This window comes from Pungitius pungitius, chromosome 12 (assembly GCF_949316345.1).
Source record: "Pungitius pungitius chromosome 12, fPunPun2.1, whole genome shotgun sequence".
NCBI lineage: Eukaryota > Metazoa > Chordata > Actinopteri > Perciformes > Gasterosteidae > Pungitius > Pungitius pungitius.
Window position 1 is genome coordinate 3,392,005 of NC_084911.1, and position 104,310 is coordinate 3,496,314.

Genomic DNA, 104,310 nt, shown 5'->3' on the forward strand with positions numbered 1-104,310 from the left:
ATACTCCTTGACAGCTATTTGATGACTTTTGTGACATCGTAATGTGTGCTATCTCGGCCCTGTAACCCTGCCTCCGACAGGAGGTGGGGCTCCGCGCCCGGCAGCAGTGGCTCCTCCACTTGAGCTCCGCCCCGCTGCCGGCAGCCGACACCCGGTGGCACCCTGTTGGATGCCGAGGCAGCACGGCAGTCGTTGTGGGGTAGTTCAACTGATGGGATAGGAGGAGACCTCGTTGATGGGACTTTGCTTCATAAGAATGCTAGCACAAAATGCTTACGCTAATGAGACAATGAGCACATGTGCCCATTGTCTGTGTGTGTGTGTGTGTGTGTGTCAGCTAACCTCTGGCAGGTTGGCCGGAGGAGTTTGGCATTCTCGGCGCTTCAAAGTATATTTAACGCTGCTGCGGCTCCCACTGCCGGATGGCCCCCGCCATATAGGGGAATGACTGGGTGCACACGGGCCAGGGAGGCTGCGGCGGCGACAGGAAGACGGATCAGTGCCGTGGAGAAGCCGAGGGAGAGAGAGAGAGAGAGAGAGAGAGGCGTGGAAGCCGTGGAGGACGAGCGAGAGTTCACTCGCTCTCTGCGGCAGCTGTGGCAGAGGCCTGTTTGGCCTCGCCGGCGGTTTTATAGCGGAAAAGTCGCTCCAGCTGCGGGTCCAATGGCATCAGATGTGTGCCCCTGCCCCCTGCCCCCCAACGTCCGCCCCCCCCCAACCCCCCCTTCATCGTCTGTGAGGACGGAACCTGATGCCAGTTTGGATGAAGACTGAATCAGAAAAACAAGCAGCCATGTGAGAGGAAATATAAATGTGACCTTGCGGACACAAGCGTCAACATTTCTGAACATGTCACAGTGCATTCAAGTGTGAGTGTGCGACAGACAGATGGAGTGAATGGCACGCATCGGACAGGTGTGTGTGTCTGCGTGTGCATGTGTGTCTTAGTGTGTTTTTGTGTGTGACAGGTGTTTAGCCGGAATGGTGCTAAGCTTTAAGTGCGGTTTCAAACCAAGCCCTATTCCTGGGATACACACAGAAACACACACACACACTCTCACACAACGGTAATCATCAATAGGGGCATGCATGCATGCAACTGTTCCTGTAGAGAATTGAAGTAAATGTTAATATGAGTGGTACAGTTTTTTTTGGTAACACACTCTACTTGATACGCTTTGTTCAGCAAGGTGATCTTGACAAACAACACTTTCAGTCAGAAATCATCTTCTACTTGGACCTCGAAGAGAGACAATGTCCAAAGTCCAATGTGGCTAACGGCGTCTCCAAGCAGCGGACGCAGATGTCGTTAGGTGTAGCTGGGGGGGGGGGGGGGATACAGGGCGTGAACCCCCCCCCCCCAAGAGGAGCTCCGTTACCCCGAGAGAGATGGAACTGAGAGAGCCCAGAAAGAGGGGCCATGTAAAGGATATACCAGTGAGTCCATCACTCTCAAAGATGGGCCCTCAGAGCAGAAAAGGACGGTCCGGTCAGGAGAATAAAACGTCAGCAGATTGGAGGACTTCACGCTCGAATAAGACGTCATTTTTGTCTGTGAATGAAAGAAAAGAAAAACGTATTTTGTTGTTGGTCTTTTTTGTCATTTAAACGAAGATGTAAGATTTAATTGAAAATAGATATTTTCTCTGTGTCGTATGAATGAAACCAGTTGTAATGGTCTGGAAAGTGGATTTAATTGAGGGGTCACGGCTACAAAGAGCCGCATAAATAGTTAGCGGGACAGAAGGTCTTATTTCTCCAAAGCCAGTTGACAACACTTCCTATTTATAGAGGATTGTCCTTGGGTATTTTTATAAAAGGAGATGGTGTGTGAGTGCGTAAGTGTGTGCATTAGCAAAGTAAGGCAGGAGGGGATGAAGTTTTCTCGGAGAAGACGGACAGAAAGGAGCTCGTGTTACAGCGGACTTACGCGCCGCTCGGGCTAATGCGTCATTACTCCACCCGCTGGCTTGTAGCACCTTCCACGAGCCTCCATCCTTCCCCTACACTCAATGTCACTTATTCCATGTAGTTGTGTTTTTGTCTGTCAGTTTCTCCACAGTGCTTTCTAGACACACACACACACACACACACGCTCCCTCTGGCTATTTTTAGCACGCTGTGGGGTTTGAAGGTAGAGTTGTGTCGACCCCTCTTCTCACCCGGGCTCCAGGCCTTACAAGGACCCCCCGGCGGACACCGTTGCCCGGCAACCCGGTTGTGTTTGCACCTAAGCTGTGAAGGTCCGGCGCACGACCCGCACCTGCCCCTTCATCGTCTTAATTATCCACGTCATCCTCCTTCATATCACCGGCCTTCTGGTCGTGGTTCGATGTGCTTTGGGCAGCTTCAACGTCTGTTGTGTTTCGGTTGTTGTGAGGCGTCATCGTTTATATCTGGGTGCGTAATGAAAAACATTCACAATTTACCGTCACGTTTTTTTCCTTTTAGCCTATTCAGCCAGGAAATGCTTAGGAACAACGCCTTGCCGAACAGCGCATCATTACCATTTAGCATGACGCTATATGCACTGCTAGCGGGCTGTTAGCTTAGCTTAGCTTGAATGAGAAAGCCAGGGCCTTACGACTTAACACGTTATGTCTTGTTTCTTAAATATGTAGTGGCACCGCTAGCTGATTCCCTCGTTTCCAGTCTTTATGCTAAGCTAGGCTAAGCAAACTGGCTGTTTTTCGTACATTCTTTGCCTGCCCTTCCCACGATGAAGAGTCGAGGAGGCTTTCATGGCGTCCGATGGTGCGGACGCGGGTCGCAAAACAAACGGAACGACAATGAGTACCAATATCAAACAAGTTAATACATTTTTTGTTTCTTTAATTGGTCGGTTCCGGGCTGCTGTGGAGACGATGCAACCCTCTCTGCAGTGTGTAGCTGAGAAGCATTCTAAGCTAATTTTTAGTTTTAGGCCATTACATACTAATGGGCTGAGTGGTACATTTTATAATTGAATTTCTGCCACCACGCCCTCAAAGTTGCAACACACTGGCCCTTTAATCCAATGCTGTTATCACGGCTGTCCGTACGGTCAGCTTTGAAGTTATTATTAACCTCACATCCTTACCATTACAATCATAATCACAAGAGTCTTTCCTTGGTTTCTCCTAATAGCCCAATTATAACCGCCCACCATCATTATCTTTCCACACCGAGTCACCATTTTATACCATTTAACCCCCACGTCGGCCAAAGTCGTGCGGCCCAATCATGCAAACGACCCCGGCGAGACGCAGAGTGTGGCAGCGAGCCGTGGCAGCGGTGGCAGAACCAGAAGGAGAGCGGAGGAGCAGAAAGGTCGAGGCCATTAGCAGGAGACAGCTGCTGGAGACAGACTGACGTGGCGGAGGACCGTTAGAACCACACTCCAAGAAATGTGACAGGAACACACACACACACCACGCGTCCGTGGGTGAAGGCGCCCCGCAGGGGGGGGGGGGGGGGGGGGGCTGATGCTTTCAACCCAGTCTGCTCAAAGGAGACTGAAAGGAGGGTTTTGTTGTTATGTGTTAAGTGATTTCTGAGTCCGTGGGAAGGAAGCATTCAGCATTAAATGCAAATGATTGTTTTTTCTATTGGCCCGGGCAGCTTTTGGGGATATTTGAAGTGAAAATAGTCAGAAAACTGCTGCTTACTGCATCTCTGATCACGCATCAGTTTTATTTTACTTTGACGGATGGTCCAAAGCTCTACGTTGGCACTTTAAACTTGCAGTAATTCAAATGTTTGGCCACCAGGGAGCAGCAGAAACGGCAGAACTCTCTGTGGTTTCTTCATTACAAGAAATCAAATACTTGATGTACAAGTATTCATATGATTTAACACACATACTACTCACACCTACTATATACTACAAATACGACTTTTGTTCATGTAAAAGTTAAATGTTTGGATTATTTAAAAACTAAACGGTGTATTCTTGCTCCACTTAATGCGCAGACAAATATCCCAATGCAATGCTCTCCTTGGACTGGAGTGCAGTTGAAAATATTATACAACATATAAGTAATGCTCCGTGCGGTCATTATATGTTGATAAAATAAGTTATGATGATGTATAATAAATAGTAAGATGAACAACAGCTTAAAAACAACTCTGTTGTGATGACGGATTTATTACAATATAGAAATCGCAAACTCTTTATACAATGAAATCAATTTTTAAATCATCACCATTCTCATTACTAATGACGGAAACGAATGCATTCAAATCTTCTTCTACAAATACATCATCTCAAAGTTACATAATTATTGTTTTTAAAATTGATAGAAATGTGTAAAAATGTAATTTCTCATGAAAGCAATACAAATATTACAGAAGCTGTAAATGTTCACAGCAGATATAGAGATGAAATCAGATATTACTCATTATTATGGTCTGTCGTTCACATTTAATAACAAAGATTATCACGTTTGTGTGGAAAAATTGTGAAAGTTTGAGTGGAATTCATGTCAAAATTTAAAAATGTGCATTACAAATGATATATACTATTCATATTTATATTATTACATACAAAAGAAGAAAGTCGTTTTCCAGTTAAAAGCCATCAGTTCTTGTTTGGAAGAAATTATGTTTACCTTATTTATTTTTAATACCACAACAAACAAGCTTCAACGTGTGAACCTAATTCTACTCAAATAAAACATTTAGTGTTCAGACAGATGTTTCAACCAACAAAGTGAATGAAGTGATTGTCGCGCTGATTAAACTAAGGTGATATTTGAAATGTTAAGAAACCTTTAACAGACCGATACGCGTACGGAGGAGGAGGAGGAGGAGGAAGGTCAGCAAAATAAACACAACCATCACCTCCTCCTCGTTTCCACAGACACCGGCCAGCAGGGACTGTCAGGGTCCACACACACACACACACACACACACACACACACACACACACATTTTCAACATGGTCCAGTTCTCTTTCATTGGCTTATTGCTAGTATCACATTATACATATATATATATATATATATATATATATATATATATATATATATTTAATATCTGGATTATATAAACGCATGGAGAGTAATAATGGAGAAGACTACGCCTTTGATTTGTCTGATGCCAACAGTTAACGTGCTCTTTGGCCGCGTCTCTCTCCTATAGGTTGCTGAACAGCTCGTTCTTCTTGGTCCAGTCCATCGGCGGCGCCCTCTTGTTGGAGCGCTTCTGGTGCGCCAGCTCCTTCACCTGCTGCAGGGACAGGTTGAGCGCGGGGATGGCGTCCGGCGTGAAACCCTGGATGAAAAAATATGCACAACGTGGACAACATTAGCTCCACTTTCCGTGACGAAAATCCACAGACGTTGTCGCTCTGCGGGACGTTTCTTGAGGTTACCTCCGGCGGGGTGTCGGTGGGCGGGGCTACGAGCGACGTGTTGGACGAGGTGTTGGATGGAGAAGGACTGACTGACAGCGTTGAGTCCCTCGCTGCCTCTTTGGCCCCTCTGCCGTTCACCTGGGAACACAAACGCTCAGCATCAGCATCCCCTCACTGCCACGCGACGTCGCTGCAGTACCGGTCCAAACCACAAGGGGGCAACGTCGGTTCTTTTTCTAATTTTATTTGTAGAAAAAGTTATCAAGAGGCAGAAGTTTTTAAGCCTGTCCGCAAATTAAGTGACCTGGGAATCACGAATAAGGGTTAATCAGCCCGTCCGGTGTTATTAAATTAAAACGTTGTTTTGTGAGAGCGGTGAGATTCTAGAAACTCTTCCTGCTTCTCTTCCTGATTGAATCCCTGCACATTTCCTGCCCTCTGTGTTTGTTTTTTTTTAGCAGTTAGAAAGAGCTCACAGGATGAGGCATTTACGTTTCTGCAGCCTCCGCATAATTAGGGTTTAATCAACTTGGCCTTGACCCGTCAAAACCACCCGTCCCTCTCGGCGCTACAACCCCCTTTAAACGAGGGTCTGTTGCGCAACAACACGAGGAACCGTCCACTTCACTGCAGCACTTCCCGTCCGGGGCCCCGCTCTGCCAATCCCACCAAAACAGCCTTTTTTGGTTCTGGTGTCTTCATACACGTCTGGATTTTCTTTATCTAAGTGTGGCACCAGAACCTGAGCAGCGCTGTGGGGTTAGACAAGGACACACACTCATATGGAGCTTGTGGATTTTTTGGAATCTAGACACTGAAGGTTGTTCAAGCAAAACGTTGTTTTATTAGGGTTACGGTTATGTTTTATTATTTTATTTATTTTAAAGATTAAACTTGAAACCACACATATAAACTATATGTTAAATAAGATGAAGCTACTTAGCTTAGCTAGAAGACTGGAAACAGGTTAAAATACATCCTCCATCATATCAGTGAATGTGAGAATAACAATTAGATTTTTTTTTAGGGCATCTCGACTGCATGTAAATATTTAATTAAGAAAATACGTCACGTCTCTCCTTCTACAAATATTGCAATTGACCGCCTCATCGGGATTACGCCCAAATACTTGAGCGGGACAAACGGGAAGCTGCTGCATTCTTCAAAAGAGAAGCTTCCCCTTCTCATGCGCCTCTCATACAATACTCCACAAACCGAAGGCTCGAGGAAAACTTTTTGTTTGGAGCACTTCCTTGGTCAGAGGCTTTGAAATCATTCAAAGGTACTGGAGTAGCGGCTGGGTGGGGCTTTTCCACTCAGACGTTGTAGACAATCACAGGAAGGTCCGCGTCTCTGTGATTAACAACTGGCTTCAGTTCTCTGATACCGAACACCACAAACTACCTCCAGTTCAAATCCCGCTTTTGGCTTCGCTCTAAAGTGTCATCCTGTCTCTGTGTCTCTGGGCGCTGCATTCACAGCTGGCTTCCTCTTACCTTCTCCTCCATTCCTCCATTAAGGACCGGCTCAGGCAGAGGACCTGCAGGCACGAGAACACAACAAGGATCAGTCACCCGACTCCCAAAACGACGACTGGGTCAGGCGCCGTGTGGAACTGGGTGAGGCCGCCGCGGTCTAGCTCCACTCTGCTGGAGCTCACCTTTCATCCCAAAGACACTTACTCTGTTACACGGGAGGGGGGGGAGCAGGTATGAGCGGAACATCTATTATTCACATTATACATGGTTCATCTTCCGCGAGACGGCGCTCACCCTGGTCCTCCTCCTCCTCCTCCTCCTCCTCGTTCTCGTTCTCGTTCTACTCCACACAGCCTCTCCATGTCAGAGAGTTTCACGCTTCTGACAGACATCATCACAGCGACCCTTACCTTCCATCCTCCACCCAAAACGTGTTATCTAGCTAACGCTGGCTGCTCCTGGAGATGGCGAGAAAGTCCCCCCCACCGCTAATCTGAGATGGCAAGTCCTTCGCTGTGCGACTCGAGTCCCAGCGGCGGGCCTGGCACCGGGCTGAGGGGCCACTCGGAGCGAGCGCCTTGGCAACCAAACAAAGCCGCCGGCTCGTAGAGGCTGCGTGAGCCCGTTGACTGGCGGCAGGTGCCCTCTCCGAGTGGGCAGCGTGTGAAGGACGGGCAGTTACCTGGGAAACACCTCGCTGGCATCGGCCCGTTTTTTTTTTTTAATCTCTAATCCTGGACCGAAACACTGAAGGCTTTTAAGAACCCAGGGAACAAAGAAACATCTTGCGCTAGAGTACACAACGCCGGTCACGCCGCCCACATTCTTTCACGTAGATTCATTTATTAATAATCAACCGGGTGCACTGGGAACGTTTCCTAAAACATGAACTAATAACCTCAATGGGAGAAATCCATTCCCTTAGCTTCTCGGCCCCCTCATTCACAGTCGGTTTCCATGCCAACAGTCGGCAGCAGCATGTTTAAGTGAAGGGACTCAAGATGTAGAGTGGCACTCAGACATTTGTCCTAGTACATCATGCACACACACACACACACACACACACACACACACACACACACACACACACACACACACACACACACACACACACACACACACACACCTGCTTGAGGATCTGTAGAGGGACAGCCCTCGAGCACAGAAACCATATCACAGACTGAGCTGGAGCTCTCCCTGGGGGCCGTGGCAGGTACGGCAGGACCCGTGTCAAGGCAAAGCGCCTCTGAGCAAGGCAGTGGATCTCAGACCTTTCCATCGAGGGAAGGCCACAAAGAGAAAATCCTATAAATCAACTGAGTAGTCGTTCACTGTGCAGGAAAATGGTTGTTGCATCTGGCTATCTGGCTTTCAAATCTCATTGCCTTCACTATCACTGAAATGAAATCTCCGACTCTGGTCTCTATGACAACAGAGCGACCGCCGATGTGTAATGTCCAAGGGCCACGAGAGGCAGCTGAGTGTTGCAGAGTGGCATAAGACGTTTGTGAGCTGCATTTAAGCCTTTTAACCCTTTTTTTTAAACTACACTGTGTGCAATCCCACTCTGGTCTGATCCGTCTGATCTGATCTATTTATGTCGGAAAGATTAACTTTCTCCACAGGGCGTCTCCATGAGGTGGAGGAGGGAGGGGGAGGGGCACTTTTAACTTTATCTCTGAGTCTTCACGTGGGCCTCACCGGAGAGGTGGTGCGCGCCGGGGGCCACTCTGCACCTCTTGAAGAAGGCGTCCGCGTCGGGGTCCACCACCAGCAGACGGACCTCCGGCCCGCCGGCTTTGATGGCGGCCACGACATCCGAATGCGTCTTCCCTTCTACCACCAGGCCATTCACCTGAGGATGAGAAACTGTGTTTTAGATTTTTGTCCTTTCTCCAACCCGGAAACTAAGATTTCTTCTTGTCTTCGCTCCCAATGAACAGTTGAACGCCGTTTTATCAACGCATTTCTTTCTCAATGTTATCACTTTGTCTGCCTGGAGGCTCCAGGGCAGGAAATCCTGTGTGTCTACACACACACACACACACACACACATTCCTTCCACCTAACAAACAACCGTCACAGTGTGTCTCAACAGCACACATTTGGATCAGCGGTGGTACCTCACCGTGTGACACTTTAAGCTGTACAGTAACATGTCAGGTGGCTCACTCCCACGTTCAGGGATTAAAATCGCCATGGGAAAGCATGTGGGAAATGTCTGTGATGGTGTGTGTGTGTTTAGGTCACAGGGCGGACCTGCACGTCTGAGCCAGTCCCACTGACAGGAAGCTGGACAATAGCTGCTCGGCCTGTAACAGCAGAAACAATGGCCGTCCTCCGCGCTCCTCTGTGGGTGGTGAGTCCGTCTGGGGCCCTCTGGGGGGACTTTAAATCCCTCCGTCCTCTCTCTGCCCTCCATCCCATCGGATTCCTCCTGGTCCTCTCACTCCAGTTTCTATACTTTCTCTACGGTCGTTTGTGCAGGAGGGGAACAGGTTTCGTGTCATGTTGCAGCCACGAGGATTCGTAGGTGTGATGTCTTTTCAGAGCAAAGGTTTCCAAACTTTTCCATTCCAATGCTCCCCAGACAGGGTGGCTTTGAGGTCCGAGCAATTTAATTAAGTGTTGAGAGTTTGCAGTCTTTGTGGGGGGAAAAAAAGGCGTCGGCGAAAGACCAATTCTGTATAAAACTTCAAAGCCCCCCTGAGAGAGTCCCCTCTTTTCCTTTAAAACTCACAATACGACAGCGTGTGATTGGAAATGACTGTCGGAGGGCACTCAAATGTGGCCTGGAAGGTAAAAGCAAGCAAGTAAAAGCAGACCGACTCTCATACATTAACTGCTCTTTTTTTAAGCGTTTATATAATATTCTATTGTAATGGCTGAGCATTTTAATCTCTCTGATTCAAGACACCACACAGCGGCGGCTGTCAGTCCACAACGCCGTGAACTCTGGGTAATGAGCTGAACATTGAAGGACCTGCTTCACCTCAATGCTGCGCCAGAGTACCTCCAAACGCCAACCTTTCGTATGCGCCTCACACCAGTCCCCCAAAGTATGCAATATGTTAATCTATAGTTTTGAAGAAATCCTCTCGCCACACACACACACACACACACACACACACACGTCGTTGCGCCTCGTTGGAGTACCTGCACTATCCTGTCCTGGGACAGCAGACCCGCCCTCTCTGCCGGGGAGGCCTCGTCCACCGCTCGGATGTACTGGCCCGGCCGGGCCCGCTGGCTGTGCAGGTTGAAGCCGAACCCGTTGGGCCCCCGCTGGATCACACAGAGCCGCGGCCTCAGCTCCGGGCTCGGCGCCTCCGGGCTCGGCGCCTCCTGGAAGACAAGAGGCGGGCGTGTTAATTGCTGCCGGTGTGCCACACGCGCAGCAGTGCCGGAATGAAGACAAAGTACCTCCAACATGGGCTCGGGAAGAACGAGAGGCACGAAGATGACGGAGAGCTCCAGTGAGTCGTTAACCATGAATATGAAGCCCAGGTTGAACATGTGCGGAGGAAAGCGTGTTTTTGTGCAAACTGAGGCCGCCGGGGGCCTCGGGGCCGCCTCGCCAGGAAGGAGGAGGGTCCCGCAGGCTCCTGATTGGAGGGTCTGCTGGAAAGGTTCGTTGGAGGGGTTTTTTTGGAGGGGAGGCGCTGGCTCCGGGCCTCGAGGAAGGGGCCGGTTCCGGCGTGCGGTCCGCTCCCCGCCAGGGGCCCCCCGGGCTCGGAGGGGAGGACAATGGGGGCCCCCGGGCGCCGACCTCTGACCGCCTCCCGTCCCCTCCCCTCGGCCCCGTCCCATCCCACCCGGGGACAGCAGGAAGAGTTCGGGCTGCACTGCCATCCAGGAAAAAAAAAAAAAAAACGGCAGCCCGGCTCCAGAACTTCCTTCCGCCGAGCGGAAGAACTGGGTTCTTTATTTAGAAAAGGCGACTTCAATAGCTTCGCCATGGAGGAGGAAATACTGGAGACACTGGTCGGGATGATCTCTGTCAGTGTGACCGAATCCGAGCTGCCCCCCCCCCCCGCCATCACCGTGTGCTGCCGCCTCCTGTCAGCTGCACACTTTCTAAGACAATGGACCCTTCTCTATAAATAAGCCTGACTCGACTTTCCACAGAAACTACTGGCTGATCGATTAAAAAAAGCGACTTCAGCAACACCGTAAATGAACTGCAGACGCTGTCACAGGCGACTGGACACGGGGGGCGACGGGTGACCGCCACCGCGCTGCGTTGCGTAACGCGATTGTGTTCCGAGCCGACGCCCAGGAGGAAACAGCATTAGTTAGGCGCCTTGGAAAGAGAGAAAACAGGCTTCGTCAAACTTTGTACCCGTGAGATTCAACAGCAGCAAGGCGCACACGTCCGCTGGTTGTCTCCTCAGTGAGGGGGGGCGGGCGGCTCTTTCACTCACAGGGCCTTGCACATTAAATTAAAAATCACCCCGTGATCGGGCGACGCTCCACTGCCTCGACTTTGACCCGTCAGCATCAGCCAAGCAGCTTCGTGCTCCCATTAAAAAAAAAGACAGACCGTCAGTGTAAAAGCGGCGTGATGAGTCCGTGTGCTGAGGGGTCACTCTGCTCATCAGGCACGTGATTAAAGCCCTGCAGCCTCATCACAATGGTAACTCATTACTTTTCCAGTGGTACACGTGTACGCTTGTTCTTGTTGACCAACCTCCGCCCTCCCGAAAGCCTAAAAACAAACGCTCTCTGCGTGACGGCGGGTCGAAGCTCCCCAAGCAAAAGATCCCGTTGCGGCAAAACACAACAGAGGACGAAGGATCTCCGTGAAATCTGCTGAACACACACAAGCCAGGACCACTTGTGTGTGTGTGTGTGTGTGTGTGTTAACGACAACGTGACTTGTCTGTGGCAGAAATCTGATGAATTCGGCTGCTGCTAAATTGGGAACGTGGCGGATCCTGTGAATTACACACAACGAACGGCACACAAATCAAAAAAATGGCCTTCCGAGCATCGGGCAAATCACTTTTTGAGCCCACTGTGAACATTTCTGACTGCTTGCATGGGTTCACTTTCTCTCTCGGTGACACCAACTTTCCTCCGTGGAGGGAAGTGTCCCAACAGGAACTGTAGACACTTCTTCCCTCAATATGCTTCCCCCCCCCCGCCCCCCCGTGAGCTGCCACCACTTCCTGCCGTGGAGGAGAAATTACAGTAGCAGACACAATGTTACTGACTGTCAGAGAACAAAGCGGTAAATCTGACACGGATCAGCGGTTTCCTCTCGCAGTCGGCACACCTTGTCCATGAGGAGTGGACGTAGTCATGTTACACATTGATTTCTCAGATTTGGAGCCCCGACTGTGACATTTTCCCCCGTCACTATCCTGTGACGCTGGAGCTGAGGACAAAGGAACGCTGAGTCAGACGTTTGTAGGAGGCCATAATGTTCACGGTTCACTTTTCATGAGCTGACAACGCGCCGCGAAAAAGGGTTTACAATTGTACAACGAGAACGATGTTGTGATGGAAGCCCCGTGAAGCCGAACGTTGTGCCGCGCTGAAGGACATTTGAAAGACGAAGACCGTAAAGAATGCAAGTCGTCTTAGTCCCCACGCTAAGCTAAGCTAAGCTAAGCTAAACCCTACAACAACTAAAAGGGCATTTCCCCAAACCCTGAACTTCACTTTTTGAATCTCATCTCTAACCCAGTGGACACAGATGAGCCGCTCTGCTCTCTGACACATCCCCCCCCCCCCAAAAAACAACATGTTGTGGTTGTTTACATTTCAGATACCGGCACACATGTGCGTGCTGCGCTTTATCTCAACATCGTCCCCGGTTGGCCTGTGACTGTGATGCATTGTGTCGCCGTTCATGTACACTTTTTTGTATCGTGACACAGTTTTCTCACGCGATGTAAACTATTTGTTTTCAGCCAATGGTCAGCTGAGTTTTTTTACAACCGAGCTAATGCTGCGTTGCTTAGCGTCCGGTGTAAACAGGCGTAAACAAACAGAGAGGCGCGCTGTTGACGCCGACCTGGGAACTGGGAACTCAGCAGCGCACGCCGGCCCAGAAAGATAAAAGTGAATCGCATTCCCCGTCAGGTAGAAACAGCCTCCAACACCGAAACAAAAACCAGGACCTCGCAGCACCTGCTGCTCCGGGCACAAAGTTCACAGGCGGATGGGAACCGGTTTTTGGACTTGGTTTCTGGCTTTCCTCAGGAAGCCGATATAATGAACAGATAAGATGCTGAGCACAGTTCAACCTGCAGGCGCCCCGCCGTGTTTGGGGAGCTCTCTCTTTCGTCTAAAAAGGATCAACAACCGGGAATGTTTAAAATAAATCCATCGATTCAAGGATGAAAGACAAAGCCAACGGGTCCAACAGCAGGGGAGGAGATCACTTTGTAAATATCTTCACATCGACGCGAAAGACAGCGAATGTCAGTATTTACACGCGTGTGGAGCTCGGAGCCGTTGTTTCTGCTCGGAGGAACCTTCAGGTGAGACGACTGATGGATTGAACGTCTCCTAAAACCCCCTCAGGGAGTTTCAACAGGCTCCTTAATACCCATCCGTCATGTTTATCACCCTCCTCTCAGCCTCCGCCTTCGGCCCTCCTGCTGATTCCCAGCCAGCCAGCAGCCAGCGTGTGTGTGTGTGTGTGTGTGTGTGTGTGCGTCGCTAGAGGCTGCAGCCCTGCCACTCAGCGTGCCAGATGCTTCATATCCCCCCCCCCCCCCCACGCTCAGCCGCTGCTGTGCCAGTCCTCCACAAAAGGAAGAACGCACGTAGGACGTCGACGGCTCAGAAGGCGCCCAACAGCTACTCTCTTTGTGGAGGGTGAAGAGGGGGGGTGGGGGGGTGGGGGGGTGGAACACTAACTTTTGGACAACTGGACCGTCTTCAGCATCAGTGCAGTTTGAGGGAGCAGCGTCGAGGATGCGAGGAACCTGGTTCCCGTTAAACCACCAGGGGTTTGTTCTAAGCTCTCGGGCCGGGGCGGGGGGTGTTGGATTTCAAGCTGGGGCCGTTGAACCAGCTGCGAGGCAGGCGGAGAGTGGGGTGGGGGACAAAGCACCCTACTGTCCCCCCCCCCCCCCTCCGGCCATTCGTTTGGAGACAAGCTGACTCTACAAAAGACCCCAGAGCGAGGTTCTGCCTAAAGGTTCCCGTTACAATGGACCCGTGAGGGGGAAGCTCTGATAATAGAAAAGTAATGTCAGTCGTCAAAGCGCGGGGAGGGGTGGGGGGGCACTGATAGGACCCAATAGGGGGTCTCTCTCTCTGGGAATAGAGCAACCCCCTATTGCTCCAGATCAGCCCGGCGCTGACTGGCCGTCCGTCACAGTCAACAAGTTTTATCTCCTCGGGCCAGTCTTCCTGTCCCCGACCCCCCCCCCCCCCTCGCCGACCCGAAGGCGGCCTCGGACACAACTCTCTTTCACCTCTTGTCGGTAAAAACCCACTGGATTTATCCGTCCAAAATGAAGGTGAAGGCCACGCCCCCCTTTTAATCAGAGCGTGGCGGGTTTTTTTGCGGGAATAGAAAGAGGAACAAAAAGCGATGAAACCGCGGAGCAGCGTGAGATGACCCCCCCCCCCCACACCCAACTCAGAGCGGACACACCCTCGACTATGCCTCCGTTCAAGCAGCACGGCTGTCACGGACGGAGATTTTGAAGATACCCAACGTTGCACGTTTCCTCATTATTGGCACCATTTAGTTTCAGTAAATGCGCACGCACACTACGTACATTCATCGGCATCGTATGGTGGGAAGGTAGGTGGTGCACGGCGCCGAGGGGAGGGGGGAGGCGTGGGGGGGGTGAGTCTATTTCAGGGCGAGAAGCCAGTGACTTCCCCCCCCCCTCCACCCTGCAGGGCGCGGCCCTCCGGCTCATTGTCCGCCCGGGGTGGTGAACCTTCAGCAGAATGGAGTAGGAACAGGAATGTGCCGTCCAAAATCCCACGAGAGCCAATCACACACACACACACACACACACACACACACACACACACACACACACACAAAGGGTTCAGGTTCCACCCCTGAACTGGGCCACTAGGCCACAGTGGTGCTGTTGTCTGGACTGACGTCACCGAGACGTTTCACATAAACACACGGCGATCGCTTGTTGCTCCCTGATCAATCCCCCCAACAGTCAAGCATAAGGGTGGTGGTGGTGGTGGGGGTGGGGGAGGGGGGGGCCGCGCTTCTGCCTCCTGGCGGCTTGTGGCATTTCGACGATTGCACCTTTGAACTCGGCGGGGTTTAAGGAGCCGAGCTGGTTTCCTGTCTGACCGTAGGGCCGAGAGAGAGAGAGAGAGAGAGAGAGAGAGAGAGAGAGAGAGAGAGAGAGAGAGAGAGAGAGAGAGAGAGAGAGAGACTTTTTGTTTCATGAGTTACTGCCCATAACACACACAAAGTGCTTCTTCAAACAGGAGGGTGTGGTTTTGGTTATTTTCCTATTTGTATCACTCAATGACACACGTTTATTAAGTGGATCTATCTATGTTTAGCTGCTATTTATAGAGTCTGATTTTTACATTGTGATATCATGTAAATCCCCCCCAAAAATAGCCTTTGGGTTAATGCTGTAGTTCTGATGATTGATTTGCTGCCCTGCCAATAATGTGATGAACAACTATTGTCTCCATTGGTGGGTTATCACCCGATTCCCTTTGAGTTGAAACATCAGCGAGGTGACTCTGGAACTTTCTCAGACACGCGCACATCAACGAAAACACACGCACACCAAACGCGAGCCAACACGGAGCGGCTGCGTGCGGCAGGTGACTCTGAGCAGACAAACACAATGTCAGGCTGACGCACACCTGGCCGTGACACAATGGCTTCAATCATCGGCGCAGCGACAAACGCAGCTCGCCATTCAAGCGATGTGAATCTGATTTATTGTGTATCCTTCATTGCAAACATTTAGCTGCTACTTCTGCCCTCTGAACAGTAATCACTCCAATCACAAGGTGAATAAAAATGACACATGTGGTGGAACAAAGACTAGCAGATGATTTCAAAAGGTTAGCCGTGAGAGGGCCGAGACAACAGGGGAGGGATAGGGGTGGGGGGGGGGGGGGTGGTCATCTTCCCCCAACAACAATGAGAGGAAACCAGCTCCAGCGTCCTGAGGTCTGTGCACGGGACGGCCCCTCCCTGCGGCCCGAGGGGGGGGCGTAGAGTGACCATCGTGTGTTCCATCGACGCCGGGCCGGCTCCTCGCACCCACGCGCCGCGAGGAGCCGGCCCGGCGTGACTCGAGTTTTTGGTGAAAACGAACACGTGGCCACGCAGCTAAAGGCCCCAAAAGCCGCGGGAGGCTTTCATGTGGATGCGCAGATTACAGGAGGCAAAAAGGGACGTGACGCCTCCTCGCCTCCTCGTCTCCTCTCAGGGCTCCCGGCAGCGCCGTGGACACACACACACACACACGCACACACACACACGCACGCACACACACGGAGCCGCAGTCCATTTCATCTCCTGTCATTAGCGTTTAAAGACCGGAGCTATGTAAGCAGCCGGCAGCCATTGAGGAAGAAACACCTCTCGCCCCCACGCGCTCCGCCCTGGAATCTGAATGAATGACTGGAGGAGCAGCAAAGAGCGGCCGGCTGGAAGGAAACAAAGTCAACATCACGTCTCGTTGCGTTAATGTCATAAATTTAAATAACATAATTGACGGATGTAGTTGGATCATTTGTAACTGCTGAAACAGTTGGTCGATCATTTGAGAGGAACTTTAATCAATCGCCCCGTGAAGAATGTGGATGTTCAGTGTCTGGAGTGGACAGCTTCGGGTTTTGGACCGTTGCCGGGACACAATAAGGCCATTTAAGATGTCTCCTCTTCTACACAATTCCCTGACATTTCAACAACGGATGGTGCCAGTTATTGACGGATTAAGTGTCGCCATTTCGGGTTGTTTCTGGTCCGGTTCAGGTGCACGTGGATAAAGTCGCACCGATTTAACCGCCCTTAAGAAGACGATTTATCATCAATTTATTACCTCACTGGATGCAACTCGTTGTCATCAATAAAGACACGAAGGCAAACAAGAGTCTTCTGGATCAGCTGGTGGATCCAGATCTTTGGAGCACGAGTGCCTCACTGCCCTCAACAATAGCAGAGTAAAGATTTTACTGCCCGGTAAACAAAACACTGACCTTTGGACCGCTGATGTGTATTTTTGTGTCTGCGCACGTATGTGTGTGTGTGTTGTGTGCGTCCGTGTGTGTGTCTATTTTCTTCCCGGGCCTCGCTGCTTGCTATTTTTCGCACCTCCCCTGCGCTGTCTCACTTTCGCCCTCCTCCACGCTCACGCACACACACACGCACACACACACACACACACAACATCAGTGTATCCATGACGACCATGAGCGGGGAGCCCTTCGAACCCTCTTTTGTGCGGCTATAAAAACCGAGGCCATGCGGACGGAGTGCGGACTCCAACGCTGTGTGTGTGTGTTTGTGTCTGTGTGTGGGTTTGTGTGCGTCTTCTTCCCACAGAGCTGCACGTGTGCGTGTGTGTGTGTGTGTGTGTGTGTGTGTGCGCGCGCGCGCCATTGGCCGGGCCACGGGGCTCAGGCACAGGAATGCTGGACAGGATGTTGGGACAAAAACTCCAGAAAGAGTGGAGTCCCTGCAGAGACCCCCACCCTCGGGTCGGGTGGATGCGACTGTAACGTAGAGACACGGAACGTTCCGACCGCGATCCCTCGAGTCCAATTTACACTCTCACACATTGACAAACAGCTGTGCTGGCTAAAGGTAGAAAACATCTGAAGCGCAGTCATTTATTAACATATTATGTCAATCATACTCATCATGTGACTCATTCAACGCAAACACAAGCAGAAGATTTTCTTATCTCACTCCCCCATCGTCCCTTTTCCACAGATGACATGTGCACGGGACAATCTACATAAAACCATACATATATACCAATGAATATATGTGACCAGAATGACAACAGAGGCTGTCCGCTGTGACGGGCACAACACACAACTTCCTTCTGCTTCAGGGGGGCCTCAAACCCTACAGCGAACACCCCGTGGGTTACGGTGACACCGCGTTGTAGTTATTCAATAATAACCGTACAGGTTATGTGCTATGTGCACTCGCTCCACCCTACGGGACAGCACCGCATGGAGCAGGAGAGCTGGACACGTACACCAAAAGGCCTCGGGTGGAGACTTCCAGGATGTTCCACAGGAAATAAACAACAAGTGCCCCCACCCTGTGGAGTGAGAATGAGCCCATAACGTAACGTTTTACAGATCAAAGATCAAAAGGGGGAGACTTTTTTTTTTTACTGGGATTCAGATTGAAAGAGTGAAGACATAACTTGTTGTTGTTTGTGGAGGCTTCAGCGGGGCCACAGAAGCGGTGTTTGTGTGTGTTACGATGCGTGATGGCGAAGCGATGCGTTCAGGGTCTCTAACGTCGCACCACAGAATAGCGTTACGCCGTGGAGCGTGCAGCACAGCCGCAGGACGGGAAGGTGGAGGCCACAGGTGGAGGCCACAGGTGGCGGCGCACACAACTCGTCGCTTTTAACTTTCACTCACCTTCTCAGACCCGATGCTCAGCTTCTTCTCGACGCGCGCGTAGATTTCTCCGTTCCTCTCCGGCACGGGCGTGGAGTCCCTCGGTGTCCCCACGCGCTCCTTCTCCCCTTCCTCCTCTCCCTCCTCCTCCTCCTCCTCCTCCTCCTCCTCCTCCTCCTCCATCGCCTTCTCCTCCATCACCTCATCCCCGTTAACCGTCCCGTCGCCCCTCTCCTCCTCCTCCTCCTCGTTCTCCTCGTCCTCCTCCTCCTCGAAGGGCAGCGGGACGCCGTCGGCCACATACTCCCACAGACACTTCATGTTGTGTCTCTTCAGCAGCTGCTCGGTGTCCGGGTCCACCACCACCAGCTCCAGGCGGCCCACGGTGGCTCGTATCCGGGACACGACCTGCTGGTGGCTCTCGTTCTCCACGTCCTCCCGGTTCACGAACACCAGCCGGTCTCCGGCGTGGAGCCCGGACGTCTCCGCCGGGCTGTCGGGCTCCACCAGCCGGACGAACTGGCCCGTCTTGCCCTTCTCCCCGTGGAGGTGGAAGCCGTAGCCGTTGTCCCCCTTCTCCAGCGTGCACAGCCGCGGGCGCAGACACTGGCTTTTGCTCGGCATGGTTGTTCGGGCTGGGGTCCTGACCTGAGGACTGAGCCCGCTGCGCTCAGACTCACTGCTCCCTCTCGGTGGGGGGGGGGGGGGGGGGGGCAGGAAGAGGGAGGTGCGTTCACGGACCGGCCCAGCTGGCGGCCTCATGCAAAGTGACACTGGCTAAGATGATTATCAAAGGACTAGATAATGGTTTGAAGAAAAAAAGAAAGTTGGCTTCCAACTCTCAGTTCTATTTTTATAGGTTCAATACTTGAAAAGATTTCCTTTTCTTTAATCAAACGTTTTCTTCCCCACCTTTATGCTTCATTTTAACTATTTCTTCCTTTACTTAGAACCACTTTTTTCACAATTACATTCTGCATTCCTGTGTTTTCATAACTGCATTTGTTTTATTTAACTCATCGTATTAAAAGCAGTAAATAATTCAAACTATAGAGGATTCTACCTATTAATGCCTGTTTTGGGAATTTAATCTGTCTGTGATATTCTACAGGGATGATGTTGCGACCCTCACTAACATTTATTTTATGTAATTTCCCCCTATGGTGCATAAAACAGATTTAATCACGGTAGTATTGTTTTAAATAAGGTACACAGCTGTAATTATGAATAATGTGTAAGGACCTCAAATGTATGCCTTCTTAACAAACACCATTTGTAAAGTTCACAGTGTGTTAAAGCCACTCAACCAAAAGCCGCTCTGGGTCTTCAGAGATATGACTGACACAATAGTAAATATAGCAGCCGGCTGGAAGCTCCTGGATTTTAAACCTCGGGGAGGATTTGACTTTTCTGCTGAGAATGCTCTCAGACCTGATAAGTGAACAGAGTCAGGATCTCTCGGTCTCCTACCTGGGGATTTAAACAGATAACTGCAGCACGTTTTAAGGTCAGCTCTTAGTTGAGTTAATGGGAAGCAATTTGAGTTTAAATTCATATATTCATATTTTTATATGGACATTAAACTCTCTGTAATACAGGATCCACAAGCACTGAGCCTTAATAAAACATGTGTTTTTACAGTGCAACATGCGAGATAATAAACAGTGTAGCTGCTGCCACACAGTGGCTCATTAAGCTCAGCACATCCCGTAACTTACACTCATTCCCTCCTAACCCACAAACACAGCCGCACACTCACACACAGACGAGACTGACTGCAGACGAGGGACAAATGGAACATGGAGCCAGTTTGACTTTTTACGTTTACAAAAACACGAGCGTGGGAACGAATAAAGCTTTGCAACAGTCTAGACAACAACATCCATCGTCAAAGCGCACACGGCCCCGTTCAATAGACAAGGTTCAGCGGCCCTGAATCGACTGTACAGACAAACACAGAGTGGGAGGTCACCCTCAAAAAGATGGCTTTATTCTATCTAACAGCAGTACAGATGTGAACAGACGGGATCATTTGGCTACAATCGGACTGAAGTCCACTTCTTGAATATTGAATATAATGATGACCGTACGGCCCAAAGGGGTTGAGTTCACAGTCTGGTAAAATGGGGATGGAGGCAAACGAAGAGCTGCGGGGCACAAAGGCTGTTTCCACACCAACGGTCCTGCTGATTGTGTGTATGAAACCGAGGACTGCAGGACGGAAAAAAAGGTGACAGTTCTGAGATCAGTTTGAACCCGGGGTCAAAGAGCCGAGCTCACTTTGGACAAGATCAAGTTTCTGGAGCTCGGTTTAACAGCAACCAAAAAACTGTTTCGTTACAAGCACGGAGTCGAGCTGAACTACATACTACCATATTTTATATGTGCAGCACACATATTCACAAACACTCGGTTGGCACAAGATATGACAGCCCCGTCTCCTAAAACCTACGCCCACCCACAACCAAACAGCGTCGTGAAATCTGCTTCCACGGAAGCAGATTTTTTTGGTTGGCGGATTACGTTTGCTTGAATGCATTTTGGTTAAATCTAATAGTTATTTTAAGCCATTTGTGATGTAATTTAAGCCAATCATGATGTATTTTTAAAACCTAGCTGAGCGGTTTTGGGTTACGTTGTGATCATCAACGCGTTTGAAGCCTTGTTAATTCTTGAATTCATTTTTTTTTTTTTAAGAGACCGGGTCCTTCACGAGACGCGACGAAATAGGCTCCGAAGGCCAAAGAGACGTTAACTTGGCACAACGTGCAGCTAGAAGGCTAACAAAGGTAGCTAGCTGATCCTCACCAGGATGACTTATGACCTCATCTGCGTGGCGTCTACCTGGAGCGCAGTTCGCAACTCAAAGGCTGATGGAATGGGAGAAGTTTGCGGTTAGCGAGGTATTGTTAGCTATGTGTTAGCAACTTACTGGAATTAGCTAAGGCACTAGCAAACATAACACTGGATGGCTTTCTGAGGCGCAGACTCCTATAAAACACAAGTTTAATACTGTCAAAGTATCTCTGCATAAATTATACAAATATAGCTAGCCTAAAACAAGTGTTAGCCCCTGCTAGAAGTGTTAGCATTAACAAACGCAAAGAAACGCTGACACAAAAGATGGGTCATCTATTAGGTTTAGATATTTTCTAGAAGAATTTGACGGTGTGGTTAACCTTTTGTGCAATGCGTCTGACCGGGGAGACACCTCATACACGCCCCCCCCCCCCCAAATAATGGACTATTCGGATCTACTCCATTTACATGGCTCCAAATATTTCACCCAAAAACCAATAAATTCTTGTTTGCTTGCGATGTAGAATAAATTGATGAGCAATGTTTTCTGTTTTCTCCCTGCAAATGGACATTGCATTTCAGATGTGCAACTCCTGACTTAGTAGTTTGATGCAACTGTCACCACAAAGACCACACACATTTTCTACACATGACATTTAAAAATTTCACATTTCGGATAAGGGACGGCGGGCCAATCCAGATTCGCTCTGCATCCGAGCGGGCGGATCGGCTACATGTGGCCACAGCAGCCCGACTTGTGCTTCTGAGCCTCGATGTAGTCGTGTATCTGGAACTTGGGCTCATTCTGCTGCTGCGTCGCTCTGTGCTTCAGCTCCCTGACGGAGAGAGAGAGACACACAGACACAGGAAGTTGGAAACAGAAGGGGTGGATGCGTGGGATGGAGCACGTATACAGGGTATACACAGGGTGAGCAAATCGAGAAGAAAAAAAAAAATGAGAAAGGAAGAGGGAAAAAAAGAGAGGAAGCCGGCGAGACAAAAATCGATGTGTTCTGATTTTTAATCAAAAGGCCTCTGGCATGAATCATTTCATCTAACTCGCACTTAAAGTTCAATGGAAGATAGCAAATGCCCAACACGACTCTCTTCCGCAGAGTCATCTGGAAAACACGCTGCATCGGCAGGGAGCAATCCAATTATTACCAGTCAAGAGAAACAAACCAGACGGCAGCTAGAAGATGACTTACAGGAGTCAGAGGGAGGCTCGTGAGCATTATTACAGTCAGCTGATGCTTCTCTGCTGCACCTTTTTTTTTTGACATTTCACGTTGTGATTTCCTCCCCGGATGGTGTAAAATAACGACCAAGACTCACTTCGCTATAGCGAGGAAGGCCAGCTCCACATTGACCCCGGTCTTCGCACTGGTCTCCATGAAAGGAACGCCGTATTCCTGCAATGGAAAAAAAAACAGTCAGCCGAGCGCCCGCCGCCCGAGAACACGGCCCGCGTGACGCCGGCGTACATCACCTTCGCCAGCTTCTCGCCGTCCTCCGTCTTCACCACCCTCTCCGCCGCCATGTCCGCCTGTGAGAAATGAGTCATCAAAAGCGGTGAAGGGTCACACATCGCCCATGCCGTTAGCTCCAGCGTCCGTGTTCTTATCTGCAGAGCCGGAGCTCTCTCAGGACTGATGAAGATGTCAGAATCTCCACCTCGAGCGGAGGAGGAGGAGGAGGAGCAGCAGCAGCGCTCCCACAGACGGATGGAGGAGACTCTTGCAGCAATCTGATCGAAGCTGCTGCTGCTGCTGCGTGACATCGACTACGACCCGGGGAGAACGGCGAGTCCTCCCTGAGCCTCCAGAGGGAGCTCAGAAAAAAAAATATATATAAGAAGAGATCAGCAGCGACTGCACAGTGGTCGACCGGCAGGGGAGCCTCCAAGCAAGTGATCTCCGTCCTCGGGCCGTCACCGCCACGAATGGCGCCCGGTCGATGGGGAGGAGTCGAGCGCGTCGATGCGGAAGGGTTCCAACTTTCATCTTCCCTCGGAACGTAAATCATCGAAGACCCACAAGCCCCTTTGTGGGCGGGTTGGCGTTTGCTGCTTAGTAGAGACAATCCCCCCACCCCCCCCCCGCGCTTTCGAGCGTTCTCGGGTCTGTCTGAGTGCCTTCGAGGGGGTGTTTCGCATTGTTATCCCCCTTTGATCTGTTACACGTGACGCCCAAAACAGGAAGCTTTGCTCACCTTGTTGCCGAGCAACATGATGACCACATCCTTCTGGGCATACTCGTGTATTTCGGTCAGCCAAGCCTTTGAAAGTGTAGAAGACAGACAGATACAGGAGGGAAAAAAAAAAAAAAAGAGAACGGTTGGTCAATAAACAAAACTAATACCACCACTAGAAGTTTGCATTTTCACTCTCCTCCTGGTCTGTGCAACGTTACCAGCCTCCACTCAACCCTGCGGGGACTGACTCACTCTCATCACTGGAACACTTTTATTGCTTTTCATTACTGAAACTGGGACCTGTGTAGCGAAGCGAAACGGTAACATTTCACTTCCAGCGAGGGTCTGTGAGAAAAGGCTTGGAGGTCCTCGCTGTATTTTGCATGGAAACGGACAGAAGGAAGCGTTCAGCTCGCGAAGGTTGAGCTGGTGAAAAGGAAGAGTGAGACGAAGGGGAGAGAGAGGGGGGGGGGGGGGGGAGTCATTTGATAATGCTTACCCTGATGTTGTCAAACGACAGCTTGCTGGTGGTATCATAGAGCAGGAGTAACGCTGTAAAAGGATATAAAACACCTTCATTCTAGCGCACACACGCACACACACACGTGCAATATAGAAAGCAGAGGTTACCCTGGGCGTCTCTGTAGTAGGCGTGTGTTACACTGCGGAATCTCTCCTGGCCAGCAGTATCCCATATCTGCGTGAAACAAACCACACAATTACACAACAGCCAACGAATCCTCCTCAGGCCGAACGACACAAAAGGTCCATATACGGTGACTGCGTGTTTAGTCCACAGTGGTTTGGTGGAGACCAAAATCGGAGTTGATTTTTACGGACAAAAATGTCAAATTAGACTTTGAACGTCGAAGCAATATTAGCAAGCTCGTCTGCAAATTCAGCCACAGGCGGCCCCCTAAAGCTACAGGTGTGCGCCCCCTAAATGTTACCTGTACATTAATGACCTAAATAAAATCGTAGCTTAGGAAAACAGAAAATATTGTGCGGTTTTGTCCGGGATCACAAACAAACCCCCTGCGTTTTAACGTTTTTACTTAAAATGTATCTTGACAATCAATTGTTATACACTGATCCAATGTGTCTGCTAGTAAACAAATGACTAAAACATGTGCATTGTCTTTCTGCTGCTCGTTGTGTTGTGTGGGGGGGTGCACTAAGCGCTGGAGGGATTAGCCCCCTGTTCTGATAAAACCGTCCACGTTCGTGCATGAGCACGTGGACGTACTTGTGCGTGAACGTAGGATGTGATTAAGGAACCCGCTTTGGAGCTTTTCCTTTGACTCTAATGGGAGTTCACGATTTCATGTGGTTATGCTTGGAAAACCATATTTCAATGTATTGAATTGAATTAATAAATGATGTCAGGGAAATTGAAAGCTGAACGATTACATTTAATTTGCTATTACTAGGTTTTCCCTCAAATCCCCTAGTTACGCCCAAGGCGCAGTGCTAGTTGTAGGTCCTATAATTGGTTTAGAATATAGATATTAGATCAATCAATCTTCCACCTTTTCTGTCCCTTGAGCTCCATTTCATTTTTTATGGATCAGTACCATGGTTGTAGTCCATTTTGAAATGAATAGCAGGATTTTGTCTTGCTCCAGGACCACGCAATAAAAGAAAATGAAATGATTTACTCGAGCAGGCGGAAGAATCTAATTCTGGCGCACCCCACTCAGTGTTACGTTGTCAGGTTATGATGATAGACGGGTCCACGCCGTGGAGTAACAGCCTGCCGCTGTTCCACATCGCCTACTAAATTATCCATCAGCCATATTCAGGTCAATTATTGTTTGTAAGCTACGGCACGGATTATCTTTGATGCTGCATAATCTACCAGGAGGAGTCTGGTCTGTGAGCCCAGAGGTCCGGAGAGGAAAAAAGAAAGAAAAGAAGAGAGCACGCTCTCACCTGGAGCTTGACTTTCAGGCTGTCGACATCCACCACTTTGTTCTGCAAACATGAGAGAAGCCGTGAGGTACTGCGAGGCCACCGCGCGACCTCAAAGGCCGCGGTGCTGTGCAAGCGGGCAACGGACCGGCCTCTCGGCGCGGTGGAGGCAGATGAGGAACCGAGACGACTACAAGTGGCCCTGAAGGCTGGCAGAGAAAGTCATTTGCAACACCCACACAGCGACAAGGTCCCGGGATTAGACTTAATTACACAACAGCGAGGAAGACGACTGGCAGCGTAACAACTGACTCCCCCCCGTTAATTTCCTGCCGGGGGGGGGGGGGGCCTTCCGACTTCCTGAGAAGAAAAAGATTGGCTTAAAATAGGTTGCTTAGAAAAGCTAAATGTTGCCACTGATGAATGGGGGGAAATAATGGTTACGATAACATGCTGTCGGTTTTCATCCTTTTCACCAGGCTTTGTCTCGTTGGGGGTCTTGAGGGGGGGGGGGGGGTGTTTCTATTACCATGACCCCCCCCCGCCTACATCACGGTCACAACCCCATTTCAGCCCCCGCACTGCGAAAACCACAGAAGAGCCAAGGAGGAAGTGCAAGTACAAAATATTCTGCAGCACTTCCTTCGTCACTTGATCAGCGCGTGCCACTGAGAGGTCATCACACACACACACACACACGCACACACGCACGCACACACACAAAAAAAAGCCTCACACCTTCTGAAAAAGTACCTCAAAATATGTGCTGACATAAAGCAAAACCTCTGCTGCGTGTGCACAGCGAAAGCTGCCACCTGCCGAATCCTCCGCCTTGGAGGAAGTGGACATGGTTCAGCCCCTGCATTAGTTGCCATGGGTTTCCATTTTTATAATTATGACGTGAGAGGAGTCTGCATGCTGAGTAACTGCTACAAGGAAGCATGCCCGAAAATAGACCGGCCATGTTGCAGCCTGCCCTGGCTGCTCCGTGCACAGAGGACACGCTCGGCACGTTGACTCAGCGGCCTCCGAGCAGCTTTTCCACCTTAAGAGGCGACCTTCTGAACGGCTGCTGTGCCCCTGAATACCGGTCACAGTGTATGAAGTGCTGGACTAAACTTGTTGCTTTTTTTTTTTAGCGGCGAGATGCAACGTTGATGCTTCTCATCGACGTCCTTAAAGCTCCAGCTTGAGATCCGTAACGCCCCGTTAGGTCTGAGAGGACGAAACCCGGCTCTGAATAATGAAACACGATTTCCTCCTCAAAGCGCCCCTCCTTGACTTGCCATTAGCGTGAGTGTTTTGCCTGCAATTGGAGGAGGAGGGGGGGGGGGGGGTCAAACAGCCTATTTGCATGTTCATCCCCGCGCGCGGCGAGATGTGCGGCAGACATCTGCCACGAAGCGGCGCCGCTTGTGCGTGTGCGCGCGTGAGTGGGGAGCAGCTCGTCCTGTGAGCGCTGCGGCTCCTCCAGGAGCGGCTCGAGCCGCAGCCGGATCTTCTTTTTTTTTTTTTTTTTTTTTTTTCTTCCAGGAGAGACGGAGACGTGGGCTGGCATCTGCCAAGACATTTATGGAGCCGTCCGCGGGGCCTGGCAGCCACAGTGGCCCGTGATCCCGACAGATTGGCCTGGAGGATTTGTACGTGCCGTCGCAGCGAAGTGACAAAGTGTTCCAGGAGGGCGCGGAGGGGGGGGGGGGGGATAATTGGGTCACACCGACTGAAACAAGTGGATCCCTTGGGAAAAAATCACCGTGTTGTTTCAGATGTTAAAAATGATACAAGCAAGGAAATAACAAACAAGAAAGACACGATGGTCGTTATTAATCAGCATCGCTCACCCTAAAGTCGATTCCAACGGTGGCTATAAAGTTGCCCCCCAGAAAGGCCCCGTCTTTAAAGCGCACCAAGATGCACGTCTTCCCCACGGACGAGTCTCCAAGCAGCATCACCTACAGAGCAAACCGGGGACACACACACACACACAATCAAACGTGAGCTCACACATGATGGCATGATAAACAATTACAACAACGAAGAGGAAATGGAAGCGGGCGATTTTTCATCTTTCAACGGAGCGAAGATTAAATGTGTCGCAATCGGGAGCGCGTGGTTTGCGTCACGATGAGGATGTTGTGCAATGTCTTGTTTTTGACAACAGGGAAGAACACAACAAAATGTGTGAACGTTACGCGGAATATTGAACTATATAGTGTTGTGATTCACCGTGTGTCCGAGCTGACGCTCTGGGAGACGCGACAGGTTCCAGCAGCCAACTCGGATTTTCTCCAACTCTCAATTTTAGTTTCAAGCGTGCATCCAAAACTAAAAATCAACATAATCACGAGAAACAGGATGTGTACCGAGACACACACATCCGGCACGGTTGCGCACGTCGAGCACCCAGTGTTCGTAGCAGCACAATTCAACTTGGGTTGAACTTTTCCTTTTCGCCAGAGGGGTCTTCGTTAATCAAACAGCCGCTGCCGCGTCTCCGCTTTCATGCATATTTTATTGCAGGGGAGCAACAGGTGCAAATGTTTGCTGCACGGTGAGGGCGGACGGAGCCACCTCGGCAGGCTGAGACGCTCGGGGGGGGGAGGACACTTGTTAGCGAGTCCAAACGTCGGGTCGATGACCGCGGCGAACGGGGAACGAGGCCCTTTTAACGGGGAGAACCCACGAAGACGGACCCGCTGAGAGTCAAAAAGGTGTCACTCGGCGTGAAACGTGCACATCCGGCGGTTTCCGTGCAAAACCTATTATTACAGCACATACACACCGGTTTGCAACAAATCACAACAAACAACAACGACGAGACCAGACGGAAAACACCCACCTTGAACGCGATGTCATAATACTCGTTAACTGAGGCGCATCTCTCCAACACGTATTTGGACGTTCCGTTTTTAGCCTGCTGGTCCGTCAACGATGTCTTTCTCGTGGACATCGCAATGGCAAGAGGAGAGCGCAATGCTGACAGAAGCCCGACCTACCCCCCCCCCCCCCCCGCTCCCTTCCTCCTCCACCCCCACCCGCACCCTCTCTCTCTCTCTCTCAGTTTGTCTCCGAAATGTGTCCAAGAAAAGACGCGCTCCTGTCGCGAGCATTACTCCGCCGGGCGCATCCAGAGGATAAGGGAGGAAGAGGAAGAGGAGGAGGATGAGGAGAAGAAGAAGAAAGTCACACCTTTTAAATCGCGCCGTGAAAAGCCGGAAGCGACGCTGTCGGGAACTTGTCAGACAATCCGCGGTGGGGCAGATGGTGGAAGGAGGATTCTTAGGCGCCTGTGTTTCGGACATCATTGTCCCCCAACAAGCAATGCGCACGGGTGGCTGACTCATCCGTCACAGGTGGAGCTGGACCAGTGAGCGGGTCAGGTGGGGAGAAGCGGGAGACGAGCACACAGGCTGACCTGGGATCTGTTGGTGTGAATGTGCCAGATGTGTCATTTCCTACAAATACAGAGCGACTGTTCCCGGTGCGTAAAATGGCGCACAAACCTTGTCCAGAAGCCTCGGGGCGATGTTTCTCAGCTGTTAAAGTAGCGCCTGTCTATTATAATTACACGAAGCCTTTCTCCTCAACCCACTGCCCCCCCCCCCCAACAGCAGCAAAGAGAAATTCACGGCTCCTCTTGCCAATAACACTATAAATCTCATTCTATTAGCTGGCCACACGAGCAATAAAATAAAATGTTCCGGTGATCGTGACAACGAATCGGATCCTGCAGTGTTTGTCTCCCCCCAGTGTTCAAGCGAAGTCCCTCTCCTCTCCGCGGTGACAGGACTGGTGACAAGGGGTCAGACGTGATGTATGTTACATCACTGACAAGTGAAAACCATATCATGTGACCATCTATGAGAGCTCCTCTCCGCGTCAGGCCACAGATCACCCCCTCAGACACGAGGGAGACATTATTGATTTAAGGATGGTTGATTTAAATGCGGTGTTTATGAGAAGTTTAAGGCACTTGAATTCAGCGATGCACCAAAAAAAAACCACAATCCGCATCTGTAATCCAGAGGTGCAGCTGCAGCTCAGTGACTTGTTGGGTTTCTCTTGGTTTACCCTCAGGCTCCTTTTTTGCCGTTTGAATCACACGGCGCCACAATCTTATGCAAATGCTAAAAAGCAAAGCCAATTATACACCTTCTCACCTCATTTCTGCCCCCCGCCACATTGACATTAAACAGCTTCGTCAAAACGACAGCAAACAACCTGCCGTCATGACATCCATCAGCGGATCAGCATCTGCGTCTTCTTCCCACTGGCTCGATCATAGCAGTGGAATCACAAACAACAACAACAACACACACGGTGTCCTGATGAATGCAGTGAGAAGATGCCACGTCCCACACCGGAGGACACCACTGATTCATGCAGCACGTCAATGGCAGCGGGGAGGGGGGGGCTGGAGACGATTAGCTTCACTGTCACTTCTATGACTACCACACACACACACACACACACACACCTCCCATCGCAGCGACAAGTCCTTCTCATCACTCGGGTGAAGTCAACAACACACGGGATGGGGGGTGGGGGAGCAACGTGACGGCTCGGCGCCTTCTGGAGGGAAGGGCAACGTGCAGCGATTAGCTGGAGTGTGTGTGTGTGTGTGTGTGTTTGGGCATGAACTGTCACCGTGTCAGGCATCTGTTTGTGTATTTCTCTTGTTCCTCACCAGTCACTAACGGGGCTAAACACAGAGAAAGCAGAGTGCAAATGGATGCATGTTGATGTTGTTTTTCACTCGAGCAAAAGACCCGAGGACGTCTTTGACCGCCACACAAATCAAACTTCACACACACATCAAAGCGGGCGGGTTCGTGGCCGGCGGTCTGCCGTCCATCCGCCGGTCCGTCGGTCGGTCGGCCTTGTCGCCGTGGTTATCGTCTCATTTGGGGCTTGGGGGAGGGTTTCCAGCCTGGCGGTCCTTAGTTGCAGATGCTTGCTTTTGTGGACATTGATCGGGGGGGGGGGGGGGCTTGCCTCTTCCTCCCCCACCCTCCTCCTCCTCCTCCCCCTCCTCCTCCTCCAGCAGGCCGGCCTGCCTGCTTGCTGCCTCTTATCTGCACTTTCAAAGAGCCCACATGTCGCTCGCGATGCGTCCGCTTTAAATCGCCGACATCCACAATTTCTGCACATCCGTCTTGGCTTAGACCGTTTGAGCAGAAATACGACATGAAAATCAGCGACTATCGGGACGCTGTCAGCGCTCCCATTGAAGACACGTGGCCGTTTAAAATCCCTGAATGACAGTTTCCATGCAGAAAGTTCACATAAAAGCTGCAGAAATTCAGCAGAACGGCAAACGAGCTTTTTAACCACGGCGCAGAGGATTTGGAATCAAATAAGAGCACATTTGTTCTCTTTTGGACAACAGAGCATCGAGAGGACACGCTGCTTCTCTCCGTGAGGGGTCACGAGCACAAACGCCGGCGACCAGAGGCGAGCTGCGCGTGCACGAGTCGCACCGCTCGGCTGCCCGTGAAATCACCGCGCCGCCGTTTCACGTCACCTTTTGACGCTGTCAGCGAACGGAGTTGGTCTCCATGGCAACGCCCGATCGGTCCGAGTTGTTTGGGTCCATCGACAGCGCGCCCCCGAGATGTTCCATATTGATCTTGAACATAATTGAAGAAGAAGCCAGGCTACCACAGTGTGAGCAGTCTGTCTTTATGTCTTTAAACGCTGAGAACTTCCCATTAGGAACGAAAAAAAGAGAAAACCTCCTCCCTTTATATGGGCAGAGTCCGTTACTGACAAACAATGAGCAGTTCTGCTGGGGTTCTACCTTTCATGCATATTGCAGTGCAAACTTTAACAAAAGGCCTCATAAGTTTTTGGGGGTGTTGGCCCGCTGCAGCCTGCAGAGAGTGGAGCCATCTGTCGCTAGTATTTTCTGGCGGGCCGCGACTCGGCGAAACATCAAATGTAACCAGCAATGGGACGAGCCAGCGAGCAGCAGTTTGTTCTCAGCATCCCGCACGTGTTCAACAGTCGACTTATCGGCCACCAGGAAGCTTGTGACGAAATCTAGTTATGAAAAATATCTCCAGCTTCAAAGCAACAATGTTTCTCAGACTGTAGACATATTGCGTTACTGCGGTATAGTTACTAAACCCGGTTATTATGGGAGAAAACATAGAAAACATGAAATCAGGATTGACCACTTTACAGCTTCAGTGTTAGATCTCTGTGTGTGTGTGTGTGTGTGTGCGTCATGCAGATGATTAACTCGATTTTACACATGAATACCAATTATTTACTCTTTTCAGCTAAAAGATCACACCGGTGAGGCTCTCACATTTTAACAAACTGATGCACAAAGAAATTACAATAAGAAATAGAACATTTAAAAAAAGGCACTTTTTAAAATATATATATATTTTAGAAACGGAATAATTGGTCATAATATTATGAACATTCAGAGTAAATGATTTAATATTCATACTGTACTGGAGTGAATAACTCATAACCATTCTGGCAGTGGATATTTATTCAGAGGGAGTGCACCTGATTAAACAACTGGGCCAACCATAAATTAAGACCATCGTCAGAATATTGGAAGAAAAGAGAGACCGGAAGCAGACCGGAGCTTCTGAAAACAAACTGAGCTCTCAAAGCTTCTCCCCAATGGCCTGCCCATTGGTCTTCACCTCCGCCCCCCCCCCCTCTGCAGGGCTAAATCCAGAACAATGTGAGAGGTGTAGTTTACAGTATTTATAAAGTGAAATGACATGACAAGGAAGCATTCAGCACCCTGGAGAGTTCCACGCCCCACTTCCCCCGTTGCTTTTCAGGGGAGAAACCCTTCGAAATAGAGCGGAAACGTGAGAAATCAAAGAATGACCGTTCCACCACATTCAGACGGTTAGAGGATTGTGAAATATCACAAGAAAACAGATTTAGAAAAGTGTTTGTTTTTATTGAGTCATCATCGGTCAGAATGCCGATGAGCTTTCCCAGAGGCCTTGAGTCGCCTTCTCAGAACAACCCCCCTCCCATCCCCCCCCCCGCCCCCAAAAACACACCTGGTCTGCTTCAAACGAGGGTGAGCAGGCAGCAGCGTTGAGTACCTCCTTCAGTAGACAGCAATCGTTAATCGTTAACAGTGGAGATGAACGGACAACAAACACACACAGCGTAGAAAAATAACATCATATCCGCCCATCGCTCTCATCAATAAAACGGGGGCTTCACTGTAATGCGCAAGTTAAACAAGGTCACTTGAAAACCCATATGGTGGCCATCTATTGTTTAAGAAAGTTTAAAATAAGGTTAAAAAAAAAGAACTAAGACAGATGTGGGATTGAGGGTTTGGGGGGGGGGGGGGGGGTCACTGTCTAACTCTGAAAAGGCATTCATTGCAGCTATAATCCTTTAGTAAACATTTCTTCTCACTAAGTGAAGGCAGCTTAGATTCCCTCAATCACGCCATCATTAAAACACAGACATACAGTGAAGTGTTTTACATCTGGGTTGAGTAGAAATGCATCGTGGGAGGTGAAATGAAGACCACAAGCATGAAGTGGTGCACGGGAACATTTACCTTTTGTCCGAGCAATTTAAAAGACATGAATCTAAAAAAAAATTTAAAAAAAAGTTCAACATTTTGGGAAATACACGCATTCAGACCGATAGCTTAGCACGATGAAGCTAGCCCGCTTCCGACCAAAGGAAACCGTAAAAATAGGTTTTCAAACTAAAGACTGAGCTTTGGATAGTTACTGGGAGGCTGATTGGGTTCCCCATGGAAACCAGGACAGCATTTTCTAGCCTTTGTGCTAAGCTAAGTTAGCCAGCTTCTGCCTCGTAGTTACAACACTAAAGATGCGTATCCATCTTCTCACTTAACTCTGGACAAGAACGCAAACTAAACTATTCACTTAAAATTTAAAAGAAGTCTGGAAACCAAAACGCCCACCGATCAAATTCACAGGAAACTGAACTTGGAAAATGACTCCTTACGATAGGAATCTTAAAAAAAAACAAAAAACGATTGTGTGGTTTTTGCAGCGATGGACCTCAAAGACAACTTAACACTTCAGTTCAGAGAACTAACAGACTAAACAAATACATACAACAAACATGTTCAATGATGTCACAGTAAACAGAACTACACATTAAATACTCTCCATACACTCTCTCATCTTATATGTGTGTGTGTGTGTGTGTGTGTGCGGTTTGAAAGTGAAGTGACCTCATCCGTGACCCCTCCCCCCCTGTTTAACATTACAGCCCGACAGTAAAGTGCACTTCATCCGTCTGCTCCTCATGCTCACACATAACAATAAGGCTTCAAAACAAGCACACCGACATCACCCAGAGGTTCCGCTCTGCCTTGAAATGAAGAAGAGCCTCCAGTGGAGTTTTGACAAACGCTTCCTGATTCTTTCAAAGTGGAGAAAAATATGAAAACTGTGCACAGAGGCCCCCAGACTGGGGAAAAAATAAAACTATACATAGTTGTGTCCATTTCAGCGAACAATCCCACCGTCTATGTGCAAATTACCAGCAGCCACATCCTGCCCTTTTAGGTCTGGATTACCACTTCACTGAGGACGTCCCGACCCCCCCGGTGCAGGACCACCGGCCCGTTTATGTGCCCTCACAGGTCCAGCTCCCCTCTCAGTCCACCGTCTCTCCTCTGTCGGGGGCTACCTGATCCGCCCGTCGCTTTTGACCGGGCCCATTTCCGACTTGGGGTCCGGGGACAGGGAGCTCCAGGAGGTCTCGCGGCAGGGTCCCACGGCTGGGCAGGACGAGGACTCTGCGGCGCACAGGCCGCCTGCGACCCAGAAGGTCCCCACGCTGCTGTCCGCCCAGGCTTCAAGGGGCCGACCCACCAGCCGGGCCTTCCGCTGGGCCTCCTGCATGGCCGTCCCCTGCGGAGGCAGCTTCAGGACGGCGCTCAGCTGCTGGAAGCTCTGCTCCAGGTACAAGTTCCCCGAAGGACCCGCATGGAGCCAGCTGTCCTCTTCTGGATGGGACATGAGGAGTCACAAAGAGAAAACTTTCAAAACTAAACTTCTGACCCCCCATTTAGTTAAATGATATTCTGCATCGACATTTCAATGAAAAGACCAAAGCCTGTTGATTTCTCTGTTGTTGTCCAGAAGCTGCTAAAATAACACCAGTGGATCAGTGATGTTCTGGTGTTGGTGTTCATTACCATTAACAAACGTGGTGGAGCTTAATTTGAATTCAATTCGTTCTTCTGGCGGAAATGCTTGGAGCCATATATCCGTGTACCTTTTTTCAAGGGGATTTCCTACAGTGGGATTAAATGTGCTCACGGATATACCGAGTAGTAGCCACCACAGCTCGGTGTCCACGGCTCACCTCTGCGCAGCGGCTCCTTGTCTTTGAAGGTTAAGGGCAGGACGAGGAAGCGAACCTCCGCCACGCGCTCCCACTGCTTCAGCACCCGGACCGTCCAGGTGCCGGGCCGCAGCGGGTGCTGCAGCGCGGGCTTGTACTGGGTGTACTCTGCGTCCACGTCCACCGTGATGTCGTAGGAGGCGGCCACCACGAGAGCCGGGTCGATCCACACCACGGTGGCCGTGAGGTTGGGACCACGTGCCCACTTCTGGACCGCCAGGGGTTCGCTCAAAGGGCCGATGATGCCCCCAAAGTTCCGGAAGATCCTCTCTTTAGGATCCCACTCCGTGCCGATCTGCCAGGAAGGAAGAAAAAAAGGAATCTGTCGAGTGGCGTTGGATCATGTGACACAATAGAGCAACACAAGGCCTCCTTGACGTCTCTGACTTTCATACTTTATCTGAAGACCAGCACAGAGAAGATGTAAGCACTTCCTGCCACAGCTTTCCTCCCTACATTAGCGTATTAATAAAGGATAACTAATTAACTTCAAAGTTGAGTTTTGGTTAGATCGCTAAAAACCAAAGCCAAAGTTTCCATATCAGGGACAAAATCCTCCCGTGAAGCAGTTTTCTTAAGGCCCTTTGATATTTAAGGTGTGCACGACGATAATGAAGAAGCCTCTTCTTCCTCAGACGAGGAGGCTGCTTACTTCCAGGTTCTTGAGCCTTTCAAACTCCTTCAGGTTCGTCTCGAGGACAAGCGTGGCTTGGGGCACTGCCCACATCTCCAGCGTCTCCTTGACCTTTGAACCCACAGCCTGGACTTCCTGACGCACCAGATATCCTTGGAACCGGTCGTCATAAAAGTAAACGTGCACTGATAGAGGGTGGCCTACTGGTTCTAACCTGCAGGGAGGGGAGAAGAGAACAAGGAACACACACACACACACACACAAGCAAAATAAGAAAAAATACATTTTATCCTTCACTCAAAGAAATAAGAAACCAGCGTCCACGGACCTGCAGGCCTCCACGTCGCTCTGCGTGCTTTCCAGATTCCTCACGCCCAGACGAGAGAAGGCGGTGTAGGCGGTGAGCGCCGCGTCGCCGAGCGAGCCGACGCCATCCGACTGCTCGAACAGACTCTCCCAGTACGCCTTGATGGCGGCGGTGCCCGGCGCGTACTGGCCGTACAGGTGAGTGTCCAGGATGTCTATGGCCTCCTGGTTCACCGAAGACTCAAACTTGCGTGCAAAGAATGTCGGACGGGTCAATTGCTGTTGGAAGAACAGAGAATGACCAAAAGATTATTATTTTTTTAAAGAGAAAAAAAAAGGAAAAAAAACAGTGAATCCAGCTGGCGAAAGTGGGAAGCAGCTGTTGCTCACCTGGATCCGGATGAGGTCTTGTGGTTTGAAGTCGTTGGGGGAGCAGCCGCACCAGTCCACGATGTGCTTGTACTGGCATTTACAGCCCAGCTTACGGTTCCAGTTGGTGACTCGCAGGTTGTTGTCCACCAGGGTGTCACACATGTGGCTGTTCCCGAGCACCGTGTGGAAGAAGGACTGCGGAGCAGGAGACGCCGTTAGCGACTGAGGTCAAAGAGGAGGAGAGGCGCTTTGTGTCCACCGCCTGCACAGACGCGAACCGCACCCCCTCCCGGGGCTTTAAACCACACTGCCAGATAAACTGGGATGAACCCTCCTTCTCGCCCCGGTGCCTCCGCGGCGCTGAGCCAGAGAGAGCTTAAAAGTATCACATTATCTCCTCTGGCTCGGCAGGGGACGGACGGGCGCGCGACACACTCGTGCATCACAAACCGACACGTTGTCTCACCTCGGCGGGGAGCAGCGCGTAGGAATAGAACTGCTTCAGCCCCGAAACCAGGGCGTCCTGGGAGCCGATGACGTACTCCACGAAGCGGCGGGTGAGCGCGAACCAATCGGAGCCGCCGGAGACGTCGAGGCCTTCGGGGATGCCTCGCTCGCCGAGGCGCCACATGTGGTTGTCGCACTCGTGGAAGAGACGGTCGAGGCCTTGCTTCTTAATGAACCTTGAACAGGCAGAGAATCGTGTTGTTATGGTCGCATTGGCATCTTACAGCTGGCACACAATGTTTAAAAAAACAACATAACATTTTGTTAAGTGTCAAAATATGTCAAGTCGAAAAACACTCACCGGGCGTTTTCTCTCCCGTGGGACTTCAGGAAGTTCTTGTCTCTTTGCTGCGACAGGAACGACACGAGTTCATCATTGGTCCTGCGGGAAGGTGAGAGAGGAAAGAAAGGAACGTTCTTTGGTGAAAGGAGCTCAGATTGTCAGTGTTTTGAACAGTCATTTTATTCTGCTGACCTCGTGGGGAAGTCTGTGGCGCTGAGATTGATGAAAAAGTCCCACTTCCAGTCCAGCATGGAGAGCAGGTCCTGCATGCTGCGTAGGTAGGCCTTCAGGAGGCTGGCCCCTCCCCAGATGGTGACCATCCGCCAGGGCGTGGCTCGTATGTTCGGGTACTGCTGGGCGATCTGCAGGACCTCCCGGTGCAGGTAGCCGGACCGCTACAGCATTTCAAAGCAGAAGGCGGAACTGTTAAACGAGTGAAACCGGAGTTGGGGCCTCACAAAAAGGTAGCAGAGTTCCCACGGATCTGCAGTTGCCGCCGTGCCAACACCACCACACAAGTCTGGCTGGAGTTGAAAGACCATCTGATCCGAGCAGAACAAACAGCCCCATGGTGCTTTGCATTGTGGGTCATCGTGAAATTGGAGAATTGGCTTTTTTTTTTTTTTTCCTTCTCCGGCTGGCAATATGTGAAAAGCTGAACAGCGGCAAACTGAGCTTAAAGGAACTCACTCTGTAAAACTTCAGGCAGGGATTATATTCGGGGGAATAAAATACGAGATGGAGGAAGTCAAAGAGCCAAGCTGCTTTAGACATTAGAAGATTAAACCGCCAGTCTGAAGATAGCAGGAAGCACAAAATCTGTTGGTTCAAAGGACCTATTCTTCAATTTGCCTTTAATTAGATTAATTACCAACTTATTATCAAAATGTCATATCATTTATTATTTTTCAAATTACAGAGTTCAACAGAGAAAGACACTTTCTACGGACTCTGTCCCGTGGTAAATTAAGGGTGGACATCTGTGGATGTCTTCTCCAGACATTTAAAATAATCGGTGGTGCTCATAAAAAGGAGTGCAGGAACAACCCGACCTCTTTCACACACTCGTCCATCAGAACGAGCTTCTGCCTCAGTGACAAATAAAGAGTGGCAGACGGCGTCTGTCCCACCGACTCCTCCCCGCCGGCCCTCAGTGGCAGCGGGACAGAGCGGCTCCCCGGGGGCCGAGCACATCTGAGGTCTCCGCCTCGGGACCACCAGTCCGCCAAAGTCATTTGTCTTCCTGAGCCGCACACGATAGTGGACTTTTCTTCCACTAAATCCTGCCTCTAAGAATAACCCACACTTTACTCTATCCGGGTTAATCCCCTTTACCACCCTAAGAAACCCACGGGATGTATTTAACCTTCATGATGCGTGAAGACCGAACCGGTAACAGCATTTGGGAGCTCACTGAAGAACCAAGAGCCAAGCAGGGAGCCAGATGGCTTCTGGAACATTCAGCGTATCCATACATAAATAATTAGCTCCGGCAGAACCAAAACCGCGTCCAAAGTAAAGAAAGAACAGCGTTGCTCGTGACGGGATCTCCTTTTCGGGGCTCACCTGGTCCACGTGGATGTAGTAGTAGTGGTCACGGTGATATATGGCTTTGATGAGCCGCTTGAGCTGCCGCACAGCTCGGCCGTGGACCATCAGGACGAAGGCCACTCGGACCGGGTTCTTCACTTTGGGCAGGCTGTTGTCCAGCTCGCCGTAGTCCTGCACCTGATTCGATACAGCTGGACGGACACATGAAGGGCCGAGTCAAAGAACGAAACTCGTAGGCCAGGTGTTGAGATCAGACGGTATGAAAGATGAACGGAGCAGGTTACGTAATGGGTCCATGTGTGACATGTACGGGATTTGCTTTCTCACCGAGCTGTGGGCAGAACTGAGGGAGCGCGCCCGGCATGAGCTTCCCGGCCTGGTGCTGACACACGATGTTGGCGATCTCCTGCCGGCACCGCTGCGACCCGGCGCGATGGATGGCCGACAGCGCGTCCTTGCCTCCGATGTTGCACTTGGGCACGAAGCCGCTGCTGGGGGCCTGGTGCGCCCCGTCCACGCTGCCCGTCTCCCCCGGCATGCCGCCAGTCAGGGGCTTGGCCGCTCCGTCGGCCCCCCCTCGCGTGTCGCTAAAGTTCCGGCTGCTGGACGGGTCGTGGGGGCCCGCGGCGTCCTGCCCCAGCTGCAGGGCAGGCTTCGGCCTGACGCCGGGCTTTTCGACCTTGCGGCTGGAGCCCCTCCTCAGCGCGCTGGCCGCCGTGCCCCCCGTCCTCTCCGACCGGCCGCTCCATCTCCCGCGGTTCCTCCCCGACAACGAGTTTTGTTTCTCCCAAACTGAGGGGTCTCTTTTGGGGTCCTGGCTGTCCGGCAGCTTAGACCAGCGGGTTTTTCTCTGAGGAGAGAAGAAGAGTTATTGCTAAGAACATCTTGCACAAACAGTGGAATAGCAGAAGGTAAACTAAGACCACCGCTAAGACAACAGCTGCAGGAACCCCGTGAGGGGGGGTGGGGTGTTTACTTGTGTAGTCTTTGTCTCATGCCTCTGATCTGGTCTATTTTTAGCAGAGCCTCGGCCTTTTTGTGAGGCTAATCTGCAATAAGCACAGTTCTGAATTGCCACACACACACACACGCACACACAAAGATCCAGTGATTCACTGTAGAGGCCTCAACCGACCTGTGTCAGCTCCCTCTGGCAGAACAACGCAGGAAGAATGCACATAAACGCACATCTCGTGTTGCAGACACGAACACGGAAACAGAGCATAAAAGCTCAGACTTTAAGGAGGTGATACAGATAATCCTTATTACACAGTAACTGTGTGTGTGTGTGTTGGGGGAGTGCATTTGTTCTTACGTGGAGAAAGAAATACACTTATATCAGAGTGGTAAATAAAGCAGTCTGCCAGATGGATACATGCAGCTTGAAATGTAATGTAATAATAGATAGAGGCTGTTTCCTTGAGACTCGCACAAGATTTGACCCAGTTTGGCATCATTATTTTTTTATACTTAATAGATCTTCCTTCCATCACGACTGCATGATTGTTGTATGAGACTTGCGTCCCGGGGGGGGGGGGGGGGCCCTCAGACCTCACAGTGGGAGGCGTGGCAGTGTGAAGCAGAGGTGCATTCCAGTCATGGCAGTACGAGCCCCTTTCAGCCAGTTTACGTGCACCTGAGGCCCCGGGTTATCGTCAGCCCAGAAGCTGCATCCCAAACCTTTCCATAACTAAAAATCTGATTTCCTGAAGACACACAGCTAGGTGTATGCAAAGAAAAGACAAAAACTTTTGATCTTGGAAAAAATGTGAAACAACTTTTGAGTCTGATGCCATCAGTGGTGGTACATTTTGTTTCTCTAGTGGCTCATCGCTGATGCATTAATAAAAACACCACCGCGAACATCTTCCTCCAGCTGCAGGAGTAAATGTTCTCATACAAGCGCACAGCGGGGGCCAACGTTTCCATTTTCCTTATCGCTCGTTTTCACAGCTTTTAATTAACACAGTCTTTAAAAAAAAAAAAGGCATTGATTCAAAAGAGAGCCATGCAGCCGCTTTACTTTCCAATTAAAAGAGGAGTGAAACCGTATCAGTGTCGCCATCTGCTGAAGCGGGAAGCAGCAGCGAGCGCTCGGCTCTGCAGCAGAGCTCAGGCAAGCAGGAGGGCGACACACGGATGGCAGTCGTCTTCTTCTTCTCCTCCTTCTTCGGTCCTCGCACTCCCCACCCCCCTTGAGGGCTTTAAATATAAACCCACGTGGCTGTGCTCACACATGCACAGCGAGCCACAGCGCTCGGAGCAATCCGCCTCCCGGACTGAACACGCAATGTTCAGCTGCAAAGATTAATATGCTTTCTTAAGACCGCATCTTTTTTTCAGTCATTTGACATGTGCATGGATGACTGCCAACATAGTTTCATGTCAGGCTGACATGTGCACTGAGCAGCAGTGTCACATTACTAAGCCTAAAGTTCACAAAGAATGAGGAAGTGCCATTTTCCACTGGAAATCTAAAAGAAGCTCAGGTAGAATACTTGAAGCACTGGACAGGTAGACTCCTCTCCTCCTTTATGGTTCTAGAGGAGTAACAGTTAACCACAGACCCCTATTTCTCTGAACCTCTGCAGAAGCATGTTTAAGCCTGAATGCAACTCATGGAGTAGCACAAAGCCCACAGGCTCATAATGCAAACCGGTGGTGGAATTCAAAAGGGTCTGCAATAGGAGGGCAACCTTCACTATTTAGTTCACTGTTAGGTGAACACGTTCAAACGTCTGTCCTCTATTGAAGCGCCGCATCTGCTGCCAGCATCACGTGGAACAGGAACGGGATACACGGTGCGTCGTATTACGATAGGGGTTCAGCACCGGTCCCCAACTCGGGTGAGGTTTCAGCGTGCATTCCTGTGACCCTCTGTGTTGGCGTGCCCTGGAGAAAAATAACTCCCGTAGGTGCATGCAGGGGGGGGGGAAAGAGAGAGAGAGAGTGGGAGGGCACTCTGGGTGCGTGGGAGACTCTGAGATAAACTTCCCATGCTGCAACTTAAAAGGAATTGTTTCAAGATCACTCCCTTCCTCACTCCTTATCCCTGGGCCATGCTCCCTCAGAGGGTGTTTTGGCAAGATTCAAATCGTATTGAAGGTCACAGCCAGCCCCCCCCCACGAGAAAACGGCCTCTGGCGGATGTAAACACAAACAGTAGAGCAGATGTTTGACCATCTCGCAGCTGCTCACTGGTCTCGGCTCATAGCGGTGAACGGTTCGTGATCGATGAATCATAACGGATTCCTTTCACATGTTGCTATAAAGTTGCATCACTGCTCAGACGCCCTGTGACTCTTACGCGCGCGCGCGTGTGTGTGTGTGTGTGTGTGTGTGTGTGTGTGTGTGTGTGTGTGTGTGTGTGTGTGTGTGTGTGTGTGTGTGTGTGTGTGTGTGTGTGTGTGTGTGTGTGTGTGTGTGTGTGTGTACACCCGGTTCTGGTCCGTCCCTTTCCCATCACCAAGTTTTCTCCACACAGCAGCGGCTCCGAGCGAACATGTGACGTTAACGTTCGTTACTCTCCCCAAAAGTGACGTCCACTGCTCCGCCTCGACGGCGAGTTCACTAGAAACTACACCAACCCGCTCATTTCATACTTGTAACCGCGCGGCATGGTGTGCCGTACCAGGCCGGCGCAGACGGGCAGACGGCGAGTCCTGGTCCGGATTGTAACCTTACCGAAATGTTCCGGAGCGGCGCTGTTCACCAGCCGCTAACTGGGCTAGCATCGGCTAGCCGTTACAGCATCATAACACACGGTAAGCTAGGCTAAGCGCTAGGTTACCCGTTAGCTCCAGGATTAAACCCCCCGTAAGGAACACCGTCGTGTCACCAATGGTCCGAGGGAACATCGCTCACCTCTGCCTCGCCTTCTTCCAGACTTCTCAGGCTCCATACCACGAGCCCTTGGACCAGGAGGATAGTTAGTGCGGCGGCAATGGCTAGTTTATATCGTCGGAGCAGCTTCTGTACTCGGTCGCTGGCCACCATTTTTCCAACTCCGGGTCGACGACGAGCGCGTGCACGCTGCATTCTGGATAGCGCGCGCACGACATGGCGCGCGAGATCCTCAGGTTGCCGTTAAGTTTGTACCCTGTTTATGGTTTAGCTTTTATTTATTGTTGCATGTCTGCAGCAGAACTTTTTCTATTACCTTAAATACCACTCAGTACATGTTCTTCAGGTAAATTCAGACATACACAAAGGGAAACCTTTAGGTTTATAAAATATGTCAGCTGACCCTAACGTTGGCCTACATCCTCTTATAAGGCTCCAGTTACATCGGACTTCCTTCTCCCTGCTGCCTTTGGTCCATAGTATAACGTGGCCTATTGATCCAATTCAGAAGGGCTCAAAGTCCGCACTGTCAAAGTATTCTCTCTGCATTTAAAGCACATTCCCCATGCAGTTCTATAGCCCGGATTATTTAAGGTAAATCTGCCCGATCACCATTAATAGACACATTTTGGTATATAATGTTGTTTTGCTTCTATTATTATTAATATGTTCATTAACCTAATCGTTTAAGTCATTACCTCTTGACAGGCATTTGTCATAATTACTTTAAAAACACACAATTCCGTTGTTAAAGACGCTTCCCAATCCATGAATACTAACACGACATTAGTTCTCTTTGTCTGCATAGAAATCATCTCGGAACGGGACCCCCACAGACCCCCGCGGTCTCCCGGGTAACGGGACTCCAGCTCAGGCATCCGGTGTGTGTGTGTGTTAATCCACTGTGGTCTGGACGGCATTACGGAGGAAGAGGCAGCGTGAGGGCGACATCTTTTTTTTTTTTTTTTTTGCACTGTGTGTAATCGGCTTGTTACATCGTTGCTCGGGGGGAACTTTTGTAACAAATCCACCGGCTGCACGCTCGCCCCCGGTGCTCGTCCACACACCCGAACCGGAGAGCCGGAGTGACGTCACGGGGTTTGGAAGAGGGGCGTCGATGCGCCTCTTTTTTTTTTAACGAGCGGCTCCACACACACAAACACACACACACACACACACACACACTCACACATGCGCGCGCACGCCTTGTGTCGTGTCTGCCGAGTGGAGAGTGGGATCCCACTTGCAGAGGCAGCGCATGGAGGGTGTCACACGCAGCGCCCGGGACCGAGCGGGCGATGACGGGGATGCGATGAGAGCCTTTGTGAGTTCGGGAGGATTTCTCAACAATGGGACGCTGACAGTTTACACGGAAGAAATGTCCACAGCTGCAAGTCCAACCGTCCCCTCCTCACAGCTGACCTCGGATCAGCTCACAGTGGTCGCTGCGTCCTGTAAGTTAAGTCTCATCACGGTTATAAAGAAAGTATATTTTGTTTCTGGAGAGTGACTTTCATTTTTCTGCTTCTTGGATTTTTGCAGCATTGTGATAAGGGTTGTACCCAATCGTTTCCCTTTAGCACATTGGATTGTCACATATTTACTCAAAGCTTTTAACTACAGGGTCTGTTATTTTTCAGTGACAGCCAAGGAGAGAAGACAAACCTTTTTTTAAGTTTTCAAATTTCAAACTGAAAGTGATTCCTCTTGCTAAATGTTTGGAACGGCTAAAACGGACCAAAATGTTATTTTACAAGTTCTTTTCATTCCAGCCTGAAAAAAAAGGGAAAAAGTCAGTTTGTTGAGCTCTCTTTAACATTTTCCTTTTCTTCCTGCTTGTCCAACAGTTTCTTCCCTGGTGTTCTTTGTGGTTATTGTGGTGCTGCTGTCCATTCTTTACCGCAACGATGTTCAGTGCTGCAAACTCTGCTCCCATCGGGGGCCACGTGCAGATATGGTGAGAAAAACAACACACAAGGGGGGAGAAAGTGCCTTTTGTGCTTTTTTTTTTTTTTTAAGTGGCTCCTATACGTTCAGTTGTGATCATGATCCAGCAGAGTTGTCGACGTCCCACTGAAGAGAGAGAGAGAGAGAGAGAGAGAGAGAGAGGACTCAGAGACACCATGTGCACTCAGCGTCGCGCCATCACAGAGTGTCAGATTCAATTTGCACGGCAGTGGCAAAAAAGGACTACAATAAACCTGATAAGATCATTGTCAGGCGGTGGACTTTCCTCAGTGGAATTAGCCGCCCTCCAGAAATATCTGCCACGGCAGCTCTAATGGAATCGGACAGAATTAGCACTCACGCCGCATATTGATGCCACTCCAGCGCCACGGTAATTCAATCAGTGCAGGAATCTGATTTTGACGCTGACATCGGCGTAGCAGGTGAAGCAAAACCAATCTTTAAGGTTTTTTTAAGAGAGCGTCGGGCCTTTTATTTCATTGTGAGTCTATTTTCACACCTGAAAACATCTCACGTCTCTCGACCCAAGAAAAGGAGGGGGGTTCAGAAGAAATGTAAACCCAGGAGGTGACTTCTCATTGGGGGCCCCGTCTCCCTACTTCCTCTTCCTGCCCCGTTTCTCACCTCCCATGAGTCCCAGGGAGGGGGGGGGGGGTGGTTGAGTGTTATCTTTATGCTGCAGAGACGTAACTCAGGCCTCCGCCCTTCAACAGACAGGAAGCTCCGTTCAACGGTGCCTTTTTTTTTGTGTAACGGAGGAGTTGTGCGGGCCCCCGTTTTGGGAACTTAACAGAGCGTTTTGAGCGGGACGCAGTGGCCCTTAGTTACAGCTGTGTACTTACACACAGACATTGAGTTACGGTTCAGTTCAGTACAGTCAAACACATCGCCACAGACTGTAAACAGAGGGGATGGGACGAGGGCTAATTAATACACTCCAGGGTCCAACTTTTCCTCAACCCGAAAAGGCTCTGTGATGTTTTTATGATGAGGAGGCAGAAAGGGACACACACACACACACACACAAACCCTTTCATTGTGCTCCAGTGGGACGTTTTCATGTCTCTAACTTCATCGTCACATACCTTTCCCTGCTTCATTTTGCACCATGAATGGTGGGCCGACCCCGCGGTGGGTGTCGGGGACACAAGGGGGACAATGGACCCCCTTTAGGATCGCGGCGGTGAAAAAGGCACGCTGCCGCTGGGGTCCTCCCCCGACTTCAACACTGATTTTACACGGTTGTGCTTTTTCACACTGGCTGAATAAGTGGCAGGAGACAAAAGGCAGAGTCTCCTTCTTTTCTTTTTTTTTTCTCTCTCCTCCTTGAGGACTTTTTTGCTTCTTAAAAGTACAAACCAGTGAGGGTGAAGTGACCTCTGACATCACTTCTTTTGGGGTGTTGTCAGTCTCTCTGTGACGATGCGGGGAATGAGGCAAAGGTCGTTAGTTTTGCGTCACTCTGAGTGTGAGTGAGGTCATTGTTTGTATTCACTGGCCTGGGAAAATGATAAATCTGATGTTCTTGTACCGCCATATAGACTTGAGTTGCTTCTTACTCAGAGGAGATCCCCTCAATACAAAAATTTGCCCCGACATTTCAAACCCTCACACTGGGTTTAAACCCGCGTCGGGCGACAAATTGACTTTGTTGTGAGGCCGACCCAAAGGACACGCGAGGCCATAAAGTGCACCCGAGTGTGCTCGTTAGGAGGTACCTGCTGCAGTTACAAGGGGGGGGGGGGGAGAGACAGACACTGAAAAGACCACACGGTGGGGTCTGTTGCCGAGGGACCCCGACGCCACAGTAGGACGTCGCATTGTTCCCCCCCACAAAGGAGACTCGTTTGGACTGCAGGCAATTACTGCCTTTTCCTGCGTTTTCCTGCCGTTTTATTTTCCCTTCGTACAGTGAGACGTCTTAGAAGGGGAGGGACTGGGAGGAGGCATGAAGATTAGAGGGTGGTCTCCTTATTGATTAAATAATTTATGGCTCTGCTAAACCAGCCAGTGTCCACAGTGGTTAAACAAGGCATGAACATGAGGTAAAATGGGGCTGAAAGGGAGTGGGTCTCTTGACTAATTGCGGCAGCAGAACTCAACCAACGCTCGGCTTTATGGGACGAACTGGTTCCAGTGACGACCGCTTGCTTTGCAGGACGCTCCTCCTCAGTATTACAGCAGCAGACAGACGCTGGTGGGATCTCCTTGTCTCGAGCCGACTCAGAGCGTGGACGACAGCACTCAGGTGAGCCAGCCGGACACATATATCTATATATAGATATATTTCCAGGACCATCAGACAGTACCCACCCCCCCTGTGGGGACATTTTCAAAGACCCGCTCTAACGCGGCGCATAAAAGCGCCTTTTTCCTGTCCCTCATGAGTGTCCCCCCCCCCCCCCCCCCCCCCCCCCTGTCTCTCAGCAGGCGGGTCAGCTGTTCTACGTCGGCCTGCCCTCCAGCTACGGCCTGCCCGCACTGGAAGCCCCCCTGCCGAGGCTCCCCTCCTACGAGAGCGTCCGAAAGAAGGACCGCCAGAGGCAGATCCACATGATGATCGCGGACCGCTTCGGCCTCAATGCACCCATTGTGACCGAGGTCAGCCAAATCAGGGATTAGGAATGTGTCGCGGCACATGATACAGTGCTCGAATGCTGTGTTCAGGTGCCGTTGTTCAGCCTGGGAACGGTAGAGGAGTTTGTGCTCCTGTTACAGTTTGAGGAAAGCTTAATGTCCTATAAACTCCCCTGATTATGAGGGGGGGGGCTTGTGTATAGCTTCACAATGAATGGAGATGATAAGGAGCAGGCTCTTTGTATTACGACCGCGCTGTCATACAATATTGTCACAAGAGCTTGTTTTTCAAAGATTAGACTGCGTGCAGAAAACAGGATTCACTATCGGCTGATCTGGGGCTCGCTGCCGGGGGGGGGGGGGGGGGGGGGTTGTGCGTTTCAAGGTTTCACCGTGTTGATCTTTCGCTGAGCTTTCGAGTGGCGCAACGCTCGAGCAAACACGCTAATGAGTAAGAGGCGCATCGAACGCGAGTCGAAGCCTGCGTCCCGAGTGCAAACAGAGCAGGGGAAGGCCGCTTTGTGCTCCCGTCTACCAATGCGTTTGACCTTCCCTTTTTTTTTTAAACTTAATTAAACAACCCTAAGCATGGCTTAGATACACAAATCACACACGCACACACGCACGCACACGAGCGTTACTTTCCGGGTCAACCCGTCACCGAAAGGTCAACTGATGGCCCCTTAATATCTGCAGGGCCGAGGCAGGCTGGCAGTAAACTTAACGACCTGGTTTTCGTGTGCTTGTGCGCGCGTGTGCTTTGTGTGATTTGTGTATCCACACAGAGGGCAGGTTTTTTGGGGTTCCTCCTGTCGCCCGAGGGTCCCCAAGCAATTAAAAGATAACCCAGTGGGGGGGGGGGGGGGGGGGGGGGGGGCTGGGGGGGAGAGAGAAAATCCGCCAGATGTGATCAGAGAGATAATGGAATGGAGATTTTGACTGACGTGGAGATTAATTGGCAGAGCAAATACAATCGTGATCCACTTATTTATTTTCGGCGAGGGAGATCAGTCCTCGGGCCGCGCTCCATTTTTTTCCCCGTCTCCCACGAATGGCTTTGCGGCGATCGCCTTGAGTGGCGATACCGTTTCTGAAGCGAGACACAAAAACAAAAAAGAGAAATGTAAACAGGAGCAATAAAAAAACACAAATAAAAAAATGTAATTTCCTTTAACTTGAGTCCTGCGCTCGGCCGGTCAGGTGATGCTAACAAAGCGTCTCTCTCTCTCTCTCTCTCTCTCCTCTCCTGCAGCCTCCGCCCACATACGAAGAGAGCCTCCGCCACTCTGTGGAGCTGCCCTGCACCGTCCTGTCATCCATCCGGGAGGTCTCTCTTCCTCCCAGTGTCACCTCCAGCAGCAGCAGCAGCAGCAGCCGTGTTCTACCTGTGTAACAAAGCTGCGCCGCGAGACGGCTTTGTGTAGTGAGGAAGTCACCAAAAACAAAAAAGAAACACACACACACACACACACACGGCTTGTTGAAGACCGGATCTCGACTGGAGGCCTCGTACGAGCTCATCCGTTTAGCTCGAGACTCTTAAGTTCAAGAGGAGATGCTGCGAGACGTGGGACGGAGAACCAACGAGGAGCATCGGAGAAGGAGAGCTTCTCGCTCCGCTCCTCGGAATGTTTAAAAACCCTCAACGACGCGTACTGGACTCTGAATTTCAAACAAGGGAATCACCGGGTACTCGTTTTTTTTCCCGAGGTGGCTGGTACACCTCGGAGGAGGAACGCCGTGTACTTCTTGAAACCAAAAAAAGGGAACCACTGCTTACTGTGTTGGTTAAAGTGTGAGTGAAGACCTTTCTACTCTTTCATTGTGCTGTTCCTGAGGCAGGAGCCTCATTGTCAGGTTGTTATCAGACACCCATTTGTTTGTGTGCCCTGCTGAAGAAAAGGTGCTGATGAGAGTGCCTTTGTGAAGCTATTATAAGACAGATGTTGTTGTTGTTGTTGTTTTTTACCACTTTTACCATCTTTTTTTTTTTGCATTGATTTGTTCTGTTCTCTAAGGAGCAGCGTGAAGGGGAGTGATTGTGAAATAAATACAATAACAAGCCCCTCAGGAGGATGAACCGATCCCACTCTTTCAACCACGATTCCAACGCTGGGGTTTTTGGTTGTCATTGGATACCGAGCACTGATCCGAGGTCAGTGTTTCAAACGCTGCTTGTCTCACTGTGTGGGAGCGACTGGGATCGTCCTTTTCAGGTGGAAGAGAACATCAAGCTTGAGTTAAACGTTGCTTTCTTGACAAAACAAAATATAACAAATACATAAATATGAATATATGATAATAAGAATACCGGATGTTACCTCTCTCACAGAAAACAAGCCATCTGATGTCAGTGTCACTGCATCTCTTGTTCTTTGTCGAGACCTGACTTGATTTTTCTTCATCACAGGTTATTCTTGTGCGACCCACCGTGCACAAACACCACATGTTGGTCCTGCACATGGTCTTGAACTGTATTTATTAAGGAGATCATGGCGACTGCACAATAATATTTTTGAAAACATGTGTAATAAATCATTTGATGTGTTGTAACTATAGAGCAACAGAAATGTATATGTAATAGCAATATAAAGATCCAAACACAGGGAGGCTGTGGTTCGCGGTGCGATTATACTTCAAAGACTATACAGGACATCCAAACCCTTTGCTTTTATTCTTCTTAAAGTTATTTACAGATAATTGCCTGCCCCTTGTTTTGAGCCTGGTGGAAATTGAAGGCCTGTGAATGTTCTTTCCAATTTTCTCCAATTTTTTTTTTCCAGCTCATGAACTGCTTTTAAGATTTAAAACTGCAAAAATGATATATATGTATGAGAAATGTTTGAGATTATTGAATAATGTTGACTTTTAAGAATGTGTATTGGGTTTCTCATTTGATCGAGAAAAGCCGCTTTTAGGCTGTATGTTTTTATGTATGTATATTTTTATAAACATTGGGACCACACTGTGTTTAATGTCTAAACCGGCAGGTCAGTAAAAAGCCCAAAAGAGGTCATGACCAAGAGCCTGCAGGCAGAACAGGGTCACCAGTCGACCCCTTTGACTGAAAAAAGACAAAGATATCTCTGTGTGTGAAACTCTAACGTCACACTAATTAACCAGGAGTCTCAAATGTTCTCTCTGGTCAAATGTGTCTTCGTGTTGAATTAAAATTGTAATACTTTTAATTGTTTCGTCACATTCAGTCACATGAGCAGGCCAACATTTTTATCAGAAAAAAGCAACATACCAAAGACACTTCCCGTGTTATTGCTATTTCTATGACCATTGAGTCCGAGTGGGAAGCCATCTATGTTCATCACTATATATATAGCAAGTAATTAAAGTAGAGATACAAAACTGAAGAATTCCACAATTTAAACTAAAACCCCACATTTAAATGATTACTATTACGAATTATTACCACTAGCAATTACTATAATTTTACTAAAATTTCTCAGTGTGTTTGCTGCAAAATGTTATATTAATATATTAAAGGTTTAGTATTAGTGATGTAAGACATGGTTTCATGTTTAAGCTCGTATGAACACATATTACATTTCATAAAGTGAACATTCGTTTTGCATATGGATATTCACTGAAACGCAGAGTCAAGCACCTGCAGAAACGTTAGACTGCCGTTTTGTCCAAAACGTGACTCTGCGTCACCACCTGCGTCACAAAGCGTCACCTTAGAGACACGGCCGCGTTCGTCACTGGCGGAGAAAACCGAAGCCGCCCGAGGAGCCGAGCGCCAGTCTGCCATGTAAACAAGGTCAGACACTGCAGCACACAGCCCGAACTCTTCCTCCGGACCCGGCACGGCCGCTAGCTGTTAAAGAAAGACCACAAGAACTTATTAACAAAACCCTCCCGAGGAGAAAGGTAGGCTCGTGCCTCGCACGCGCGTTTTAAAAATGTATTATTATTTTTTTTTTTAACCCGAGTGCTGTTCGTGTTGTTGTGCACGTCCGCACTGCAGTTGTATGACATTACCTGCATACATGTATAAACGTGTCCAGTGTCCTGTTGCATGTGTTGGGATCGATTCCGCTTTTGTGACCGCGGTTATGACGGAAATCTGCCGCAAAGTCACGCAGTCATCGGCCGGCCTCGCTCCCGCAGAAAAACTGCATGGTCATGTTTTCCCACGACATCCGCGAGCCTTTCTGAAGCAGTGTTTGCTTTCCAACCGCATCCACTTCACTCCCTGGAATTAAAATATATATTTTTCAACTGTTTATGTGAACGTGTTATTTTTTAATATTTTCGTCTCCAGCTTAATATGAATTATAATGACTGCATATGTTGTATGAGAATACGTTTACAGGTGCTGTATGTAGAGATGCTTCAGTGCTGGAGCTTTGATGTGCCGCAAACATTAAATGTTTTATTAATTAACCTGCAAAACTTAATTATTAAACAAACCAGCATTGCTATAAATAAAATTGGGGATACGCATTAGTTCCTTATAATAAAATGGATGAGGTGGAATGCAAGTGCAACTTTGTTTTTGCCAGTGCGTTCACCCACATTGCCCTCGGTCTGGGCACGAAAACCAGTTTAAATTGGTCGTCCCAGCGGCTTCGGGGCCAGCCGGACACAGACGCTGCAGACGATGGAGAGAAAGTGAGTGAGCAGGATAGGAAAGAGAGAGACTGACCGAGGACAGACCGGCTGGGGAAGAGTCACGTTTCAGGCCGCCTGCAGCCAGTGCTCCATTCTGCTCCAGTAAAGCCTTCATTGATGGGTCCTGGCCTCCGATACCGAGGACTTCCTGTTGGACATAGTATCTGACTTATTCATTTTACATGTCAAAGTTAAAGCTGCTACAGCAAGGGAACGACTTTCCGTTCTAAATGGCCAAGATCAAAAATACAAAAATTAGGTTTGGGCTTCAAAGTCAAGATTTGACCCTGAAATAGTTGGTCAATTATTTAAATGGCAGTAACCTGATTTTGCAGAAAACTGGTGGAAGAAGTAGTCTGATCCTTTCCTGAAGTAAAGAGGAGAAAAAAACACAGTTTCACCATGAAACAAAAAAAAAATGTTACTTAGATACAGACACATTATAGGCAAAATATAATTTAAATATCAAAAGTACTCATGAGGCAGAATTGCTACATTCAAAGTGCTAATTATTATAGAACAGATTATTTTGTTTTTATCACCAAATAATTAATATAAGAGCATCTTAATACTGGATAGAGTAGTAAACAGTATGCAGTACTATATCGTATATTATGAAACACATACACATTTTTTTAAAGTAACACGTAACTATACAATTCAAGTATAGATGTAGTGGAATAATATTAGTTATGAAAACACTGAAAAAGAGTGCATTCCAGTTCTGTTATTCTCATGGGTGAGAATGAGAGTTTTGGGGGGTAAATAACAGGTATTTGTGTTTATTCCCCGTAGGACTCCTTTCACAGAGCAGCCAACATGATGCAGTGTTTTCACTTCATGGTGGAGCCGGCCAAAAACTTTACGGCCAAGATAAAGGTAAGGCCCGCTTATGGTGCACCTCGATGCGATATGCAGACGGTTGACATGACAACTGTCGGTTTAATTCAACAAGAGCTGTGAGGGTCTGGATGGGAGGGCTGTCTCTTCGGGAACAGAGGCCCCCCCTGTGCATGTTGATCAGGCCGAGAGGCCTCCTCCTTTCTACTCCTGACTCTCCGAGGCTCTTGTAAAAGCAGCACTAATGTCCTCCAAATGTCCTTGTGTTTGTGCGGAGAACTCCTCCCCCTTTCGAACCCATTTTCCCTCCAGAGAATCCCTGCATTTTTGATCTTCTGCAGGAATCGCACAAGAGAGCGAAGAACGAGAAGAGGGAGCCTCTGGATGAGGATCAGCTGTTCGTTGTGGACCTAGCTAGAGATCTAAGCCGAGTGTGCCAGGTAAACGATGTGTTCCGTGAGGGTTCGTCTCCACGTCTCTAATCCATCACCCACTTTTTGCTCTATGTCCACCCTACTTCAATGTGGCTTAAAAAAACAACAGCTGCAAGGCTGCCAAAGCCGCAAAAAAACAACATCAATACAATAATGATATATTTGGCATATAAAGAAAGGCATGCTTTAAGTCCTTCTACTAGGACAAGGAGTATTTCTTTCAATTTTGAGAGGTCATTAAAGAGCATTAATGACCTGGTAAACATTTAGGATAAACAGTTCTTTGAAATCCTTCATTGCAGAGTGGGAATTTCCTAAATAAATGTTCCTGTGACCACATATTGAATATTCTTCTCTCTCCGTTTTACCTGCGCAGAGGTCCTCAGTCCTGGAGCTCATCTGGAACCTTGATGACACCTGGCCCACCTCTCTCTGCAAGGTCTTCATCCTGCAGTGGGCCTCCATGTTGGAGAGCAAGGTGAGTGCAGGGAAGGAGCGCGCGCCCGTACTCACCTGCAGGTTCTACGACTAAAGGCTTGTGCGTTTGTGTGTGCAGAAGAGGCCGATGCAGACGGACGGCTGGCCAGAGGTGGAACAGGTGCAGCCTGATATGATTAATGAGCAGGACCTGCTTCAGGCCAAAGCTGGGATCCTCAACTGGATCAAGGACCTGAGAGCTCAGCCCGAGGTGAGATGTTCCATTGAGCACTTTATGTTATGAAAGGAGCTGTATAAATAAAGCTTGGTGTAATGGTCGACTTGCAGCAGAGCGTGTGGCCCGGGGAACCTGTGGCGAAGGCCCTGGAGGACCTGCAGTCCGCGTGGCGCTGGGGCCGCGCACCCAACCTGCTGGCTGCCATGGAGCTGGTTTTCTGGACTCTAATGGTGCAACGGCCTGATAAGGTAGAACATCCCTGCAGGGGTTCACAGAGTCCACCTCACCCGTTGTGTTGGATGTGCAGGTGTAACGCAGAGCTCTTGTGGTGCGTTCTTGCAGGACACCATCCCGCAGCAGTGGCTCATGTGGAAGCAGAAGACTCAGACCATTGGTTTGTGAATTCAAAACTAAATCAAATTGAATTTTGGTATGTATGTGGAGACGTTCAGTTCCTGATGAGCCTCTTGCCCCTCTCCATCCAGGTGCCATATCCTACATTCCTCAATCAGGTGATTGGTGCACTTTATATTGTCATGCAAAAAAAGCAATACATACAATGTCTGCACTGCTTTCAAGTCACATTCTCACTGACTGCTTTTGTTGCGTCGTTTTGCACCAAAAAAAGGAGAAAGACATAGAGATTAGAAATGTCAGGACAGACAACCTATCCTTCCTTTCAACATAATCATCATCACAATACCCACTGTTTTTCAATACCAGTTTGATTAATTATCTTAGTAACATTTACACTGTTTGACAAACATCTGCTACGACTAAAACCCCCTTTTTTTTTTTTTTTTTTACAGTGTGGGACTGGATCTCAGATGCAGCCGGTAGAGCATCAATCAATCAATCATTTCATCAAGATAATACAGAACCCGTGTGTTGAACCCGTCTGGTATTCAAACCCACCTCACTTTCCTTTCTAGTGGAGGTGACTCTGGATCTGGACACGGCCAACCCTGACCTGCTCATCACAGACGAGAGGCGGATGCGCTGCGGCTTCGAGAGGAAGGACATTCCCAACTACCACCAACGCTTCGACGGCTGGTGGTGCGCCGTCGGGCTGGAGGGCTTCAGCTCCGGCCGCCACTACTGGGAGGTGGAGGTGGGCGAGCGCGACTGGAGGCTGGGCGTGGCCAAGGAGTCGGCCCTGAGGAAAGGCTTCAAGTCCCTGAACACGGACACGGGCTACCTGAGCCTGCGGCTGGAGCGCGGCACCGAGCTGAAGGCCCTGACGGTGCCGTTCACCGCCCTGCCGGCCGGCCTCATCCCCCGCAAGGTGGGCGTCTACGTCGACTACGACCGCGGCCAGCTGTCCTTCTACGACGCCGACAAGCACCTGCACATTTACACCTACAACGAGAGCTTCGACGAGAGGCTGTTCCCCTTGTTCGGCACGGTGGAGATCATCAAGGATCTGGTGATCAAGTCTCCGGCGGCCAGGAGCCAATGTATCTGCCCGGCTCCCTGCCTCTGGGGTTGAGTCTGCCCCCCCGCTGTCACCTCTTCCTTCAAACTCCATTAGTAATAAAGTACAACGAATGGATGTGTAATAATCACTGGGAGGAATCAGAGATCCGGGAGGTGAAAGGCTGTCGTTGTGCTGTTGAATAGCTCCACTATGTGACCCCCTCTCTATGCTGCTGCTGCTGCTGCTTTAATGTGATTGTCGCAACCACTTCCTCACTATAGAGTTACAGCGCTCGTCTTTGCTCACATGTATTTTCTGTATTTTCAAAAAACAAAAACAAAAACAATCGTATTAATATAACTTGTTGTGCAAAATTAACCCAGCAGTGAGAATGCATTGCTGTCTGTGAATGATCAATAAACCAAATCTAAGTCTTAGTCTTTGGTCTGATTTTTTGAATATTACATATTATTATTATTTTTTACAAAAAAAGGAACAATGTACAGTGTAGAAATAATCTGAACATTTGACCTGGAGAGCGGATTCCAGTTGGTTCACAGTGAAACTGAGTTCTTGGAAGTATCTTTGGTAAATAGATATATCAGCCTCTTCTCTTGTTTCTCCCTCTTCATAATTTCTCTCGGTCTCCGTTTGGGTTATTACCTAAAGAGGTACAATGAAATAGACCACCAAATAGACATGCTCCAGAGGAGCAGAGTAGAATAGAAACAGCACCTAAACCAAGGTGACCTAGTAACTAATATTTTGGGCATTCCAGAGACTCATCCAACAGTGTTTAAAAAGAGTTTTGTTTTCAAATATGCAAAGCTGATGTTGAGGGAAAGGTGTATTAACTGATTGACAATATATCCAAAAATGTTTCACTCTGAGAATTATTGAGCTGCAATTAAGAGTTGAAACATACAAACAGAAAAAATATGAAGGGAACAGGTTTTACACAAGGATACATGGATACAGGTACCGGCTCGACCAATCAGAGAGCTCTAACACAGCAAAGGATGAAGAACAGTTCGCAAACAAAACAATACAATAATAATACAATAATACAATAAAATAAACGATTACATCAATACATACCATGGAATCATTAAATACAGAATATTTAAGCAAATGTATTTTCTGTCGAAGATTTTTCGCGACTGCGATGACGTCATTGGTGTGCGACGACACCAGAGCAGGTTTATTACATGAGTTCTGTAAAGAGCGAGAAACGATGGCAACAACTTTAAAACAAGCTTTAAAAACCCACTTTGGGTTTGACAGTTTTCGATCTAAAGTACAGGAGGATGTTGTTAAAGTAGTAGTTAAAGGTACGTCGGCCACCCCCCTGCTTTTATCTGCTGTGTTACATTGTCTCTGTGCTACTTAGCCGACGTTAGCCGGCTAAGTAGCACAGCAACCTGACTGACTCCTTTGTTCGGCCCGGTTTGAATTCCATCAGTTGGCTTGTCAGGGAGAAATGAACGTGTGAAATGACCGTGACCGGTGTTGTCTCCCCGCAGGTGACAAGGATGTGTTTGTGTGCATGCCCACCGGAGCAGGAAAGTCCCTCTGTTATCAGCTGCCTGCTGTCATGGCTGAGGGTATCACTCTGGTCATATCCCCCCTCATCGCGCTCATTCAGGTCGGTCTCTGTTCGGGGATAGGCTGCTCCAATGCACCGTGCTGTCTCATTGGGTCTCTCTGTGTGTGTGTGTTAATCCCTCCCACCGTGCCTCCTCAGGACCAGGTGGACCACCTGAAGGACCTGAACATCCCCGCCTGCTCCATCAACTCCAAGCTGCCGGCAGCCGAGCGGCGCCTGATCCTGGCTGACCTGTGGAGCAGCAGCCCCAAGCTGAAGCTGCTCTACATCACTCCGGAGATGGTGGCCTCTCCCTCGTTCCAGCCGTGCCTGAGCGGCCTGTGCTCCCGCGGCCTGCTGTCTTACCTGGCCGTGGACGAGGCTCACTGCGTCTCCCAGTGGGGGCACGATTTCAGGCCGGACTACCTCAAGCTGGGCGAGCTGCGCGGGCGCCTGCGGGGGGTTCCCTGCCTGGCCCTCACGGCGACGGCGCCCAAGAACGTGCAGGAGGACATCGTGCGGTCCCTGGGGCTGCGCTCGCCGCAGACCTTTGTGACGCCCGTGTTCCGCAGCAACCTGCACTACGACGTGATCTTCCGGGAGCTGCTGCCCAACCCTTACGCCCACCTGTTCGCCTTCATTCAGAAGGCGCTGGCACTGGACGGCGGCTCTAACCAACAGGTCGGGAGTGTTTGTGCCGAGCTGTCTGTTTTCTCTGAATGAAAGATCACAAGCCCCGTTTCGTTACTTTAAATAGATGCTTTACTTTATTCACACAGCCATTTTACGTTTGGAATCCTCTGCGACATAAACTTCTTTGGGTAGATAAGAAGAAAAGATAACCAAGACACGTAGAAAGAAGAGCTCACGGGAGAGAACATGAACTGAATAGACTTACTTACCATACTTTTCTTTTAGGGTTCTGATATCTAAGGAAAGTTCAAAAGCAAAATAAAGGTTAAAAATGCGGTAATTTACTAAAAATCAATGTACTGGCTGATAAAATAATTGTCACATATGACATGACTACATTTGTATGGTGATCCCTTTATCTGCAGAAACTCCTGTTTTTCTCTTATTCTTACTCATTAAATAGCATTTAAAGCCCACATGGGGAACTCCAGCCAAAGAGCAGGCCGTGCAGCTCGTCCTCATTCCAATGTCAAACTGCTGATTTTTCACGGTCGACAGAATTTAAAAAAAAAAAGAATGTTTGTGTTAACATTTCATTCTGGTTCTACCTGTCGTGTAATGCCGTGAGGACGCCATTATTAGCTGACCGTTTCCACTTGAGCATGAGGACAACAGCCCCGGTGTCTTTAACTCAGTGCATGTAATGTGTGTCCACAGGGCTGTGGGATCGTGTACTGTCGGACCAGGGAGGGCTGTGAGACAGTGGCTCACCAGCTGACCAAGCTCGGAGTCTTGGCCAAACCGTACCACGCAGGTTAGACTGTTTATTTATTTATTTATTTTTCCTCTACGAGGTTGAAGAATTCGAAATAGTTGGTCTCAACTCCTGCTCTCACCCCGCAGGTCTGAGAGCAGGAGACCGCACGGAGGTCCAGAACGAGTGGATGCAAGGCAAGGTGCTGGTCATTGTAGCCACCATCAGCTTCGGCATGGGAGTGGACAAGGCTAATGTCAGGTGAGGCCGTGCGGCTCTTAGTGTGGACCCCTTTTGTGTTGGATTTAAAGTGTGCACGCGCTCACGTTTCCAATCGACCCGACAGGTTCGTAGCTCACTGGAATTTCGCCAAGTCCCTGGCGAGTTACTACCAAGAGTCTGGGCGCGCCGGGAGGGACGGGCTTCCCTCGTCCTGCCGCACGTACTACTCGCCGAGGGATAAGGAGCAACTCAACTTCCTCATCCGGAAAGAGGTGGCCCGCAGACAGGTCGGCGCGACAGAGCTCAAAAACGTCTCCAGCTCCAGGGTGACGCCCTCTTTTTGAGTTTGTGAACGTTGCGTGAACTCGTCCACAGGAGAAACGGGGGTCTGCAAAGGAGACGGACAAATCGGTCATCACGGACTTTGATGCCATGGTGTCCTTCTGTGCCCAAGAAGCGTAAGTGAAGCATTCAGAAGCATGAGATGAGATCCTCCTTTTATTCGTCGCGCACCCGAGACATTTACAGCATTTAGATGCACAAAGTATTACATGATGACATAATGACATGGAAACAGAAAATAAAACCAGTCCATTTCAGTTTGTGCACAGCAGAGGGCAGACTTGCTCTGTGGTTCAGGTTTAAGTAGGTCAAGGAGCACCTGTAGCTCGGCTATGTTGTTATTATTATATTTCAGTTCTGGTCCAGACTTTTTACAATTAAATTAAGAGGAGTGTGAGGAAACTGAGTTTTTACCCAATGGTTTGCACAAACAGGTTATATAAACGTATATATACATTACTAGTGTCTCAAGCGTCTCAGAACAGTCCCGTCTTCCCTCTCGCGATTGATGATTGGCTCAAACGTTGGACACTTTGAGCTTTGTCTCGCGGCGGCGGCGGCAGCAGCAGCTCACACAGGTCAGCACCGTCATGAGCAGGACCACCGCTGCAGCAGGAGGAGCAAATTAAAACCAGTAAATAGGAATTAAAACAAGGGAAGCGCAAGAAGGAGAGCTGATCGACTCACAGACGAAGGTCAAGACGATAAAGAAAGCCGCCAGCTCCACGTGGTTGGCGTTGGGAAGAGCCCGCAGCTTCGCCCAGATGTTGCTCAGGACGTTCAGCGTCTCCTCTCCGGCGTCCATCTTCGGACTGACCGGGTCAGCCGGGGCAGAAGACTCTTCTTGCGTTGTGTCACCTGCGTCCCGTGTGTGCAGTCGCATTAACGCGCGGCGCGTCCAGGTGATGCGCGATTTACTCGGCTGTGTCGTTGTGGTCTGAAGTAAATTAAAAGGAGACGTTCGGTGGGCTCGGGCTGTGTGCCGGTTCTGATGAATACGAGTGCTTTACACAACACAACAGCAACAACGAGGAATAATATACACACGTAAACCACTGTGAAGGGTGGATGGCAGCTCTCAGTTTGCTGATTAAACAAACGGCATATTTGTATTCCTGATCTTGCTGGTAGGCACATCCTGTTGCCTCTTGTGCTATTAGCACTGCTAAGCTAAATGAAAATGTCACTAGAATGTCTCCATTCTCACGACACCTGTCTGTGAAGTGCGAGTGAAAAACTTCACGGTACCACAAAGGGAATGTTACCACCTCCACGACTGCATTCCCAAATACTTCTCCCCTTCGTGCTCATTTCAGAGCAGCACAATTTGGATGAAAGAAAGGTTTTGAAGTTTAGTTTCAAAACTGGAGGCGCACGTACCTGTGGAGGTTCGCGTCGTCCCTTTCCGGAGGAGCAGGGACTCGTCTCCTCTGAGGGGCCGATGACGCTGAGGGAAGGAGTTGCTCCTCCCGATGGTTCCCTTCTGCCGTCCTGGGGGGTTTGTCGCTCTCCTCTTCCTGCTCTCGGCCTTTGGTTGCGGAGATGTTGTCTCCTTACTCTCATGTTCCTCTGTCTGAGGCGGTGTACTCTCACTCCTCCCTTTGTTTGCCCCCCTCCTCTCTGGTGTGTGTGTGTGTGTGTGTGTGTTGGAAACATTGAGCGTTACGTAACACCTGTGTGTCATTTTTCACCCCCAAAACATTTACTGCAACAAATAATAATATTTTGGTTTCCCAAACCGCCTGAAATGTGTATTTGGAATATAAAACCGATCATTTTCTGCGGTCAGTACACAGATAAGTTCTGATGTGAAGAACAGAAACATCGATCCTGGTGATCACGGTTACATAAACGCGACTGGATCAATTTTTTTGCACCAGCTGCTCTGCGAGTGACGGCGAGCTCAGAAAGTGTCACCAGGCTCGACCTTAAAGCTGCTCCAATGTAACCATGGCCTCCGGGTCTCAGCCTGAAGGGACCGATTCAAACTAATGAAGAACCTCCCCCCTCCCCTCCCCCTCCCTTCATGTTTCTAACGGCGTCTCCCTCCTCTCCGCCAGCTGTCGCCACGCCACCATCTCCAAGTTCTTCGGGGACAAGGCGCCGGACTGCGCCGGCTCCTGCGACTTCTGCCGCGACCCCAAGGCGGTGCGCGCCCAGCTGGAGATGGCGGCCGGGCTCAGCACCAAGACCGAAGCGCAGGGCGCGGGGGCCCCGGGGCCGTTCGGCTTCCAGCGGGGCCTCTACGAAGGAGGGAGGAAGGGCTACGGCTTCGAAAGGCAGGACACCTTCGGGGGGGGAGGGGGGGCGGGGGCGACTCGCTGAGGTAGCAGTGAAGCGCTTGAGGCTGACGCTGACGTTGCAGGTTCGACGAGGAGGACGCCGGTAGCGGCGAGGAGGACGGCTCGGCGAGGAAGAGGGAGTTCTCGGACCTCTTCAAGAAGCAGATGAACATGCGGAAGGCGGTGAGTCGCTAAGAAGTAAAAAAAAAACAAACAAAAAAACACAACTTTTCCCGCCGTGTGGCGCGTGAAAATAAAGCGAAACAAACAACAAGCGAGTCGTGGTGAAAACACGAGAATCAATTTGCGTCCCCGTCGGTGTGTCTCCAGGTGACGGACCGTCGGAGGGAAGACTTCGTCCCCCCGGGTAACTATGAGTAAAATACCAGCTGGTGTGTAAGTCCCGCCTCCCCGTGTCTGCTGTGGTGTAACCGCTGTGTGTGTGTGTGTGTGTGTGTGTTGCTGTGCAGACGCCGACTGCCCGCTCAGAGAGGCCGGCAGCCAGAGGATCCCCAAACTCACCGTGAAGGTACCTGACCAACGCATTCCTCACAGCGCCGGGGGAAAATGGCGCTTGAAATCAGCGGAATGAGGCGGCGGCAAACGTGTTGCTGAGAGTTTCCATCCTGCAAACCTTTCCATACAATGTGTCCCTCGATGAGATTTAAAAGATAGATAAGGATATTTTCTAGCTCATCTTTTACAATTTTAAAGTTTTAATTTGCCGAACCTGTCGTTGTGATTCAGGCCCGAGAGCACTGCCTGTGCCTCCTGAAGGAAGCTTTGTACGGCCACCAGAGGTCAGAAGACGCCTTCAGGTAATTATTCAGACACCTGCCTCCAACCGGTCAGAAGCATCTTGAACTCTTGGCTCCTGCGTCTCTTTCAGCGACAGCCTGTCGTCGGCGGTCGACGTCGAACACGAGATCTTCAGGAGCTCCAAGTCCTCCAACTTGTACAAAGCTGCGGTCCTGAAGAAGGTAACTTCGCCTCCGGGCCGCTGCGCCTGCCTTGGTTGGCTCCGAGTGACGCGCCCGAAAAGCCAACGCGCGTCTTCTCTCCAAAGGTGTCGCAGATTAAAAAGTCGTCACCTGGGGACCAGGGAGAAGGCTCCAGGTCCGACGGCGGCAGCGGAACCGAGTCCAAACTCCCAGAGGAGGCTCCTTCGTCTTCCTCCTCTTCCTCCATCTCCATCGAGGAGCTGCAGGGGTTCACCTCTGCATCCAAGATCTACTCGGTGAGCTTCCCTTCCCGGCGCTCCGGTGTCCGATGCCGACTGCCATTGATCCTTCGGCGTTGCTCCTCCAGATGAAGCGGAAGCGAGTCGGAGCCGGCCTGAGAGGATCCTCCGACCCCTTCCTGACCGCCCGGGAGCTGCTGAAGCCCCACGACGGCTCAGGAGGCTCCGGAGAGTCCGTGACGTCGTCCGTGACGTCGTCCGTGACGTCGTCCGTGACGTCGTCCGTCAGGGCCAGAGCGAACGGCGCCGCCGCCCTGAACAGCCCGCCGAAGGCCGGCCGAGCCGCCAGCAGGAAGCAGCAGAAACTGGCGGAGGCGGCCAAGAGCTCCCGCGACATCTCTCTGTATTTTGCAAAGAAGGAGAGAAGCCGCGAGGAGCTGGAGGCGCCGGGCGTAACGCCGGGCGCAACGCCGGGCGCAACGCCGGGCGCAACGCCGGGCGCAACGCCGGGCGCAACGCCGGGCGCAGCGGCGGGCGCAACGCCGGGCGCTCCGGATGAAGAAGACGCAGAGACGAGTCCCATGGTGGACGGGATCCAAGAAGGAAGTAAGAGGGAAGTCATAGTTGTACGTGATGTTGATGATGATGATGACGATGAAGACGGAACGCCCGAAACGGAGACCACGTCGTCGCGGCTTCAAGCGGCGGCTCCCGAAGAGGACGCCCAGTCCGCCGTGGAGTAAGCGGCGCCCTCCTCGATGCACCCTTTAAAACGCCGATGGTGGAAAGGTGTCTAAAAGTGTTTCTCACCGCTCACAACAGGCCCAAAGCAGCAGCAGAAGAAGAAGAAGAAGAAGAAGAAGGAGCCACGGCGTCTCGAACAGAAGAAGTAATGCTTCCCATCCAAGCCTCGGATGCACCGCCCTCCTTCAGTGACTGATGGTACTGTGCGTGTGTGTGTGTGTGTCTCCAGTGGGCCGAGGGTGTGAACGCCGACCGCCGCTCGCCCCCCCCGGCGAAGCGCCGCCGCCCCGCCGACAGGAGGGTGACCTTCAACCCCGACGTGCAGGAGAGGCCCCTGCGGCGCGCCGCCGCGCCCGCCACGCTGAAGGAGGCGGCCGACATCGTGGTCCGCTGCCTGGACCCCTTCTACAAGACGGGGAAGTTCGCCACCAAGGTGAGAGAGACGCCGGCGCCGCCTCGCGCCCGCAGCAGAGCGAGAGCGCTCAGCAGTTGTTTTTTTTCTTTCTTTTTTTCTTGCGCCGCAGGAGTTGTTCAAGTCCTTCGCCCGCTACTTGTCTCACCTGCTCGCGGAGGGGCGGAGTCAGGGGAAAGGCCAAGGTAAGCGAGGGTGAACGAGCAGACGATGTGCCGCGTGCGATGGACTCCGCTCTAGTGCTTCTGTCTCTGTGGTCCAGTTGAAGCAGAAGCCAAAGATCTCATCAGGACGTTCTTCAGCGGAGTGGAGCGCTGCGCGAGCGAGGCCGACTGGAAGCACCTCAGGAGGCCGCAAAAGCTGCAGAACCTCACAGAGCCACAAGGAATGATGGGAGTTTGAGACGTCCTGGTTCGTCTCCCCCGGGGTCCGACCCCTCGTCCCGTAGCCCGTGGCCGAGTTCTGCTTTTCTCAGGCTCTTTGCTGCTGCTGCAGCAGGTTGTGTCAATAATGAAGTAATAACGCGTGAGCTTCTCCGCTGCAGGGAGCAAAGGTAAATCTGTGGGATCAGGGTTGTGCTTCATGTTTCAGCTCATCACTGGATGTTGTGCACATTTTTTTTATTCAGTTCATACTTTTGTTGTGGTGCACTCACCTTTCCTCAAGGCATCGTGCACTTTACTCTTTAGTGAAACATGTTCTCTGCAGGTAGTTTTTTTTAATTTTTATACAGAGCGGAAACAAATGTAAGCAAAGGCCCTTTGAAATAAACCAGTCTGAAGCCGAGCCAGCAGCTCAGTGGCTGCTGGCTAATTAGCGCCGATCACGCGGCACAGCTGGGTTCGTCCTCTGGGGACCATCCAGGACGAGCAAATGGCCCGACTGATGTTTTCATCCACAGAGTTGGCGGCATGCGACAAACACACGGCGGAGGTGGCCAGCGCTGATGTGAGGAACAATGAGACAATGAGATACTGTGTGATGTCCGGTTTGTGGGTTGTTGTTGTTTTTTTTTCTTCCACTTTTTTTTTTATTTTCACGTGTCTTGACAGAAAGGGAGAATGTGGCACTAAGGGAGCCGCGGTCCCTTAGTCACACAGTGCCCGGCCGACCTGTGAGGCCTGAACAGCCGTAGTCTGTAATGTTTACAGTGAATAAACTACGCTGAATAGGAGCGACCGGCCGAAGTCATCAACACAAATGTCTTCAATTGGAGCTCTGGGGGACAAAGGGGTGGGGAGAGACATCCCTGCTGGGGACGCTGTCAAATAGGTGGTGACGTCACCTCCAGTGGTGCTGCCTTCAGCGCTCCTTGTAATGTAGGACTCTTAAGTTCCCTCCATAGAATATGAAAAGAGGGTTATAAATAGGAAGAGATGCTTAAGCTCAAAGAAAATACCGAGTTTTACCCCCAATAAATCAGTAAATAAATCAATAAATAATGCCTGCAATGATGTTCATCTGTCCAAAAAAGGTAATAAAAGGTATTCATGGAATATAGCAGAATAGAATGCTGAAGCGCTGACATATCAAAGCTTCATACTTTCTTTCTTTCAATTGGATTTCACAGATTAATTAGAAACTAACAAATAGACTCAAAACCGATTTAAATGAAATGGATTTGCTTTATTATTTAATATTGGAAACATTGTGTCTCGTCATCTTCTAACTTCTCTACTGAGTTAACCCTCAGTGGAAAATAAGCATCTAGTTTTGGGGCTTAGAAACAATTGGATGTTAGAGTGATATCAATTGAAATATATATATAATATATATATATATAACTTGTCACATTTAAAATGTCTATTAACCGGACTCATCTTTAAAGATGGAGTCAACCTAGTATGCAAACGCACCAACATGACCTGTTTGAAAATGCAGCGCAGCAGCAGCAGCAGGGTACAGAGCGAAAGCGCTCCCACTGAATTCAGCTTTTCCGACGGTGCGTGAACGCAGCAGCCTTCATCCACCGAGCCTCGCGCGGCCGGGCTGATGCGAACTCACGGAACCCGGAGCCGCCGTGCCGACCGGTCCTGTGCAGGTGTGCACGGCCCCGTCACGAGGTTCGCTTCCCATCTGCAGATGCCTCGGGGTTCAGGTGCCCTGCCAGAATAGTTTTTTTTTCGCGTGCGCGTGCGTGTGTGTTGTCTCAAAGGGTTACACGCCCGCGGAGGCTGCGCCTCGTTGTCACTTCCGCTCGAGCCGCGCGTGAATTAGCGGACCGCACCGACAAGTTGGTCAGTCCCGATGCTGCGCGCGGGCGGGATGGAGGAGTTCATCACGGAGGAAGAGGAGCCGTGGTACGACCAGCGGGACCTGGAGCAAGGTGAGACACCCCCCCCCCCCCACACACACACACACAATCACTGCTATTTAAGATGAACGACGACGGGGGGGGGGGGGGGTTGCATTCGCTGTATAACACGGGATGCATGTGTGTATCTGTGTGTTTGTGTGTGTGTCCCTGCTGCTCGAGTCCACAGCTGCGTCTCTGCTTTCTTCCTCTGCCAATTATGTCGATCTTGTCAGTGATGTCTCCCAGAATAGTCCTGCTGTCTGTCTGTCTGTCTCTGGGTGGATGCTATTTGTCTCGATTCCCTTCTGGAGGCCCAGAAGGCTTCTCTGATCCATCACACACACTGTCTGAACTGTTGTGGAGAGAGGGACAGCAGAGATCCTCGTGGCCTGATTCACGGTGTGTGTGTGGGTGTGTGTGTGTGTGTGGGGGGGGTGTTTATGCCCAAAGCAAAGGCAGAAAATCAATCCAAAGGGGCTTTTACTGATTAGTAAAGTGATGCCGTATGTAAGTGGATGCACTTTCATCCACAGTGCATTTCAGGAGCGGTGTGTGTGTGTGTGTGTGTCTCTCTGCACCCCCCCCCCCCCCCTCTCTCCGTCCCCCAATTACCTGCTGACCCACTGTGCTGACGCGGCTCCGGCCTGTATCTCATCTCTGCGTTTATGCATAAGCCCCCGGCTGATCTGATCTGATCTGATGAGGGAGCCCCGGGATCAGAGATTTTCTTTTTGCCCCAGAAATGCTGCTGTTACGCAACGTCTCTGCTGCCGAGAATCTGTGTTCATGATGATGATGATGATCTGGCAAACACACGAGGTGTGTCTGGCCAGATGGTGGTGTGGTGATGTCATGTTTGTGTCACCCGTGGGGGGAGGTGAGGTGAGGGGGGGGGGGGGGGTGCATGTCAGTGCCTCTGTGCCCGTGATGCGGCGGCTCTTTTTGTGTCAGGTGAGAAGGCCCGCTTCCCTCATCCGTGTCGCACAACACTGACATTACATAACCAAGACTCCTCACTCTGTGTGTGTGTGTGTGTGTGTGTGTATGGGGAGGGGGGGGGGGGGTGTGAGATGCGAGGTCTCCTGATCAGTCCTCCTTCTTCTTCTCCTCAGACCTGCACCTGGCCGCGGAGCTCGGGAAGACGCTCCTGGAACGCAACAAGGAGCTGGAGGACTCGCTGCAACAGATGTACATCGACAACGAGGAGCAAGTGCAGGAGATTGAGGTGCGCATGAACCCGCCGGGGTCTTACATCATTATCGTGAAGCACTTTGGAAGAAGGAGAAAATATCGAGGAGGGGGTTTGTATAGGAAGTGTTTCATTTTGTCGACATCAAAGGCTGTGCAGAATTCCCGAATCGCTCGATGACTTCTCATAAGCCTCTTTTTGTTTTATTATTGTTTCATAAAATGGGAAATTGACATAGTAAGTCAAACTGAATACATTACTCTTTAACAAGCCTCTGTCCGGTTGGGAATGACAACTATCGGTTGCATAGCAACTAGTGACAGTTTAATGTGGAAATGAGAAAGATGATTTATGTGTGAACTTCTCCTTCTTCCTCCTTTCACATCGTCATTAAATATTTGATTAGTAAGATATATTATAGTATGCCTTTTGAAATGAAATGTAACATCCCTAAAATAACTCTGGTTACTTCAGCCTTTCCACGGGGGGGGGGGGGTTAGGGTACCAGTCAGATACCAGTCTGTTTGAACCCTGCGTGCGTCGTCTCCCTGCAGTACCTGTCCAAGCAGCTGGAGCTCCTGCGGGAGATGAACGAGCAGCACGCCAAGGTGTACGAGCAGCTGGACGTGACGGCCCGAGAGCTGGAGATCACCAACGAGAAGCTGGTTCTGGAGAGCAAGGCCTCGCAGCAGAAGATAGACCGGTGAGCGAGATGGGTCCGCAACGAGAGCGGCGCCCGCCACGCAGTAATCACAGTCACAGGGTCAAAGTTCTTTGCTAATCACATTAGCGTCTTACTGCTAAAGGCTTCAATGCTCCTTCACATCGTTTATGTGTCGCAACGGAGGCTCACTGTAGCTTTAGGGCAGCAGTAAGCTCAGTGACGTAACTGTGTGTGTGTGTGTGTGCAGGTTGACGGGCACCATGGACACCTTGCATGGTCAGGTGGACAGCCTGACGGTGCGGGTGGAGGAGCTCCGGACTCTGGAGGAGCTGAGGGTCCGCCGAGAGAAGACGGAGCGCCGGAAGACGGTGCACTCCTTCCCCTGCATCAAAGAGCTGTGCACGGCCCCGAGGTGTGTGTGTGTGTGTGTGTGTGTGTGTGTGTGTGTGTGTGTGTGTACACACCTCTGGGTTACGCAATTTCTAAACCCAACGCGGTGAACGCTCGCCATCAGGTACGAGGACGGCTTCCTGTTGGCCAACCCGGGGAGCGTGGACCTGGCCGAGGAGCGGCCGGCGGACGAGGAGAACGAGCGCCTCCGGGGCATGGTGTCCTCGCTGCGCGCCGCCATGGCCGCCGAGCGCTCCCGGCGGGAGGGCGCCGAGCGCGAGTGCTCCGCCGTGCTGCAGGAGTTCGAGCGGCTGGAGCAGCGGCTCCTGGGGGCCGAGGGCTGCCAGCTGCGGGTCCAGGAGCTGGAGGCCGAGCTGCAGGAGATGCAGCAGCTGCGGAAGTCCCGCGCGTGCCTGATGGGCGGCATGGAGCACGGCCTGGAGACGCTGCTCGCCAACGGCCCCGAGACGGACACCCCGGAGGAGGGCCTGGGCCCGGGGGGGGAGGAGGGGGAGGAGGAGGGCGGCGACGCGGAGCAGGGGCCCACCGGGCAGCAGGTGAGGAAGAGCTGCAGCGACACGGCCCTGAACGCCATCTCGGCGCGCGACGCCTCGGGCCGGCGCCAGGGCAGCTACGCCATCCACGCCAACGGCGTGCGCAAGCGGGGGATGTCCATCCTGCGCGAGGTGGACGAGCAGTACCACGCGCTGCTGGAGAAGTACGAGGGGCTGCTGGGGAAGTGCCGGCGCCACGAGGAGAGCTTGTGCCACGCCGGGGTGCAGACGTCCCGGCCCGTCTCCAGGGACCCGTCTATGAGGGACTACAGCGCCGTCTGCGCCGGGCCCTCAGCAGCGGCGGCGGCAGCAGCACCACCCCCCCTGCCGCCGCCGGCACCCTCCACCCCGGAGGCCCTGGAGGGGATCAGCAGGCAGGTGGAGCAGGTGGACAAGCGGCTGAGCCAGAACACGCCGGAGTACAAGGCCCTCTTCAAGGAGATCTTCTCCCGCCTGCAGAAGACCAAGAGCGACGTGAACTCCAGCAAGAGCAAGAAGGGCCACAAGTGAGGGAGGGGGGGGCTCATCTCTGGGGGGGGGGGGGGGGGTTTATGTCGTTAAATGGTTAAAAGTTCTCTACGTGGATGGAAGGTTTGATGAAATTAGCTAAAGTTAATTATGGCGGTGTAGCGTGTGACGTAGGACTTAATCTAAACTAACTGATGTGGAAGTGATTTTATTTATTGAAAAACAATTAAGCCAAATAATACAATTTCAATAAAGATAAAGCAGCATTTTGTTTCTTGAACTTTAAGCATTTTTTCTGACTGAGTGCCAAAAGAAGAAATCCTTCAGGACAGCTGCCAATGTGTACCGTCTGTTTATCATCAGAGAGGGGAGGGGGGGGGGGGGGGATGATTCAGGGATTCGTTCCATCATTCCAGACATGTTCCATGTTTTCTGCCGATTAAAACTGACAAACGTATGGAGCAGGTTTCCCTTTTTTGGTTCAAATTGAGTGAAGCAACAAATCAAAGCCAACATTTAACTCCTCAGACCCTGATCAGGTGGTCAGGCTGTAAGAGGAGGTGAAGAGGAGGTGAAGAGGAGGCACAATAAGGCAGCGGGACACGTGCACACCCAGTCTGAACACTTTAATGTGAACACAGGAGATACAAGTGGAAACATTCAGTCGAGAACACGGGCCCGTGATGCCGGACGCAGACGCCCCGGCCCGCCAACTGGAGTGTATAAGAAAGGTCTGCTTGGGCCCTGATGTCCACGTACTTTACAAGAAGTCAATTACAGACGACATTTCACTTCACCGAGGAGCCGCGAGTGGCTGTAAGAGACCGGAGGCACAGTCAGCGATGCTAATGCTTAGCTTTAGTAATACCAGGTGAGCGGGTTTAAGAGGGCGGCAGAAGGCCAGCAGCACAACCTGCACTTTTACAGTCGTCTTAAAAGATGTTCATTTAAATCCATAATTAGAAATCAAGTACTAGATGTTCAAATCACCAAAACTGTTGATGACGGGTCTTGGTCCTGATTGCAAGTATATATATAAACACGCTCACATGATGTCTGGAAGGCAGATGGCTCAATCAGGTTATTTCTCCCTGTGGGGTTTTGTTAAGGCCTCGTGGCTGCTAAGAAAAAAAACATAAAAGAAACCTGCCAGCATACCCTGATCAGGAGAGGAACAGCCACACCTACAGCTAGGGGTCAGAGGTCATTTAGTCTACCTTTCGGCAGGTGCTAAATTGAAATAGAGGTGGTCTCTGCTCCAAAGAGCCTGGTACAAATAATCTGCTCAAAGGCTTTAGGAAGGCGGATCACAGTAATTGTACAAAAGGAATGAAAGCGGGTTAAAGGGCAGCATGGATCCCACAGTGGGCCACTTCCTAAAGCAGCTAACAGACTATCTATTTTTTACTTGTTTTTTCTTTTATAAGAAAACCGTCTGGATTGTGCACATTATCACTCTCTCCATTTTTTAAAGACTCGATACTGAACAAGAAGGTCGGGTGCAAACAAACGAAAGCGCTACAAAGGGGAGGAACGATGAAGTGATTAGAAATCAGGAAGAGGGGGGGAAGAAAATCAGGTTGTCGATGGACGGCGAGAGCAGAAGCTTAAAAAAAAAAAGGGAGAGAATCCAGACAGGAACAACAGAATGACAGCAGGAAGGAGCCCAGGAGGAGGGATCAGTTTGTCCAGTCCTTCTTGATGGTCAGGCTCCATTCCCAGGAGAGGTGGTCGTGCTCGTCGTCGTCGGTGAACTTGGACTTGATGTTGTAGGTGCCGCGGGCCAGCAGGCCTTTCGGGGACTCCTCCACGGTGGTGAGGAACTCGTACTCCTCGTCCGCTTTGGGCCCGTAGCTGCCGACCATGTAGTCCGACTTGTCAACTGCACAGAAGGGACGAGGTAAAGCCCGTTTATTAAGCTTCACGGACAGACAGTCGGTCATCTTATTCAACGTTATTCCTCTGCACGAGGGGCTACTCGAATGAAATGACGGAGGAAGCCTTACGTTTGATTCCTTTTCTGAACGTTTGCTGGGTGTACTTCAGGCCCGACACGATGTCCTTGTTGACCTGCGAACGGAGACATGCGTCACATCCCGCTCAACAGTTTCCCACGGCAACGATAGCTCAGCAAACATGCATCATGACCCCGACAAACAGGAGGCCACACTCTTCCCCCCACCTTGAAGGTGATCTTTATTCTGTACTCGATTCCCTCCTTCATCACAAACGGGTTCTTCCTTAATTTGTCCAAGTCTGGAAGGGAAATCAACATGAAAGCATTTTAATCTTGAACTTAAAAACGTAGAAAAACAAGCGCTTCACTCAAAGGCCGGTTTGTGTTGTGCAGCCTGTAGTGTTCACAGTGACCACCAGGGGGTAGAGTGCTGCTGTAGCTCTCTGACCACTGAGGCAGGGGAAGCCATTAGGAAACAGCACATTACCCCACTAACAAGGGGATCTTGTCATTACCAATCAGCGGCCTAATGAGCCAGCAGGCCCTCCAGTCCAACGCTACGAGCTAATGACTCCACCGCGTCCGCCCTCCCCGCCAAAGAACCGCGTGAGCTCTACTCACCCTGCAGGTTCAGCACCAAGGGCTGCGGAGCCGTGTCACACACCAGAGTCATTCGCATCACCTGGACGTTCGGGACGCTGGGATCTAAAAAAAAAACGGGGGAGAACAGTCGCAGTACCCAAAATTAATGGGGGCAAAAGACCAAGCGGCAGTTGACAGAAGTCCCGTTGGGTTGCCGAGAGGATCCGAGGATGGCGAGCGGCGCCCACTGACCTGCGACCGTGGCCACCTTGCCCAGCAGGGCCTCCTTGTACTTGCGCAGGCTTTCGTCCTCCTCGTCCAGCTGCTGGATCTCCTGCAGGCTCTTCTGGGCCGGAGGTTTGTAGTTCACCGCGTTCTCGCCCTCCTTGTTGGCGGCGGCGAGCTCCTCCAGCTGCTCCGGTGTGGGTTCCTGTTCTGCCATGGTGAGCTAAGCGCAGGGACGGCAGAGAGGTTAGAGAACGAGGAAACAGGGCGCAGGGCGGAGGGCGGAGGAGGAGGAGGAGGAGGAGGGACTCTCGACTCTGTGTCGAAAGCACATTGTCACACATCCGGCTGCCGGATGATTTAAACTGATTACTTACCCAGAGGAAGAACCTCCGGAGTCAAGCAATGCAAAGAATCAAACACCATAGATAGTATTGTCCCTCGTCTGTATATCACCGCGTGTTATTTTTCTGTTTAACGCGTCGTTTCCTGCCAACAGCTATTTACCGTGGCGCAGGACCCAAAAGGAATTTGCTTGGCAGCGGTCAAAGTATGAAAACATTGGAGACACTTGAGTGGGAAACGTTTTCCACGGAGGGAGACGGTTAAAAAAGGGACAACCGAGTTCCCGCTCTGGGACACACAGAGCAGAAATTCCTCAGAAAGACAAAGTGATCACAACAAGACGCCTTGTGTGGATCACTTTGTTTTGTTTTTTTACACGCTAGCACGGACACGCCTCGTCCTCTCGGGCTTCCTGGCGAGAAGCGGACGACGATCAGAGGACTAATGTGGACGTCACTGCGGATTAGGAGAGCGGAGGCTGATCCTGAGCAGGGACCCAATGACATCATCTTCATTTGTGTGTGTGTGTGTGTGAGAACGTACAAGTGATGCAAATATCGAATGCTGCACATAAAAATAAAGGGACATATATTTTCCCCCCCTAATAGCGTCTCGCCTGTTTAACGGCCAGCGAGCTAAGAGCTAAATATGTGCTATAAGTCAGGGTTTTTATTTCCTCGTGTCGGCAGAATGTCTTTCGACATTCGCCTTTTGAAAGAACCCAACTTCCTGTATTTGAGTGATTCAAGCGAGCAGGAAACAGAGCCGACAAACCGTAGAAGAGCATCTGAAAAGGAGAGCCCTCCTTGAAATGGTGCAAGACACGAGAGCGGTTGCATTGCTCGTCAACGAGGAGCAAGAAGGGGGGGCCTCTGCTCTCGGCTCAGGAAGACATGAATGTAAATATATATTTTAAAGTAACAAGTATTAGTTTGCTTCTATATATTAAATCCACTAAACGGCATTGTTCCTTTAAGTTGTGTTTAAGGGTATAAAGCAATTAAAACACCGGTGAAGATCGATGCTTCAATGTCGGCGATGGACTGCTCCTGCTGTCAAGCCGGATTAAATCAGACTTCTTCATAGCAGAAGTAACCCCTTCAGATTTGTTGACTCCATTTTGTTTGCGGTTGCAAATCAATGTTGACGCGCAAGTCGAAGGCCGTCACGAATCAACGTGGACAAGCAAACAAATCAGGAAAAAAAAAAAATGTAAATACAGTCTTTATTTACTGATCAGTGGTACTAGGTTGAAGTAATCCTTGAAAAAAACAAAACCCAACGTTTACCATCCGAGGCACAATAAGCGGCTCTGCTGTTGGGAAGGAGCCAAGCAGGAAGTGAGAACGCAGCGGCGCCGAACAAACAGGGCCTCAAATAAAACAAACTAAACTAAATCACAAATTCCTTTCCGTGTGACTGTTTCTGGTCAGAAGAAATAAGAGAGAGAGCGAGAGAGAGAGACACTGGAGCAGAGATGGCGTCTCTTTCAGCAGTGAAGAGTTCTTTTAGACACGTGAGGGGTCAGACATCTTTCAGTCTTAAACATATCAGGGAGACCGAGTTTAACCTGAAAGGGAACCACTGATATCGACCCCTTGTTGTTTCGGGGGGGGTTTGATTGGATCGTTTAATTGACTTCACTAAAGTAAATTGATTTGCAACCATTTGCCGACTGGTTGAACTAAATATTCTAGTTTAAATCTGACGTTGACTCAAGAGTCAACGTGGATAATAATGAATGATAAAAAGAAGTTCTGAAATAATTTTGGTCGGACACAACAACGTAACGTCTTCTCACAGACGCCATCTTGAGCGAACTATGAAAAAGAGCGCGGCACTGTGCAAAGGGGACGAGTTTAGACAACGCTGCCATAACCCTCCTCACAACATTCTTTCTGGCCGACTGGCTACGTGCAAAAAAATGTTTAGTCAGCTGGGAAACACGGCTCCAGAGTTCATGCAAACAGACGTCTCATCCTCGGTGTCCTCTCCGTCCCTCTCTCCCGCAGGACCACGAGCACTTTTGCTTAAAATGAGGATAAGCGTCACGCCTTCAAAACACACAAGGCTTCACGTGGAACTGTTCCTTAGCAACACCCGTGAGCTGGGAGATTAGAGAAAGTGGGATTACGGCTAATGAGGCATTCAGGGACGGGAGGTGGTTGGTGAGGTGTCCCCGGGGACACGTCAAGGGGATTCATTTTGACAGGAGTCATTAGGTTCATCAAACGTTACTGAAGATCAACGAGCTCAATGAGGACCGGGGAATCCCTGAGGGATGTAACCGGCCTATGAAGAGGAGGCGTGTGTGTGTGTGTGTGTGTTGGGATTAACCTGACACGAGAGCGCACAAACACACCGCATACATCAGCACGGGTGCATTTATCGATGTCTACAAATTTTAGGGTTAGTTGCCCCGAAACCTGAACTCCGCAAAGACCCCAACACTACAAATATAGTCCATTTTCCTCAAAATAGCCCCCCCATTGGCCAGGTGTATAAAGTACACAAATGGGGAAAACTTTCCACTGACGATAGTCTGGAAATGTAAATCTGTTGATGCAGGACATCTGTTTTGATGCATGACTGTGGCCTGATGCCGGGGATCAGACAGTGGATGCTTCTGTTCAGGCTCTTCACAGAGAGGAATGCATGGAGCGGACCAAAAGGAGATGACGCGGCAGGCCGCCACACATCAGAAAGCTCGGAGGCAGAGCCACCGCTACCGAGCACCTGGGGAAGTCAAAGTGTTGCAGAAGACCGTTAATGCTCTACGACTAAACATCTGCATCAGAGACTACAAAAGGGACATTGCACCAATAAAACGTAGGAGTTGGCGACCGCTGTGAAGTGACATTCAGTTTTTGACCCGTCATCCCTCACAGATCTACGGCGGCTTTCATCTCGTCTCTCTCATGCACCAGAGACCTTTGGTTCCCCACACTTCAATGCATATTTCATCATGCTGATCAATCACAGGTGAAAAAACGTATCAAATCCTCATTTTTGGAGCGGATATGGAAGTATCCGGATAACGCTACGCTGTCGTACTTCACGAGGCCAGCGGCCTGCTAGCAGCAGGAGGAGCTCTTTGAATCATGAAAGTGTGCACGTGGAGAAGAGACGTTACGGTTTATTTTTTTTCGGTGGAGATAACTGCTTCACATCCTTTAGTGTGCAACAGTTAAAAACAAATTAAGCACAATGCTTCTGGAGCGCTGCTCCTCTGACCGAGTGACTAGCTGGGACCAATGCAATTAAAGAATGATCATGATATTCATTGGAAAGGAGCACTGTGTAAATGTTTTGTCTGGGAGGTTTAACTAAAGTGGGCTCGCAGCAAGTCAAGGGTTGAGTGCAACACATACAGCAGCTTTGAGGAAGTGTTGCACCGAGAGAGGAAATCAACCTCAACAGACATCGACGAGGGTGTGGGAGGAGGAGGAGGGGGGTAAAAGCAATGCAGACAAGATGCAGAAAATTACATAAAGCTGTTCATGAGCTTGCGATCATCGAAAAAAGGTGAAAAGCTATCAGCAAAAGACTCATTTAACATTTTTCACGGGACGTCGAAATAAAAATCATCAGGAAAGACGAGCGATCACAATGAAAAAGGAGCCACGCAGAGAAGGGGGCTGCGAGAGAGAAAGAAACAAAAGCATTACACTGTCCCAGGAAGAACCAGAACAAATAGGAAGCTTTATAAATAGCCGATGAGAAATCCCTGTGTGCAGCAGCAGGAAGCGCCAGTGGATGGGACCAGCCAAGGTGCCAGCTGAAAGGTCAGGCCTTATTTTCCAGATCGGGGTCTGCTTCGGGCTAAAGAGGACATTCGTCCCCCCGGTGTTCAGAATAAAACAAAACAAATAAACAGTGATGTTTTTGAGGCGGCGAGTAAACACCTTTGATTAATCATTGGGGTTAATCAAAATGTATAGTCGAGGTGTTTGGTTTAACCCTCACACTTTGGAGTTTTTATAATGGGAATAAAGCTACAATTTATAAAACTACGCTGTCGATTACACCTGCTCAACCGGGTCAAAACCAGAAGAACAGTGGTGCCACATGGAGCATCAGGCCCACTAGTGCACATTCCCAGGTAGACAGGGGGAAGGCTAGGACACAAAATGTATATATATATATACACTCACCGGCCACTTTATTAGGTACACCTGTCCAACTGCTCGTTAACACTTTTCTAAGCAGCCAATCACATGGCGGCAACTCAGTGCATTTAGGCATGTATACATTGTGAAGACAATCTCCTGCAGTTCAAACCGAGCATCAGTATGGGGAAGAAAGGTGATTTGAGTGACTTTGAACGTGGCATGATTGTTGGTGCCAGAAGGGCTGGTCTGAGTATTTCAGAAACTGCTAATCTACTGGGATTTTCACGCACAACCATCTCTAGGGTTTACAGAGAATGGTCCGAAAAAGAAAAAACATCCAGTGAGCGGCAGTTCTGTGGGCGGAAATGCCTTGTTGATGCCAGAGGTCAGAGGAGAATGGCCAGACTGGTTCGAGCTGATAGAAGGGCAACAGTGACTCAAATAACCACCCGTTACAACCAAGGTGGGCATAAGAGCATCTCTGAACGCACAGTACGTCGAACTTTGAGGCAGATGGGCTACAGCAGCAGAAGACCACACCGGGTGCCACTCCTTTCAGCTAAGAACAGGAAACTGAGGCTACAATTTGCACAAGCTCATCGAAATTGGACAATAGAAGATTGGAAAAACGTTGCCTGGTCTGATGAGTCTCGATTTCTGCTGCGACATTCGGATGGTAGGGTCAGAATTTGGCGTCTACAACATGAAAGCATGGATCCATCCTGCCTTGTATCAACGGTTCAGGCTGGTGGTGGTGGTGTCATGGTGTGGGGAATATTTTCTTGGCACTCTTTGGGCCCCTTGGTACCAATTGAGCATCGTTGCAACGCCACAGCCTACCTGAGTATTGTTGCTGACCATGTCCATCCCTTTATGACCACAATGTACCCAACTTCTGATGGCTACTTTCAGCAGGATAATGCGCCATGTCATAAAGCTGAAATCATCTCAGACTGGTTTCTTGAACATGACAATGAGTTCGCTGTACTCAAATGGCCTCCACAATCACCAGATCTCAATCCAATAGAGCATCTTTGGGATGTGGTGGAACGGGAGATTCGCATCATGGATGTGCAGCCGACAAATCTGCGGCAACTGTGTGATGCCATCATGTCAATATGGACCAAACTCCCTGAGGAATGCTTCCAGCACCTTGTTGAATCTATGCCACGAAGAATTGAGGCAGTTCTGAAGGCAAAAGGGGGTCCAACCCGTTACTAGCATGGGGTACCTAATAAAGTGGCCGGTGAGTGTATATACACACACATCTTCCTGACCATTTATCACACACATGAACGACTCGTCGGGAGACCGTAACTTGAGATGTAATCTACGTGCATTTAGCTACGGAAACCTTTAAAAAAAGGTTGCTTTAAGATGTGTGAGCCCTGCAAGACAATTCAAATGACCCGAGTGAGCACCAGTTCCAGGAAGTGGCGGAGAATGTTCCTGACGCGCGCGCACGCAGGCACACACACACACACACACACACAGACAAAAAGTAGACGTAAAATACACGTCGGCGTGGATGTTTGGTCCACTGGGCCATGCATCCACTCGCCGCGTCGAGTATTAACATTAAAAAAACGTATTAACATAACATTTAAATTCATCGTGGGTCGTTGTCCGACGGACCAAAAGCTGGCGGCTCGACACCCGGAAACGAGCGACTGCTGCCGCCGAATAACTTCTAATGGCTCGGCAATTTAGTTACAGGATTACGAGTTTGTTGCGTCAATGCAACCATAATAATACGAAAAAAAAAAAATAGATTAACAGGGCACGGGCTTAATAACACGAAGTTACATAAAATACCTGGAAACGTTAAATAAATTCAGAGTAACGTGACTTTGCTACTAACAGTACTTCCTCGTCACGGGGGGGGGGGGGGGGGGGGCGAGGAACTTGCTAATTGCGCGAAAGCAGCGCGGACTTTTTATTCTTATCGCCTAAAGACGTGTCCACTCGGCTAAAACAAGACATTTGACGAGTTTGGCGAGTGTTTGGCCAACTCTTACCGTTATATCGCAGGTACTAGCGCAGAGCCTCCTGTCGACGGTGGCGAGAGGGAGTGAAGTGAAGCGGCGGAAGAAACTTTCTTCCGACGTCCCGCTCTCAGCGGACAGCATCCGGTGCGTGGTCTTCAAAATAAAAGCTTGTTCCTTCTCTGTATTCGGCGTGCAGACCATGAACGTAGTTTTTTTTTTTTTTTTGTAATGTATTTCTGAGTATCATTATACTTTACAATTATAAAAAGGGCGAAGGTCAGGTGTTCCGGTGTTTGTATCCACTCAACCGTAGATGACGTCACCGACGTCGTGAAAAAACGTTTACATAAGTGCAATCAACCGCTGCAAAAAGAAAAATTAAATCACGAATACTATACCGGAAAGAGTATTCATTGATTTGAACCTGGGACGCTAAAGAAGCCCCTCCGGATTGAGACACGCGTGGGCATGCAGAGGTATGCTGAACATACGCCAACAAGACGTACACTTCCACCCTCACTCTCCGACTCATCCCTTCAGCAGACCTTCTCTGGAGCGGTCATTGTGCAACTGAATCAAATATGCAAAAGGCTTTTGTTGTCGTAGGCGCGGTACGCATTAGTGCATTAAAAGAAATAGGCTCAGGAAGACGTCACGTTTGACAGAGGATGACGACATCCAGCGGCCGGGATGTAGTAGAGCAGTTAACGCATCCATAGAGTTAAAACAGGTAGCGATTATGTGAAACTAATGAATATCCCAGTCATGCAAAGCAATAGACTTTGAAACAAGCAGTTGTTATTCATTTAATATTTCAATCGGTAACTTTGGGTTAAAAATACATGTAAAGTACTAGTCATAAAATCATGGCCCATTGGGAATTAGATGTCAAAATTTCTATTACACGATTTGAAAAAAAACATGTATCCAGTAACATTGAGGCATTGCTTAATAGCAAATATATTCCTTTATATCCCATGTAAAACAGAGTTTATGCACATGTTTACCAATACACATGGAATAGTTAGACTGAATTCTGTGTAAGACAAATCTTTTTTTTAAAACCCAAATTGAACAGTATTTCAAAAACAATGGACACAAAACAGTTTTTGGTTAATATGCACTGTAGGTTTTATTACAAGAGTCATTAACTACATGGTAGAAGAAAGAATTGGCATAACCAATTCACATGAACCTACAGAGCCAAAACCATTTTAGCCAGGAAAAAAAAAAAAAAAACTGGTAAAAAATACTGGGCATTTAAAAGAAGAGGTTGGGAACAACAATTTCAAAATCACATCAGAAGACAACCATGTGTAAAATATTCTGCACATTTGTAACAACGGCCCTTCTGTGCAGACATGAAGGGATAACAAAACCATAAGAGCGTCATTTCTTAGCTGGTGTCCATCTGGGGAAAAAAGGAAATACGTTTTGAACAACAGGCTTTATTGAATGGATACATTTTATTAAATTGACGTGTTTTAATGACTGCTGAACCTACCCTGGCGTTGTAGGCGTCTAACTGAGCATCAAGTTCCTCTGCTGACAGCTGCTGTTTGCTGGCACCGCCACGACCACCCCGACCTCTGCCGCCGGCGCCGGGTGCGCCCCGTCCTCCGCGGCCTCTCTGCATGCCTCTGAACCCGCCGCCACGGCCTCTGTTCATAACTCCTCCGCCACCTCTGTTCAGGCTGAAAACAGCACGGCTCGTCACACAGGCTGCCCACAGTGTTTCATGTTCAAGTTGGTGGAATAACAGACTACAGCACTCACCCCTGCATAGGTCGCCTCTGTGTGTCAATCTGTGACGTAACTAGCTGTATGTTCATCGGCCTTCCTAAAGTGACAAAGACAACATGGACCTCAGAATGTAGTCAGGACAGTAATATGCCCCCTAAAAAAGGTAGGTTTACAGTAGTGAAAATATTTGTACAGTCAACATTAAGCAACGACATACTGCATACAATTTAAAACTGAGGCATACCATCAAGTGGGATGCCATTGTACTGTTTCATGGCTTTGTGGGCATCTGTCCTCCTTTCAAAGTGGACATCTGCGGTTCCCAGGCTTCTTCCTGATCTGTCGTAATGAACTGCTGCCTTTTTCAGGGTTCCAAACTCTGCAAAAAGTTCCTGGAAAAAACAAAGGGATGATGTTCTTAACACAGATTCCTTGGTCCCATCCGTTTAGATCACACACACTCACGTGTCAAAACATGCTCCAACAACAAAACAAAAAAGCCAAAGTACCTGAATGTCGGCATCGGACACCCCAAAATCCAGATTGGAGACTAGGAGCTTCCCTCCAGTTTCAACGCCGGCTCCTCCACCGCCTCCAGCAGGTCCACTGAATCCACTGAAGCCGTTGTCAAACATGTCATGCTGCCACTTATCTGGAAGCTGTTTGGGCTGCAACAGATGAAAGAGAACGCACCTGCTGACTTCAGGATCCCCTTGCCTCTGTCAATCACAGAGTCCACGAGGCTGGGTGTTGGGGCAAGCAGGGGCTCCACTTCCGACAGGGCCAGGGTGCTCAGTTCCCTCCCCTCCCAAAGAGGATTCCCAAATATTCCCTGCCCACCCCATCACTACAAGCAAGTGAATCAGTTCAGACAGAGGACGTATACAGAAGAAACTTTTTTTTTTACATCGTTTATAATGTACACATTTTAAATTTAAATTAAGTCCTATGGCATTTGCTGAGAATGTATTAAATTACTCCATGACCCACCCCCAAAAAAATCCTATGCTAACCCCTGCCCTCCCCGGCTAGCTACCAGTGTTGCCCATTGTTCTCTTGCCATCTGCGCCTCCACCAAAGGCCCTCCAGATGTGATCCTCGGGTACACAGGGCGTCGCCATCTGAAGCAGCATTGCCTCCAGCGTTGCACCGCGATTCCTGGCACGACCAAAAGTTCTTTACCAAGCCACGAAACGGGCTTTCCCGTTGAAGGGGGGGGGGGAGTGGTCCATAAGATGAAGGGATGGTTTGGAAAAGCAACCAGATAAGGGCCAGCTATCCCCTCTACGAGAGCGTGGATTATCTGTGCGTCCATTTTGAGACCACGCCATTTTGACTGGGGCTTTGTTGGGCTCGTCTAAACTCATTCACACTTAAGGAGTGAAGGTTGTGCCTCGGGTGAACACTATCAGGGGGGGTAGAAGTCCACCGATCCATCCACAAGCAACGGCCACGCTGGTTGGAAAGCCAACGAAGAGGCCTTGTCGTGAAACCCAGCCACCTCCGAACAAAAGCCGCCCGGACGCTGCGTAGGTACAAGGACAAAAAAAAACTACGCTCCAAAAGTGGTGTGGGAAAAAAAAACATTTTGGAGGGCGAATTATGTCGATGAAGTGGCTTCCTTTCATCGTCATTCCGACAGCTGGGGTGGAAAGCCGTTACAGACCCAGGACGACTAGCTCTAATTTAAAAAAAAAAGGTGTCGGACTCGAAATGGCGCCGTCGAGGCCTTCACGATCCAGCCTGAGCTAGTTAGCCAATGTGGCTAACATGCTCGCTCCTCCAAAAGGCCTCCTCTTGAAAAAAAAATGATGTAACACAAATGGGTGGTGGGAGAAGGGACACACTACGCATACAACTTCCATTATTTTTTTTAACCGCAAATCATAGAGCCTCCGCGAGGGAAACTCTGCGGTTACAGCGAACCTTTTATTCGCTTGATTGGCAGGCTAGCTAGATGGTTAGCTAGCAAGCCCACTGGAGAATAGAAGGACGTTAACCAGGCATTTTCAGGTCTGCCGACGGTTTGCTCCTTTTCTGCCCATTCCTCTTATTTTCTCATACCCTATTGTAAGGCGTTGGTCTGCCTCTAGCGCGGCTCAGGTTTGATCGGCTCCTCATGGGGCCGGTTCCGCCGCCTCGGCCTCCAAATCCGCCGCCGCTGACTCCAAGACGCCCAGGGCCTCCTCGTCCGCCACCGGAGCCTCCGCGGCCTCGGCCTCTTCCACCTCGGCCTCCACCTCTCTGCTGCCTGTTCTGCTTGATAATGTCGTCTAAAGACATATCCATTTTATCGGCCATAATGCTGCTCCAATAAAGCTAAACTGTCAACGAAATATAAAAAGTACACCCTAGACTCGACTGGTTCTGCTACTGGTCCTTTCAACGCTCCGACGAGAATATACAACACGGCCGTGTCGTCGATTGTATATAGACGAGCTGGTTTGCTACGTACTGCACGTAAAGACAACGTCATCACGTAAGACGTGATGCCACACACCATTTGGCCATTCATGCGTTTACTGACCAGATTAGAGCAGAGCCGATAGACGTTGTTGATACGTTTTTCATTGATTAATCATTGGGTTAGCGTTAGTATTATTTGAAACATAATAAGTTACTGGTGCCGAACTCTAAAGTGTGAAAACATTTATGGATTTTTCAGCTGTCTTTGACCTTAAACTATATGTCAGACAAAACAAACACACTTAACTATAGTTCTAATAAACTAATTATTGTAACCAAATGATTAATCAACTAATAAAAATAATTGATCATTAGCAGCTTCTCTAAACTCAATATCACCATACATGCCTTTAAGTAATCCCCTCCAGTATAAAATGTAGGGTAAGATCAAATTTGTGTACCCTTTCTGTGGTCAGCGTTTATGCAAAATCAATGCAAGTAAAAGTACTGTAAAAGTCCTTTATTCAACATTTTGTTTCAAGGCTTGGGGGGGGGGGGGGGGTGCAACCAAGGACAGCAAACTCGGGGAGGTCTCTACTTAGTAAAGTCCATTTTCGGGCAAGAAAATATATAATAAAAATGTTGGCCTTCTACATTGCATTTGGCTTCCAAAACCTTCCCATAAAGTGTATACTCAATGTGAAGATTCCATTACTTCTAAGATTTACTGATCATACTATCTTTCAAAACAAAACAAAAAAAGAAGTCAGCCCTTTCACATTTTCCTCCAAAGTCATATAGGGAAGCAGTAGTAAAGAAACGGTTTTATATTTAAGACTGCAGTCTTTTGTGTCCTGTGGAGTGTTGAAAGTTTGTACCTCAGCATCAGATGTCAGCAAATTTTGATGAAAGTCTGCATCAGTCTCATCCACATAAAGAACGTACATATGAAAATTGTGTGACGTGAAAAAACATGAACCAAGAAGCGAGAGGATTTGTGCTCCTTGGAATCCCATTATTTTCTCCGTCGTCGGTTGTAGAGGCGAAAGCAAAGAGGCAGGCATTGCAATGGTCCAGAGTTGATAAATGAGATTGGCATTCTGTTGGTAGACTGGCCAACAGGGCTGACTTTCGGGCTGAGGGAGGAAAAGTTCTCGAGGATAATGGGTGGAAAGAAGCGACTGGACCGTCTTGGGAAAGACTAGGACTTTTTGGAGTCCTGTGTGTTGCGTTTCTTGAGGTCGCTTAGGTCCACTGGTGTGAAAGCTGCAAGAGCAGACAGTAACATGCTGTTAACTGGCCTCTCCTTCATGAGCGCTATCCTTTAGTGTGACATACTAAATAAATTCCACTTCACTACTCAGTAACCCTGTTACTTACAATGTAGGTTAGGGTTTGGGTTCTTCTCCACGTACTCCTGTGGTCCGCGGTCATTGCGTTCACTGTTTTGCGTTGATCGGATGTCTCGGAGAACACACTGCCAGGCTGGGGAAGAGTAAACACAACAATGCTTTTGATAAGTTTAGGAAGTCGGTCCCTGTTTGGTTATCCTGTGCATGCCCAAACAGTTGACTGATCTAATACATTTAGCACGTCTGTTAGACTCCAAAGGAAACACACAGGGAGATTTGAAATCTCATTGTAAATGATAGTGTGCATAGTGAGGAGATTTGGTGAGTAACAGAAGAAAAATTCCACGGGCCACATTTAAAATCCTAGTAACTGTTTAGTGTGACAATTTGAAATTGTCGAGAGAAAACTGACTTCCCGCAAAAAATAATTAACACGTTGCCGTTTACAAATAGTGTACAAACATTAAACTGGGCATGTCACCTGTTTTGTCTTAGCTATCTGTATACTTGTAAATTTAAACAATATAAACTGAAATTAGAATTTACATGCAAAATAAATAATGGGACACATTGGATTTACATGTTGCACATTGAGTGATCTGAATAAAAAGATGTTACCTGAACAATATCCTGAATCCAGACACACTTTAATATGTTTAACCCGCTTGTATTGAGCTCTTTACGTTGTTATTGGTTTATTGTACAGCTTTAATTCGAATGTATTGACTCTACGTAATGTTGGAACACAAAGAGACAAGTCAGCTGCAATGAAGCCAAAGTAGTACACTTAAATTGAATTTAACAAATGGATGTTAGACCATGTACTTACTATCATGAATAAAGCGCACATTTTCCTCGTGTGCTGGAGTGAAAAGCTCCCCGCTGTTTGTCGGGGATCGAGGGCTAGAAGTCCGCTTGTAACTGTTCACCATCCTGGGAGCAGATGAGCTTCACGACATTAAAAACAGCTACATTAGCTGCGGAAATGGACATTTATTTTCTCCAAAGTCTTTGACGAAACCGTAACACAATATTCTTCAGTTTCTCAAGCACAAATCAGCACGTGAGTTACTGAACATCGGGTGTTGTTACGTTTTCATAAACATTATTAACGTCGGACTATTTGTACTTCGGTGCCATAACTTGTTACCAACCTGGTCATTCTGTTTTGCAGCCTGTACTCGCTCCTTGCTCCTCTGTGGTGAGTGGGTGGGAGGAATAAAAAGGTTCAGAGGTCCTCAGCTGGAATTTTAACAATAAACCAAAGAGCATTTTTTACATCATCCAACAACTCGGATCGACATTAACATCAAAACGAACCCGTTTTTTTATGCACGTTATTTTAGACTACACGCGGTCCCCTGAAAGGTTCTCATTAGTCGTGAAACGTTATCTACAGTCCAAGAGTTGTGACCCCATATGTTCTAATAATAACAGGTTTCCACGCAGCTGTGTGAACCTGTGCGGATTGAACCCAAAAGAGGCAGCGACCATAGCAAACCGGGAGCCTTTGTTTACGTTCTTACTCGGTAGCTTCGGCGGTGCTAGCTGCAGGCTAACAGAACCGAACCCCCGGACGGTAACCGCTGGTAGGACTCTCGCGGACACACACACGTATCGCCGCCAAGATCGTTTCGGCTTATGGGGAATCGTGTCCCCCCCACTGAGGTGTCGTGAACCGCTAACTAACACATCCATCCCGGCTAACTTTAGCCAGCTAGCCTGCTAGCTAGCTTGACGAATTAACGTTACATTGTCTGGTCGTCACTTTAGCTTCATCGGCTAATATTTGGCTGGCGTTACCCGGTCCCAAATATTTATTATAAATGTACTTAGCGCACTTATAACATTTTCAACATGAACAATTATGGACACGGCTTTAAGATAGTCAACAAACCTTTTTACAACCCTTCCTTTCGGTTTCTTTATTCAGGGACTGTGTACGACGTTAGACCTGCCTAAAACGTTGCCAATGCCAACCAATCATTTCCGGGAAAACAAGACGGAAGTGAAAGGGTTTTTCACAACGACGACAGACAAACAACAGCAATACAAACAATAATAGTGATAGCGTGAATTATAACGACATTAACAAGTAGAGGGGGAGTCCATGTCTACTGTTGTGGGTTATCTCTTTCAACCAAAAACAATATATGTGGTAAATTCAATTTAGGCTTAATTAAGTAATTTTCCATTACTGTTCTGTCTATTTCTTTATTTTTGTCCATTTTAAAATGTAAATTTAACATTAGGGTGTCATACGTTGAATATTATATATTTTGTAACCATTTACCATTTCAAACCATTTACCTGTCAAATGTTGAGGGCAATCTTCCTGTTATTCAGACGCTTTACACAAAGAGCATCAAAAGATACAGCCTGAAGACATTGTGTTATAAACACAGGTGTGTTCTCTCTAGTTCCTCTGATAGATTCTTCTTTTTCTCAAAGAGACCAAACAGCAACTCAACAATACTTAGAAAATGTGTCTTTATTTATGAAAAGGTACAAAAATAGTTATTGAGGAGAAAACAATAAGACTTTCTTTGCTGACTTTGCTTGTATTTCTACTACAGAATACAAAAGCATTACACCAGGGGAAATACTGCAGCAGTAAAAGTGCTAAAAGTTTAAAAACAATATATTTTTGTTTTATTTCTGACCATCAATGAGTTATCAATTATTTATTTGACTGATCCTCTTTCTGCCCAGCAGCGAGAATAGATAACTCAGTCTATAAAACACAAACATATCCGGCCCAAATTTCTCTGTATCTCTGTTGTAAATTGAATAGGCATTGAAATTATATATTATATATAATAACAGTTTGAAAAATAAAGACTGCAGGGCGCTACCACCCACACAACATAAAAAAACAAAATGCCAAAAAGATAAAGATTAATCTTATCTCCTTTAGAAATCTATAGATATTTAGTCCTGGACCGCAGTGACATATTGTTAGTATTGGGTTCAAGGAACTGAGAGTGAAAACAGAAAAAAACAGATTAACATTGCTACATAGAAATTTGCAATATATGACAAATATCCAAAATGAAGTTAATAAAAAAAAAAAAACACCAAAAAAAGAAGCCCCATAATGTATAGCTTTTGGGCGGCATCTTAAAAAACATCTCTTTGAAACGTACACACAGAACCGCCATCTTGCATCACAGCATCAGTGACACGGCCCGAACCTCGGACTCAGTACTTCCGTCCTGTAACGAGTTTCTTTGGTATTGCACTGTTTTAAAACTGTTAAATACACTCCGTGGCTGCTGAGCCTTCTGTCTCGGTGGCTCCTTTGTCTTGGGGGCCCTTTTGGGGCCCGATCACACGCAACCGGCCTCAAACAGTTTGACCAGCTCTTTGCAGTCTGGGTCGATGAGGCCTGCGGGCTTTTCTCCGCTTTCGTTCTCCGCCTCTGTGCTGGCGCCTATCGACAGCAGATACCTGAGAATGAAGAACGAAGCGCAGCGTTATTAACCAGAAGTTCTCCGAAATATGGAGTAAACGCAACATACTTCATTATTAGCACAGCTGACCTTCTTCAATGGCTCATAATGATTGGAACGTTTCCGTCGAATTACTGGATTTGCTTAATCTGGAAAACCATTGAAATGTGTATTGTGATGAACTATGTATCTGTTTTTTTTTTTTTTTATTCCCTGCTGTTCAGAGCCGTCATATCCAAGGTACCTTTGTCTCAGCAAGGTCATTGTCATCACGTGACTTAATATTTAAAGGAATATTTGAAACAATATAGAACATGTGCAAAATCTCCCTACTTTTAATTGCTGATCTAAATCAGCTGCAGGCGAGATAAAGAGTCATGTTTTATTGCGCGCGGTCAGTTTGCTAAAAAAAGCGTTGCGAAAGGCAGCCCAGACGGAATGAGGTTTAAAGGTCACCTGGCAATCTCCGGGTAGCCGTCGCTGCAGGCCATGTGGAGCGGCGTCCAGCCGTCCTCGTCTCTCTGGTGGACGTCGGCGCCATATTTCACCAGCAGCTTCACCACCTCCAGGTTTCCTGTCAGCACGGCCTCGTGGAGCGCTGCCATACCTGCACACAGGACCCCCGTCAGCCCTCCTGCTCGCAGCAGAACAAACGGCCGGACAATGTAACACGAAAAGGGTTGTGCGGACGTACCCGAGTGGAAGAGCGTATCCACCCTGACCTTCCTCGCTCTCATGAACCGACCGATTTGCTCCAGATCTCCTCGCCTCACGATGTCCTGGAAGACGATGTCATTTGGGAAGTGCACCGTCCTCGTGGCGGGCGCGACGGGCGCCACCGGCGCGGGGCTCTTCCGCGGCGGCGGCGCCCCGGCGCGTCGCGGCGCACTGTACCGCGACCCCTTGCTGGACGAGGGCACGTAGGTGGACGCGGGCCTGTAGGTGGACGCGTACTGCGTCGGCGCGTAGTGGGGCGCCGCGCTGTACTTCGTCGCAGAGGCGTAAGCGGGCGTGTAGAGCGGCGTCGTCGGGCTGTAATGGGACGCCGTGTAGTAGGTCGGGCTGTGGTACGTCGGCGTGTACTGCGAGCTGCGGGTGTACGTCGACACCGGGACGTGGTAGTTGTACTTCATCCCTGCGGTGGCTGCGACTCAGCCTCCCCTCCTCCCCTCCTCTCTCCCCCCCCCCCTCCCTTCCTTTCTGCTGTCGGCCCGGGAGGAACGAAGCGAGAAAACCCAAGCGCCAACGCACCGATCCAAAGGAAAGAGCGGTATCCTCAGTATTGTCCTCCCCAGTACTGTCCCTTCGCCCCCCCCCAGCTGGAGTGTCACCCTGTGTTTTTGCAGGGTGCGAAACTCTCCTCAAATCCTTTAGCCTCGCTGTGATCCAATCCCCTTCTTTTAGGGCGTACGATCCTCTTTTTCTCGCCTGCTGTGAACTTCTCCCATCTGAATTGGAATTGATCTCGTGCACAGTGCGTTCGCTGCTGCAAAGAACCGTCGTCTGATGGGGAGAGCAGGGGAGACCCCCCCCCCCTTTATACCCTCTGTGTGCCTATTTTAGGGCCTGATATCCAGTGACTTCAGCTCAGAGTGGCCACTGATCGGCTCCACCCGGCGTGCAGTCACGTGCACACTGACACCGTGCACGCCCCGTCGTAAAAATTGTTGACAACCACAATGTTCCCTTTGAGTCTCGCTTGAGACCTAGATCTTCCCAAATAAACAACCATGGTTGATATTGATGCCAAATTGACCGAAGAGGGATACTATGACTCAAATGCACAGGATGGTTGGATCTGCTTAATTCGAGTCTTCATGGGGCAGCGATGCACGGCACCTTTCACTGAATCACGTGGTTTCGCTTTATTATTCTCGGGCATGTTTTGCAGAACGTGTAAACGACAGCAAACAGCGACGGCGCGTGGTTGTTTTAGGCGTGTGTTGTGTTGTGGCTGACGTGATATGCGGTGGTGCGAAGTTAGACCACAGTCATCAGAAGTTGAAGCGTCTAGATTAGTGTTTCTTCTTGTGTTCTCCTTTGACCGGAAGGTCCGTCGTGTGACATTTTCGTGGGTCCCCACTGGGGACGTTATGCATGCGAGTGTCTCCATGAAGGCCCCACGTTTAACCTCTCCCTCCAGACGCTGCTGAGAAGCCACAAGGGAAACTTTGGGCAGAGCTGAACGCTGCGTCTCTCCTCAACACAACCTCCTGTCGTCCTGCGGTACGTGTCTGTGGTGCCGTCCGACGCCGGCCTGGTGGCTCCAGCTGTCCCTCGAACTGGACGGAATTCTGGGACAGGGAGAGCCGGTTGGAACTGGTTCACTAATCCTTTGAAAGAGTTCTTGGGCATTTCACAGATGCTGCCAATGTCACAGAGGAAATAACTTAGCTGCCATCCTCAGGTTCGAGTTTCTGACAACAACCCCAGCAACTTAAGACGGGAGCCTTTTTCTCTTCTATCCTGAGGAATATTCCACATTACTGTTCATCATACAAATGATTGTTTGTCACCTCCCTGGTCCGCTGGCCTCTGAACGAATGAAGGAACAAAATTGGAGCGAGAGGAGCAAGAGACCTTAAGCGACAGCGATTGGGTTTCGCAGTGTGTGATACGGGGCAGTGGGGCCTCCCATGAGATACTTCCTCCGGCTTCCCTCCACTCCTCTGCTCACGGACCTTCTCCCCGGGAGGAAAGAGAACCTCGACACGTGGCCCGGCGTTGTGCCCTCTCTTGGACAAATGCCAAGAGAGGGCGTCTCCAGCTCCTGGCCATACGTGGTCCCAGGCTGCCCCGCATGTTATGATCCGTCAAATTACCAAGAAGTCAAAGTTGAAAACATCCACGACCTTCGTCCACGTGGTGGCTTTCTCAATGTGACCTTTGGAGCTTGTAAACAAGTTCCCGAGTCAGGGTTCCAAGGATGTTTGCTTTATTAACGGCTTTAACTTAAACACGTCTTTGTGAGGAGGCAACGCTAGCACGCTACTCGTCGTTATACAGTCGGTTCAATCCCTGACATCTAAATCTAAATCTGAAATATTTAGATGGCGGAGCGCTCTTCAGGCTGCGGCGGCTCTGTATTTCCGGTGGGCCTGAAACGAGTTTACTGAGACCAGAAAGTGCAGCAATCAGCTCATAAAAAACCCCACCAAGCGTTCATTTTTAATGGCAGACCGCGAGGCTTTTAGAAACCTCACATTTCCTGAGAATAAAGTGAGGAATAGAGAGGACATTACCTCATGGTCCTCAGTGACTGTGAGTTAAAAAGGATCACATTTTAGACGCATGATGTCTTCGCTTCTCTGCTGCTTAAACGGTCTCCTTAATATACCACGACTTGTATTATATTGTATTATTGCTATACAACACTATATCGCGATTGTTTTGTTATATTTTAGTTAGTTATTTTCATAGGTCGTGCATCTGTTGATTTTTCTTTTTCTTTTTATTTGGTCAAAAACTAAAATGATCAATACAATTCTTAGATTTATATTTGTAACAGATCTTTAAAAGAGGATCTCTTTAACTTCGCTAACTCAAGGAGTAAATTGAATTCAACATTATTAGTATAAGACGAAGCTGGGACTTTATCACATTTTTAATGGCACTCTGTTTATTACCAATTACAAGATTACTCCAGGTGACTTAAATAGTTTAATTTTAAACTGATACACGACAGCAACAAAATGAAAATGTTCAGGTTACAGTGCAATGTTAGAGTGGAAATCAATAATAATCATTTATAAATAAGTAGCATGACTTTTTTAATACAGAGGAAAACAAATGACATCACCGACGCCAGAGGAAAGCACATTGGAATAAAAGAGATGTTGACATAGCGAAGGCATTTCTATTGAGCAACATGTCGGCAGTGGAACACCAGATCAGTCGGCATGAGGTGAATTCACAAATGTACGAGTCCGCGCACGGAGCAAAGCGACCACATTACGCACGCCAGCCAAAAGTCAACCGAGCCATTTGCTTGCGAAACAGTCCAACTCCCGAAATACGCCGCACGGCCCTCGTGGTTCCCATGCCTTCCAGACTCCAACCTCTTGACCCCCACGGGTCTCGAGCACATAGTTTCATAGGAATGTCTCCTCACTCATTGCTAAACTAAATGATTGCACATTAAACACCACGATTTTCAAGTCATAATGTAAAAGTCTGTTTTATTAAGAGCCACCTGATGGGTTGCTGATTTTAGTCCAGCGGGAAAGTGGCTTTGCAGACTTTCTGCTCCCGTGGACAGCAGCTCGATACGATTACACATGTGCATACATTCAATTACACATGTGCATACATTCAATTACACATGTGCATACATTCAATTACACATGTGCATACATTCAATTACACATGTGCATACATTCAATTACTGTTGGATTCCTCCGGCTCTCAAACCTTTGTACCCGAGATGTTTTAGGTTATTACCATCGTGGCTGTGGTGTAGAGAACAGGTGCAGACTGGTGGGGGTGAATGGACCCTGTGGCCTGCTGGGAAAGCGTACATTGGAACGGCTCCGGCCGTGTCTAAATGTTGTCATAAGAGAGCGCTGCGTCCCACGCACCCATCGGCCGTACGTGTCGCCTCATAAACACGTATCTTTAGACCCCCCCCCCCCCCCCCGGTGTGGCTCTGAATAAACGGTCCCACGAGAAAGTTCAAAAGCTTTTATTGTTTATAATTAAAAGAAACCCTCCAATGGACCGCCGAGGCACGCAGCGCCCCTCCCCCCCCCCCCCCCCCCCCCCCCCGTCGGGTGACACCGCCGCCGACATTGAGCGCCAAGGAGCACTGCCTTGCTCGGAGGTAAAAGGCCGTAAACAGGCGCCTGCAGCTGTCCGGGACTCAAACTTCACTCAGAGGGGATTGGGAGACACACCAGGGGGAGGGGGGAGGGGCGGGGGGGGGGGGGTCTGTTTGTGTGAGGATCGGGTTACCTCAGCGGAGGGCTGCGTTTATTGGAAAAGGAGCCGATGCCCGATTGCGTAATGATCCCCTGGGATGTTTCTGCCGGGTGGGGGGGGTTAATCAGAAAGAGGTTGCACAAGGTTGTGACCAATTAATGTCCTGGATGTTTGAGAGCTTAAGCTATTAAAGAAGGAGGACATCGAGCGGGGGGGCGACTTACTAAATCTAACCTTCACTGTTCACTACAGCGGGCACTCGTCTTTAACAACGGTTTAATGAGCCTCCCACCAGTGAGTGTATGTATGGAGGCAAATGAGCTGTGAAATATCAGCCTGATGATTAATAGTAAGCATAGCAATAGTATTAATAGCAAAAGTAATTTGGAAGGCTTGACATTGAGTGGAGGTCGTAATTTGCATAATGAATCTAACATTCCGCAGTTTGAAGCAAATATTCCCTCATAAATTGTGAAGATTAGAAACAATGATTACTAGTCTGACTTGTTACCATTCATCAAGTATAACCAGCGTGGCGGCTTTGAATTTGAAAACAAAAGTGGCTGTATTAAAACATAGTTTAGTTCATCTCGACTCACTTTTTTTGCTGCTTCAGTTATTTGGCAATGAAGAAAAGTTGCTTCACAGGCTTCACTTCCGTAAATGCAGATGATTTTTTTAAAAATCCGATTAAGTTCATACACACAGTAATGTGGCATTCACTGTCTTTATAATGAGAATATCAGGATTCAAGTAAAGACTTGATGGTCGGGTTAAACATATAAATAGATAAACTTATGACATGGTGTCTGAGAACGTCTCTGTAGCATAAAGTTTCCTCTGCAGGAGCAAGAGACAAGAAGGTCGACACGATGATCTCATTGCTGCATCTGAAGACCACCAACGCCCCCCCCGGCCCCATAAGGCCAATTCAAAGGCACCATATTCCCAGAATGCATTTCCCAGGGGTCAATATGCTAATTTTAGCACGGCAGCCAATGGCAGTCGAGGAGTTGTGCTCCAGATACGGGCGGAGCTGGGTCAGGTTACGTAGCGGAGACACCGGACAGCACACGTGCGTTCACAGAAAAAAAGAAGAAGAAAAGGAGACGGCCTGTGAGACTCTTCTATCGCTCTCAACAACAGAACAAAATAAACAAATAAAAACACTTTCCTCAAGCTACCACACAAGTATTGATCCGGAGTTACTGCGGCGGTGAGAGGAGCCCTAAAAGGTGCGTCAGGTCACGTGACGTCACGCAGCCGAGCTTTGGGGACAGCAGTAAATCCATCATTCCACCCGTGACAGTTACGACCCGAAGGCGGAACGGCACCATCCTTGGGCACAGCCGAGCGGGCCCTCGAGGGGCTCGCACAGAGTTGTGTAACAATGGGAAACACACCCGGCGGGAACCACGTTCCGTGCTTTAAACGTTCAGGCTGCATAACTATACCCCTTTTGTAACAACTCGCATAGTGTATAGGTCACGCTCCTGTCTCAGTATCGGTACCCGGGGGCCACGGGAGGCGCCGTTTCCTCCTGTCGAGGCCTACTGGTTAAGCAACGTGATTAATTCACCACGCGCAGAAGCCTCCGCCGCCGCCTTTTCATTTTTGGCACGGCTCTGAAAGCCTCATCTGGGAACGGACGCCTCCGAGGACACCACCGAGGCCACCGAGACGCAGACCTTCTGTCCTCCTGCTGGGGAGGATATGGGTGCGAACCCCCCTGGGAACATGGAAGCTCCACCCTGCCGCACAACGCGGTGAACACACCTCACAGGTGGGTGAGAGATCACACACACACACACACACACACACACACACGGTGCAGGCAGGCGGATAACGGAGATGAACGGACGGAGATGTTTCGTCCGTGCTAAGAATGGAGATGAAAGCGTGAGAGCCGGGTGTCGGGTGTCGCCGGTTCCCGCGTGGAGGTTTCTCCTCATCGGGCTCCGTGTCAAGAATCGCAGATCCCCATAATCAACAGCAGAACCCCCCCCCCCGACGCATGGCCTCGGAAGCCCGGGGTCCCGCCCCACTTCGCCTGCCGACAGGTGCGGGATGTCAAAGTGACCCCCCTATTTCCCACAAGTCAGAGGAGCTTTTAAACCATATTAAATAATTTTCCAATTGGACACAAGGTGATTATTCAGGCGCATTAAACTCACTGAGCAGTGGAAAACCATTCTTATGAATGAAGTCCTTTTTAAATCAAAAGCAAAAATGTGATATTTTCCATCATTTCGGACAAATCACTTGATCAATCCAAAAAAATAATAGCAACCAACAGTTAAACCAAAGTTCCAGCGTCTGTGAGGCGGCTCACAGGCAGGTGGCACCAGGCTCCCGTGCAGCTCGTCCTCACACACACACACACACACACACACACACACACACACACACACACACACACACACACACACACACACACACACACACACACACACACACACACACACACACACACACACACACACAATGAAAGAGGTCCCAGCCTCTGCACTGAAGCTGCAGCATCGCGCTCACTTCAAAGGCCTCTCTCTTCTCACTGAGGTTCTGTCACCACTGACACGAGGGGAAGGATGTAGACTTCAGCGTCTTTTTTTTTCTCCAGCCATCCGCCCTGAGCCAACAACACCAGCAGAGGAGGAAAGACACTTCACTTGACAAAAAAGAAAATACATTTTATTCGCCCTTCAAAGACAAAGCAAGGGAATCTAACAGTGGGGGGAGGTTCCTTGCGAGGCGTTACAGAAAAACTAAAAGTACATGAATGCTGAGAGGTGTTTGAGGTCTTTCAGGAGACGCCAGCTGCATTAACCGGATAAATAAAGGAATAAATATTTGTGTTGGTGTTTTTTTATTCCCCGTCGATGTGAACACTGTCGATGTCAATCTCGTCTATGAAGTCGTCCTGGACGCCGCGGTCACCGTGGTTACCGTGGTCACCGCGGGGATCCGGGAGGTGATTCAGCTGTGCATACTCCACGGATCCCTGCTGAGAGGCATCAAAAAGCTGAAAGAAAGAAAGAAAGAAAAACTAATAATAAAAGGGGCCCGAAAAGCTTACTGCACGACATTCACGTCTGTATCCAGCGTCACGTCGTTGGCGTGCCGGGCGAATTCCTCACTGCGACTTTACTTACAACTGCACTCGCGGCGTCGGCCTGCTCTGGAACACCTGCAAGGACGAAGCCAAGGGGACAAGTTCAGGACACAAGAGGAGGGCCCTCGCACTGCTGGTCATCACGCCGCCCACACATGACCCCCTCCCAAGTTCTCCTGTTAGAGGCACGAAGGGCAAAAGAACACGTTGCTCCCCTCCAACGCCGGCGCCGCCGCATCGCTTGTGTTTTTTTTTTTGGTTTTTTGCGTCACTGCGGCTGACACTCAAGCCCCCCCCCCGTCGGTGGAGTTATGGGGAGCCGGGGGGGGGGGAACGAACAATGGGGGGCGAGGAGTCGCGGCGTGGAACAATGGCGCGTTGCTCACTTCGTCTTAGGAGCGGATGTTCGCGGCGTTTGGCTGCGATTGTTTCGGACAGGAAGTGGCCTCTTGCGATAGCAGGAAGTGGACACCTGGCGACGGGGGCACTTCTGTGTCGGCGGGGACATTCTTTCACTAAACAATGCAGATGTTTACGGTCGCCGGAGCCGATCCGCTTTCCTGCCGCTTTTGTTTTTTTTTTCAAGCGTCAGCGATATTATTCGTGATTCGAGTGGAACGGGGGGGGGGGGGGGTTTGGGGGGGGTATGTGAGTCGTACCTTGCGTGGAGTTCCGCACCTCGCTGGACGCCGTCTCTCCCGGAGCTGCCCACAAAAAAAAAACACACACATATTTAAGACCTCGTTTTAATTTATTGGTTTTTTTATTCCAAAAGGATTAAGATGATAAATCACCTCGGCTGGGATCGGCCTGTCGGGCCTCAGCCTGTTCAGGTTGTGCCGGCTTCTCTGGCGAGGTCACACTATTCTGGTCTTCAGACTCTGCGGTACAACAACAGAGTTGAACCTAATCGCATTTCACGCCATGTCAAATCAAACAGCGCAGTACTCAAAGTAGGAAATATTTAAATCATAATAAAAACACCAATGAGCCACACTGTTGCACTGGCTGTTCATTTAATACATGGACATTGACACCTGGAGTTAATCCCAAACACCTTGACCTGCAGCTGGAAACACTCCAATGCACCAGGTGTGTATTAATCCACAGCTAAAAATAGTCCCCACGGACACATTGATTCCTCCACTTTATGTAACGTGGGCTTAACACCACGGTGACCAGCTGTTACAGGAAAGGACTTTTCCATGAAGCTTTTCTACCCAACATATTTAGGCTTAACTATTTTGACCTTTTTTTCCAGAAAAAATTTAGACCGAGCACAGCTAGCCCTTTTCTCAAGATATTTTTGGCCCTTTTTTAAAACAAATTCTTAATTTTTCCCACCTAACAAATTTCGAGATTTCTTTTTGACCATTTAGGGATTTTCTTTTAAAACAATTTCAATATTTTACTATTTTATATATATATATATATTTAGGTTGTTTTTTTCATTTAAGATATAGATACAGAAATGACTTTTTGTGAGATGGGTTCACATGTTCACAAACGCGTCTCCACACCTACTCACCCGATCCCGATGGATGTTCACTCCAAACACTCTTTCCAATCATCCCCGGGGTGACTGCACAGAGGAGAAAACACAGCTTTTCAATGCGTCGAATGCACAGCACTACGTTCACGGAAACAGCAGACGGCGACGCGTGTAGACACATTCAAATCAGCGCGCGGGTCTCTACCGTTGGCGGCCTCGTTGACCTCGGCCTGGGTGAGGCTCAGCCGCTCCGCCTTGGTGCCGGCTGACTTCCTGAAGGAGAGGCGGACACAAAAAACGCGTTTGGAATTTTTTTTTTTGTCAAACGGGAAACCGTCCCGGGCGTCACCGCGCCACCTGCACTCGCCACTGAGTTTCCTCTTTTCCCTTCAAAACGCAGATGTTTGAGAAGAACGTCGGGCAAGGCCACTTACACTGACAGCTCGCCAGTTCTCCTCCTCTTGAATTGAAGGAGGCGTCTTTTTAAGGCCAGGATGAGAACCAATGCCAGGATGAGCAGGACGCAGAAGACAATACCACCGATGAGACCTTTCTTCCAGCCGGCCATCTTCACTGCAAAATCACATCGAAATGGAATCTACAGATGGGTATTGATTTACACAAAGAACGCATTTAGACTTCATCGAAAGAAATGTCCTCCCGCCGCCGCTAACTGAAGACGGAGACGCACCTGCGATCACGACGCGGAGGCTCTCTTTAGTCTCGCCGGCCGGGTTGTCGGCCTCGCAGTAGTACGCGCCCCCCTGCTCCCCCCGGACGCTGCCGATGGTGTAGGACTCCTGCCGCCCCTGGGACACCCGGCGGGAGAGGGGGCCCTCGGCCTCGGCGCGGAACCAGGCGAAGGTGAAGGCCGGCGTGCCCCTCTGCACCGAGCAGGTGAGAGTCACGTCCTGCCCCTCGGAGACGGCGCCGGGGAACACCGCCAGCACCGGTCGGGAGACGGGCTCTGCGCGCGGGGGGGTGGGGTAAAAACGCACTTCAGGTTTTTTTGTTGTTGTTTTCTTCTTCTCTCGACGCGTTAACGCCGACTTAATCAATCGTACCTATGACCCTCAGACTCCGCTGCCGCTGCTGCCCCGTCGCCGAGGCGGGGGGCCGGTTGTCGCCGTTCCTCGCGTGGCACAGGAAGTCGCTCAGGGCCGACGTCTCGCGGATAGCCGAGCAGTTGAAGACGCCCCCCCGCCCGGGTTCGCTCGCCACCACGGTCTCCGCCGGCGCCCCGGGGCGGTTCAGCGTGTAGGCGATGGGCAGGGTGCCGCTGTCGCTGCGGCACAGCAGCTGGAAGGGCTTCCCCAACACCAGCGTGCCCCCCACCACGCTCAGCGCGGGCTGCGAAACGGGAACTGGGGGGGGAGGGATGAGATCATCAAACCGGGGTCAGACACTGAAGGCTCGCGCCCACGCCTTTCCGAACTCGTGCACACTCGACGGCTTTTGCTTTTGCCTTTTGCTCTGACGACGAGCGCCGCGCTTCCCTTCGCCACGACGGCGTCTGACAGGGCCGTCGCCTCGGCCGTGCAGGTGTAGTTGCCGTTTTGAGGGGGTCTGGCCACGGCGGCGTACGCGGGCGCCGCGGTGAGATTGGCGCCGTCTCTGTGGATGGCGAAGCGAATGATTTCGTCTCTGATCCTCTCCGGGGCGTAGACGGAGACGGAGCAGGTCAGCCGGAAGCGGTCCCCCTCGAATAGGTCTGTGGGCTGCATGGTCAGCCGTGGCTTTGAGAAGAGCTCTGGGGGGGGGGTGAAGGAATCTAGTATTATTAAGACGTACTCTTAAGACCATGATGTTGAGATTTTGGGCTCTTGCCTTTGACTGTGATCGTCATGTTGGTTTCCTTCTGCACGTTGCCCCACTCGGCCTTGCACACCAGCTTCCCGGAGTCGCCTTTGCGAGCGGTGAACCGGTGGCTGAGGCTGACGGGGGCTTTCTTCAGGATCCTCCTGTCCTTCGTCAGGAACACTTCAATGTTCCTCAGCGGATTCACCACTTTGCAGACCACCTCCATCACGTCGCCCTCGAAGACGTCCGACGAGGGCAGCACGTTCATGATGGGGAAGATGTAGAGCTCTGCAAGACACGGCCCGGGGGGGGGGGGGAGAGTCAATCCCAACGAGTCAACCCCCCCCTCCCCCCCCCACTGGGAGAAGCACGAGCTTCTGAGCTAATCACCTTTGACCATCACTGGAATCTGGTTGCTGCGGTTTGAGCGTCTGGCCCCGGAAACCAAATTGACCTCGTAGTCGCAGTACAGGACGCTGTCTCCGACGGCCCTCAGGACCAGCGTGGTCTCCGACGAGACCCCGGTGGGGGCCGGCTGCTTTATCTTCTGCGAGCCTCCGGACGTCGTGGACATCTGGTAAAACCTGAAGACGAGGGAGCCTTTCTCCTCCGGAGCGCTGCAGGTGGCGGTGAACTCCTCGCCCTCGTAGGGGGCAGTTTTATTCAGATACAGGACGGGGGTCTGCAGGCCTGAGGAGGGCAAACCAAACAGGAAGTAAAGCCGTCAGTGTTTGTTCAGAGGAAGCATTACACACATGAAATCAGTTCCCCAGTTAGTTAGTAGCCATTAGCAATCTTTTCTTTACAATTTACAAATAATAACACCAGGAACTCATTAATACAAGTTTGCTTTAGGTCAAAATACCTTGTTTTTACAACAAGTTTCTTTAAAGGGCCGCAGCTGCAATGGAATCCAAGAAAATAACAATAAATGTTTTTGCTGCGTCTATCGCATGTTTTCTTGTTCTTGGTCCTTTTCAGACGTCCTCTCACCAAGGACGTTGTTTAAGAGTTGCGGCGTAACTTTTCACAAAAAACGTCAACGCAGCCCGAATGTTTCGCTGTGATTGATACGTAACTGAAGAAAGTCAGCGAATGTTTTTCGTTAAACTGCAGAAGACGGAACCTCAGTCTTAAATCTGTCATGCTGCGGAAAACAGCTGACAGCGTTGTGAATTATTCATCAACTGAAAACGGCACAAAACAATCACTGATTCCCCCCCCCCCCCCCTGAGTTTATGTTGATTTTGCATCCCTCAAATGCGCTGATACGCAGCAGAATCCCAGCTATAAAATGGCCATCCTTTGCGTCCTGTCAGACGTGAACAATGGCGACAAACGAAAGCAGCTTCAACCTGCCACGTCGAGCCTTCTGCCGGCGCTGGCTTTGCTCTTGTCCAAGACCGTGACCCGACACTCGTAGCTCCCGGAGTCGGCGGCCCGGGCCCCGCGGAGTTGGTACGCGACGGAGTCCTCCTCGGTGGTGGCGGCGTGGACGGGCACGTCGTCCTTTTTGAGCTGGAAGGCGTGGCGCAGGGGAGCGGCGTCGTCGCGGCTGACTCTGACCTGGCAGCGCACGGTCACCGGGGTGCCGCTCTGGACGGCGCCGCTGGGTAGGATCGTAAGGTCAACGCTGTCTATGGTGTACGCTGTGGGGGGTCCAAGCGTCACACGCAAACAAACACACACACACACACACACATTCAGAACAGGACAGAACGAGGACCACAATGCACCAGTCAGGTTCCATTATTCTCCCCACAATAAAAGCTGAAGTCTGAAGGAAGCCCCCCCCGGCCTCCATTCTGCAGGAGGTGCTGAAGGAAGGAAACGGCTTCGACAAACAGCGTCTGACCCTCTCCACCTTCCCCCCTTTGGGAGGCGTGTTGATTCATCCCCTGCAGCAGCAGCAGCACCGTGCAACCTGCCTCGGCAGAGGGTTAAGACGCCATGCAAAGCCACGGGCTTTAGGGTTTGAGTAGCTCAGTGTACGGTTAAAAAAAAGACAAAACTATGAAGACGAAGCAAAACTAAAAGTAGACTGAGGTCTTCTGTTTGTTTTCGACCCACCGCCACGGTGGGTGATGATGAGAGGACGCGAAAAACTAAAAAGCTATTTCAAAGCTGTTCAAAATCTGGCAGGTTCATTCAAAAACCGATTCGACAGCTTACCCAGAGTCATCTCTGCGCCTAAAAATACCTTCGATGAATCTCACTGGAGACTTTCAAATATCAAGGAGGCGAAACAATGCCCAACTCGCGGAAAACAAACCGTGCCGAGGTATAAAAATAGCTGTTTCAATCTGAGACTCGACACTAGATTCATCTTGGATCAACGCAGCTGTACTTACACGACTGTCCTCGGCCGCCCTGCCCTGCGTTTGGAGGGGAAAAGATAAACAAAAGTCAGAGTCAGAGCGGATCGGGGGATCGACTGAAGGAACGTCCTCTGCCCCGGAGGCACGGTGGCTCCTTACAGCAGTGCAGGAGGCAGGTGAGCAGCAGCAGCAGCAGCGGCGCGTTGGGGGGTCCGGAGTCCATCCTGAGCGACGCGGGTTCACTGCTGCGAGCTTCTGATGCAGCTCCCCGCGAGACGGAGGCCGGATGGGCAGTCAGAAGGATCGGGGAGGGCCTCAGGAAGGGAGAGGTGGAGTGTGTGGAGGACAAACCGGGCGTTTTGGGCATTAGTGGTAGTGTGGGGGTTGGGGGGGGGGGCTTGTCTTATCACACACACTCCTTGTGCTGCTCGAGAGACCAGGAAATGACTCTTACTTCCTCAGGAATCAAGGGGAAATTCAGCACTGATGCACCATGAGTTTGGTTGTTTCTCACACAATGAACGCAGGTTTGGGCCGCTGCTCTCAGGATGAATCAAACAACAAACACATCAGGAATGACGCAGGAACCTAAAGGCTCCACTCTAACCTCTTGAATTGTTGATACCGCACGCTGTGTCTTCGCTAGTTAGACAATAGACATATCAGATATTCAGTGTACCACCTTGCACCCCCATACTTATTGATCTCGCTCGATGCTGAGGGAATCACTTATAGGACGCAAACTTGCATTTTAGTAACTCCAGAGCGGCTACAGATGTGTTTGGGGCAACGTGGGGTGAAATTCACAGCGTTTGGGAGTCAGATTTATTACGGCTACGGCTTGAGACCTGAGAGAAGACAGGTCGCCCTGGTTGAATAGGTTCGGATTCATCTCATAATCACGTCTTTCATCGTCCAATTAAAAGGCTGATTATAGGACGCCGCTCAATAAAGTACACTTCCCACCATGTGACATGCATTATGCACAATATCCGATTTCAGATTTCAATACTGCAAATGTGGTTGAATTTGTATATAAATTGCAGATGTGTAAGAATGCAACTCCATGCAGCCCCTTGCAGTTCTTAACCGTGACCACTAAGAGCTGCTGAAGACCAACAGGACAAAGATTTGTTCATATCCGCATACTGGTCCCAGTCGCTTTCAGTCGCGCTACATTCCACAAACAAAATAGATCTCTCGGCTGTGCAGAAGTACATCAGCATGCTGCAGAGGTGACCTTGATGCGAGACAGCCGTGTTCTTCCCACTCAAACTGTCCTTTCTGACTTTGTGCTGCCATCACGGCATGAATGCAACCAGCCAGCCTCCGCACAGAGTCTGCTCTTCTTCCACAGACCAGTCCGTGGTGCTGCTGATGGCCTGCGGTTCACCAGAGTTCACTCCGCTCTCTATTAAGCCTTTTGAAAACGCAGCGAGCGCATGCGGCCGGGGATTGTTCTGAAACGTCGAGCATTTGAAGCGCTGCTCGAGCGTTCACACAGTTATTAGGGATTATTTAGTCAAAGTTCTGCGTGGACATTACTTTGATGAACTTCATCTGCATTTGCTTGATATATAAATAAACCCAATTACCATTTTCGTTGTGAAAGTTGAAGGCTGGTTTGGAGGTGTGAGCGCTGGACACTGATGTGATAACTATGACACTATGACCTACAATCATTTTGTCTTCTTAACATATCAGCTCTATTTCTCCTCCTCCTTCAAACCGCAGCCCACTTCTAACACTGTCTCATTCTGCTGGATGACATGCCCTCATGCATTTACTGTATTTTCACGACTGTGACCAGAGTGTTGCATTGAAAAACGGGAGAATGATGGAGGCCACGGTGGTGCCGTAGACACCGTCGGTCCTCGTCGGGTCCGGGGCTGGCGGTTTGACGGATGTCTTCTCCCTCCGGGATCCATCCTGCCGCCGCTTCTCTGAAAAACACTGCCAAACAGGTTCTGGCTCTGCCGCATTCTGTGATGTGGATGCCACCGTGTGAGATGCAACCGTCGCAGCAATGCGTATCAACACCCAGCAACGAGGCCTCTGCGGAGACAATGAGGAGTTATTTCTGAGTTGTGCACATTTAAAATGGGATCATAATGTATTGAAAGCCAAGCTAACTACGCCGTGATGTATGTCAAACATTTCCCTTCAGAAGGTGTGCTGCCTGTGACAGAGCGCCGCCGGCCCCGCCCCCGGAGAGATCCTCCGCCGCACGTCGAGGCTCTGCCTCTGTGGGCGAAGGACAACGTGGAGATGTTTCGGCCTCGGGGCAAAGCGGGCCGCAGGAAGCGGGGGGGGGGGGGGGGGGGGGGTGGTAGCGTGTCGCTACAAGTCGAATCCCCGGAGCTACGAGTCCGCTCGGCCTAAAGCCAGACCTCAAGCCCAACCTCAACTCCATCGGTCCATCACTAACCATCTGTTGTACTTCACTGATCCGTTTTTTTTACCAGCCGAGGGACTACATGCCGTCTCCCTCTTCACACTTTCTGAATAGGTCCTATTACTTGACTTTCTCTCGCTCTCCGTCCTCCTCGCTCCACCCACCTCATATCCGCTGAATCAATAATAGATGATCTCCGAAGGGCCTGGATGGTGCCGGCCCTCTCTGCATCGACTCTTTCGTGGTCCCAGCGGCGGAAAACGGACCAAGCTCCGGGTCCCGGCAGCGGCGGCAGCGGCAGCAGTGGCAGCAGCGGCAGCAGCAGCTGCACAAGGAACCAGAAGAATGAAAGCCACGCTCATTATTCCGTGCTGCAGGTGATTAGCGGCGAGCTCTCACAGAGGCGTGCTTCTAAACCTCTGTGCATCCACAGCGGTAGGTGGACGTCTCCATTTGAAAGGGGGGAGGGGGGGGGGCGATTGCTCAAGGAAGCGTGCTGTTCGCTCTCTCCCCACAAGGATCCAAGGCCTCGGCCGCCCACATGCTGGTTTGAATATTAGACTGATTCCTTTTCTCTCCACGACTCTTTTGTCCCATTCCGAGACGCCCTGCTGAAGTGTCCTTGAGCAGTTGCGGGGGGGGGGGGGAGGGGGCGCAGTCCGGGTGAGACACGGCGAGGCAGGCCGAGGATCACTGTAATTCGTCAGCGCGGCGTCATTTAATCATTGCAGAGGAAGAAGGCACCACCACATGATGTAATTAAAAGAGCGTCACTGAAATCTCAATGCGGATAAAATGAGGCAAATGTGACGTTCCTGTCACTCATGACGTCAAGTTTCATCGGGTTATGTGTTTCATACAGTCAATATCAACCCACAATGCTGGCCAACGTTCAAAAAAACAAACTATTTCGGTTTGGCCTAAACCTTTAGAGGCCCGAGGCAGAATCAGTCGAGGAGGATCCTTCGGTGGTTTGGGCATCTGCGGAGGAACAAGCTCTAAATAACACGGGATCTCCACGGGATGCACGCCGGCTCCTCTTCAAAGCAACGCGCTGACGCACAAACAAGGAAGAATCATCAAATGGACGACATGCAGGCTTTGGGTTGCCCTCTGACGCCTCCGTCAGCGGGACTACATTTTCGACAGATTTCATTATCTATTCTCTCCGTCGGATCATTTAATGTATTAATGGCTTTCAGGATGTGTCGAGGATTTCTACAGATAAAAACTCAAATGACCGGCGCCAGCTTTGAGGACAGAGCCGTTGTTGCTGTTTCCACAGGCAGCTGTTTCTTTCCTTGACAAAGCCCCTTTTGCAAAGCCCTTCCATGAATAACATTTGATTGAACACTCATATATTTCTCTGGATACCTGTGTGGGGAAACGTGTTCCATTTCATAACCCTTACTTTTCATTTCATCATCTGTTTCAGAAAGCGTGTAGTGGATGTGCTCTACTCGAAATCCGGATCAAGATACCACACACACACACACACGCACAAATCTATACGTCCTAATTCAGTTATTAATGAAAATAAATTTTGAATCAAATTAATGTGCCTGCAGAATCTAATTAAAAAACCCTCCCCGGCATTTTCCCCTGTGTGTTTCATTTGGGACTCTTCTCTCATTTCCTTTCCTTTTTTTCTTCCCCTCACACGTTTCTTACATCTGTACGATAATTCAATGCACCAAACTCAAGTGTGGGAATCATTC

General features: G+C 49.8%; 12 protein-coding genes and 1 long non-coding RNA gene across 20 annotated transcripts; 4 read left to right on the top strand and 9 right to left on the bottom strand.

Annotated features, from left to right (window-relative positions):
- Window positions 1–4,982: 4,982 nt before the first annotated feature.
- Window positions 4,983–19,051, bottom strand: nherf1b (NHERF family PDZ scaffold protein 1b). Its single transcript, XM_037476944.2, has 6 exons — window positions 18,394–19,051; window positions 9,970–10,158; window positions 8,515–8,668; window positions 6,832–6,875; window positions 5,354–5,473; window positions 4,983–5,253 (listed from the first exon to the last, which is right to left on the bottom strand). The coding sequence occupies exons 1-6, from the start codon at window positions 18,994–18,996 to the stop codon at window positions 5,116–5,118; spliced, it is 1,248 nt and encodes a 415-aa protein (XP_037332841.2). The 5' UTR covers window positions 18,997–19,051; the 3' UTR covers window positions 4,983–5,115.
- A 1,289-nt stretch (window positions 19,052–20,340) lies between these two features.
- LOC119219865 (ras-related protein Rab-37-like) lies at window positions 20,341–28,279 on the bottom strand. Its single transcript, XM_037475317.2, has 9 exons — window positions 28,115–28,279; window positions 27,117–27,227; window positions 25,297–25,338; window positions 23,995–24,061; window positions 23,864–23,916; window positions 23,383–23,448; window positions 22,661–22,717; window positions 22,507–22,583; window positions 20,341–22,007 (listed from the first exon to the last, which is right to left on the bottom strand). The coding sequence occupies exons 1-9, from the start codon at window positions 28,223–28,225 to the stop codon at window positions 21,902–21,904; spliced, it is 690 nt and encodes a 229-aa protein (XP_037331214.1). The 5' UTR covers window positions 28,226–28,279; the 3' UTR covers window positions 20,341–21,901.
- Window positions 28,280–32,285: 4,006 nt separating this feature from the next.
- On the bottom strand, window positions 32,286–42,322 carry xylt2 (xylosyltransferase II). The gene is made up of 11 exons (XM_037475312.2): window positions 42,183–42,322; window positions 38,646–39,168; window positions 38,334–38,509; window positions 36,960–37,162; window positions 36,786–36,866; window positions 36,444–36,660; window positions 35,996–36,172; window positions 35,628–35,884; window positions 35,318–35,513; window positions 34,627–34,960; window positions 32,286–34,264 (listed from the first exon to the last, which is right to left on the bottom strand). The coding sequence occupies exons 1-11, from the start codon at window positions 42,312–42,314 to the stop codon at window positions 33,942–33,944; spliced, it is 2,619 nt and encodes an 872-aa protein (XP_037331209.2). The 5' UTR covers window positions 42,315–42,322; the 3' UTR covers window positions 32,286–33,941.
- si:ch73-364h19.1 (uncharacterized) lies at window positions 41,750–50,323 on the top strand. Of its 2 annotated transcripts, none has more exons than XM_062565872.1 (6): window positions 41,750–42,082; window positions 42,970–43,615; window positions 44,009–44,118; window positions 46,288–46,377; window positions 46,557–46,730; window positions 47,959–50,323. In XM_062565872.1, exons 2-6 carry the CDS (start codon window positions 43,420–43,422, stop codon window positions 48,097–48,099), a joined length of 711 nt encoding a protein of 236 aa, XP_062421856.1. In that variant the 5' UTR covers window positions 41,750–42,082; window positions 42,970–43,419; the 3' UTR covers window positions 48,100–50,323. The 2 variants fall into 2 exon arrangements, with proteins under 2 accessions (XP_062421856.1, XP_062421857.1); XM_062565873.1 differs by having other exon boundaries at window positions 41,753–42,082; window positions 46,560–46,730.
- A 91-nt stretch (window positions 50,324–50,414) lies between these two features.
- Window positions 50,415–55,118, top strand: si:ch211-120g10.1 (butyrophilin subfamily 3 member A3). The gene is made up of 10 exons (XM_037475313.2): window positions 50,415–50,591; window positions 52,131–52,214; window positions 52,517–52,615; window positions 52,986–53,087; window positions 53,166–53,297; window positions 53,375–53,512; window positions 53,607–53,658; window positions 53,750–53,776; window positions 54,074–54,100; window positions 54,197–55,118. Exons 2-10 carry the CDS (start codon window positions 52,155–52,157, stop codon window positions 54,751–54,753), a joined length of 1,194 nt encoding a protein of 397 aa, XP_037331210.1. The 5' UTR covers window positions 50,415–50,591; window positions 52,131–52,154; the 3' UTR covers window positions 54,754–55,118.
- A 716-nt stretch (window positions 55,119–55,834) lies between these two features.
- Window positions 55,835–64,373, top strand: recql5 (RecQ helicase-like 5). 2 transcript variants are annotated; one of them, XM_037475685.2, is made up of 19 exons: window positions 55,835–56,012; window positions 56,205–56,326; window positions 56,426–56,947; window positions 57,617–57,713; window positions 57,803–57,914; window positions 58,000–58,162; window positions 58,251–58,333; window positions 60,278–60,496; window positions 60,583–60,682; window positions 60,830–60,866; window positions 60,970–61,028; window positions 61,247–61,317; window positions 61,389–61,479; window positions 61,566–61,736; window positions 61,808–62,418; window positions 62,502–62,568; window positions 62,653–62,856; window positions 62,948–63,020; window positions 63,098–64,373. In XM_037475685.2, exons 1-19 carry the CDS (start codon window positions 55,847–55,849, stop codon window positions 63,235–63,237), a joined length of 3,108 nt encoding a protein of 1,035 aa, XP_037331582.2. In that variant the 5' UTR covers window positions 55,835–55,846; the 3' UTR covers window positions 63,238–64,373. The 2 variants fall into 2 exon arrangements, with proteins under 2 accessions (XP_037331582.2, XP_037331583.2); XM_037475686.2 differs by having other exon boundaries at window positions 61,247–61,299.
- On the bottom strand, window positions 58,344–60,252 carry LOC119220063 (uncharacterized). The gene is made up of 3 exons (XR_005120560.2): window positions 59,598–60,252; window positions 58,905–59,154; window positions 58,344–58,823 (listed from the first exon to the last, which is right to left on the bottom strand). It is a non-coding gene; the product is annotated as an uncharacterized LOC119220063 (long non-coding RNA).
- Window positions 64,374–64,616: 243 nt separating the features above from the next.
- On the top strand, window positions 64,617–68,459 carry cdr2l (cerebellar degeneration-related protein 2-like). The gene is made up of 5 exons (XM_037475688.2): window positions 64,617–65,161; window positions 66,244–66,356; window positions 66,875–67,023; window positions 67,232–67,396; window positions 67,499–68,459. The coding sequence occupies exons 1-5, from the start codon at window positions 65,083–65,085 to the stop codon at window positions 68,436–68,438; spliced, it is 1,446 nt and encodes a 481-aa protein (XP_037331585.2). The 5' UTR covers window positions 64,617–65,082; the 3' UTR covers window positions 68,439–68,459.
- Window positions 68,460–69,007: 548 nt separating this feature from the next.
- On the bottom strand, window positions 69,008–77,821 carry LOC119220062 (rho GDP-dissociation inhibitor 1-like). Its single transcript, XM_037475689.2, has 6 exons — window positions 77,636–77,821; window positions 71,188–71,383; window positions 70,975–71,058; window positions 70,579–70,652; window positions 70,403–70,466; window positions 69,008–70,278 (listed from the first exon to the last, which is right to left on the bottom strand). The coding sequence occupies exons 1-6, from the start codon at window positions 77,804–77,806 to the stop codon at window positions 70,076–70,078; spliced, it is 792 nt and encodes a 263-aa protein (XP_037331586.2). The 5' UTR covers window positions 77,807–77,821; the 3' UTR covers window positions 69,008–70,075.
- Window positions 77,822–78,398: 577 nt separating this feature from the next.
- alyref (Aly/REF export factor) lies at window positions 78,399–81,757 on the bottom strand. Of its 3 annotated transcripts, none has more exons than XM_037476970.2 (6): window positions 81,413–81,757; window positions 79,858–80,016; window positions 79,593–79,740; window positions 79,382–79,445; window positions 79,110–79,299; window positions 78,399–79,016 (listed from the first exon to the last, which is right to left on the bottom strand). In XM_037476970.2, the coding sequence occupies exons 1-6, from the start codon at window positions 81,647–81,649 to the stop codon at window positions 79,002–79,004; spliced, it is 813 nt and encodes a 270-aa protein (XP_037332867.1). In that variant the 5' UTR covers window positions 81,650–81,757; the 3' UTR covers window positions 78,399–79,001. The 3 variants fall into 3 exon arrangements, with proteins under 3 accessions (XP_037332867.1, XP_062422146.1, XP_062422145.1); XM_062566162.1 differs by lacking the exon at window positions 81,413–81,757 and adding an exon at window positions 80,409–81,410; XM_062566161.1 differs by lacking the exon at window positions 81,413–81,757 and adding an exon at window positions 80,385–81,410.
- A 502-nt stretch (window positions 81,758–82,259) lies between these two features.
- Window positions 82,260–85,099, bottom strand: mcrip1 (MAPK regulated corepressor interacting protein 1). 4 transcript variants are annotated; one of them, XM_037477407.2, is made up of 5 exons: window positions 85,004–85,099; window positions 84,261–84,348; window positions 83,936–84,054; window positions 83,135–83,239; window positions 82,260–83,020 (listed from the first exon to the last, which is right to left on the bottom strand). In XM_037477407.2, exons 2-5 carry the CDS (start codon window positions 84,266–84,268, stop codon window positions 82,956–82,958), a joined length of 297 nt encoding a protein of 98 aa, XP_037333304.1. In that variant the 5' UTR covers window positions 84,269–84,348; window positions 85,004–85,099; the 3' UTR covers window positions 82,260–82,955. The 4 variants fall into 4 exon arrangements, with proteins under 4 accessions (XP_037333304.1, XP_037333307.1, XP_037333305.1 ...); XM_037477410.2 differs by having other exon boundaries at window positions 83,936–84,039; window positions 84,261–84,302; window positions 85,004–85,093; XM_037477408.2 differs by having other exon boundaries at window positions 84,261–84,302; window positions 85,004–85,093.
- Window positions 85,100–85,579: 480 nt separating this feature from the next.
- Window positions 85,580–88,404, bottom strand: ppp1r27a (protein phosphatase 1, regulatory subunit 27a). Its single transcript, XM_037475276.2, has 3 exons — window positions 87,253–88,404; window positions 87,015–87,165; window positions 85,580–86,556 (listed from the first exon to the last, which is right to left on the bottom strand). Exons 1-3 carry the CDS (start codon window positions 87,689–87,691, stop codon window positions 86,436–86,438), a joined length of 711 nt encoding a protein of 236 aa, XP_037331173.2. The 5' UTR covers window positions 87,692–88,404; the 3' UTR covers window positions 85,580–86,435.
- Window positions 88,405–94,144: 5,740 nt separating this feature from the next.
- pecam1a (platelet and endothelial cell adhesion molecule 1a) lies at window positions 94,145–100,579 on the bottom strand. The gene is made up of 15 exons (XM_037477223.2): window positions 100,357–100,579; window positions 100,231–100,254; window positions 99,235–99,528; window positions 98,270–98,569; window positions 97,907–98,167; window positions 97,545–97,829; window positions 97,144–97,443; window positions 96,771–97,046; window positions 96,514–96,652; window positions 96,285–96,352; window positions 96,116–96,169; window positions 95,382–95,468; window positions 95,247–95,291; window positions 94,628–94,662; window positions 94,145–94,497 (listed from the first exon to the last, which is right to left on the bottom strand). The coding sequence occupies exons 1-15, from the start codon at window positions 100,562–100,564 to the stop codon at window positions 94,342–94,344; spliced, it is 2,532 nt and encodes an 843-aa protein (XP_037333120.2). The 5' UTR covers window positions 100,565–100,579; the 3' UTR covers window positions 94,145–94,341.
- Window positions 100,580–104,310: the final 3,731 nt, after the last annotated feature.

Excerpts from the sequence above, each read along its gene's own strand:
- si:ch211-120g10.1 (XM_037475313.2), top strand. The coding sequence starts at position 52,155 with ATGATGCAGTGTTTTCACTTCATGGTGGAGCCGGCCAAAAACTTTACG. Across the intron at positions 53,298-53,374 it reads ACCTGAGAGCTCAGCCCGAG|CAGAGCGTGTGGCCCGGGGA; the intron begins GTGAGATGTTCC and ends GTCGACTTGCAG. Across the intron at positions 53,777-54,073 it reads ATCCTACATTCCTCAATCAG|TGTGGGACTGGATCTCAGAT; the intron begins GTGATTGGTGCA and ends TTTTTTTTACAG.
- LOC119219865 (XM_037475317.2), bottom strand. The coding sequence starts at position 28,225 with ATGTCCACGAGAAAGACATCGTTGACGGACCAGCAGGCTAAAAACGGA. Across the intron at positions 23,917-23,994 it reads CTACTACAGAGACGCCCAGG|CGTTACTCCTGCTCTATGAT; the intron begins GTAACCTCTGCT and ends ATCCTTTTACAG. Across the intron at positions 22,584-22,660 it reads ACGGCGAGAAGCTGGCGAAG|GAATACGGCGTTCCTTTCAT; the intron begins GTGATGTACGCC and ends TTTCCATTGCAG.
- LOC119220062 (XM_037475689.2), bottom strand. The coding sequence starts at position 77,806 with ATGGTCTGCACGCCGAATACAGAGAAGGAACAAGCTTTTATTTTGAAG. Across the intron at positions 71,384-77,635 it reads CTAGTACCTGCGATATAACG|CTCACCATGGCAGAACAGGA; the intron begins GTAAGAGTTGGC and ends CCCTGCGCTTAG. Across the intron at positions 70,279-70,402 it reads GTTCAGAAAAGGAATCAAAC|TTGACAAGTCGGACTACATG; the intron begins GTAAGGCTTCCT and ends CCTTCTGTGCAG.
- pecam1a (XM_037477223.2), bottom strand. The coding sequence starts at position 100,564 with ATGCCCAAAACGCCCGGTTTGTCCTCCACACACTCCACCTCTCCCTTC. Across the intron at positions 100,255-100,356 it reads CACCTGCCTCCTGCACTGCT|GGCAGGGCGGCCGAGGACAG; the intron begins GTAAGGAGCCAC and ends CTCCAAACGCAG. Across the intron at positions 95,469-96,115 it reads TGAACATCCATCGGGATCGG|AGTCTGAAGACCAGAATAGT; the intron begins GTGAGTAGGTGT and ends GTTGTACCGCAG.
- alyref (XM_062566161.1), bottom strand. The coding sequence starts at position 80,663 with ATGGACGCACAGATAATCCACGCTCTCGTAGAGGGGATAGCTGGCCCT. Across the intron at positions 80,017-80,384 it reads GAGAACAATGGGCAACACTG|CCCAAACAGCTTCCAGATAA; the intron begins GTAGCTAGCCGG and ends CATCTGTTGCAG. Across the intron at positions 79,300-79,381 it reads CAGAGGCGACCTATGCAGGG|CCTGAACAGAGGTGGCGGAG; the intron begins GTGAGTGCTGTA and ends TGCTGTTTTCAG.
- recql5 (XM_037475685.2), top strand. The coding sequence starts at position 55,847 with ATGACGTCATTGGTGTGCGACGACACCAGAGCAGGTTTATTACATGAG. Across the intron at positions 60,683-60,829 it reads AGATGAACATGCGGAAGGCG|GTGACGGACCGTCGGAGGGA; the intron begins GTGAGTCGCTAA and ends GTGTGTCTCCAG. Across the intron at positions 61,480-61,565 it reads AAGCTGCGGTCCTGAAGAAG|GTGTCGCAGATTAAAAAGTC; the intron begins GTAACTTCGCCT and ends TTCTCTCCAAAG.
- mcrip1 (XM_037477407.2), bottom strand. Across the intron at positions 83,240-83,935 it reads TGTGCGCTTTATTCATGATA|CCTGGCAGTGTGTTCTCCGA; the intron begins GTAAGTACATGG and ends ACTCTTCCCCAG. Across the intron at positions 83,021-83,134 it reads CCCAAACCCTAACCTACATT|CTTTCACACCAGTGGACCTA; the intron begins GTAAGTAACAGG and ends CTGCTCTTGCAG.
- ppp1r27a (XM_037475276.2), bottom strand. The coding sequence starts at position 87,691 with ATGAAGTACAACTACCACGTCCCGGTGTCGACGTACACCCGCAGCTCG. Across the intron at positions 87,166-87,252 it reads GGATACGCTCTTCCACTCGG|GTATGGCAGCGCTCCACGAG; the intron begins GTACGTCCGCAC and ends TCCTGTGTGCAG. Across the intron at positions 86,557-87,014 it reads GGCTACCCGGAGATTGCCAG|GTATCTGCTGTCGATAGGCG; the intron begins GTGACCTTTAAA and ends CTTCATTCTCAG.
- nherf1b (XM_037476944.2), bottom strand. The coding sequence starts at position 18,996 with ATGCCGAGCAAAAGCCAGTGTCTGCGCCCGCGGCTGTGCACGCTGGAG. Across the intron at positions 10,159-18,393 it reads TGAGCATCGGGTCTGAGAAG|GAGGCGCCGAGCCCGGAGGC; the intron begins GTGAGTGAAAGT and ends CTTGTCTTCCAG. Across the intron at positions 6,876-8,514 it reads CGGCGCGCACCACCTCTCCG|GTCCTCTGCCTGAGCCGGTC; the intron begins GTGAGGCCCACG and ends TCGTGCCTGCAG.
- xylt2 (XM_037475312.2), bottom strand. The coding sequence starts at position 42,314 with ATGGTGGCCAGCGACCGAGTACAGAAGCTGCTCCGACGATATAAACTA. Across the intron at positions 36,661-36,785 it reads CACGGGAGAGAAAACGCCCG|GTTCATTAAGAAGCAAGGCC; the intron begins GTGAGTGTTTTT and ends TGCCTGTTCAAG. Across the intron at positions 35,885-35,995 it reads AAGACCTCATCCGGATCCAG|CAATTGACCCGTCCGACATT; the intron begins GTGAGCAACAGC and ends TTCTTCCAACAG.
- si:ch73-364h19.1 (XM_062565872.1), top strand. The coding sequence starts at position 43,420 with ATGGAGGGTGTCACACGCAGCGCCCGGGACCGAGCGGGCGATGACGGG. Across the intron at positions 43,616-44,008 it reads CACAGTGGTCGCTGCGTCCT|TTTCTTCCCTGGTGTTCTTT; the intron begins GTAAGTTAAGTC and ends CTTGTCCAACAG. Across the intron at positions 46,378-46,556 it reads GCGTGGACGACAGCACTCAG|CAGGCGGGTCAGCTGTTCTA; the intron begins GTGAGCCAGCCG and ends CCTGTCTCTCAG.
- cdr2l (XM_037475688.2), top strand. The coding sequence starts at position 65,083 with ATGCTGCGCGCGGGCGGGATGGAGGAGTTCATCACGGAGGAAGAGGAG. Across the intron at positions 66,357-66,874 it reads AGCAAGTGCAGGAGATTGAG|TACCTGTCCAAGCAGCTGGA; the intron begins GTGCGCATGAAC and ends GTCTCCCTGCAG. Across the intron at positions 67,397-67,498 it reads GAGCTGTGCACGGCCCCGAG|GTACGAGGACGGCTTCCTGT; the intron begins GTGTGTGTGTGT and ends GCTCGCCATCAG.